The sequence below is a fragment of the Haemaphysalis longicornis genome, unplaced genomic scaffold (genome assembly GCF_048455015.1).
Source record: "Haemaphysalis longicornis isolate Haplotype H1 unplaced genomic scaffold, Haemaphysalis longicornis Haplotype H1 scaffold_534, whole genome shotgun sequence".
Classification (NCBI taxonomy): domain Eukaryota; kingdom Metazoa; phylum Arthropoda; class Arachnida; order Ixodida; family Ixodidae; genus Haemaphysalis; species Haemaphysalis longicornis.
In genome coordinates, this window is record NW_027526391.1 from 6,695 (window position 1) to 129,293 (window position 122,599).

General features: G+C 49.2%; 3 protein-coding genes across 4 annotated transcripts; 1 reads left to right on the forward strand and 2 right to left on the reverse strand.

The window, feature by feature from the left end:
• Nucleotides 1–4,068: 4,068 nt before the first annotated feature.
• Nucleotides 4,069–64,462, reverse strand: LOC144140891 (spliceosome associated factor 3, U4/U6 recycling protein-like). The gene is made up of 23 exons (XM_077672382.1): nucleotides 64,301–64,462; nucleotides 63,715–63,841; nucleotides 63,527–63,631; nucleotides 61,845–62,029; nucleotides 61,290–61,395; nucleotides 60,578–60,702; nucleotides 58,673–58,840; nucleotides 47,332–47,470; nucleotides 38,754–38,870; nucleotides 37,186–37,257; nucleotides 35,683–35,741; nucleotides 34,080–34,189; nucleotides 33,609–33,721; nucleotides 32,874–32,950; nucleotides 30,554–30,760; nucleotides 23,938–24,013; nucleotides 20,795–20,949; nucleotides 16,412–16,495; nucleotides 13,762–13,854; nucleotides 12,736–12,825; nucleotides 12,210–12,293; nucleotides 10,755–10,948; nucleotides 4,069–4,397 (listed from the first exon to the last, which is right to left on the reverse strand). Exons 1-23 carry the CDS (start codon nucleotides 64,451–64,453, stop codon nucleotides 4,208–4,210), a joined length of 2,829 nt encoding a protein of 942 aa, XP_077528508.1. The 5' UTR covers nucleotides 64,454–64,462; the 3' UTR covers nucleotides 4,069–4,207.
• Nucleotides 64,463–64,652: 190 nt separating this feature from the next.
• Nucleotides 64,653–107,780, forward strand: LOC144140892 (beta-1,3-glucosyltransferase-like). Of its 2 annotated transcripts, none has more exons than XM_077672383.1 (12): nucleotides 64,653–64,856; nucleotides 64,959–65,065; nucleotides 88,035–88,117; nucleotides 88,204–88,315; nucleotides 90,511–90,638; nucleotides 95,223–95,283; nucleotides 97,170–97,289; nucleotides 99,935–100,004; nucleotides 104,715–104,925; nucleotides 105,780–105,902; nucleotides 106,382–106,526; nucleotides 107,244–107,780. In XM_077672383.1, exons 1-12 carry the CDS (start codon nucleotides 64,757–64,759, stop codon nucleotides 107,391–107,393), a joined length of 1,410 nt encoding a protein of 469 aa, XP_077528509.1. In that variant the 5' UTR covers nucleotides 64,653–64,756; the 3' UTR covers nucleotides 107,394–107,780. The 2 variants fall into 2 exon arrangements, with proteins under 2 accessions (XP_077528509.1, XP_077528510.1); XM_077672384.1 differs by having other exon boundaries at nucleotides 88,038–88,117.
• A 1,046-nt stretch (nucleotides 107,781–108,826) lies between these two features.
• On the reverse strand, nucleotides 108,827–120,468 carry LOC144140893 (A-kinase anchor protein 1, mitochondrial-like; the record flags this gene model as incomplete). Its single annotated transcript, XM_077672385.1, has 6 exons — nucleotides 108,827–110,583; nucleotides 112,735–112,802; nucleotides 113,940–114,087; nucleotides 114,533–114,713; nucleotides 116,686–116,828; nucleotides 120,063–120,468. Coding segments are annotated over 6 exons (1,149 nt in total), but the record flags the coding sequence as incomplete, so codon positions are not given.
• Nucleotides 120,469–122,599: the final 2,131 nt, after the last annotated feature.

Sequence of the window (122,599 nt, forward strand, 5' to 3'; positions counted from 1 at the left end):
AGGGCTCGCGGGTGTTCTTTCTCACAGACGTAAGCGCGCACTACTTGAAAGGTTGTGGCGCTCGTGAATGAACGCAGCTGTGTTTCGCGTATCGCCGACTCCGCGGGAGGGGTGAACGCGTTCGTGCTGGTTTTTCTTTCTTTCTGTGCAGGTGTGTTAATGCGTAGCTTTAATATTTGCGTTTTATCTTGCGGTCTAAGTTGTTAGCCGCAGCCGAAGAACTTCAACCCATGATTAAAGTACAAACCACCCTTTCGACCGCAACGCTGGTTTCCTTGAAAGCGTGAGAAGTTGCTGCAATGTGACAATTGAATTTCGTGCGAGTTTCCTCACCCTTTCTTTTTAACCCCATCGTAGCAAGATGTCCCTCGATGAAGCAGTAATTACAAAACTGCGCATTCAGTGACATCGCCCCAGTTGAAACTTGTCTGCTCGGGCGGAAGTGCTCGGCGGGACTGAAAAGCGGCTTCGCTCTGAAGGTTGAAACTGCACACCCAAGGCGAAGAATGCATCAAGTTTCAGAGCTTCGCGACGTGTTTTGCCACGGAAAACGGGTAACAGCCCCAACAGATAAGTTGAACTCTCGAAGCAGTCGCTCGAGAGCCGTTCCGTTTTGTTTGCATTCTGCTAGGGGATGTATTCCAGTGCGGGCACACACAGCGCGAAACTGCGATCGAGCCGTCTGTTTTAGCGAAACGACTCAAGGCTCTTTCGAGCAGTACAATGGCTGAAAACGTCGTCAGCTGAGTAGCGGTGACAGACGACGGCCGTGTGCCATTGGGCAACCTGCTTTAGGACGCCGACGAATGTATGGCAGCGCAGGACGAGCGGCTACCAACGCCCGTTCCAACGAGGCTCGCCGCGGTCGAGACGCTTCCAAAACTGACGCCAAAGCGTTTAGACTCTGCGGCGAAGACCCTTCGCTAATTATAACCCCCGGTGTCGACTGCACGCGAACATTTATAGAACGCTGCGAGCGCTCACGGCTGCCCGTCCGAGCCACCGCAGAACTGCGCATCCAGTCGTCCGCACACTCGTAAAATTGGCAAACGTTTTTCGCGCAGATAGCAATCTCAGGGCTCTTGCAGGGTGGGCCCAAAGCAGTTTTAAAGCGAACACAGCAAAAGCGAAAGCAAAACACGGTAAAACCGCTAGTTCTGTCGCCGCAAAAACAACCCAATCGCTGCCTGTCAAACAGCGGCGCGGGCCGCATTTCCCTGCGCACGACGGGACGAGGAGCGTTTGTCGGAGCTTGGAGAAGTCAGCCGCTTGGCTAACAGCGTACAGCGCGTGATTTGTAACGCAAAGAACAGAGCGGGGGGCATTTGTCTGACTTACAGCTGGCTGAGGCTGTTCGTCCGTCGGAGAGTTATCCGTGGAGCGACACGGAGAACGTAGCACTGTCACCAGAGACATGTCGTCGAAACTGCGCGCACTTTATCCGAGGGCACTCACACACTCCGTTCAGAGCCGGTGACGCTTCCTCGAGTACTGTACACCCATGCTCGGCCAAATGTTTGGGGTGTCACGGCACAGCTCAAATCTCACCAGTCCGCCATCTTCCCAAGCACTCTCTCGCTTTCGTAATTTTTTTGCTTTCCCGGGTGCCGCAGCAACTGCGCATGCGCGCGCGCCGGAAAGGAAGTGCGGAGAGGAGAACGCCGAGAAGGCAACAAAAAGGCGGCGGTGCGTCATATCCGCAGCTTCATGGCCGTTTCTCATTTCTCTACGCCAGCCGCAAGGTGGTGGAAGTGGATATCGCTTGTGTAATAAATCATAAGCAGGCGACCTTGCCAACCTTGCTTCCTTGGCGCGCCTTGCCGGAATTCCGTCTTGCTGATAGCGCGCGTGATAGGGCCCCAGGTCGCTCCCTTCTTTCTTGCGTAACATTTGTAATGGCGCTTTGTTGTTGCGCGGTGTTTGTCGCAATAAACGAACTGATCGACATGCGTGGGGAAGCGAACATAAAGTTAAGCAAGTAATGAGAACGGCTACATGCTGCCAAGAAGTACGATGGCATCGCTGCTGCCTTGACCAGGGCGCGGAATTGCTGCCAGTGGCCGGCAACGCAAATGAATGCCCCGCGGCCTCGCCTCGTACGTGGTCATGCTGTAGAACGAAGTGCTCCAATCATCGCTTTTTAAATTTGTCTACTTATTACTGCTCCTTCAATTTATACAATACACTGGGAATTACAGATTGGCAAGCTATTTAAATTGGCAAAAAAATTCAAATTTCAATTTTTTGATGTTTAACGCACCGAAGCATAAACTCTATGACCGAAGCTACACTCAAGCTACGAGGCGCGCCATACTTGGGGGCTCCGGATTAATTTGGACCATCAGGGTATATTTAATGTGCGCCAAAACTTTGACAGACAGGTGCATTCGCATTTGACTTTCATCAGAAAAGCAACCACCTTGACCGGGACCGAACCCACATACTTGGGCCACTGGGTCACCACAGCGGGTCAATAAACAAACTGTACTCTCTCTTAAGCTAATGGCAAAACTGTTCACAGATACAGCGTTGTTATGATGCCTGAATCTTGGTATGCGTCCTCTATACATAGAGGACACTAAGCTTCATAGCTTCGTAAGGGGGCCCCTGTGATCTACTCGGTCACTCACTTTTTTACAGCCTTTAAAGATTCGGCAAGGGCGTGTACAATTAAAGTTAATATGGCGTCATGAACTAAGTGGAAAACCATATTTTTTAACAATATAGGGTCGGGACTGACTGCTCCAGATAAACCATGAAGCACAGCAGATGTGGACGGTATGAGAGTGCTTGGTCTTGAACAAGCACTTCGCTATATTCTCCGCCAGCAGCCAGCACAGTGGGTTATCTTTACAGACTCGAAGACAGTGCTACAAACTCTTCGACGTGCCAGCTGCTTCAGCATTCACGACCATATATACCGTGATCTCTCCTACCTAAATCATATAGTTTGCGTCGCTGGGCACTACGTGATACTGCAGTGGATGCCTGCACACTGCGGCATCATAGGCAATGAAAAAGCAGATGAGGCTGCTAAGAGAGGATTGCGACTGTGGAACGTGAGGAACATTTTCTTCCTGAAGCTCGATGCCTCGAGACTAGCAAAGGAGCTTGTTTTAAGGGAAAGAAGCACCTTCTGGTCTCGTCTGGAAAACCACCACCCATTCCTGCATCATGTCGATCCAACTTTGGCACCGAGGTTACCGGAGAGACTTCTACGTCGGCTAGAGATTTTGCTCCATTGATTAAGTCTCAATGTAGTGCTCACAAATACCTACCGGTATCGCCTTGGCCTAACCTCGAACCTGTATCGTGACAACTGCCGTTTACCAGAAACCGTACAGCATATTTTACTGGAGTGCCCGACATACAGTCAAGCAAGAGACAACCTCGCACAGAAGATCGAGTGCCTAAACCACAGTTCTCCGGCTTTAAAAGCATTTCTGGGACCATGGCCATCTCCCTCGTGTCAGCGTAAAGTGCTAACCGCATCATTTGAATGCCTCAATGACATTGGTGCCGCTGAGATGATAAAGGACCAGAACATCCTTGCACTGTGCAACCGTCTATAGACTTTTCATGCGTCGCACTGACGGTTCCAAACGCACATCCCAGCTTTTTTTTACTTCTTTTATTTCCTTCTTTCCTCTCTCCCTTCCCCATTACTTCCTATTGCAACTTTATTTCCTCCTCCCCACCCCGCAAGTAGCATGTAGGCGTTAACATGCCGGCAGACCTCTCTGCTTTCCTCTAATAAAGAGCTTTCTCTCTCTCTCTCTCTCTCCAGATAAACCACATGTGAATCGACAGAAATGTCAAGCTGTGTCACCAGAGATTGTGTAAATATTTAAACAATAAATATGTGCACAGTTTCTGCATAAGACATCTTGCAGAATTCTTCATGATGTGCTACTCAAACACACTTGCAGTTTTAGTCTTACATTTTCCTATGAACAAACACACGACAAGGTTAATTTTAATCTATCTGCCTGACAAGATCACACCCAGAAGGTACTCTTTGTTCAGCTCCTTCGTTCTGGTTGTTTGGAAGAAATGCAAAATGCGACATTTGACAGCAATGTCTTTATTGCATGAATTATATCAACGATGTCTACGCAGGATGTCTGCTGATGATTGGGTTGGTGACGTCTACAGACATCACCAGAGAATGGCGGCGCATCACGCCGCCGTGCTGCGACACGGGGCGTCACTTGTTGAGGAGCATGCTCCGGAAATCGGCATTGCTCAGGCCTTTGCTGCCTTCTGCAGGGGATTCGGCTGAGGTGTCCATGGGCTGCTCCTGCTGCTGCTGTTTGGGTTTCTTGGCCACAGTGGTTGAGGATCGCTGCTGCACAGCCCTGGGCATGAGTGACACCTGGGTGCGACCGCGGCCCCTCCTGCGATTTGAGGGGGAAAGTGAAAAGAGGCAGTCCACACAAAGAATCAAACAGGACAAGGGGTAGCTTAGGTCTTGGTATGGTACTATTATGAGCAATATGAAAGGGAACACAGGTGTTGCGGATTTCTAATCTGCCGCCAACATGGACAATGATGATGATTGTAGAGACGCTGACAACGAAGTGGCACGTTCACGCGCCTCGCGATGCGTGCTGGCACGTTCGCTCGTGATTGAGTTCGGAACGCTGCGCTTGAACGACCATGCACGGCTTTGCGTCGCTCTCTCCACGGCGCCAATAAATGCTGAAGAACGGTTTTCCCTTTTCGTAACAACAGGAACGCGTGGCAAACAGCCTCGAAACAGACTCATAGCGATATGCGGATGGCGCTGTGAAAACCAAAGGGGGAAAGGAGGGCGCTCTTCCACTAACTGTTGGCACTCCCACCGCGCTGGCATTTCTACAAAGCAGCAGCCTACGTCATTTTGCCGATAATATGGCATCGTCGGACAGCCGATAAGACGCACAGCGGGAATGGGGACAGTTGTTAGAACAGCGTCCCCCTTACCACTTTGTTTCCGACGGCGGCCGCTGCGTATCACTCATATCTGGGTCTGATGCTGTTTTCTACGCGTTCCTGTGTTCCCTTTCATATTGCTCATAATAGTACATAGTTTTGTCCATTGTGAAACGTTTGACACATATGCAATAAAGACACGCGTGGACACCATGAAGAGGAGCCCCGTCCCCATTCTGACTTTACTGGCAGACGTGTTCACTGGTCCTGGGGTGAGACAGCTGAATCATATTTGGAAGCAGTTTTTGTAGCAGTGAAATCTCGATTTTGGAGCACAACCACCTTGATTTGGAGCAGAAGAACGACATTTATTATGCCACCTTAGGAGCCTAACAAATCAAATTTTTGGTAACTCGGGGATGAAAGTGCAATGTTTAATAGGTTTTGAACGTACATAACACTGAAACAGCTTTTCAATAGTTTTTTTCTACCAGAGAATCACAAGGTACGAACCACCCTACCTTTTTACAAATTATTTTAAAATTCTTAGGCTTCATGCATAGATACAGTGTGGAGAGCCGTTGAAAAATTGACCACATCTTTCCGCGGGGGGGAAACCATCGGGTGATGCGACACATCTGGGCGGTGCTTGTTACGGTTGCGCCGACCATCGCGGTAGCAGACCTGTTAGTCTCCATTCAAATCATCGGTGGTCATCGGATGCCATTGGAGCGGCGGCGGTGCAGCGACTGAGCGGAGCGGCGCAGTTATCGCGTTTATATGTACCGCGCGTTAAAGGTTGTGGTACCGGGGTTCTTGCACCCGGCCGCGGTTCCCCAGAAGGACACCGAGCCCCCTCGATGACACCTTTACTGGGAGTCGCGCTCCGCCACGGTACACTCCTCAGCCGATCCGCCTGCACACACGTCGCCCAGCCGAGTCCGCCATGTTCCGCCCTAGCTCGTCCCGCGCCACCTCTTCATCCTCAGCCGGCACATGTCCATCCCGTGGGATTGTCCCCCGCCACTATTGCCGGATTACCACAAGGTGAGGGGAATGAGAGAGAGTAGCGCATGCGCATGTGTTAACCGAGCGCTAACACACAGCTGGCATGGCGAGGGGAGCGAGCGCTAACGAAAGATGGCGCTGCGGTAAGAGCGGCGTTACCGCGCAGCTGGCGTGGCGAGGAGAATGGGGGAGAGGCGTGAGGACTACGGATTGATGGAGGGATAAGGCGAGTCAAAGAGATGCGTCGCATCTAAAATATCAAACAGAAAAACTAAGCTATCGTAAGGCATTTTTATTATCGTGTGAATGCTGAAATTATTTTTGTACTCCCAGATCTGCTTTACACACAAGTGTAGAACCACGGAAAAAGTTGCGCGAAGCCAGGTGACAGTCGTCGCACCCCACCAGCTTTCCGATTTCAAACCCCAACGCGCATGCTCACTACAAGCGTAATTTGAGTAACGTTGGTATGTTTAGCCACCTCCCTTTTGGCATTAAATTTCACTTCAGATAGATGAACCATTTATACTAGCGTGCAATAATAGCCCGTTGCGCTATCGGACACTGCTTGAACATTTTGTGCGATGTAGCCTGCGCCGCCACTTCTGCAGTGCCGATCGTCCCATTCCCGCTGCTCGCAAGCTCGCCGTCAAAAGGAGCAATAACTCAGCGTTTTATATAACACCGCAATGGGTCCGAAATTTCACTTCAAGCACGCACCGCGCCTCACACTCAAGGTCGAAACACGGCGAACCGGCGGACACCGAGTTGTTTTTGATGAACTCCCACCTTGCGAGTCGCGCAACTTCCCGCGACAGATCAAAGATCAAACGACTATACTCGGTTACAACTCAAGAACGGCACCACCTCATGTAGGGTATCACTCCGCCAAAGCGCCAGACCCGTGACGTCAGTGCGCGCGCGTTTTGAAAGGGGTCTGCTATAAATGCGTGATATCGTCTGCCTCGTCTCACGCAGTTTGTTTGTCGTCACTGGAGTCGTTTATAAGCATAGTAAGTCCAAAAAATCACGGGAACGGCTCACGCCATGTTCAAAATATTCCCAGTAACGCCCTACTTTCGCCGCGCGGAGAAATATCCGGCTACGCTGATAAGGCACAGCGGCAACTTCCGGTGCCGTTCTTAAGTTGTCACCGAGTATATGTAAACCCAGCCACCCCCATAGCCAGAACCACGGCAGAAATAGGCGACGAGCGCTCGGCCTGAACCACGCGCAACTGGTTCGCCCGGCGGCCATGTTTTCCAATCTTCACCACACCAAGATGGCGGCGCCAAGTAATGTCGTTCCGGAGATAGTTTGTAGCCTCAGTACACATAAGTACTTTTTTCTACAGGACTGCGCAATGGTTGTTGGTGGCGAAATTTTAAAAACTCGCAGAATATAACACGTGCAACGCTACATTGTGTCTATTATGCCGTCAGTAAGCATTTTTCCCCACAGAAACTGACGGGAGCGTTAAAATCCTTGGCTCTCAGACTATTTTGGAGCAGTTTGGTGCAATTTTTGCAATTTTTAAGCTTTTGGAGCAGCCTGGCGTAAGAAAACTATTTTGTATCAAAACTGCGCAATATGCGCAGCTGTCTCACCCCTGCTGGCCCCTTTGGAGTCTGACTTGGATTGGTCCATGCGAAGTTTCATTTGCAGCCACAGCCCCACCCAACTCCTGCCTCCATTTCTTGTGAAGAGGTTTGAAGAGGTTAACCTGCCACTGCCTTTTACGAGGAGAGAGTTCATGGCCTTGCTACTCAAACGGTTCACAACTTATGTACAGCTTCGTAAATTAGAAAAAAAAAAAAAAAAGACACGCACGCATGCGTGCATTCATTCTCAATTTGCTCATTCCTTTTCTGCAGGACTGAAGATTCATGGTGTAGCACAATCCAAGGCGGCATCATAAAAGCACTGATCTGAGCAATACGAGCGGTGGGCTGTCTCCCGTGCAGCACTGCTAAAGCTCCGAGGCCTTTACAGAGGCCCTGGCAATGATGTGCGGAACAAAACAGCCGCACAGTGTGTCATTTACACTAATGAGCAGGTGCTCACCACTCACAGGTCGATATTTGACCTCCTTTATGTGCCTGTGCGGAGGAGTTCTGAGCAGTTTTACTGCAGGGCAGTCCAAAACTGCTCCCAACATGGCAATTACATGGAGAGACAACATACGGAGCTGCTTTGGAGCAATTACGAACACTCCAGAATGAGAAACAAGAGAAGCCTCTAGCATCGCCAGTGCAGCACAGAGTCAGTTAACTCTTTCGCTATCGCAGAAAATTGACCAATTTTGGGGGGTCCAAGAAAACATTTTTTTTTCTGCTAAAAAATTATTTAGGCATAATTGCAGGAGCACAAAATGCAGATTATTTAACGGCCTTTCCAATAACACCAGTTTTTTAAAGGTTTTCATATATCATAGTTGTGAAAAAAAATATCAAAATCAAAAGTTTTGTCAAGTTGTCGAAAAAAATGATAAAAAAGGAGTTGTGTATATCAAACCACCGGTAGTAGAAAAAAATTAGAATATACATTTTGCAGGGAAACATTTCAAAAACACACCCTAAAAAAAATGTCGACTTGCGCGGAACAGTTTTTCAGATATAAAAAAAAAATGTTAGCACGCACGGTGCTCGTGTCATGCGGTGAAGCCAAACCTCTAATTCAAACTGTGCAATTTTGGGTGGTTCCTTGGAATAAATCTGGCGGTTTGACGTTATCAGAGGCACCAATTTGCCCCCACATAACGTAAAAACATCTTGTCAATGGCTGACTTTGCATTTACAGCGAGCACAATATTTGGGACAAGCACGCGATGCAGAAAAAAACATGCATGAAGTTGAAAACAGAACGCCGTGGCTGATGTTTGTTGTCGTTCACGGTCAGTTATCTCTCAAAACATAAAGCTGAGCTTTATTATCATCTTCTTACTCGCAATTGTAGCCTTGCTCGCAAAAATGAGGTACGATGAGCTAGAATCGTCCCCTGCGATCTTTGGCCGAGTAGCAGTCGCGCGCTAAAAAAGATCAGCACAACGAGCCTCCTCTATTGCAGCGCCACCTAACATTTTTCAAATGAAACAGTACAAAAACTTATCAGAGACTCCGTCCGAATAGACAGTTCAACTAAGCAGCAACATTAGACACCCGGATATACCCTCGCATGAAAACGAAACTGGAAGGCGAACAGCTGGCAGTGTAAGGCCGGTTTGAAGCGCTGTCCTCGGCGGAACAGATATCTGGCGACTGGGTGTGACCTTTTGACTTGCATCTGAAGTTCTTATCGCAGAAATCGGGTTAGGGTGGGGGGAAATGAGGAGCGGCGTGCTTTGTTCGAGGATCAGTCGTGGACGCTTCAGGCGCCATGGCAGTTAGCCTTGAAGTTGGGTAACTGCGTAGTTGCGCTAAATATGAATTTCGCGATGCAGAAACGAAACCGAAACTGTTGTAAACTGTTTGGGAATGGTCCTGGGGTAAGTAGAACTACCAGAGTACTTAGGACAACTTGCGCAAAGGCAATAAAACTGCCTAAAATCATAAAGTAGCTTTGCAACCAGGCACTGCTTGACATTTTCAGCCGATTTCTGGGATTATTACTGTCAGAGCGTGAACCTGACGATTGAAAATCGTTTGCTAGTTCCCCATTCACGCCCTGATAGCAAAAAACAAGCGCTGGTGCAGAGTAATTACGAGTTGCACGCATTCTTCGTTGGTAGCCTTGAGGCGCGATGACCACGCCCCTTTTCCACAACCAGGTGATTCAAAAGCGTGTCAAAAATCACGTTTCCGTTGCAAAAATGAAAACAAAACTGATTTTGAAAGGCCATTTTCTGATCTAACTCCGAACAGCTTTGCTTGTTCGAGAAACGCCTGGAACGCTATGAAAAGGCGCTCCCAAAAGTATCGATCAAATTGATCGATTTTGATAGGCGCGGTAGCGAAAGAGTTAAAGGGGCCAGCAGACAAAAGACAAGTTTGGTTCATTCTTAAGATTGCCTCGTTATAATTATACTGACACCATTCTTAGCGTAAGCTTCACTTAGATAAGCTGCACAATTAGAAAGAAAGGGAATGGCCATGCGACCCACTTGCTCATTTTCCGCAACAGAACCTATGTCATACCCGCCAGCTCTGCGATTGGCTGGGGTCGGCAAAAGCAAACGCAAATTAGGCAGGGCTTATAGGCTTGCCGAAAGAGCCATTTGCACTTAAATTTAGGGCACATTCTTTTTAAAGCATTAAGAATGGTGGGACAAAGAGTGGAAGTTACGAAAGCACACGTAAACACAGAAGTACCGATGCGTACTGCTGTTGGTACTGCGTGCACTATGCTGCTTTAGCTGCACAGCACTGTGGCTCTTTGGAGTTGTCTCAGTGTCGGCGTCTTACAGGACCATATCTGTCGAGCGAGCACCATGTTTCACGAAACGATTATCTTTCCCTGAGCAAAAACAAGCCAGATACACACACGATCAAAAACAAAGCAGGGCAGAAAGCGGCCCGCTGCGGTATGGTGGCGCCATCCAGGTTGCCTAATGGCAAACAAGTCTCCGCTTCAGTTTAGCTTGAAGACCCATTCTTATGATGTCATTGCAGACGTCGTTAAAACACCCAATTCGGCAGGAGAATCAAAATTTTAACCCAAAGGGATTAATTTCTCGGTGAATACAGCATCGTTTGCTTCCGGACAAAAACTAGAGGCACTATAAAACACGAAATCTTTCGAATAAAACAAGCTTGTACTTTGTCTGCATGGCCCCTTTAAGAAGCGACAAGACGCATGCACGCAGCAAAGGCAAAGAAAGAGTGGCCACTACTGACAGGCCGGTCTCCTTTGGTCCGCCGCCCAGGGAGGCCACCTGGGAGGCCAGTGGGAAGCGCCTGCCGTCTCCTCCCCCTTCCCCCTGCTGCTGCGGTCGGGGCCCCCTGGCCGGGGGATTGCTGATGGCCACCTGCAGGGTCTGGCCGCCCAGGGACATGCCGTCCGTCTGCACCAGGGCCACCGTGGCCGACGTCTGCACAGAGGAGGAGGGGGAGGGCACCGCTGATATTAGGCCACCGGTATTCACCACCCAGCACAGCCTAGGAAGGAGCCCCTCCAGGTGTGATTGAGTAACGTCATCAACCAACTTAGTTCCCTTTCAGTGTTTTGCTTCCGCACTGAACTTACCACCCATTCAAACATCTCAAAAGCGGGCCAAGGAAACGAACGTCCAGACGGGAAGCAGCTCAGCGTGCATTCTGACATGCACAAGCCACTTGCAATGCAACCGCTTTCTGTCAAACCACTGAGAATCATCTGCTGATTCACCATTGGTGGCCATATCACAAAAATAAAATGCTGATACACTGCAATTGTGAGTGGCACGTTTTCTTTTTTTTTTACCTTTTTTTTCTTCTTTTAGGAAAGCAGTGGGATGTCATGGCCACGCACAATGTCAGCGCAGATGTGAGGCACATTTGTGTACAAAATCATGTTTTTTTTTATTGCATAAAGGAAAACAACATTGAATATAAAAGGGAATTTCCAAAACTGACCCCCATTTCGCTTCATTTGTCTCTGAATCACCTCAAACGCAATGAAATTGGGCATTAGAATTGTCAACTAATGTGATCAATTTTAAATAGGCACAGCAGCAAAAGAGTTGGCAAAGTCTAGAAATAACACACAGTGCTTATCAGCATTCTGCCAGCCAACAACTTATGCCAGCCACGCACTGGCACATGCTCAAAAAAATTTTTCCAGTGCTACTCGCTCTGTTTGGCACTTTGGGGATCTGCTTAAACACATAAAACAGGTGTCTTCTGCGCAATTTTGCAGAGACAAGGACATGCTCCATTGAGTGTGGGCACCTTCTACAGGAAAAGCTTGCACATTTCGTCAGCATATCCCGAACAAAGACGCCCACACCTTCGCCCCAAGCCAGCTTTCGCCATATTCACACGGCTGAACGTGGAAAATTAACAAATAACGTGGCAACAAATTTTCGAGCCCCACAGTAACCACAACATCCGTTCTGCTGCGCCTCTTCACATGGATGCATTAAGCACACTCTCTCTTTCGCTGAGAGTTGCAGCTCCTTTGCAAGCATGTGGTGCATTTGAAAAACATTCTGTGGCAGCTCGGTGTATCTTTGCGATGTACCACTGAGATGACGCTGACCCCGTAAAACAAGGTCGCACAATGCTGACCACGTGAAAGCAAAAGGTCACAAACACCTGTCCAGTCGCAAACTGTGCTTGGGAAAACAAGAACGCGGGGAGCCAGCTGCTCACCTCGTTAGCGTACTCGACGTAGGCAATGCCCTTGGAGTGCCCGTTCCGGTACGTCACCAGGCGAACACCCTTCAGCTCACCGTACTGCAGAGAAACAGGCACAAAAAGCAACTCTACTGACGCCTCCAAAGAAGGAAAAACGGCCACTGTGGAATACGAATGCACAGCAAAGTGCCACAAAGAGACGCAATGGTGAATAGAAATATATTTGTTACGTTACGAGAGTCAACAGTAGCTTGGCCGCAGATGGAATTAGGTCCCGATGGCTGTCACAGTCTCGGGGATTCTCATCTAAAAGCCCCCAGCAACACCCCATGAGCTACACCTGCCAACAAACACAATTTCTAGCTCATCTGCGCAGGCTTTCCATGGCATGCTCGAGACGCCTCTTCCCCCCAACGGCTCCTCACTAGTTATGTGCAATCGACTGTGTTACATGTCATTCCATTCCATCAGTACACTAAGCAGAGAGCACCACTACACGCACACACACACATTAAAAAAAAAAAACAAAAGGAACACGCACCTTCCCAAAGAGCTCCTCCAGGTCTTTCTCGCCCAGGTCGGCTGGTATGCCCCGAACAAAGAGCTTGTTCTTTTCCATGCCCGTCTGGAACTGTTGGCAGTGGGCACGAGAGACAATGAGAAAAAACTCAATGCCCCTTTTACTTAATGAGAAAGATGGTTGAAATGCCAACTTTCTCCAATGCAACCTGAGTAAAAAAAATCCAAAGAGCTTCGGTCATGTCGGAATGGTGCAATCCAATGGACGTCAGCTTCATAACGCGAGGGACCTAGGTTTAATTCTGACCACGGGAAGCATTTTTTTCTTGAGGGATGTGACGTGCCTTTGCTTATCGCCATCATCATTTTGTGAAACCCAGTGTGTAAAGTTGGCTTTCCTGCAATGTGCTTTGGCACGAAGGCCTAATAAGCTTCACTTAAAAAATACCACCCGAGTGAGGGCGACGAAAGCTGAGAAGAAGCCAGGCTCATGTTTGTGAACAGTAGCTGCTTGTTTGTTCTGTCTTTGCATTTCCCTCTGTCCCAATCGCTTTAATGTGTAATGCATATAGCACCGTGCACATTTTTTCAGATGTTGCAAAAAAGCAGCTACTCGCATCTCGCTTTTAGTACTGTACAAAATTTGCTTCGCACTTCCGAAACTATAATAGCGAAAAATATGTGTGCAAGTACACGCATGCACGCACGCTAGCACGTATGCACACACCCACACACACAGTGGCCTCCAAGGAGCACTCACAGGATGAAATGTATTTCAGCATAGGACAAAACACGCCCTGTTGCCTCACTCAGCAAACTCACAAACAGAAAACATGCCCAGAAAACACTCACACACAGCCATTGTTACACCCCAAAAAGTGTACGAACAACAAGAGTTTCAAACTACTGTAAGGATTGAAAAAAGATAGGATGAGGAAGGGTAGAAAGGTGAAGCTTCACTCAAGGCAATTGAAGCCCCACACATTGCTTCGAGATGCTACAAACTTGTGTTGGTGATCACAAACGTGACAACCACAGAGAAAGTCACCTTGAACTGGGTCCGCTCGTTGCACTTGGACACGAAGACGGGCCGTCCATTGACAGGGGTGCGGTCTCTCTTCAGTGCCTCCTCAACGTGTTGCTAGAGGGAGAGGAAGAGACGACAATCAGAAGACTCAACAGCTGGGTGGGCATTTTGTCACATTTGAGGAAACGATGTGCAGTAGCAAGCACCCTTGCCTATTTGTTGTCTTGCCGACAAAACAGCTGACCATTGTAGACTGCTTGGCCTACACTACCGCTCATTACAATGAAAGTGTGAAACATAAGGAGTGCTGGGAAGTGGTTGTGCAGAAGGTCAACCCTTGCTCTGCAGAGCACGATGCTCGATTTATGCACAAAGGTACGTTACACCAGTTCACATGCATGCATTCAGCACACAACCATTTTGACCAGAAATCACATCAAGTCTCATTTCATCGAACCTGCACATAGCAATGACTTAAATCTCATCTGCCCCTCATGTCGCGTCATAAAAGTGCAGTTTTGCTGAACAATGAGCCCTGAAACCCCTGCTACAGTTGACTCCCGTTAATACGAAGTCCACGGGGAGTGCAAGGCATTTCGGATTAACCGAACAGCACAAGAGCAGTATTGTTATTAGTCCGCAACACGCCTCTCGACTTCTGCCGCCAAGTCGAGCGTGCGACACGGGTTGCCATGACAAGTCTGCCCTTGTCACAGTTTTTTTATCTAATAAAGAACTCGGGTTCAGTGAAGTTCAGTCTTTATTATTCCCACGCATCCGTTGTTCCTGTGAAAGAGTTAAGAAATGCCTCAACTAGGGGGGGGGGGGGGGGGTTGGTTCCCATCCACTGTAAGCAAATCTAGCAAATCTGCCGGTGGCTGTGCGCAGTCCAATTGGTCTAACTTTTGATTTCACAGCTGTCCTTCATCAGGTTATTTCGTATCAGCTGTTTCAATGACCTGACTAAAATCATAAAAAACGTGGAAGCTGCCTAGGGGGAACGTTAGGCAGCAATCCAATTTGTTTGACAAAGGGTTTCAAGTAAACCTGCCTCGTCACAAAGGGATTTAAAATAGCCTGGCTAATTCTGATAGCCATGACTGATTTTCATAGCTGGTTATTAACTGCTCTTAGTTATATTCTTGCTTTATTTGTTCAGGTTATCATGCGTCTTTACACACTTGACCGCATGCGCTAGGCCTTTTCCAAGTGCCGATACTAAGCTTTGGAAATGGTGTTTAGGAGATTCTTTGCCCTCGTGCAAGCACTGTGCAGAGGTGCTGCAGGTGTGTAGAAAGAACAAAGTGTCTGTACTGTGTACATGCAATACCGGCCGGTCAAAGTACCCACTTTTGCGCTCATATATCCCCCCACCTTCCGGTCGAATACTGCATACTTCGGCTACAGCGGTCTTTTTTCTTCTGGATTAAGAGGGGTCCGTTGTAATGGGCGTAGACTGTATACAGGTGCAAGACACGTGTCAGAAACTGACAAGCATTGAGATGAACAATCGATGAGCCGATGCCGAAGGCAGTAGAAGAAAATGAGCAGCGACTAAACATTACACGGCGGCTGTGTGTGCCGACATATGGCACACGCCCATGCTCACAAAAAAAGTTGTTAGTAATTATAAATATTAATGAACTCTGAAAACAAGATAACCAACAGTAACCAAGCCAGCACTCTTTGGCTTCAGCAACAACCCTCATACTCATTTTAGTGAAACGACATCCTGTAATTTCTCTTGCTCACTTTAGCACTTTGACCACACCACTTGAAGAGAAATGCAGCAGGGAGGAACTGCTGTGTGGTTCCATGCACTAGCAAGTTTAATGCACCTTTACCTTGATCCCTTTCGCATCTTTGATTATTTCTTTTTATTAGGTAATGCACAGAAGAGACCTTGAAGAGCCTCACAAGATAAACAGACAAATCAGCCTTGTGAGAACAGTTGTGGAATGGCTCAGGCCAACAGAATTGACAGCTGGCACTTGAGGTATGGCTCAGCACCGTCTTGTGTCCCCTTTTCCTCATCCTTGTGTTGTTAAAGGAGCCATGAAGACAAAATACAAGTTGGGTTTATTAGAAAAACTGCGTAGTACCGATAACAATGATGCGTATATCATGGCAATCTTCGAACAAATAACGGAGATAATAAAGAAAACGTGTGAAGCAGTCGCGACCCCCTAGCCAATTTCCCGCAACATTTCTATGATGTCACGGAACCTTGTTTGTGCGATTGGCGGCCGCCGAACTGACCTGTCGCGATGACACATGACTGGACGACTGTAATGGGGCCTCTAGTTCCATTTGACCTCATCACTTGAATGCTAATGCGCAGTTAACGCATTGAAAATTATGTTTTACTGTTGGCCCATATAACGTCATTCTTGCTCAAAACACGTCACTGTGGCACAAAATTTGGAAGTTTTTAAATACTTCTTGCTTTTTTTTTCATTAAAAAACATCTTTTGTGGCTGTAATGGAGCTGAGTGAGATACTGAATCCTAGTTCTTTCAAATTAAACGAAGTTGTATTTTCTCTTCATAGCTCCTTTAAGCGCTGTTTTAGGATGAATGGCCTAGCCACTGCACCACCACAGGAGCCTAGCGCTCAGCTCAAAGAACGCACCAAGGCATTCGTCCGCTGGTAGCAATGGGGGGGCGCTCACCGTGCTCTTGAAGACTAGGTAGGCGTAGCCCTTGGACCTTCCCTTGTAGTCTCGTACAAGGCGCAGCTCTTCAATTTCCCCAACCTGCACAAAGGGGGGTACACAGTGAGGGGGAGGAGACAGAGGCACCCGAAAGGGGCACGCATGGTATTCCAGTGCATTGGGTGGTTGCCCTCAACCAGAGCTTGGTGCCTGCATAAAAAGCCGAGGGCATGTGATATCAGCACGGCACTGAATACCGAAGTGCAGTGGATTTGATTATGTCACCCTCCCCCTCCTTGCATTGCAAACACAATCAAGAAAACAAGTTAACGAGGAGAAGGGAATGCAGCCAAGACCAACTTAACACCAAATAACAAACCCACGTTGTGTAGTTTCGCACCTATTTGAACACACATCAGGGTAAATTGCATCACCGGGCCTCTCGCACGGAGCAAGGTCCACTGCCTGCCAAACCAGCATTCAGGGGTGAGACAGATGAATCAGATTTGGGAGCAGTTTTTGGAGCAGTGAAATCTCAATTTTGGAGCAGAACCACCTTGATTTGGAGCAGAAGAACGACATTTATTATGTCACCTTAGGTGCCTAAAAATCAAAATTGGAGCAGAAGAACAACATTTATTATGTCACCTTAGGAGCCTAAAAATTTTTGGCACCGAGGGTGTGTGAAGAGGGGGGGGGGGGGGCGGGGGGGCGGGGGGGGGCGGAGTGCACTTTTTAATCGGTTTTGCACGTACATAACACTGAAACAGCCTTTCAATAAAGTTTTTTCTACCAGAGTATCACAAGATACGAACTGCACTACCTTTTTTCCTACCACTTTTAAATTCTTAGCCTCTATGCATGGATAGCGCGGAGGGCCGTTGAAAATATTGAATTGAAAAACTAAGCAATCGTAAGGCATTTATACTATCATTTGATCGCCGAAATTATTATTTTTGTAATCGCAGACGTGGCTTTACGCACAATGCAGAGCCACGGCAAAAGTTGCGCAAAGCGAGGTGACAGTCGTCGCACCCCCCACCAGCCCTTCATTTCAATCCGCATGGCGCACATTCACTACGATCGTAATTTGAGTAACGTTGGTATGTTTAGCCACCTCCCTTTTGGCATTAAAATTCACTTCAGATAGGTGAACCATTATTACTAACGTGCAATAATAGCCCGTCCCGCTATCAGACACTGCTTGAACATTTTGCGGAGATGTAGCCTGCGCCGCTACTTCTGTAGTGTTGATTGTCCCATTCATGCTGCTCAAAAGCCCGCTGTCAAAGACAGCAATAACTCACCGTTTTATAACACCGCAATAAGTTCGAAATTTCACTTCAAGCACGCACCGCGCCTCACACTCAAGGCCAAAACACAGCGAATTCACGGGCATCAGGTAGTTTTGAATGAACTCCCGTCTTTCGAGTCGCACAGCTTTCCGCAACAGATCAAGCGACTGAATGTAAACCCAGCCACCCCCCATAACCAAAACCACGGTAGAAATCGGCGAAGAGCACTTTGCCTGAACTTGGCTCTCAGACGGTTTTGGAGCAGTTTGGCGCAATTTTTGCAATTCTCAAGCTTTCGGAGCAGCCTGGCGCAGGAAAACAAATTTGTATCAAAACTGCGCAATATGCGGAGCTGTCTCACCCCTGAGCATTGCACAGTTCCAAATGTGGTTGGCAAATTCGCTCGGCACGGAGCCACGCGCTGCCCGCCACAGTGAACAAGATTTGGCCAGTCATACATTGAACTCCACACGGACGAGCCATCGCAAGCAGGAGCACTTGCAATGTCAAGTACCCAATCACACACCCGCCTTGGCACTGCGATAATCCCCCGTCATGCACACCCCGTGCTATCAGTGTGCCATGGCTACCAGAGACCTTGCATCTGCCAATGAGCCGCTGAGCAGCTAGCACTCTTGCTTCAAAGTAGTACCTCCCGGCTACACCACAGGAACGCCAAAACTTGCCAGAAAGTGTCTCCAACATGATTACCACCCCGAGAAGTATGCCACTGTTGCAACTAACAGGTGCGCGAGGTACTTGGGAACGCTATTCCTTATCGCCATGCACACCAGCAGCCTCATCATATACATCTAGGTGTATGGCTTCTTGTTCGTCGACCCCTTATCATACATACTGCAGAGTTTGTTAAAAGATGGAAGTGCACAAGTTGAAGCAAAAAATGAAATGCCATGCAGTCCTCATCACCCTGGCCACGCATCACAGGGACTTGGAAATTGCCTCCTTTCTAAAAGCAGCTAAAAAGTCTTTGTATACAAGGTGCAGACAGAGCTGATGTGTTGTGGCGGTAACGTGGCATCTGTGGCGAAAAGGAGAAAGCACAGTCAGCGGTCAGGCATCGTCAGAACCCGTTAATTTCTCCGGCGGTGGTGTTATCCGTTGTCCGCCACTGCACATTTTTTGCAGGACTCCACGTTAATGCTGCCAGTTACGGGGATGTGCTTCCCACCATTGTAGAGCCTTGGATAGAGAGTGTTTCTAAAGGAAGACCTAGAGCCACTAGATCAGGTTTCAGGGTATTGGCACTCTTTTCTCTCATTGTTGTATGCCGCCAACAGCGGCCACTGGACCAATCCCGTCACATGACATTTGTTTACCCCGAAAGACCCGTGGGTGCTGACATTTTGGTGCCTCTGCATTGCCGCACACGCGCCCTTCGATAAGTCGTAATTTTCGGAGCGCAGTGTGGCTAAATGAAATGTTGAAAGTGAGTTTTTAAGCCCCAATACCGAGTAGCAATACTGTGCTGCTCCGTACTGGGCTGTTTCAACCGGCTGGAAAGTGGAAAATGCGTGTTTCGTTTCCCGCTGAAAACAAACGGCAGTGGCCTAGCGTGGAAAACGCCTGCTTTGCTTCCCGCTGGGAAAGAACGACAGCGGTCTAGTGTAACCTGCAGCCACTAGAAAAGCGTAGCTTAATTAGTGGCTCTAGTGTAACCTAGAGCCACTATATAAGCTACGCTAGCATAACCAAGCCAAGCCCGACCCTGTCGCACCGGTGCGCTGTCTCTAAATTCTCGAAAAGTAAACACAGCTGTCATGGTTGCCAGGCGGCGCCTGGACCAATTTTGCCTGTCAATGTCAGCCGCAATAGGGTGCACAAAGCTGGCCACCCTGGCATCAGGCACCAAAATGGCTGCTGCTGTGCGTCAGTGTCGTTACTCTTAAGTGTAGCTTATTTAGTGGCTCTAGGAAGACCATATGTCTTTCAGTAAGATTCGGTTCCTGTCCACACTGCCTGCGTCACCCAATAGAGGCATGGCTGACAACTTGTGACCCCGTCACTCCCAACTTGTGGCCTCCTAGTTCTCCAGATTTAAATCCGCTCGACTACTATGTCTGGGGCGTTGTTGAGAGAGAGGCCAACAATAAGCCGCATAATACAAAAACCTCGCTGAAGGCCGCCATTTCTCACTCAATGGCCAACATCTCTAAAGAGCAGCTGATCCGTGCATGCAGCCGTTTGCGAATTTGAATCAAACCGCTTATTGCTGCCGATGGCAGATTCATTGAGTAGTTAAGGAAATAAACCATAAAAGAAGTACGTCACAAAGTTTGGAGAAAATATGTCTGGTTTTGCTGGAGATGTTCTGTAGTGCCTGATGCCAACGTTCTGTTCTCTAATACCTCGCACACCTGTATATTGGAGAACAAAACATGGGCGACATAATAACACCCTTTATGTACATAGGAAGAGCACCACCAATCTCAATATGTTGAAAAGCAATCACGCAATCATAAGTACCCACAGGGCTGACTTCTATTTTGGATGGGAAAAGGAGCCAGGCAAGTGTTTTTAGCAACCATAGTTCTAAAACGGATAGACAACGGGAGTCCATCTTTGTGTGCTACCTGTGCAAGTGAGTCATCTTTTTAAAAAGAGTGTCTACGTGCAAAATTTCGCCCAGGCTGTTGGTGCTTGCCCGCTCCATCAGAGCTAGGTGCCCGTGTGCCCATTTGCCCCCCCGCTTGCCTGCTAAGCTCCTTGCTTGACAGCTAGGGCGACACATTTTAACGGAGGGCGCTGAAATTTACGAGGGCCAAGCACGCAACACAGAAAACGAACACAGAATGGGTGGTGGGCCCGCACCAATGCCAACTGGCCCAACAACAAGCTTTACTAGAGTTGCATGCTTGCTAGCGTGTCAGTGCTGACAGTACGTAACCCCATTGTCTCATCACCGCCCCCAGGACTGCCCAAGAGAACTTAGCGGCCAAGTTCCCTGTTCACTTCATGCCCTTAACCTTCAGCCACGCTTCTCCAGAGATGTGCACCCTCAGTCCTACCTCTTCTTTCTCTTCCCTCTGAGCCACTTGTGTGTTTGGGGTGCAACCCCGTAGTCAGTGCCCCATCCCCCGCTACCCACCTCCTTGAAGGCGTCCGTGATCTGGCTGTCCTCCACGTCGTAGGCCAGGTTGCTGAGGAAGACGGTGCGGATGTCTTTTAGCGGGTCAGGGGTCACAATCACCCCGTGCTTGGCCTGCTCCTCCGTTGCCGCCTCGCCTTGGACTTCCTCGGAGGCTGTGAGTGGGGTTTGGTGAGAGGGAGACCAAGTGCTTGGTAAGCGCTTCCGCAAGCACAGCGCTGACCCCATTTACCCAAGCAGGCTCTGCGAAAAGCCCTCCCAGCACACACTCCAGAGCTTACACAAACACACTCGGAAGCGAGACAGTCAGATGATGTCAGCTGGGGTGGTACTCTTAGCTTTGGCCATTTTACACGTCCATTTCAAAGAATTAATTTCGAGCAAACCCTGGTTGGCTGAAGGCAGCGTTGGCTTCTCTGGATGTGATTGGTCAGAGGCCCTGCAAGTGGGACTGACTGAAATGGATGTGAAATGGACATTTTTGAGACGCACAAGCACACTTGCACAAACTGGCACAGGGTTCAGAGTTAGTTCCAAATGAATAGAGTCAGTGCAAGGACCACTTTAATTGCGTGAAGCTTGTCATCTGCGCCCCCACGAGAATGTACATTTTCCACAGCCCTTCCACTCAAGCATCTTTTTCATCTGTACAGGATTTCATTGAGTTGCAGAAGAGTAAAAAAGGGTGAACCGAGGCTAAGCTGAAAATGCCCAAGTGCACTTTTACAGTACGTTTACAAGGCGAAGCAGACACTGGAAAAGGGTTTAGCTCACACAAAACCTTCAGTACTCTTAATTACAGAGATAATCACTGAAGTGTAAAGCAACATCAAACTCACTGTATGTAAAGCGTAAAGTAAAGCGTAACCTCAAAGCGTAACGTAAGGCCTAACATCAAGTCAGCAATTACCCATGTCCCTCCTCCCCCATCTCCCACTGTGCTCCCAACAATTTGGCTGGTGCCTTAGTGATGCTGCTGCTTAGGCTCCATTTCTTATCCACAATATTCTGAGGTGTAGGGCAGAGGCAGAGTTACTCCGTATACACCAGCTGCAAAACTCTTCATAGGCCTCGCGTATCAAAAGCCGGTTCACGGTTGGCCTCCTGTGATGGCAGAAAACAGGGGCAAGTGTGGGACAATCTGCTACACCCGCACGTGTAGCATAGTGAAGAGAATAAAGCTCTCACGCCCCGCGCCTCGCGCCATGACCTTGACGTCATGCGCGTGGTGCCGGGCAGGCATTCCTTCCAACATGCCACGGCGAGACGAATGAGCTCGAGAGAGAGATTGAAGGACACGTGGGTCAGCTGTTATCTACGCTCCCAGTTTCACCACCTTCCTTGGACGAATTGAAACAGGAACAACAACACGACGAACTTTGCCGCCAGCTCCGTGCATTCACGCAGAAGGGTTGGCCAAGCCGTCGCGACCTAAAACAAAACCTTAAGGAATTCTGGCCACATAAGGACAGCATCACCGAAGTCAACGACATCCTGATGCATGGCTTTCGGATAGTCGTGCCCAAAAAGCTACAGGAGTCAGCTCTCCGCGTACTGCACGAAGGCCATTTCGGCATCGACAAGTGCCGTGCGAGAGCAAGAAATGCTGTCTGGTGGCCTACGATTGACACCGACATCGAGAATCTTGTCAAGTCTTGCCGGACCTGCCTCCAGCACAGGACTAACCGGAAGATGCCGCTGCAGCCGACAGAATTTCCTGACAGGCCTTGGCAGTGAGTCGGCGTCGACCTGTTCTTCATTGGAGGAGCATGGTGGCTAATCGTCACCGACTACTACTCAAGGTATCCCGAGTTGGCCAAACTCACGAGCCTGAATGCGAGGGCAGTGGTAACTCACTGCAAGTCAATTTTTGCAAGGCATGGAATTCCCGAAGTGGTCATCAGTGACAACGGTCCACAATTTTCAAGGGGACCTGACTCACCGTTTACAGCCTTCGCCAAAGAATACGGTTTTAAACACGTGACATCGAGTCCCCGGTACCCTCAAAGCAACGGGCTCGCGGAAGCTGCCGTAAAAGTGATCAAGAGCTCCCTCGAGAAGACGGGCGATCCCTACAAAACGCTTTTGGCGTACCGGACGAGCCCACTCAAGAACGGTTACTCTCCCGCTGAGCTCCTAATGGGTAGGAGACTCCGCACTACTTTGCCGGCTTCTGCGGACAGCCTAGTCCCCTGCCTCCCGGACAGAGACAGGCTGAGGGCATACGAGGCTGAAAGCAGGAAAAAGCAACAGCACCACTTCAACATCTGGCATGGGGCACGAGACCTTCCGGACTTGGACCCCGACACTGACGTATGGATCGTGGACCTTAAAAAATTTGGCACGGTCAAAGAGCAAGCGGAGGAGCCGAGGTCCTACTGGGTCGACACGGAGTATGGATCTGTTCGCCGCAACAGAACTCACCTGGTCGCAATGCCTCAACATTCCAACGAGTTGCAGCAACAAGAGACAGTCCCGCGGAACCCATTATGCACAAGCAGTGACCATACTCACAGCAAGAGTGGCCGGTGCATAATTCCGCCATCGCGGTTGGAACCGTGACCTTTTTAGAGAGGGGAGGATGTGGGACAATCTGCTACACCCGCACGTGTAGCATAGTGAAGAGAATAAAGCTCTCACGCCCCGCGCCTCGTGCCATGACCTTGACGTCATGCGCGTGGTGCCGGGCAGGCATTCCTTCCAACAGCAAGCTCTGCGATATCTCTCCCAGAAAGCCGGAGTAGTACTCAAGTGCTCACAGATGCTGCCGAGGGTCATACCAGGAAAACCCTGGAAAACATTACCTAATTTAGAGTTCCCCAATTTGAAAAGCAAGCTCTATTTTGTGTTATTCATGCAAATGCTTAGAGAAGTTCAGTTTGTGTCCCCCAAGTGTCACACCCATACACTTGTCCCTCAGCTAACACGAAAATGGAGTGCTCACATGGTCTGAATCCTAAGGCAGAGTTTTGGAGCTGGTGCATACTGATGTGAAGCACAGACGCAGTAGACAAAATATATTTACGCTTGAGACCGGGGCAGGGTGCAAACCAGCATCGCCTCAAACCAAACACTAGCAAGCCTCCAACAAACACGCAGGGAGAGAGACAAACCACCGAGACAGGAGGGACGAGCCCACTCACTTTTGTGCTTTTTGGACGGTGGCCCGTCCACAGGCAGCGAGGGCACCTTGAAGCCATCCCCATCCTCCGCTGCCACCTGCTCCAAACAGGGCACGAACAGGGGCCGCAAGTAAGGAAGCGTACAATAACTGATCAGAGACAGCCAGGCAGGCAGACGCATCTGGACATGTCTAACCGAAAAAGTCACACCATTGTTACCGGCTTACCTGACCCTGTTCTGAGGTCATTGCCTCACCTCCAAAAACGGTGGTACTAACACATTCCAACTGACCAATACTTGCTCAAAAAGCTAAAATAAAATTAAAAAGCAAGCTTTTTTCACTAAATAATACATTATTCTATATTTACTTCAGTCAGAGTTTCAGTATTGAAAATTTTCAAAATAATCAGTAGTAAGGAATAGCGACGGTTGAGTTGATGCTCCTTCCTAAATACGATGCATATTTCAGCCATATTCCCCACGTAAGCCAATCCAAAGTCCATTCCTCTTTTTTTTTTTTCCGTGGTATCTGCTTATGTAACACTTACACACTGCGTTTCGACCGTTAAACACCAGTGAAACATTGCCAAGCACGTGCGCTGTGAAGAGCGCTCAGATAAGATCGAGCACCACACAAAATCCCACACAGCAACTGTACCATACCAGAAATAGAAACATTTTATTCGACACACGGCGCTATTTTATCGCCGCACAGCTAGCCTGCATTTCGAAAACCAGACTCCACCGAGCGGAAACGGGGAACGTGAAATGTGACAACAGGTGCAGAGACTGTCAGGTGCTGAAGCACTGTTACAACCCCATAGCTACTCAGAAACAACTTGCAGTGATGGTGTACTACACGTGACAAAATTTTTTTTCTGGCTGAAAAATGGGGATGCATTTGATGCGAACAAAGAGAGAAAATTTATCCTCGAATGTGTCTGAATGCACTCACAAGCAAGCTGGTACTACAGCAGCTGACAATGGTGTTGTGCACATTGAAGATTTCCGGGTGATCAAACTTAATCCAGTGCCCTCCACTAGGGTGCACCCCTCATAGCCAGTGTGCGTAACAATAATCACGCAGATTAGCATTATAGCTACAACTAACTAATTGGTTTTTGAATCAATGGTTTTAGTGTGCGTGTTTACAATGGAAAATTGCAGGCATGTGCAAAGGCGGCCAAATAGAAAAAAAAAAAAAAAAAAAAAAAAAAAACCTAGTGTCCCCCTTTTGGTTAGACACACACGTGATTGTCCCCAGAGGTAACCCTCAAATACATTCGTGTTTCGCGCCTTTTTACGTCTGACAGCACGCCACCACACAGTTCCCACACACACACACACTCCCAGAAGCACTTCACCTGCAGGATCCTGGTTAAAAAATGGTTAAGAAATGTGTCGGCCCGGTGACAGCCCCGCAAAAGAGAGAGAGAGAGAGAGAGAGAGAGAGAGAGAGAGAGAGAGAGAGAGAGAGAGAGAGAGAGAGAGAGAGAGAGAGAGAGAGAGAGAGAGAGAGAGAGAGAGAGAGAGAGAGAGAGAGAGAGAGAGAGAGAGAGAGAGAGAGAGGAGAGGGAGGGGAGGGAGAGGGGGGGGGGGGGTTAAGTCTGTTGCGACTATGCCTATTCAAAATCCTTCAATTTGAACGATACCTTGCGAGCCCCTTTTTATAGGGTTCCATGCTTTGCTGGAACAAGCAAAGCTATTTGGAGTTAGCTCAGAAAATTCCTTTTCAAAATCAGTTACCGTATTTTCCGGTCTATAAGTCGCATCTTTGTATAAGTCGCACCCCCCTCAAAATGACAGTTTTTCCGAAAAAAACGTATATAAGTCGCACCGGTGTATAAGACGCACCGGTGTACAAGACGCACTTGTTAATTACGTAAACTCACAGTGAATCAGATTGTTAGAAAGAGCGGCGAAAGTACATGGTTACGGCGGCCGCCGCCTATCAACGCATCGCCCGGTGAGGAGGGCTAGACACGTGCATCTCCCGTCCAAAGTCTTGACAGAACAAAGTTGTTAAAGTTCTCAAAAATGGTTTATTGATACACACAGATGGCTTGTACTTTCAAACGACGTTAGGCAAAACCATCAGTCTTCTTCCTCCGACTCACTAACAATTAATTCAGCAACTTCAAGTGGGAGTTCCGCCAGCAGATCGCTATCACCCTCCGACTCACTGATATCTTCTTCGCCAACATCGTCACCACTCGCGGAACGGGTCATTGCGGCCTTTATGAACCCAGCTACAACTGATTTTGTAGAAATGGAGTCCCAAGAGTCAGAGACCCATTTGGCCACCTCTCCAAACGTCGCGCGTCTCTCGCGTGCTGTCGTAAATCAGTGCAATAAAGGTGTCATGGCGGACGGAAGTGACGCGACCGGAAAATCGAAACTTATCAGCAAGCTGTCATTTTAAAAATTAGCAGCACGTTTACATCCTTCAGAGTAACTCTGTGATAATTTATAAGCTGCATTTTATTTTTGCTACCCAGTTTGATATTACTTTGAATTTATTCTGAACTGTAGTTACTGCGCATGGCAGAAAGTGGTGCGCGGTTGTTGCAGGCCATTATCATTGTTTTCGACTGGAATAAACTGTTAATTTTTTTGTTTAATGTCCTGAAGCGACGTTTGGGCTATGAGAAACACAGTAGCGGTGGGCTTCGGATTCATTTGACCATAGAGCTGTCTCCTAACGTGCACTGCCCACGCGCGGCCGCCGCGAACCGGAATTCTTCTATACATAAGTCGCACCGGTGGATAAGACGCACCAACGAAAATTTCAGAAAAAAACCGCGACCTATACACCGGAAAATACGGTATGTTCTCATTTTTGCAACAAAAACCTGATTTTTGACAGGCGTTTGCATCACCTGGGTGTGGAAAAGGGGCGTGGTCATCACGCGTTACCGCTACCAACGAAGAATGCGTGCCACTCATAATTACTCTGCATCAGCGTTTGGTTTTTGTTATTAGGCCACGAATGGTGAATCAGCAAACAATTTTCAATCGTCAGGTTTGCACTCTGACTGTAATAATCCCTGAAATCGGCTGAAAATGTCGAGCAGTGCCTGTTTGCAAAGCTACTTTATAATTTTAGGCAGATTTATTGCCTTTGCGCACGTTGTTCTAAGTTGTGTTGTAGTTCTACTTATCACAAGACCATTCGCGAACAGTTTAAAACAGTTTCGGTTTCGTTTCTGCATTGCGAAATTCACATTATCAGCTCTTTTCTTGCGTGAGCATCCTCGCTTGCGCCTCGTGGGGCATTTCAGCGAGCAGTTAGAAGCGGTCGCTGGAGCTGCCTGCACCACTTCACGGCCAGGGCCGACACTTTGTTGCCGCCTCTTACCACTCTTACCATGCCGCAGACCACACACCACACCAGTTGTAACCGGGCCGGCGTTGCAGCGCCTGCGACGTGCACTGAATATTTTCGTGAGAAGAAATCGCTCCATGCGGTTCACACTTTAGAATGTTGTGCAGATAAGCCACCGCTCTTTCCCTTTTCGAACAAGCAAGCTACGCAAAGCCGAAGATTTCCACCACCGGTACGCTGCGCTGATAAGCAACCGCCTTTGGCATCGTGACCACAAAGTGAGGTTTAGAAGAAAAAAAAAAAAAAAAAAAAAACACGCTGGCGTTTTTATTACATTCCGTGGCATCTGTTCATAGATGCTATAAACACAGCCACGATCCTCCAAAACAAACAACGGAAGTTAAAGCCGTGTAAGACCGTGCTTGCAATGTGCAAGGCCCTGCAGCAGCGGCTGAATGTAAAAAAAAAAAAAAATAACCCACAACAACATATAAAGACCAGGCCTTTGATTCTAAGTGCCGTGAATTTGAGTGATGATAAATAAAGGATGACTTGAGAGGTAGGTTGTGATGTGGTTGTATTCACGCATGTTTTGGTTATAGTGCGATACCGCTTATAGTGCGGATTTTTACGGCTTCCGCGACATACAGTCGAACACGGATATATCGAACACGGGTATATCGAATTATTGTCTATATCGAACTCATAAATTATCCCCTTGAAAATTTTGTGTAAAAGTATAGGAATTCGTACGTTTATATCGAACCGTATTTTTCCCGACATCGGGTATATCGAACGCCGCGGGAGCTGGTAGGTGCTCTTCGGCGGTCGCTGCACCCCCGATTGAGGTTGAGGAGGATTTGGAGGAATGCGCGGGCATGCCGAAGGTCGGGTACAGGAGGCGACTCCTCGATAGGCTTTTGATGAACCTCCGCATGGGCACCGAGCTTAAGGTTGACTTGCTGGGAGCCATACATATGATGACAAGCGCTTGGAACGGCGTGAAGAAGGAGACCGTTGCCAACTGCTTCCGGAAGGCAGGCTTTGTGACGGCCGAACTTTCCGAAGCTTGCAAAGACGGCGACGACGACGACGAGTGCATGGGCGACACGTTTCGTGAGTTGTCGTTCCTTTTCCCGGCTGCTGTTCCAGCCGGAGTGTCTGCCGACGACTTCGTGAACGCTGACACCAATGTTCAGGTTGTTTCGAGCCTCGGTGACGAGGATATTGTAGCTGCGGTCGCAGGAACCCAGGCCGATAGCTCGAGGGGTGAAGATCGTCCGGACGAGGAGGCGGCTACACGATCGTACTCCGCGGGTGAAGTGGCCGCTGCGTTCAGCTTGATTCGCCGTTGTTGCGGCGACATGGAAGAAACTGGGCTGTCGCACCTGGACGGCCTCGAAAAGATTGAGACCAGAGTCTTTAATTTCATTTCCAGGACGAAGAAGCAGGCCAAGATCAGCGATTTTTTTTTGAAGCAGGCCAAGATCAGCGATTTTTTTTTACGGAAATAAAGCGTCCTGTTTCGTCGTGAGTGTGGAATAAGTTGTCATTCTTGAATGCGCCCATCGGTAAGTGATCGTTCGCCATAGGTGAGGTCTCAGAGCCCATATTTTTTATATCGAATTTTTCATATATCGAACTATTTCGTGATCCCCTTGGAGTTCGATATATCCGTGTTCGACTGTATGTTATAAGCTGTCTACACTGTACTAATTTTTCGGACTGATAAAGAAACCTCGTAAAATATGAAAAACATTGCGCACACCGTAAAGCAATGGTCTCAAACAGGCTGCATCTGAGAGAGAGAGAGAGAGAGAGAAAAGCTTTTATTAAAAATATGCACGTAGGCCTGTTTAGTCCTCACATTCCAGAGAACCTCTGGTGACGTCTTCAAGCCGCTGCCTGATGTACGCCGCCAGTTGCCTTTGTTCTTCGGTGGTGCTGGTTGCGGTCAGCCATCCTTTGTTGGGTGTGTTTGTAGTGTTGTGTATGGTTGTGCAGTTCCAGAGTATATGATCTCGGTCGAGTATGACGTTACAGGTAGAGCAAGTAGGGGGTGGTGTGTCAAGATCTCCCCATATCTTGTGTAGTCTAGCTGGAGTGTCCAAGGTGTCCGTTTGAGCTTGTCTTATTAGGGTTGCTTGGTGTCTTGTGAGCGTGTCAGAGAGCTGTGGCAGTTCCCTCCTTCCCGTGGAGTAGTCCTTCAATTTAGGTGCTGTTGGGACCATGAGCGTTTGATTTGGTTCGAAGTTGGCAGGAGCCCGTGCTGCGGCTTCTCGGGCCAGCTGATTAGCTTTTTCGTTGCCTGCCATTCCTTCGTGCCCAGGTATCCAGTACACTGTTACGGATCCCTTGATGCTGTTGTTGATGGCCGTAGCTATGGCTTGTGGCAGTTCCATGCTTAGAAGTTGGTGACAGGTGCTTTTTGAGTCAGTGTATGTACGTGTGCTTCGTGGGGCTGGATGTGTGGTCAATGGCGGTGGCGATGGCGGTGAGTTCAGCCCAGATGGGTTCCACAAGGGGGATGCACTGCTGGTACTCCAATTTTCCTTTGAGGTCAGCATACGCTATGCTTGCTGCTGTGTCTGTTACTGCTGCATCTGTGTATACGTGGTTGTTGAATTGGTCTGCAGCTGCTCGTTTATCGAGGTATTTGGCTCGAATGCTGGTTAGCCAGGGTGAAATAAAGAAAAGAAAGAAAGAAGAAATCACAACCGTGTGTGTGCCGTGTGTGCCTTATGCGCCACATGCGCCCTGCAAAACTTGCTGTTGCTGCTCCTTCCATGCGTACACTTATCAAGGTATTGCACTGTCTTTTCGGGCGTGTGACGGGTGAAGCAGTTGCTTTCAATCAGCTTATTTGAGGGCGCTAGTTTACGATGCGCGTGGGAGCGCCGTCACATGGTATTTTTCATATTTCACGAGGTTTCTTTACCAGTCAGAATAAATGAGTACGCGGTTAGTTCGTCGCTAAAAATGCCACAGTTAGATTCCTCTGGTGGGTACCTACAAGAGTCTCCTTGACACTTCAATGATTAGTGCAGTACTTTTCGAGTTAGAGAATCAATTAAATGTAATTAATCAAACCTCATTAACGCAAAAATTACTGACCGCTACTCCACTGTACTGGGAATATTATGCGCTAGGTTTTGTTCAAGTAACGCCATTGCTCTTTTTTAAAATCTTGGTGCATAATAGCTGGGGCACCCTGTACACACACCGCCTAAGCCCTGAGCCACTGCGCCAGGTGGCAGCCACAGCTACCGGCAAGAAAATGTCGGCCCCAAGAGAGGTCACGTCTGCCGTACCTGAGCCTCCCCATTGTCCCCTTCCGGTGCCTTTCTCTTGGCCTGGTTGGGTGGCTCCCGCTTGAAGACCTTGGTCTCGGCCGCCTGCTGCTTCTCGGCCTTGCGCTCAGCCTTCTTCTCGGCCTTGCGCTCGGCCTTCTTCTCCGCCCGGTGGACCTTCTTGTGGGCCTCCTGCTCTGCCTCGCGCGCTGCCTCGCGGGCTGCAACCTGGTGATCCCAGCAGGAAGGAGGAGGAGGCAAAGGGGGTGAAGTTCTCTTTTGAGGCAAAATTCCAAGGACAGTGAGGTATCTGAGAGCGTAAAAGTTAGCTGCTATCCAGCAGATGCAGTAAGGGGACCCGAAAGGTTGCCGGCCCAAGTCAGCAGACACGGAGAAACATCTGAATCACAAACGACATGATATGTGATGGCTCCATGGGCTAGCACGGCCTGGCCTTTGAAGTACCTTTGTCTAGACGTTAAATGTTAGGTGCTTACCGCCCCCCTCATCCTTGTCGCATTGTTTTCTGCCCCAGGTTTAGAAGAGAGCTTAATACACCAGACTGTAAGTGCACTGCATCAGTCCAAAGCTCTGCAGCACGCACAGCAGTCATTGGGATGCATGCAAGCGTAATAAGGCATGACTACTAGGGGAAAGAAACACTGGACAATGCTAGACTTCAACTGAATGATCTGAAAAAAAAAAAAAAAAAAGTCTGGAAAAAGATGCTTCACTTCATTCAATTGAAGTCTAGCAGGGTTCCCATCCTCTGGTCCTTGTTTTGCAAGTAGTCATGTCTTATTATGCTCATTACCAAATGGCCCAGTTTTCCACCTAACACAACAAGAACCTTCACACAAAAGCCAAAGAAAGGCCCCTTTCCCACACCTGACAAGGGCTGTCGTCTCTTCCCCCTCCCCCTCCTACTTTTGCTTGCTTCCTTTCTTCGTTCCTTCATTCTTCCCTCCCTCCCCTCCTCCCCCTCTGACCCGCCTTCGTCCCCCTTTTCTGGTCACATGATAATGACAATGTAGGCTCTTGGCCAATGCCACAACAACAAAGAGGACTGATTACAGGCAACATCAAAGCATGGAACTTCTTAAAAGCTGATTCTTTACAATTACACAAATTTCCCCCAAAACCTCACATTCTAAACAAAAATCTGGTCCCAGCTTTGAATACCAAACCCGGAAAAATTCCCTCACTATTATCTTTCTTTCTTTTTCTTTTTTTTTTCTAGATCCGAAGTTTCTGGGAATGTTAGAATGTTTTTTTCCACCCTGGCTTTGGGTGGATGATTCCATCTCCTTCCCTGAGATTTCCCACTACGTATGCCCTTCTGACACAGCCAGCAGAACACAACAGAACAAACACGTGGAACCAGCCACATTTCGTTCATCTAAGTACAGACAGGGCTGTAACTTCCCCAAACTCACCCGAAATTGCAAAGTAACAAAACAAAAAGAAACTGCACCCCGTATGCAGTTATACACCAAGTTTTTTCCATTCAAAACACAAACACTGCATTTTCGGTAAAACTAGAACGAAAAAAGTACCAGTACTGACAGACATTTTTAAGTTTTCATTTCTTTCTCAGGAGTTTCCTTGACTTTGAAATGAAAGCACTAATGTGCATGTAGCGGCGCGGGTCCGCCGCGCCGAGACGACGACGACGACGAAGGCAGAACCACGAGGCGCGTGCTCACGTGCGCTCGCGCTGGAGGAATAAAAAATCAGTTCGAGTGGTCAGCTGACTGCTGTTCAAAGAGAAATGGTGTCGTAAGTACTTTTCCTATTTACTGTCACAATATAAGGCCCAACCTCCGTCCATTCTGACCATTATCTGCAAGACGGTGCAGTGCACTGAAAACCACACGAATGCACTGATGGAAGTTCGAGTTTCGAGGGCACAAAGACACTCCCACGGCCCCTCTTAGGAAGGTCGCAAGCTGAAACCAGAGCTCTGTTGTAACTAAAGCCACCAATACTCTCACAAAGACCAACACCTCCTGGAGAATGCACCCACGATTACCAGAACACGTGTCCCTCGACAGCCCATCAAATTCAATTCATGTCGCGACCGGCGCAGTGACAACCAGCCACGACAGCGTTTGGGCTCGAACTGATTTTTTATTCCTCCAGCGCGAGCGCACGTGAGCGCGCGCCTCGTGGTTCTGCCTTCGTCGTCGTCGTCGTCTCGGCGCGGAGGACCCGCGCCGCTACATGCACTATCTGAATTTCCTGCTACCATTCGGCACTAATTGATTAAAATTCGATTCGAACCCATCTCAGGGTTGAGTGAACTGCAAATGTGTTGCACAGGGAGATGGCCTCCACTTGCCTTTTCCCTTTTCTCCAGCACTCTTCGCATGTGGGCATCGTACTTCTCTGTCGCCACGTCCAGGGTCTCCAGGGTCCCTGCAGCACATGCAAGCCCCCCCAATATGTAGTTCCCCGCCACGTGGCCTCAACATGGTTGAACGAGCAGAACCAGACAACAGGCTCCAAGACAGACACTGCTACAGCCTTCCTTCAGGCCTTACTTCTGACCGAGTTCTCAACCAACTTCCACTGTGTCTTGAATAACCAAAAGAGGAGCAGCATTTGTTTCTGCAGCCTGCTTGAGAGGAAAAGTTGGGTTATTTGCTACAGTGGTGTCTAGAACAAAAGGAAAGCACACTTAGATAAGTACAACTCACCGAAAAGCAGCAGCAGCAGCACTCGTGTGAATCTACCACTATGTTCAGGTCCATTAGAGTCCCATTACTAGCCTGCTGCATCTGCCGAGCACTTCTTGTCATGGCCAACCGCACCACAAAGATTGGTCGTTCACCGACACTGGTAGCACAAATGTTGAGGAGGGGAGGGGGGGGGGATTTGCCACCAATGAAAACACAGGCCACAAAACGCTTTTGTCAGGTCAAAACGCCCTTCTTACATACTGGCAATGCTGTGCCCAGAACCAGGCCCAGAGCCTCTCCTTGTGGCAAACGAACAGCAAACTGTTCCTTTCCCAGCCGACCTGCCACCCAGGAGGAGGAGAAGGAGGAGGAGGGAGAGAAGGGCCGCTGCTTGCCTTCCTCACGCTCAAAGAGCAGCAGCAGGTCACCGAGGCTCTCAGGCCAGTCCATGGCCGCATACATGCCCCGCAGCAGAACCTTGCGGTAGTGCTTGGCATCCCCAAAGGTCCTGTATGGAGAGGCAGAGGTAAGGAAAGGGCGTCAAGATCCCAGGCAGTTGCAAGGGGCATTGCTGTTCCAAACCTTCTGTTATGCACTCAGTAGAACAGGACACTTGCACGGGTAGAACACACACAAACTTAGCCGAAAAAGCTAGGTGAGGCCGCCAGCTTTGCTCTTTTCCCAGTATTTGTGCCACTAGTGTGAAGCTGCCCCAATTTTTTCTGGTACCATCGTGGTCACAGCTTACAAAGGGTGCAATTTGTCGACCTTTGTTCCTTCTGAGCAGCCAGCAGCCTTACCGCCCATCTCAATTGTGACAGTCCAGGTGAGAGAGGGAGAGACCAGAGTGAGCAAAGCGCAGGCACCTCTCGAAGTTTGCGTAGTCGAGCCACGTCTGGGCATCGGTGACCCGGCCCTGGTTGGTGATGTCGTTCCAGAGCTCCCGGGCCCTGGGAAGGTTGCCACACAGCGTCGCCTGCACACCCACCGGGGAAAGAAGGAGGAGGAGGAGGAACAGGGAAGAAGACGCAATGACGTCCACTGCACAGCAAGAGACGCCCCATCAGGGGTCCTCCTGGTGGGCATGCTCTCTAGGCTTCTGCACGTCAAACTCAGAAGTGGGGCTCCTAGCCCACTTCATCACCACTACGCAGCTTACCAAGAAATGGAAGCTAGCTCAATCTGCATCCGATTTGATACAAGACATACCTGGCTGAGAATGCCCCATGAGCAAACGGGGCAATGTCTCTGGCACAGCAAACAGGATGTTTACTTTGCCACTCTCTCCTATGTAACGTAACGGATTGTCCTAGTGGGCGTTTCATAAATGGTAATATTGAGTGACAAGTTACGTAAAGACACAAGGGCACTGCTACAACTACTACTCTAGCCCTTGTGCCTCATCCTTTTTTGTCCCCGTGTACTCTTGCGCTCAACCTGACCAGCAGCTCTCCTCGGTAACACTCGCAAACCACTGTGAGGAGCAAATGAGCAGAACACCCCGATTTCACTTCTTGCAATCAACTACAACAGGTGTATGCTGAGCTCAGAGGAGTGAGGCCTGTGCGATGCTCTAGCAGTCCACATGTTAAATCAATGTTTACACACTGAGTTCTGCACAAGGACAAACGACACTTCCCTCAGCATACAATATCACACAGAGTTTGCACAATGTCATAATGAAATGGGCTACAACAAACAAATTTATGCGACTAAGTGAACACAATCCCCCTTTGCTTTATTGGCAGTGTTGAGGATGGTGGTCCTAATTATTTCATCTCATCTCCACCTCAAATTTGTTACAACGGGGTGACAAGACAAAGCCACATTGCTGGCCTTGGTCCCATTTACTCGAGCCATCGCCGGTTCCATGGCATCCTAACATGATCATCTGCACCTCCGTTGTGGGAGTAAAGGACACCGAATCTGAAAAGAATTTTAACACTACTCGGCGGAAGCATGGAAGAAAATACTATGTGTGCTGCAATGCGACCGGTTCAAGCCCAATTCATCAAAATGACAGCAGACAGTGCAACTGGCACTGCCACATCACCTCCTGAAAGCTGGCACACGATTCGAACTTGGTTGCTGGGGCCATCTAGGAAGCAGCCAAGAAACTACGAGAGATTACCTCCCTTTTTCGAGGACTGCCAAGATCACAAATACAAGAAAAATACCGTTAGAAACCCGTTAATGAAATCAGTAGAGAAGTATTGAGAGTAGAGAGACCGCTGCCACCGTCTATCTCATCAAGCTACTGGAGATACCCTCATTATCTCTTCTCCCCCCCCCCCCTCCTAAATCTCCCACCCGAGAGAACAAGCCAAAAACCAACTCCCTTTCCAGCACGTGATAAGCACCGTGACTTGTGAGACTTGCAGCAGGAAATAAAACCGCATTTTCATTCCCCAAGTGAGAACCTGACATACACAGTTAATTAAGTGTTGGAAGTCTACCACTGCAACTCACCTCCAGCTTGGCCCAATACTTGAGCACAGGGCCACATATATCACCCTCTGTTGCCGCATCTGAAACATAGAAATCAGTGCGGACACACGTTCTGGAAACTGCACAACCTCATAGTCTGTAATAAACGCTAAACCGCGACATCACTCCTCATTAAGCTCGCTTCAGGGTCAATTTTTCAAATGAGAACTACACGCATCGTACCTAGACAAATGGCTCTAAGAATGCAACTGGTGTTTCAAAATTTAATTTTATGCCTTTAGAGGCATTCATACTCAAAAAGGCGTTCACGTTCAAAATGCATTCATAGACGTTCCCACTAAATGTGTTCACAGGTGTTTGTAACTTTCGATGCAGCGACGTGCCATGGCTTTTCACTTTGAAAGAGACAGATTGGTTGGTTATGGAGTTCAATGCGTTGAAGCTACACCTGGTCTATGAGGTGCGGGCTCTGGATTAATTTCAACCACCTGGGGATTTTGAACGTGCGCTGAAATCCCTACTTTTGGCTGGAAGGTTCAATTGAGGAAGGAGCAGGCAGTTATGCAGACAGACAGACATTAAAATTTTCAGGTATTAGTAGCTTAAATATCACCCTTAACTCTTTCCTCACGGCGCCATAGGCCATCGGACACGGAGTTCCGATGATTTCAAACGTCCCGCGAAAGCTAAAAACAGCGCCTGGCGGACAACTATTGCCATCTGGCGTATTTATTGACAACTCATTTTTCGATTTTATTATGTTTTGTTGATATCTCGTGTGCAGAGATTGCGCCAAGAGTGAAATTTGAACCCGCGATAGTGGTGAGTTGTGTGAAAACGGCATCCGCTGTATTTGGGCTGTATTTATAAACAAAACGGGCTACCTATCGGATGACTGCGGCTTTACACATTGATGTGTAGGGTCTGGACAACGTATGGTGGGGATATTTTGCCAAATGCGCCGCGTCATATCGCATTATCACCTTCATGATAGCCTGGCACTCGTGTCAGATTACCGCTACAGAGCGATGCACGACACTTCTCAAGAGCGCTAGATTTTTTTTTCTGTTTTTTTACCACTAAAGCGAAGAGGATTTTGTGTCAGAACACAAAAAAGTGTGCTTGGATGCATTACAGACTTACACTCGAGTGGCTTCGAGTGGCACAACCGTCGAAATGTTGGAACAATTTGCATATCTTAGAATTCCCAATATAATTTTTAGGCTCATTACAATCACCTATATACGTTGCGTGTATACTCTTTTGTGCATTTTTTTCTGATTATTTGGCTAATAAACTGTAAGTAATTGTTCCTTTGCCGAAACTGCTGTTATGTGTTTGTAAGAGCAATCTATAAGCTACAATTCCACGCATAGCAATGCTAAATGTGTCCTCTAGCTCAAGAGGAAGAAACAGTTTTGTGGAAGCACTCAAAATCGGCCGTTTTTCCGCCGTAATGAAAGAGTTAATAAATGCACATGCGCACAGGGAAGGTGGCCCAAAGCCAGCATCAACAGAACTCACACTGGCCCAGGTGCTCCACCGCTTTCTGGAAGGCTGCTCGCAGATCCTCCAAAAGTGGGGCCACCACTTCCCCTGCAACCACAGCAACAACATTCCAGAGACTATCGTCAATGGTGTGGTCAGTGCACTTGCGGGTTCAGGACAAGAAGCTGCTACATCCGGTTGCTGGCAAAACCGTTTCTCTCTCTCTCTCACACACATGCACGCACCCCCCCAATGGCCACCTAGATAAAAAATAGGAACTTAGAGAACATTTTAGTGCATGGCAAAGTTAGTCCTGAAAAGCAGAGTGACTACTACTTTGTCCCTGCAAGTATCTTTGGATAAATTTTATTGGCAATATTTATTGGCTAGCAATTATGTTTAGCAAGATTAGTTCTTCAGAAGCACTTCCCTAGCACTGTATACCTACTAGAATACTTGTTTAGTCACAGACAGATTATTGTAGAAACCCATGCGGCTCACCTGGGAGTTCCCGAATGAGCACCTACCGCTTTGGCACTACTGTCCATTGCCAGTCCGTGAAAATGCAATTCTACCCAGAGCTTTTGGGGCTACCCCTTCGAAAGCTAACCGTGAGCAGGAGGATTCTCCTGGTCACTATGACTATGACATAATAGATACTGTGACCGATGTACGCCTGTACGTGTGGACTAATTCTCACTTACAAGAGTGCACCATGATACAGTGTGGACCGCTTATAACGTACGTCGCGGGAGCCGCAAAAAACCAGTGGTACCGCACTATAGACAAAACATGAGCAAATCCAATCACATCACTGTCTACCTTTCAATCATTCTTTGCTTTTCATCACTCAAACGAAGGCCTCTTGAAAATAGCGGCGCAGCTTTTACTTCGCCTTTCTTTTTCCACGTCAGATGCTACTGCAGGGTTTACAAGCTGCTGCACGGTCTTAGAAACCGCAAGCCCGACTTTAACTTCTTTCATTTGTGTTTTGAGGGAGCACATCTGCGTTTCTTTGCGTCTATGAACGGATGCCGCAGGACAACAGGGTAGAAAGCAAAGCTTTTTTTCTTTTTTTGCACCTTAGCTCAGGTTTTTACTCATCAGTACAATGTACACATAGAAAAAAGTTTCGGCATTGCGGCTCCCTATCTATAAATGTTCGAGAGTGAAAAGGGTGGTTGCTTATCTGCACAAGGTTCTAATCGCAACATGTTACCGCGAATGGGGTGGGGGAGGGGGCTGGCTATCTTCAGAGGTAGGCCTAGAGCAAGGGCAGCTGTGGTTATCACGTGCGTGCAAATAGAACACTCAAACTAAAGGGTGCCCATCTTTTTCTTTTCTATGTCAAAGTTGGAGGACAGCAGGAAGCGCGAGCTGCATCGAATGGCCGATTCCTTTTTCTTTTTCCCTGCCTTCTCACGACCCTAAAATGATGCCCCACAGCTGTGCTAATCGTTCAGCAGACCCACCGAAAAACCGCACTATAAACGGTATTGCACTTAAGGCAACCGCATAATAAGCAGGGAGCTTATGCATTGACTTCTATGTGAGGCCTACCAGTGGCGAGGGTAGAGCACCCCGTGCCAAGAAGTGGCACGTACCTTCCTGAGTGGCGCGTGCCTCGGTGCGACGCCTCAGGTAGTCGAGGAAGGCCAGCCAGACCCGCTGGTAGTCCTGCCCTTGGCTGAACCCAGCCTGCAGGGCCTGCTCCATGGCCTCTGCAGGGAGAGGCAAAAGGAAGAGAAGAGGAGAGTTCGCTCCCTTGCACGCAACCAAAGCACTCATCACTCCAACCTCCAGAAATTTAGCAACAATGCTGTAGTTGAGGACAATCGCAATGAAGCTGGTCCTGAAACAAAATTGCTTACCGACCAACATTTTCTTTTACTCGCGACCAGTGTCGCATTCATCATTAATACACAGGAAGAAAAGGCACTGACATAGGTGAAAACCCACTGCCGCTCTTAAAGGTGGTTCGCAACTTCCTGAATTCACTTTACAACCGTGTGCTTGCAGCTTTTGCAGCAAGTGCATGACTGTAAAGCGCTATCAGTGACCCCTTGGCCAGACTCTTCCATGTTCGTCACTGAAATGGACGTACTGTAACACTCGAAGCTCCTCCCGCGCCTCAAGTGAGCAAGAGGCAGCAGCATTGTAATCCTAACCAAGCAGAGAAAGCGCAAATGTTCACAGTGTAGTCACACTGCTTCGATCACAGGAGTAACCAAAAAGAAATTAACTCCTCATGTACTGTCTCCCAAACAGGGTCTATGGTATGTCATCCTACTCCATGTACTCCTCTGTCACTGACTCTTAACTGGAGCTGCAGAGCTGTTTGGCTGCCTCTTATAACTTCTTTGACTGAATTGTTGCAATCCTGTGACCAATACACGCCGCTTTTAAAATATGCTTCCATTAGGTTGCAGCGGCACTAGGACCTGGCACGCCTGTTACAATACACAAAGTTCACATTCAAGAACGAGCTCAGTGTAGTCTGTTTATCCCCAACTGCTTTGTGAACCAGAAATCGAGTGAGCAGACCATCAGAAGGTATGACCACAGATGAGGTGCGTTACCGCTAGGGCCCCAAATTTCGCCATCAGTATGTCAATCAGCGGCCAGACGAGAGGATAAAGTACTGCACATCCCGCTCTCTGAACTTTGCCAATTTTGGTTTGGAAGTTTCTCGGCTGCCACACCTTTTAAAATCCACAAGAACTGGTCAGTCTCAGTCCTTTTAGACGAGCACGAATGCACAAAACACAACACGAAGAGAAAACAGCAACTGCCCTTTTACATCCTCCACTTGTAACTTTTAAGAGCCACAGATTTTCACTAAAACCGTCTGATGATCAAACAATCAGCTTTGAGTTAGACGTGATGCCAAAAAGAGTTAAGGCTTATTTGTCAGGGGTGAGACAGCTGAATCAGATTTGGGAGCACTTTTTGGAGCAGCGAAATATTGATTTTGGAGCAGAACAACCTTGATTTGGGGCAGAAGAACGACATTTATTATACAGGGGTGAGAGAGCTGAATGAGATTTGGGAGCAGTTTTCGGAGCAGCGAAATCTCGATTTTGGAGCAGCACAACTTTGATTTGGAGCAGAAGAACGACACTTATGATGTGACCTTAGGAGCTTAAAAAATCAAATTTTTCACTACTCACGAGAGAAAAATGCATTTTAACAGGTTTTGAACGTACGTAACACTCAAACGGCCCTTCAATAAAGTTTTTCCTACCAGAGTATCACAAGGTACGAACTGCACCACCTTTTTACAAAGCAGTTTTATTAATTCTTAGGCTCTATGCATAGATAGCGTAGAGTTCTGTTGAAAATATCGAATTGAAAAACTAAGCAATAGTAAGGCAGTTTTATTATCATCTGAATGCCAAAATTATTATTTTTGTAGTAGAGCCACGGCAAAAGTTGCGCGAAGTGAGGTGACAGTCGTAGTGAGGTGACAGCCCCCACCAGCCCTCCCATTTCAATCCCCACGGTGCACGTTCGCTACGATCGTAATTTGAGTAACGTTGGTATGTTTAGCCACCTCCTTTTTGCCTTAAATTTCACTTCAGATAATGAACCATTATTAATAGCGTGCGATAATAGCCCGTCCGGCTATCGGCCACTGCTTGAACATTTGGGGGTGATGCAGCCTGCGCCGCCACTTCAGCAGTGTCGATCATACCATTCCCGCCGCTCGCAAGCTCGCTTTCAAAGGCAGGAATAACTCGGCATTTTATAACACCGCAACGAGTCCGAAATTTCAATTCAAGAGCGCACTTCGCCCCACACTTAAGGGGAGACACGGGTCTTGGAATCCCGAAATTTGGCCAAAAAATCGATTTTTAGAAATCGCCATTGTCGGAAAGTAGAGCTATTTTTCTACCTGTTAGCAAAATATCCAAGCCCAGGAGTACGTATTTGAGCCATAATATCAATTTATAGCACCGACAACCGCTAAAATTGGCCAAGATTCGACGCGAAAATAGCATTTTTTCGACGACTCGCCCCTCGGGTTCTACATGCGCCACGGCGTCCATCTTGGTCTCATTCGAAAGCGCGTCTTTTCGTTTTCAATTCCCCGCCAGAACCACTCCGTTTCGTCCGTTGGTTGCGAGTAAAACCGGGGTAGAAAAGAGACGGAACGCGCCGCCTAATTGGCTACTGACTGCACGTGACCGCAGGGCGCAACCTCATTGGCTGGGCGCCGTGGGTCGTCTGCTCGGCACTTTCATCAAAGTGCAACGGCTCATGTGTTCGTCTATGCGAGGACCGGCAAAAGCCCCGCATGGCGTAAAAATAAAGTAAATATGTCTATCGATAACCGAAAGGAAGAACAAGCATTATTAAAAGCGCCTGAAATACGATTTTCTGCTCGTGTGACGACGACTTATCGCAAGAACGGCGCCGAGACGGAGGTAGGCTTAGCGCCCGCGCGGGCTGCCGAGACGATGGCGTAGCGATATGATTACGCCTGCGGGGGCGCTAAGGTGCGTCTATCTTTCGATCAGCAGCAAATAGAAAGAAAGGAAATGATAAAGTGGAGGATGCCGCATACAGACGTCGCAAGGGAAGTGTGTTCATTCTGTTATCAACGATGCCGTGGCGGGTCGGCCCGCACTCCGGCGCGCGCTTCATCGTCGGCAGGTTACCATATAGATGAGCGATTTGAGAATTATAAATGTTTGCACTGTGTACAATCTGTGTTGGTGACGTGATATACGAGCAGATTAAACCGAAAATGTGGTTATCCCACCTAGCCAAGCGCACGCACGTTACAGAACAGTGGCGGGCATTCCGTTACCAGCCCCTTCGCTGCAACTCATTTCACGCAATGCAAATCCGATTTGATTGCTACAAATGAAGCAGTAACATAACAAAATAAACGTTTACAACTGTGGTGCACGATCGGCACCTCAGCCCTAGTCGCCAAAGAGTGACGGCGCGCTGCCAACAGCATAAAAATTGAAGCAACGTTCTGGCTTTGCTTTTGTTCAGTTTTTCTGCCAAGTGCCATCTGTAGACAGAGGATTTCATCATTTTCCCATCAACTGATTTCAGCAAACTTGGTATGCTCGTGTTGAGCGAAAAGCGAGCTACATTCTAGAACCTTTCTTTTTTTCATATGCTCAATAGATAAAACTGTCACTTGTAGTAAAACTTCAACTGCGATTTTCTCGGCTTCCCTTTTTTTGCATATGTGCCTAGCCTTACAGGGGTTTTGAGGTAGTTTTTTTCAAAGGATTTCTACAAGTGTTATACCGTTGAATTCGGGATAAAATGAATTGCATGCTGATGCTATTTTAATTGGCTCATTTTGCCCCAAATAAATGTTATGAGTAATAATATGAGCTCAGTAAGTTTTCTGAAAACTGTACTTGGCATAATTAGACTAATTTTATCCAATCAACCAGCTTTACAGGAATATAAATAGCTTCAGCATGCATGGCAGGTCTTAAGCTACACATCCATACCATTTATTTAAAAAAAAATTGAATAAAAGTCCCTTAAAGGCCCGTAAGAAATTACTTAATTAGGCTCCAGTGTTTTCTTTATAACTCAGAAAATAATTATACCACTTGAAAACTAATTACATATTTGAAATGAGGAAGACAAAACACATATGCACAGTGATTTTCATGATCACAGAGCAATTAATAAAAAAGTTCATTTCAAGACCCACGTCTCCCCTTAAGGGGGGACGTGGCTTTCAAAATCAACTTTTTTATTTCTTTGTGGATTTTGATGAAAATTGGCACAGCAACTGGAAATGCTTCCGTGATAACACCATAAAAATTTCAAACTAATATTTTGAAAACTTTTTTATGTATTAAATTTTCTTTCTGTTCCGCTTGTACCGAGCTTGAGCGGCTTATAAAATACGATAGAAAACTTGTTCGAAGTGCTTTGCATTCCCAAATGAATGGACGAGGTCGTGACAGTTTTAGAATTTTTTTTTTACAACACAATGTTTTTTAGTTTTCATTTTTTTAGAGGTTAATGTGCAATAGGCATGTTGACTGTGAACGATTATTTGAATAAAAAAATCACAAAAAACAAATCTGGAAAACCAAGAGTGTCACGACCTGAACTGTTTATCAAGGAATGTAACGCAAGAAACGAAATCAAAATAGACCCAGCGGTCACAAAAAAATCCCTGGTACAAGCGACGGAGGTGGCAAAAAAAACTGTTTTGAGAAAACGGCTTCCGAAGTTGCAACATAGGTTTCACTTATCAAAAGTCGTCACGGTTGTAGCCTTTCATGTCCTTTTGAACATGGGGCTTCTGGAATGCCTTGCCTTGAAATTGGAGTGCCTTTTACAGCCTTTTTCTTTCCAGAAAACATCATTTTCAGCTCCTCCGTGAAGAGTACATACCCCACTTTGTAGACCAAACGAAGGGGGAGATGGGTTTCAATGGGCTTTCAATGCAAAGTAGGTTAGCTGGTTGGCTGTATCGCACTGAACAGCCTCCTTTTGCAGTGTTGTCACCATGGCAACAAGTTGAGCATTTTTTTAACTTAAATTTGAACATTTTTGGCTTTTTTTTATGTTTTATCATCTTGCCTGGCACAGCAACTTAGTACTCATACGTGCAGGTGTTCATTGCCAAAAGTTTGCATATCACAAGGATGAAAACGAGCTACTTTGAAGCTTGGTAGAGTATTCTGCATAACTCCCAACTTCAAAGCAAGAGCATATTTTTTTAATACTTTTGACATTCAAGGCATCCAATATTTCTAGCAGCAAAGCCAGTATGCCCTAAGCAATGGTATCAATAATTTCCCTAAAAAATCACTGTAAATGCTGCGACAGTAACGTACATTTTTAATGCAGATAACATATTTTTATTCCTATATTACTAACTCAAACCTGTTTGCATGAAAATTACAAGTGCACGGGAAACGTTGCGCAATACGGGCGATGGCTCGCGCTCATTGCAGCGCACGCTTACCGCGACATATCGAACTTTAATTATACCTGATATGGCTGGTCAGGTCGCTTTTAAGATTAAATCTAACGTCGCAGGCATTAATTACAACTACTGGCGTTCAATCGTAACCGGTTGCCCAGTCATGTGCTGCTCCAATGCGCGTCGGCTATGCCGTGCGCGCCAGCGCGTTTGACACGTCGACCGTTTCTTTCTCAAGGCTAGCGGGTCCACAGTCAAAACACAGCAATAACCAAGCGTGTAAACATCGCAAACCCGACTAAAAGTTCACTTCACGAACCGCTATCGCAAGCGCGCACATTGCGTCACCCTCCGGGGTCTGGCGACGGTAGAGTCACGCGCACCACGAAGCGTTCGATGACCTCCTCCTTTCGAGCCACACAACTTCCCGTAATCTGGCTCGCGATCTCAGGCATTCCCATCGCGATAACGTGCGTGTTGAATACCACAGATTGAACAGGAACTCGGCCGAGCGAAGCGGCGAAAATGAACTCAATCCGCTCGCTACGCAGCTCAGGCGGCCGCCATCTTGCGTTGCGCCCGTGACATCCAATCAGGAGGGTCGATGTTCTGTGCCCCGACCGGAGGACCAATAGCGCTTCAGCATCTATTTCTAGCTTCGTTTGTGCGTCGTTTCTTTTCTGCCGTTTGTGCGTTTGTGAATGAACGAAGATAAAAGAGACGAGCGGAACCGGAAAGACGATCGCTCTGCCGATCTAACCATATCAAAATGGCCGCGCCCGGTGGCACCGTTGCGGAGATAGAGCGCTCCGAAAATTGCCGTTTTTTCACCCTTTTGCGCTGATAGTTTGTCACCGCGCCTGACAAAAGTATTTTTTATCCGAAGTTGAAAGCCGCGTCCCCCCTTAAAGGGGCACTGACACAAAATTTTTAAGGCGAGATAACTTCGGAGATAGATAGGTGGGAACACATATACATCATCTGCAAAATATCAGCGGTGAATACAGCCTAGAACATATTTAAAATCAATTTTGAAGTGTGCGAAACGCAACCGAGCGGCCAGCAGAGGACCACGCGCAAGTGTAAATAAACAACATCCAAACACGTCACGAGTTTGTGTTTGCCGCTTCCGCACTGCCGGCTCGCCGCTCCAATCGGAGGGCCGGAGGGCGGAGCTTCTGCTCTCGAGAACGAACGACCCGATCGTTGGCGGCGGAGGCGCCGTGATTTCGTCAGCTCATCGGGCAGCTGGCCGCGACCAAAGTTCTACAGCGATTCCAGGCACTCTGTTTCTATTACTGTTTGTTACCATTGGATGCGGAAACGCACCGGAGGCACAAAAAGCCCACTGAGCTAGCCGCACGGTCGCTGTGCAGGCGGCGGCCACGGCCGCGAAGTGGCCCACGCCGGCGCAAGTAGCTCGAGTGATAGCTTGTTACCGCTGCACGAAATTGTCCCCAAGTCCCAACCATGGTGGCTTACATGAGAAAGGAGTTAATGATGCCATGGCGGGTTGCATTAAAAATTGTCATCTGCACCGCTTACGAGAGCGGCACTCGAATATCCGCCGCAGTGCTAAGCCGAACACATCTGTAGGCGGACCTGTAGGCAGACCGGCCGGCTGCTCCCAGCGCGCGTCTTGCCACCCACCGTCTCGAGCGTCGCGCGTCGCTCGTTAGCCGCGGTAGCATTTGCACTCGCAGCGCCTGCGTCACATCCACGGTCGCTTTTTAATTAGGCACCTCACGAGATGAGTACGGGGGGGATTCGCAGAAACTGCCGTCGATGCGGATTCGACAGTGCTACGGCGGCTCTGCTCTGTAACTGTGATATCCCTCCGACGGTCACGTGGTCAGCTTTGTTCACACAAAATCCACAAAATCCATCGTTTCGCGGCACTCGCTGAAACCGAAACTGCGACTGGCCGCATTGAAAATGCCTCTAATTAAACAACCGTCGCACGCTGAAGCAAATGAGGTTTCACTAGCTACTTATCGCAACAAAAAAAACAAGATGCAAAATTTTTGTGTCAGTGCTTCTTTAAGGCCGAAACACGGCGAATTCGTGGGCACCACGCAACTTACCGCAACAGATCAAACGACTAAATGTAAATCCAGCCACTCGAGAGCACTCTGCCTGAACCACAAGCAACTGCTTCGCCCGGTGGCCATGTTTTCCGATCTTCACCCCCACAAGATGGCGGCGCCCAATAATGTCGTTCCAAAGATACGGCGCTCCAAAAATTGCCGTTTTTTCATCAGCTTGCACAAGTAGTTTGAAGCCTCAATACACATAGGTATTTTTTCTACAGGACTTTGCAATGGTTTTCGATGGGAAAACTTTAAAAACGCACAGAATATAACATGTGCAACCCGACATTATGACTTTCGAAAGAACTATCTCGGGGACAATTTTATGCAGGTTTTTTTATTGGATGATTAATCTATTAAAACTCCACGAACACCACCACCATGGGGGTGCTGGAAAATTATGCCGTCAGTGAGCATTTTTCCCCAGTGAAACCGACGGGAGCGTTAAAATCCTTGGCTCTCAGACTGTTTTGGAGCAGTTTGGCGCAATTTTAGCCATTTTCAAGCTTTTGGAGCAGCCTGGCGCAGGAAAACAAATTTGTATCAAATGTGCGCAATATGCGCAGCTGTCTCACCCCTGGTTTATGGTTAAAATGGTGATGGTTTCGTTTCTGGGCACAGCTTCCAAGCAATCGTACAGTCCTTACTTCAACTGGCCTGCCCTACCACTTTTAGACAAGGTGCCGTACCTGTGCCTAATTTTGAATAAAAGCCTGCATCCGTGAGCACTCTGTTTGGTTGTTTTCTTTCTGTCCGTTGGCATTGGCTGTACAAGATATGGTGCTTAACGGTAGGGGGCCACAATATCCCACCTTCACAGTTCAATTTTTGTGCTCTTGAGTACGTTCTTCCCAAGGGTGACCAGAACATCCACCTTTGTGCAGAGAAACGTGAGCACATAGCTACCAATATGACTTCTTATTTCCCACCATGAAAAAAAAGGTAAGACATTTCTACCCACAACAAGACAATGAAAAAGAAAAAGGTGCAAAAAGGATGACACAGAACTGAAAGAACACAGCACGATGTGCTCACAAAAAATGCAGGACGACGCCCTGCCCCGCCATCGTCATTTCTGCGCCCTCTATCCATGATGTGTGAAAACCAAGTTGCTCAACTTTAGGTCATGCTGAACACAAGATGGGAGGAGAAGGGAACGGGCCGACCAACCTTTGACCCGCTCGTGCGGGGCCTGTGAGCGCTCGAGCGCCTTGAGGTAGGAGGCCCACAGGCTGGCTGACCAGGGGCAGTTGCGCACCGACCGCTCGTGGCAGGGCAGTGACACTGACTCCACCTTCAGCTGGGTGTCCTGTAACGTGAAAGAATCTCAGCACCAGCTAGCAAGTGCCACAGATGCCCTTGGCCCCATTGGCACTTTTCTGGCTTGCTTCCATTTGAATTACAGACTGTATGCCACAAAGCCATTACACCACCCCAAGAAAGACCCATCACCATCATACTGAAGAGAAAATAGCTTAAAGGGACCCTGCAACACTCTGAGCAGTGCAAGTAAACCTGCGCGACGTGTAGATTACACTGCCAGGAATACCTGAGCCAAATATTACACGTGCACGTGAAGCGGTGAGCACGCAAATCGATGTGAAAGACGCGGAAAAACCAACCGCTCTCTCTTCAGTTGTCCTCATTATGCAACCCCTGGCATGGCCTAAGGGACGTCACATAGGCCATGGCTGCCCGATCGGCTGTCACTGGTCAACTTCGCGGCTAGATTCTCCCATTTCCGTCGTTGTCATCGCTGTGTACGAACCTCTTCTATGCCTGAACCTGTAGGCACAGTTTTGCCGTTTCTTTTGTGTTTTGAGTGTGCGCGGAGTTCGAGTGATGAGCTCAATACTTTCCTTTCAACGGGACCACTCGACTACAAACGTTTATTGCTTCAAAAACGCCCTACCAGCCCGAGCGCTCACTTGCGAGCAGGCGCCCATGCCTGCTTTTTTGTGGCACCAGACCGGAAATAGGCCCATCCGCGTTGCGGAGAAAAGGAGAAAACTACCCGGCATGTGATATATCGAAGGCCGCCAAAGAGAACGCCGCGAGCCGCCCCCCTCTCCGGGAGAGAGCGCGCAGCTTTCGTCGCGTTGCCCGCGGTTGAGTTGAGAGGGAACGATTATGCGCGATTTCTCATCGCGCGTAGTTTCGTTAATTGTGAACGGATTTTCATAATTCTTGCGGGAGGAGATTTCTGGGACAATAATAGACTTTATCCCAAAATACATCACTAGTAGTCGATGGCAAGTGTTGCAGGGTCCCTTTAAAGGGGCCATGCAGACAAAACACGTTTGGGTCATTCGAAAAAGTGCCTCTTTAGAATCATACTGACACCACTGTTAACATGCGCTTCGCTCAAGTAAGCTACATAATTAGGAAAAAAAAGGAATGGCCATGCGTACCACTAGCTCATTTCCTGGAACAGAACCTATGATGTCATATGTGCCCAGCTGTGCAATAGTCTTAGGCCAGCAAAAGCAAACGCAAATTAGGCAGGGCTCATAAGCTTGCACAACGAGTTATTTGCGCTTAGCACTCTTGTGACCGCACCTATTCCTATTGATGGTTTGCTATCGATGATTTCAAATTCCAATTTTGCCGAGCGCTTCTGGTCCGCTCACGCCAGCCAAATGGTAAAGAAGGAAGTATTTTATCAGTTTTGCTTTCGAGTTTCATTTTTCCGCTGCGTGGGGGATTTTTAAATGTCCTTTGCCGCCGAAGAAACGAGCTTACGTGGTTTCAGTTATGGCGTCGCCGCCGCTCGCCGATGCTTCGCGTGAACGGGGAAATTCAACAAATTCCGGTGTAACTGAGCTTGAATCTGTGCGCGATGGTAGCAGCACAGACACAGAAGACGACTTCGTTTCGTCAGACTTTCCTACAGTCAGCGAAAGTGCGTCAAGTGGCCCGGGCCGTCACCAGGTGTGCACCCTTGAGTTTCGCTTTCTTCTCTGGTCGCTCTATCGCGGGCGCATGTAGTTGTAGACAGATCCGGCCCCATTCGAAAGGCCGCAGCTCTTTTCTGCAGGGTGTCGACTTCGTTCGGGCGAGACCATTTCGCACCAACTGCACAGAGAGCCGAGTTTTCTCCACAAAAACAGCCCGGAGTTGACCTTGGCGTAGCGTTACGGAGCAGCGCGCAGCTGTTCGTGTTTATATTTATATTTTCGTATGTAAATAACTTTGGTACTTACACCACTCATATTTGTAGTATTATTCTATAAGCGTTTTATGTTCAAAGTGTATATTTCAAATTGTTTTTACGTCTACCGTGTGCAAAGTAGCATCGAGGTTACCATCAATTTTTTCCTTTTTGTTACTTTTTTGTTTTCGCAATTTTTTTATAACATTCCTAATGTATTTGTTGCTGTAATTATTACTGTTGGAAAGCCCCAATCTTCCTGTATCATATCCCAACCTACACATTAGCATCCACCATTTTCTGTGGCAAGAAAAAAAATTTCCTGGACTGCCCAAAACCAACCGGTAGGCACTAGTGCTTATATAATGTATGTGTGTAAGTAACTTTTCTACTTACAGAGCCCATTTTTGAAGTATTACTTTATAAGGCCCTTATGTCTCAATTGCATATTCCAAATGTTTTTATGTGTACCCTGTGCAAAGTGGCATTGATGTTTTCATCACTTTGTTTTTCTTTTTGTTACTTTTCTGGTTTTGTTAATTTTTTTTATAAAATTTGCTATAAAACTGTTGTTCGAAATTATTACTGTTAGAAAGCCCAATTCTTTTTCTATCATTTATTATTTTACACTTCAGCATCACTCATTGTCTGCGGCAAGGGAATATTTCCTGAACACCCAAAAACAGCTGATTTTTCTGCGGTCACGAGAGTGTTTAATGTAATGCATACTCATTTTACAGCTGTAAGAATGGTTCGGTAAAGAATGAGTAACAAAAATACACGTAAGCATAGAAGTACCGATGCGCACTACTGTTGGTACTGGTCGCACTATATGCTCGTTTTAGCTGCACAGCACTCCGTTGCTTTAGAGTTGTCTTACGTGGCACTGGCCGATTGGCGTAAGCGACGTTAAGAGAGTTTTAGCATAGCGGGTACCGCCCGCTAACGCTACGGCGGTGGGTAGCGGAGCCCGACTGGGCAGGTGCACATCCGTTCGGGTAGGGCAGATTAGTTCCTGTGCATTCGCTCTGCTGAGGGGCAACCTCCTCGCCCTCCCCGAGAGCACCTGCAAAGTCGGGTCCCGGTAACCCGGCGCCGTAGCGCGAGCCACCACTAGCCGCTATGCTAAAACTCTCTGTTGTCTTACGTGACCCTGTTTATCGAGCATACCCCATGTTTCACGAAACAATTACTTTCTACAGTAGTAAAAACAAGCCAGGAGCAAATACGCAGTCAAAAACAAAGCAATGGCAGACAACGGTCCGTGGATGAGTATGGTAGTGCCATCTGGGAGGGCTGATGGCAAGCAAGGCTGCAGAGCCAAATGACGCAGTGGAAGTTCGTTTGAATACGCGCACTTATGACTTCATAGCTGACGTCCCGAAAACACACGATTCGGTGGAAAAATCAAAATTTTAACCTGAATTGATTAATTTTTCAGTGAATATGACATCGTTTGCTGCCGGACAAGCGCCGGTGCACTATAAAACACAAAATCTTTCGAAAGAACCTTTTATCACTGGATCAATGCTCAAATGGCTATGGGAAGGTCAGACATTCGCTTGAAACCAACTTCCAGTGTCCCTAAGAAGGGATGATTCAGACAAAACGCAAGTTGTTTTCATTAGAAAGATTGCACCACATCAGAATGAGAGACATGCCAATTTTAACACAAACTTTAAAAAAATTAAGCTAAGTTACAAGGAAAACCGACAAAAAAGTGACAACTCCCAAGCCTTTTTTTCCCCACTGCTCTTATGACGACGCAGGGACTAGTTTGTGCAACTAGTCACCACTGACATTAGCAACTACTAATAAGTATGACTGTGCAAATTTATTCATGCCTCTCTGTACCGTTTGTTGGCACAGCTTCAAATCTAGCATGGAGCTAGTGCACTAATTACTATGTTTTAGGGGCGAAGCTCCTTAAGGCGTGGGTCTGTCCATCCTCGACGTATGTCTGTAGCCACCTCTAGTTTAGTTCTTGGATTGTTTACTAGATGGCGGTACTTGTCTATGATGAAAAGATGCGCTTGGATTGTTTACTAGATGGCGTGGCTACCTCTAGTTTAGTTCTTGGATTGTTTACTAGATGGCAGGGAGCGTTGTAATAAAATCCGTTCGCTGTTGGCGCGCGCTCGGAGTCGCCCGATGGATAAAGGCCGACCTCCATGCAGCGAAATGTAGGCGAAAAGGCGGCGAATGTCGCCCGGCGGCGGCCGCTCCGCCGCCGGCGTCGAAAATACGGCTGTTCGTCGGCGATCTACGCGAGCTAGATGTCGAACGCGCGGCGGCGAACGCGACCGGAAGCGGCAAACTGCATTTTGAGGCCGCAGACAATCACAGCCTCGTACTTCGTTGTACTTCCTGTCCTGTCTTCCATCGGCGGCGTTCGCCAGGTCACGTTGCATGGAGGCTGGGGTGGACGAAAACTGAGCGGCGCGTCAAACCATGGCGTCCGCCGCAACCTCCACGGCGACCGTGGAGGTTGCGGCGCGCGGTTTTACTGATGATTTCCCCTAAGGAGCTTCGCCCACTCATCATCATTCACCCCGTGGATATGCTGTGAATTTTTTTGGTACCGTCTTTACTTACGTTATGATCAAACTTTTTTTCTAAAAATTTGATGCAAATTTACGGGTGAGTACGGATGAGCAAATTTACGGGTGATGCAAATTTACGCAGGGTAAATTATTTGCAATACATTTTCGAGCACAGAAAAAACAAGCAAGTTGTGGGTCAAAATTCTTACGATAGGTCTCATGAACACAATAAAAATAATAAATGAAAGCATAATAAAAACTCCGCACACTGGCATCAGCCGCTTTGAAAAGTGAAACAAAATGCAGCGTTTTCGTGAATTATGGAACGTGCTAGAACGAGTTTTCTGAGAGGTGACAATAGTTCGACCAATAAGTGACTGCCACTGTCACTTTGCGGGACATCAAAACAGACTTGGCTGCCGACGCAGCAACCTGAGCGTGTTTCTTTTTTCTTGTGCATGCATCATGTGCATTTAGTGAGAGTTTCTTCCTCATCAATATTGAATACATGCTTGCCGGTATCACTAATATTGGCAAGTCTGCCACAATAACGTAGCCATGTCCTCTTTAAAAGGGAAAGAAACAGAGGTGCGCACGAGCATCATCAGCTAGACTTGGCACGCATACGACATATTGCTGCGGCTAGTTCAGGGTGCATTAATTGCGCGGGAAATGAAAAAAATCAAACTTTTACGACAAACCTCACGGGTACGATCACTATGCGAGTAAAAACGGTACTTCCCTTTTGATGTCAGTGCTGAAGAAGCTAAGTGGGAAAGTTGAAAGTTTTCCAATATTAGTGGTCATTATTTCTTCTTTCCGCCTCCCCCTACCGCTTTTTTATTTTTTTTCTGTGTGAAAACAAAAACCTCTGGGGCTGGAATAGAGCTGTGTGAATTATCAATGGCTATACCTTCCCAATAAAGTAAAGACATGCTTTTTGTATGTATGTATGTTTGTGGTTTATTGGCGCAAGGGTTTCTAAGACCAAAGAGCGCCAGAACTATGTTACGTGGTCTTTCAATAGTCATGTTTGTGCTTAAAATATGTATGAAACGAGTATGATACATCTTAAAATACTGTATATATGGGTGTAGAGGGCCCGTCCACTAAAGCATGAAGATGTTCATAATGGTGGCTGAAATGGATTATGGGTGCAATGTGATGCACCACGAGCCAAAGAGCATGCGACGTGAGTGGGCTTCCCGTGCGGACAAAGGGAGCATGAGGGCCTCACTCACTGCTCGTAGGCTCTGAGGTCACGCACTGTACGAGATGAGTTTTAAAAACTTGATGTCTGCAAGATAACTTAAAAGACTTTTGTTTGTAAACATAGGTTCATCTCCTAAAAACAGTGAAGGATGTAGTGGAATGTTGTAGGTATATATTTTCGGGAAATGCCGTTTTCTGGCTTCATTGCAGAATGTGCACTCAATTAATACATGGAGGACGGTGAGCCGTTCCCCACACTTGTTACAAACAGGTGGGAGTGTTCCATTCAAAAGATATGCGTGTGTAGCGTAAGTGTGGCCTATTCGCAGTCTGCAAATGGATACTTCAATGAATCTGTTTTGTTTTTCTGTTGTGTATCTTCCTAGGTTTGGTTTTACTGAGTGTAGCTTGTTGTCTGTGTGTGTGTCCCACATGTGCTGCCAGCATTTACGGATTCCCCTCCGGATTACTGGTTTCAGATCGAGGTGAGGGACCTGCGCTACATCAACACCACTACGTAGGGCCGCCAAAGTGGCGTTCTGGTCAGCAATTTCATTGCCCAGAATGCCACTGTGTCCAGGGATCCAGCAAACAAGTATTTTTAGCTTTGACTTATAGGCAGTTATAAGAGCTTTAAAAAGGCGGTTTAGAATAACGTTTTTTGTGGGCTTAAAGGAATCCAATGCAGTTACTACGCTTAGGGAGTCTGTGTAGATGACTGATTGTTGTATTTTGTTCTGTGTAATGTGTTCCACTGTGATTAGAATACCATAGGCTTCTGCTGTAAAGATGCTACAATTTCTGTTCAGTGTCCTTGTGCTGGCAAAGTCCGGGCCATGTGCAGCACAGGACACAGAAGAAGAAGACTTGGAAGCATCTGTGTAAAAAGAGGCGCATGGATATCTGTGTTGTAAACTTAAGAAATGCTGTAAAATCAATTCGCGGGGTGCACGACGCTTGTCAATTTGTTTAAAGGATGTGTCACAATGAATAGTTGACATGTCCCAAGGTGGGACTATATCGGCGATACAGGTTTTTATGCCATCATCTAAAGACACCCCTATCTCCTCTGCAAGGCCTTTGACACGCAAGGCTACAGGGGCAGGGATCGACGGGCGCGCTAAATACAAATGGGCGGATGAGATGTCATTCACAATAGAATTGCATGGGTGATTCGTCATAGACATTGTCCTAATAGCATAGAGGAGTGCTGTATAAGCACGCTGGTGCTCTAGGCACCAGTGGTCGCATTCTACATAAAGACTCTGGATTGGACTTGTCCTGAAGGCTCCAGAGGCAAGGCGAAGGCCCAAATGTAGTACTGGGTCTAACATTTTTAAGGCAGTTTTAGACGCGGACCCGTATGTTACACTTCCATAGTCTATACGTGACCTAACTAAACTCACAAAGAGACGTAGAAGGCAGTCTTTATCAGCACCATAAGACTGATGTGACAACACTTTTAAAATGTTAATGGTTTTTAGGCATTTTTGTTTGAGTTTCTTTAAGTGCTGTACGTACGTTAGTTTTCCGTCAAGTACAACACCTAAAAACTTGTGTTCTTTCTTGACAGCAATCCGTTCTCCATTCAGTGTGACATCGGGTTCTCGACGAATTCCACGCTGTCTTGTGAATAACACACATGTACTTTTGTGAGGATTCAATTTAAAACCATTTTCTTCCGTCCATTTTGCAAGCCTGTTCACACCTAACTGTATCTGCCTTTCACATATGGACTGATTGCATGACCTAAAGCTTATTTGGACGTCGTCAACATACATTGAGTAGGAGATTGAGGGTGGCAACGATTTCCCAAGTGAATTCATTTTAATTATAAACAGAGTACAGCTTAATACTCCACCCTGGGGAACCCCATTTTCTTGTATGTATGTTCTTGATACCACTGTCCCTACTCTTAGAACCCTAAATGTCCGCTCCGACAAATAACTTTCAATAGTGTTTAGCATATGTCCAGACACACCGAATGCCTTGAGATCAAGCAGTATGCCGTAACGCCAAGTTGTATCGTATGCTTTTTCTAAGTCAAAGAAAACAGAAAGACAGTGCTGTTTGTGGATAAAAGCATCTGTGACATACGACTCAAAGGCAACTAGCTGGTCAGTTGTGCTTCGACCTGATCGGAAACCAGCCTGACAACTGTCCAGGATGCCGTTATATTCAAGAAAATGGATTAGCCTCTTATTTACCATTTTTTCAAAAACCTTTCCTAAGCAACTTGTCAGAGCTATCGGTCGGTAACTGGCAGGTAGTGAGGCATCTTTCCCCTGTTTTAATACGGCAACTACAACTGCTTCTCTCCAAGCTCTCGGAAAGTATCCCGCCGCCCATATTTTGTTGAACAAGTGCAAGAGTGTTCGGAGAGTTTCTGGGTGCAGATGTTGTATCATTGTGTATGATATACTATCTGCCCCAGGCGCTGAAGCCTTACATGTTCCCAAGGCGACCAAAAGCTCTGTTATGGAAAATTCCGTGTTGTATGGTTCGTCAGATCTTTTGTTATCACGAATCGGTTTCTTCTCCATAGATGTTTTGTGTCGTAAGAAAGCATTCGTGTAATGAGCAGAACTTGATACATATGAAAAGTATTTCGCAAGTGTGTTTGCCTGTCCTCTAGGGTATCGCCTGTACTGTTGACCAAAGGTAGGGTGTGTGTTTTCCGTCCATTAAACTTTTTAATTCTGTTCCATACTTTGCCTGCATCTGTGTACGAGTTGATAGAAGTCACGAAAGAGCGCCAGCTATCTCTTTTTGCTTGCTGGCGAATGCGTCTTCCTTGTGCTTTTGCACGTTTGAAGGAAATCAAGTTTTGCGTAGTGGGGTACCTGCGAAGGACACCCCACGCCTTATTTTGAGCCTGCCGTGCAAGCCTACACTCTTCATTCCACCACGGCCTCCTAGTGTTAGGTGTGGCACCAGATGTTTGCGGAATTGAGCTCTCGGCAGCATGAAGAATGTGTGCAGTCACCAGTTCACAGGCTTCGTCAATGCCCAAATAGCTTAAGGACGTGTATGAAAGCTGAGATAATTGTTTAAATTTTAACCAATCAGCACCAGATTCCTTAAACTTTTTATGGCAAATGGAACTGTTACGGGCTTAATCAATGCCTTTCAAGATGACAGGGAAGTGGTCGCTCCCATAGGGGTTGTCGTCCACTTCCCATTCAACAGCCGGAAAGAGGACAGAAGAGCCGATCGCCAAGTCTATGTGTGAGTATGTATTGTGTGTAGTGTTGTAGTATGTCGGCTCTTTTTTGTTAAAGAGACAAGCTCCGGATGAGAAGAGGAATTTTTCTATCAAGCGGCCCCGGGAATCTGTGCGTTCAGATCCCCATAGTGGGCTGTGTGCATTCAGGTCACCTACGAGTAGGAACGGTTCCGGCAGCTCATCTATGAGAGACTCAAATTCTGAGCTAGATAAACGATATTCAGGGGGAATGTATAGTGAGCAAATTGTTGTTAATCTGTTGAAAATAATTGCCCGGATTGCAACCGCTTCTAGGGCGGTACGCAATTGAAGAGATTGGCAAGGGATAGATTTTTGCGTAACTATAGCTACGCCACCAGAGCAGTGCGTGCAGCTATCTCTGTCTCTCCTAAATACTGAGTATTGGTTCAGGAAATTGGTGTGCTTAGGTTTCAAGTGTGTCTCCTGTAAACATAGGATGGCTGATTGCGTTTTGTGTAGGATTTCATATATATCATCTAGGTTTTTAATAAGGCCCCGGCAGTTCCACTGTGTAATTATTTGTGCTACCATAAATGTTTAGGGAGGAGATTTTACCTGGTGTAGATGAGGACTCGGGCTGGATGTATACTATCTATCGGTTCTGACTTGGGCCTGTGACACGGGTGGCTGGTGGCTTTTTGCCTCGCCCCGCCATGGTGCGCTGTTCTCTTTCCGCCTTTGGCACTGGCAGAGACGGTGTTACCTCCATGTCATCATCTGAGTGGTGTGACAGTGACGAGATGGAGTCCTTGCGGGCTCCGCCTCGAGATATGTTCGAAGTGGAGGCAGGAGCCCCTGCCGTCCCCGACTGTTTGTTGGACACAGAAGTGGTCGTGGGACCGACCACATCTACGTCCATGGCCGCCTGCAGTCTGGCAGCCGGAAGAGGAGGATTGACGGCAGAGCCGTCACTCCTCACACTTGCAGCTAACACAACACTTGCGGGCGCCACAGGTGTCGTGTCAGATGGTTGGGCTGCCTTGGGCAGCACCTGGGGGGGCTGGGACGGCACCAAGTCTGCTTCGCAGTACTGGGTGGCCGCCGTGACTAGACGCCGCTCCGCCCCCCGGCGAGCTGCATCGGCATACCTTTGAGAAAACATTGAGTGTTTCTGTCGTGCTTCTTGATAGGTAATGTTCTGGGTGACCTTCATGTTTATGATTTCTTTCTCGGCTTTGAATTTAGCACATGACCGAGAGTATGCAGCGTGGGGTTGTTCACAGTTCGCACATTTCAATCCGTTAGAAGCACAGTTCTCTGAAGGGTCATGATGTCCTGCGCACTTGGCACATGTCAGTTTTCCGCGGCAGGTGGTAGTACTGTGCCCATACCGCTGGCACTTGAAGCAGCGGCGTGGGTTGGGTATGTAAGGTCGTACGTTGCAATGAAGGAAGCCTGCAGTGACAGACTCCGGTAGGACACTTCGGTCAAAAGTTAGGATCACATGTTTCGTTTTTACTTCTTTGCCATCGCGTCTGATCATTATTCTTCTTACCGCAGTAACGCCCTGGTCACGCATGCCCTCGAGGAGGTCAGACTCACTTTCATTGAGCAGGTCCATCTCAGATATGACGCCCTGCGAGCTGTTAAGGCTCCGGTGTGGCGTTACAGCTACTTCAAGGCCAAGTAGGTCGGTCTGGTTCAAGAGACTATCAGATTGTTTTTTAGTAGATAGTTCTACAAGCACGTCCCCCGATGTCAGCTTCTTTGCCTTGTAGTTCGCGCCAACTACACTCTCAATGAACTTGGCAATTAAGAAGACCGACTTGCAGGTAACTGGAGATTCCTTGTTCTTAGATTGTATCACTAAGAAGCGAGGAAAGTTGTCCGGGGTGTTAAATTTCATGTTGGGCAGAGGTTTGAAAATTACATCGGTGCGGGCCCTTTTTGGGGCCCGATCATTTGGAAGAGAGGATTTCGAAAGTACCATGCGGCATAGTATAAAGCAGGGAACTGGGGTACTTTCTTCTTTGACGTTACCCTGATGGTCAAAGAGGTCCCGGAGCTCCCAGCCTGATAAACAGACAGGGAGCCCATCGGCCGGAGCTTGACCAGGGCTCCGACGGCCACCGTTCACGGCTTCTAACCCTTCACCTTTCAACTTCTCGCCACGGTAGGTAACAGCTTAAGTATGGGGGGCTCGGGGTACGCGGTGTCGCCACTCACCGTCACCAAGATTACTCAAGGTGCCCCGTGCGGGGAAAAGACATGCTTTTTGTGGAAACAACAATCTTTAGGGCTGGAGTAATACAGTCCCTTCTTTCAAATACAGTAGGGACGCATGCTGTTTTTCGCAGCAGTCCCTTCAACGTGTGACTCGAAAGTCGTCACCCTCGTGTTCCCTTTTGCCCTGCTCACCAGGTAGGCCATGTAGCGCTCCCAGAGGTCGGCCACGAGGCAGTGCTGTGCCAGGGCCCGCTCGTAGAGGCACTGGATGCGGGCGGGGTCCCCCTGGCCCTGCTCCCACTCCAGGTACGGCAGGTACAGGGACAGGGCAGGGGGCGCTCCCTCCTCGTCGCCACCCAGCTTCAAAGGGGCAGGGGATAACAAGCTGCTGTTGTAGCACCACGTAGAGAACTACCACGCAGGCTCAGCAGGACAACAGCACAAAAAGGGCGCAATCTTCCACTCCACAATAGCTACAAGCCCGGCACTTCTGGTGCGATGCAGAGCGTAATACAGCGGAACCACTTCGATAAAGGAAGCCGGGATGGGGGGGGAGGGGGCGTATCCTAACATAGGGAGACAACGAAATCAGTTTTGGTTATTGCAGTATCTTCCAGACAAACGCATTGTTTCTTTATTATCGCGGCCTCTTGAAGTGGCACTTCAGCGGGTTACATGCTGCTCGCAGCAACTGCTCTTGCTGAAAAATGCGCTCGTAAAGTTGCCGCACTTCGCGTAACAGTTCAGCTTTACCTACAGCTCGACCTGGACAAGTTCATGCTAACTTTGTGTTCCACAGCGTGACACGCCTTGTTAAGTGTGTGTTTGATCGCATAAACATTTTTAACTGGGTAATCCGGAACAAGTCCGAGACATATAGCTGCCCCGACAGGGTTGGCGTGGGACTCGGGACGTCGTATGAAAAAGTTGGCACAGTCCCACAAAATCCAGGATGGTTGGTAACCCTAGGCACGGGTAAACACTGCCCTAGTAGGCAGTCTCACGCGCCAAGTGTGCCAAGAACTTATGTAAATTACTATATTTAGAGTGTCCTCACGTAATTTGCAAGCCCTATTTTGTGCCTTGCTACTACTTTGAAGTTAAGTTGAGAGCATTATGGCTTCTCCCGGCGTACTTATCAAAGACTTCTTAACTGCTACTATGTGTTGGCATCTAAAAGCCAAAGGCAACTCCCTCAAACTTGTTCTCCCGCTGGCCACATGTCAATGTAGCGTGGTGGGATGGTGGTGATGCACTTGGTTCTTACCTTGGAGAGCAAGATTTAACTTTGTTCGGTGGTACCTCCCCAAAGATGTCGCTGGTTATCTTGTGCAACACACAATTTGGAGGTCTGTCAATTTTCATTACCTTTTCCTTCTTCCCATAAAAACAAATTACTTCGGGGGCCAGAATGGAGCTGCGCAAAGTACCAAAGGTTAGTCCTTTCAAATAATACCCCTGTCACACGGGCACTTTCAATCACGATTGAAGTGAATCGCGATCGAGTTTTCGAGCGAGCTCGACGCACTGCCGCTGCTACACGGCAAGTTTCAATCGCGATCGAGAAGTTTCATGGGTTGCACTCGTGTGCGCTAGATGGCGCTAACAATGTACTTGCGGCCGCCGTCTCGTAACTTTGCACGGTCGTAGGTATACGTAACTATGTAAATGTTACCTCACGCTTATTTGGGTCAAGTTATTTTACACAATTTGTAGCGTTAGTTGAAGTTGTCACATTCTGTGCCATCACTCAGCGGGGACAAGAGTATCGCCGCTCTCGTTCGATCGCGCTTGGAAGCCTCGATCGCGCTTGAAAAACCAGGATTGAGTTCGAGCGGGATCGAGCTCGATCGCGATTGAAACTGCCGTGTAGCAGAGGCCCGATCCGGATTGAGCTCGATCCGGATCGACTCAATCGCGATTGAAAGTGCCCGTGTGACAGGGGTATAAAACAAGGATGAAAAGGACGAATGGTGTCTCTATGGCCCCTTTAAATGAAGCTCATTGCATCTAAATTCTGCGCAAACATTAGATCCATACTGCTTGGCAGTGTGTGCAGAACAGAGCTGCTTGGGTACCACTGACAAAGGCACTCACCAGGGCAGTCTCGTACTCGCGCACCTTGTCCAGCTTGAGCTTGGCCTTCTTGTACTGCTGCTCCACGGCTGGCTCGATGGCCGCCTCGCTCCACTCCTTGAGCTCCTGGTACGTCTTTTCCATGCCTGTGAGGTCAACATCACGGCAGCCATCGCAGTTTTACAACCGCCCACTGGAAGAGTCGCAGCGCCTGCTGCACCGTTCAGACTTAGCGTGCACACCAACAAGCCTGAGGCCAGCCAGCCTGCTTCTATGCCCAGAATTTGCAGTAAGGCAGCCCACACGTGAGCCCCAAAATTCATGGGTGCAATATTCAATTTACTAAAACCCCCCAAAGATTGCCCACTGCCTAAAATCGATGGCGTTAGGGCTGATGAGTGAACCAAATAAACGTGAATCATCTATTCGTGTGCTGCTACGGTCAGTTATTTGTCCTTTCTGCACTTGAGCCTAAAGTTCACCCATCTGGTATTTTTTTCTTGATATCTCCGCAGTTTTGGTCAGCAGTGCGCTTACTTTTTGTTGTTTTTTGCGCCTGACCGGAAAGATCACCCATCCCGTATTTTTCACTTGATATCTCTGTACTTCGGGTGGGCCTTCTTTTGAGACTTTGTGGTAACTGCCAGCACATGCACTGGCATTTCCTCCCTAGCATGCAACCAGAAAGTGCCGACCAGGAAACAGCACAGAAAGGAAATAATGAGGGACTCACCAAAGAGTGGCACCGAGAGCTGCCTCTTGAAGACGCTGTAGACGCGGTTCCTCTGGCTGACGTACTGCTCCCGCTGCTCCTGGCTGCTCTCCTCGCTCGCACCAGACTGGAGAGGCACATCATTGCATTATGGAGTGTACGTGTAGTAGACAGGCTAGGAACAGCAAGACACGGGCCAGGCTGGGACGTTTCTTCGCCCCCTCCTCTATAGTTTCAGCTCTTACAAGCACCTAAACTTCATGTAGCCGAAGCAGGCAGGCTAAAATAATGAATGACGGTCAGAGACAGATGCTGTCAACTTTGTTGGCGCACACTATGTGTGCAAGAACAACACAGTCCCTGTTGCGTGAGTGCTTCCACCTTCAAGATGAACAGCTACCAACTAGCTCAATTGTCTGTTCTACTGCAAACCTGCCACACTCCCAGAACCACACTGCCAGCACAGACCCCACCGCATCAACGGGACTGATCACCAGTCAATTTTTTCACTGCAACCAATGGTTCCTTCAGTGAGCACCAGTACGAATGCCCTCCTTCAAACAAAACCCCGCTCACCTGGACGGCGGCCAGGAGGCAGACCTCGAACTCGCGATAGGCCTCCCAGAGCAGGGAGCCCTGGGAGACGTGCAGTCCAGCAGCCGTGACGGCCCGCTCAAAGACCCGCCGAACCCGCTCCAGACCTTCGGCGGCATTCATCAGGCCAATGGAGAACTGCGCATACTCCAGCCACAGGGCCACCGCTGCACAACGGGGGGAGGCCATCGTGAGGGGAAGCCACAAACACGTCTAGACTGTACACACCAGCTTGAATTCGGGCACCTGACATTTGACAATTTTAAATGCCCACGCCTTGCTTCGTCTACGGTATGTTATGCTATGGTTGTTGTTTGTTGCCTGTTGTATATTCTGTACATCAGGGCCTGAGCTCTGCCGCAAATGTTGTCATGTGCTCATATGAAAGCTGATTATATGCGCTGTAACTTCGTTTGTTACTGATGTGCGCATGATTTCTGTGTGTGTGCATATATACAGGAGGTTTCAGCTCACTTCAGCCAGAGTTTGAAAATATGCCAACACACTCTAAGATGACGCGAGCAAATGCATGTTGCTCTCTTTTGTATGTAGTGTGCCACGCTATTTTTTGTATTTCACTTAATTAGATAATTAGCCAATTTTAATTAGCCAACTTCTGAAGCAAGGAAGCTAGGGAAAAAATTCCACTTAGACACTTACAGAGCGGTTTGCGAAACACCCGAATAAACAGTTTCTGTCTTTCTATCCATTAAGCATTAGTGTTTTTCAGCTTACTGATGATGCCCGTGAAATACAAAAAACCACCACGTAACATGCCTGCTTGCACGTCGTGATTGCAGTGCTCCCAAATGTTCTGTGCACAAACAACCATAGGCACGCTGCTGCTTAAAGTCACTGACTTGTCACCTTTTAAGTGGCAGCACGCCTAATGCGATTTGTGCGCAGAACATTTGGGAGCACTGCAATCACGGCAGACGCGGACATGATTGACTTTTTGCTGATTCCGGGAATTGTGGGACATATTTTCCACAGCACTGGTATCCACAGGGCCAAAGTTGGCTGAGAGGTCTTTGAAAATTTGCCGGAAGCAGGTGTCTTCCATGCTGTGTGGAGATGGCTGCCAAATGATGCGTATCACAGTCAAATTGTGCACAGATGTTCTGAGCACCTCTTGATGTAGCACAGTGGCATAAAAGCACTGAACTTCCCATAGAGTAACGTGATGTTTCAAATACCCTATGGTTTCCTCATCTGCCATTAAGCAATGTTTGAAACTCCCCTCAGTTTCTCTTATGAAAACAGCAAGAACTTGAAAACTTTCTACAAAGCACAATAGAGTCATTTTCATGCACATTTGCAATGTCTCAACCCTGAAGCCTTTCAGTATTTCGGCACCACCTCTAGCACATTGGTAGGCAGAGTTCAGAAGACTATTGTGCTTCTGATGTTAAAGCTGTCTTTGCTTCCTATCTTGTTGTTAAACTGTCTGTATCTACAGCAAACACGATCTCTAGGTTTCATCCTGTTACACAGGCCGTATCAATGATCTTTAAGCCGACTACCATTGAATTTTCCCACGGCAAATGAGTGCAGAAACGCTTAATGAAGATCCTCTGCCCGTTTGAGGAAGGTACTAGCGTTTCCAGGGGCGCAGGTGAAACGCGCGTACAACACAGGTCTCAAATAAAGGACGTTTCACTCACAGAGGTAATCCTGGACGGCTCGCTCGAACAGGAGCATCACCTTCTCCTTGTCCTCGTCGCTGTCGCACAGCTTGCTTTCGTCCTTGATCCACTCCAACCACAGTTCTGCGAGGCGAGCAAAAAAGGGTCCGCGTTTGCGACAACCACTACCATACGTGCTCACTCGCGTGCGGTTTCTAGCAGCGTACCTGGTGTAAGCGGGAAAACCTTGGCCATGGCTTCCCTCGCATCTCGAAGCTTTTCGAGATTCCCCGTTCCGCGCAGGTAGTTGATCAGGGCTATGTGGCTGTCGTAGTGATACGGGCTGGCAGTGACCTGGGAGCAAATTTAAAGGCGTGGGCACTGACTGCAGTGTGAAACATGTCGTAAGGAAAAAAAAAACGCGTCTGTAGAAAGTTCCGATTATAGCTGGCGTTGTTATTTCGGTGCGGATATGTTACATCCATAGTATGTGCTAAGTACACGCCACCAAAGGTTGGCATGAACGCTACATATGATTCGTGTTTGAAACTTGCATACCGCAATGAAACGGGAGGTGTTTGGTGGCGTACGACGTGTGTCATGGTACTCCGTACCAGACCAACACCATCTAAATAACAAATTTTATGGATGTAACTGACGCTAGTTATTCTTATCATTTGTTTGACGTTTTAGCGAAGTGATAACAGTTGCAACTTCACCTAATGTCAACGTTGCGAAAACGTAGCAACGTCAACTAAAAACAGCGTGCATCTCAGCCGGCATAGTGCAAGTAACCTGTTGCATAGTTCGTACCTTCGCCTGCAACTCTTCTATTTGCTTTTCTTCTTCAGCCTCGACATCTTTGTCGCTTTCTGAGTCAGAACTGCCATCAGACATCGCGTCTTCGGCATCATTTCTGTCATTTGTTTCCATCTCTTCGGTCAAATCGTTTTCGGTCCCCGCCATGTTCCTTGAAGATTTCGTGAAAACGCGAAAACGCTCAACATGAATTAGCAGTATATTGCATGGTATTACTTCCTGTTTTAATAAACAATTTTTCTTACAGTGTTATATAAATTGCAAATTATAAAATCAAGTATTTCTTGCTTGTGTACAAAATCTAGAACCACATTTTTTTGTTTGTTTGCAGACGACGGAAAACATGTGTATGAAAGCGGTGCAGGCCGTAGTTTACAACGGGTCGTAGCCGTTTCATGCTGACGATTAGCTTATTTCTTGCGTTTTAAATGCGTAAATAAAAGCGACAACATGTTCTTGACTTCAAGAACGATGAAATTAATATGGGGATTAAGTTTTATTTTGCATATTGCTATGTTTCGCGGCATTTGCGAAGCTCGTGGGAACAAAGGTATGTGGCCTAAGCGCGGAAAATTCATCATTTCCAAAACTTGAATAGCCTCCTTCTACCCGGTCGTGGCACAGTTCAATATCTGTGCTGTCTGTTTGTCAGATGCTGGTTTTGTCTTCGTCGTGCTGAGCCAAGAGAGTGCGATGAGCAGGCGAGCGGCAGAACGGCTCTCGACAAGCATAGCAGATCAAGCCATGGAGCTTGGAATGGTACTTGTGTATTCTTTGCATATGTCTGTTTCGTGGCTTCAGCATGATGCTTCACTGCATGAGTATCAGCGAGTGCGTACATGTAACAGCAAGATGACTGGTAACAATTGTCAATTACAACTGTCTATGCAGTAAGACACGCGCGATCAAGTGTTGTAAAACGTTGCTTCGATAACTCCAGCAACCGGCGTTTTCCCATTATAGGGTACAATTTCCACCCACACCAGCTCACACTCACACTGTAGAGCACAATTACGAGTCATTTGCATGCCGATTTAACTCAGCCTTACGTTAGATTTTTGTAATTACTTAACCAATGCGCGTCAGCAGCATCAACAACCTCTGACCGCATGTTGCATTTTTGCCCGTGCGTGCGCGCATGAACATTTCCCAACTTAAGAATTACCGTCCAATACTGTTTGGTTTAGGCATACAATTGGTCCACATGTTTTGTCTGCAAACGGCGTCATAATAGTTCTCGTTTCATATCTTTGGCACCGTACGTATTTACGCGGATTTATCCAACTGTATGGTTCGCACCGTACGCTTCCCCTTTTCCGATTTTAGAAAAACTAGGTCCAGATTGCAAGCGTACACCTCCCACTTTCAGCGTCAATATTTTGTTTAAAAATGTGTGAAAAAATTCTAAGCACCAACCACCTCCTCTAAAGCTTGGGCAGCATGTAATAAGCCGAGCCAACACGGCAGTTGTGCTTGGAGTCGAGCTTGACTCTCGGCTGAACTTTTCCATGCACACCAATCGCACTTTGTCCAAGTCTCGCCGCCTGCTGGGTTTCGTGACACGCGTGACCAATGGAATGCCAGCTAGTGCATTTCGAAGTTTGTACACAGCGCTCGTTCTACCTACCCTTGAATACTGCCCTGCCGTATGGTTGCCCCAGTCCAAGGCACTTCAAACGAATATCGCCAACGTCCAACGTCGCGCGGCGTACACCTTTCATCGCCGTACTACGCCGAAGAGGGAGCAACTCCCCTATGCTGGAATTTCCTCCATCAACCTGCTCCGGCATGCCTCCTGGCAACCCCTTGACTCAAGAGTACGGGCCTCAACAGTACGACTGCCGCGTTATGTCCCCAGGCCACCAAGAATTGCCCTACGGTCCGCGCCTGAGCCAACGAACAGGCCGTCTTCAAAGCCGCTCCTTACGCGCACGCAACGCCATGGCTCATCTTGGCTGCCCCGTGCAGCAGCTCCCATCTGACCACTATGGTCCCTAGAAATATAAGTATTTCTAGGGACCATACTGACCACACTGGAACATTCCCGCCCGATGACGACGACCTCAGGACTGTAATGAGGGCTGCCCAACGGACTGCGTAGTGCAGCACTGGTGTAGTCAACAACTCTGTGGGGAATAGCTATGAACATTGGGACCCAGGCTGGGCCCGCAGGCCTGTTGGTATGGGCACACTGCCTTCTGCGGCCCTTGCAGGCTTGGGTCTCCCAGAATATGTATGCTAATAAAGTATTATTAATATTAAATTCTAATACGTGGCAGATATATGTAACACTGGCCAATCACGATAGCACATTTGGATTAAACAGATATGGTAACTTTGTTTTTCCTCATACCACTTGCCGCTATGCATCTCAGCAGCCGCGGCGCCCACAGCAACGCGCGCCATAGTGGTTCGGGCGGTTCTCGAAGTGAATGACGTCACCCGTGCTGCGACGCCTATCTACCTCTCACACGGTTCCAAAACTACTTCACATGGGGCTGAAATTCCTTAGCCAATTGGCGCCAAAAAAATACAATCACAGCGCTTAATTATCCGGGGCTGCCAAGGGGACCACATCAGCAAAGTCGCTCCAACACGGCAGTGAACAATGGGCAGATAATCTTGCAGTGCAGTTACCGAAGCCTCAAAGCTAATGCAGCAGAGTTATTGGATGGACCGCAGTGCGATCTTGCTCCAGGAGAAACGTGGCACAGGTCCCGGGCTGCGAGGCTACAAGGGATATTTTGCCTCAAGCCTTCAACACGGACTGCCCGATGGAAGCACTGCAATTCAAGCACAAGAGGCCATGTACATCCCCGGCGGCAGTGACAACAGACGAGACACAAGTGGCGGCGGCCCTGCAACTCGTCTACGCAATAACTTAACGCTCATCATGGTGGCCGTCCGCTCCACAGTCGGTCGGTACATCGTCGGTATCATCGTCCTCTGGACCGTCAAAAAATTTCGTACAGTGAGACGGGACACATCTTCGGGCAAATTTCAAGGAAAAATTCCCCAAAATTTGTCGGCGAGATACCCTTTGGAAGGGCTTGTTGTTGGGCGAGTTAGTGCATTTTCTCAGAAGGGGTAAACTGCGCTGAGGAAGACGCTGCACAGAGAGAGGTACACAAAGACAGGCGCAGTCTTTGTGTACCTCTCTCTGTGCAGCGTCTTCCTCAGCGCAGTTTACCCCTTCTGAGGAGATCCCCTTTGGCGACGCTTCATCATGACTGGCGAGCGAGGCACAGCCCACTGAATAGTCTTCCTTCGCTGCCACTGTAACTGCAGCCGAGTGGGTTTCTGCTACTGTCGCGATCAGCCTCCTAACGAATAGACAACTTTCAAAGTACGCCTAAAAGCGCAAGAACAGTTTTTAGGCCGCTGATGGCCACCGAGGTCCATTCAAGACACCACACATGGCGCCTCCGGCATCGGAAGACAACGACGACGACGGCGACCGTGTCTTTTTATCGCCGCTCGGAAGTGGCCGTCTCCTGCAGGTCGAAGGAATAACATTCAATGCCGTTGCTCCGCATCATTAACAACACGAGCATCTTGACCACTTCGCTACGAGGTTTGGCAACAGTCGTTGCCCACTTGGATTCGTACCCACGCTGAGTGAACGTACGTATACCCACAACAACCGCTTCCGCAATTCAGCAACAGTGGCATTGGACAACACGACCCATGGTGCACGTCTGTACTCTGCGTCTCACATGATTATCGATGGTCGCGTAATCCGGTTCGACGTGCAGCTGCTACGGCGGCGCGGCATATCCCGCCGGGTACTCGAGCGGATCCGAATGACACTGACGACAACCTGCTGATTCGCACGTGTCCATCCACCGAGAACTCTCGACATCAGACGCCTAGGCAAGACTAATTATAGTCCAGAGGTCGGCAAGCTGCGGCCCCCGGCACGACGTCCCCAACCCCCGCCCCTTCTCTTGCCACTTCCTAACTGAAGGCCGACATGGCAATTTTGACCTCGAACGGGGTTAGACAGGAACAAAAGAAAGATGGCTCCCAGTTGTCATTGTGCCCCATCTGACGTCTTCATTTCCTTTTTTGCACAGGTCCAAAATAGGCCTAGGGGATCAAACCTCAAATTATAAAAAGTAGAGCTTCAAAACAAATATGATTTCTGTTCCACTTTTGTACATTATTGTCAATTCGCCTTATATTTTTTCTCTTGCAACCTCCCGATCCGTCCGGCCCCCGCCATGTCGGATTCATGCAACTCAGCCCTACGCCTCAAAAGGTTGCCGACCCCTGCCTCACTCACATTTGACACCACCTTTGCACCGAAGCCTGCGAAATTAGAGAGTTTTAGCAGTCCGTTCGTTACGTTCGTTACGTTGCTACCGGGTTTACCGGGACCCGACTGCGCATGCGCGCGCACGTACCGGGCTCTTTCCGTATAGTGAGACGGAAAACGTGTTTTAGCACTCCGTAGCGTCGTACCATTCGTTCCGTGTGACGGCTGATTAGCCGAGTTGTTGCAAAAATCCACACGCTAAAAATACGTAAATAAAGAACGCAGTTTCCCCTAAAGCATTGCAAATCTAAAATAAATCGCGCTCGGCCGGACGCATTGTGAGGGAGGTGCTGCGGCGGCGGCGGCGACGGCACCAGAGCGAGCGCAGGTGACGACATGGTCGCGCGCCGTTCACGTGGAGGAATGCCCTTGGCCTTGCCCGATTGAAGCGCTAGACACATGTACAGGCGGGGACTTAATTTTGCAGACCACGCGAGCGCGTGGCAAAAGCCACCGATGCGCGCTCTGGAGGCCCGGCGCCTGTTGTCGAGACCGGCGCGGCGCGCATGCGCGTCCTGTTTTACTCGCAGGCACGCTGATTTTCTCCCTTCCTGCAGCGGTGCTGCAATGGTCCCTCAAGCACCGCATAGCGACGCCTTTGTAGCATTCCTTTCCTTCCGATGGCACATTTGGGGCCTAACATCACGATCGCGAGGGCTTTGGCGCGAGTGCTCCTCGCGTCCTGATAAACACTTGCGCGTAATGTTTTATTTGTTTGTTTTGTGCTTTATCGTTCATAGACGATGAGACTAGCGGCTTGCGAACGGCGTCCCCGAATGAAGCGCGTACGAAGCACAGTCTCACGGTACCGGGCTACCGACGACAAAATTCCAGCTATATGAATAGCGAACCTTTATTCACCTTGTTTATTGTGTAATTGGCCACTGAACATATATTCCAGCTCGCTCTCCGCTGCCCATAAAGTAGGTGATTTGCAAGTTTGATAAAAGAAATTATTTTGGCGTTTTTGCTGCCTACTTCATTACTTAAAAATGATAGAAATACGTACTCACATAAATTGTCTGTTCGCTCTGCCCGTCGCATTCGTAAAAATGGTACCTCGGGCTCCCATTGAATGCCATAAAATTATTCGCTTCTTTTGAGAAGCTGCTTTTCAAAGGGTCATTTGCCGGCTTAGTACTAGGCCAAGAGATGCTGTTAGCCGATAAATTCATGCATACGGGGATGAATTGCTCCAAGGCCGGATCAATTCTTCAAGGTCGGCTTTAACGGGCCGATGCTTTAACCGAGGTTTTAACGAGGTTTTAACGCGCCGATGCTACACAGCCGATAAGGCGCGCCGTAGTTGAAAGCTCCGGATTAATTTTGATTACCTGGTAATGTGTAACATGCGCCGAAATCCCGAACACACTGAGCATTTTCGCTTTTCGTCTCCACCAGAAAAGGCCCACCTTGCAGATGCCCATCGGAGCGGAAGGACAAGTTCAACAACAAAACAGGTGGACGAGCTGATTTTTTTTCAGTGGTTAACCTCCGAAAAAAAAAAAACCGTTCATTAGTGACAAAAACATTCGGAAGGCCCTAAGTAGCCATTAATATTACTCCGAAAACAAGCGAATAATGTCATGGCGGTCTTCGATGGGAACCCGAGGTGCCGTTTTTAATAATGCCGACGCGCTCAACGAACAGACAATTCATAACAGTATGCCTTTCAATCATTTTTAAGTAAGGGAGTAGATATTAAAAATAAAACAGAGGGTTTCTTTTACCAAACTTGCAAATCACCTACTTTATGGGCAGCGGAAAGCGAGCTGGAATATATGTTGAGGGGCCAAATTACACAATAAACAAGGTGAATAATGGTTCGCTATTCATATAGCTGGCATTTTGTCGTCGCTAGCCCGGTACCGTGAGACTGTGCTTCGTACGCGCTTCATTCGGGGACGCCGTTCGCAAGCCGCTAGTCTCATCGTCTATGAACGATAAAGCACAAAACAAACAAATAAAACATTACGCGCAAGTGTTTATCAGGACGCGAGGAGCACTCGCGCCAAAGCCCTCGCGATCATCACGTTAGGCCCCAAATGTGCCATCGGAAGGAAAGGAATGCTACAAAGGCGTCGCTATGCGGTGCTTGAGGGACCATTGCAGCACCGCTGCAGGAAGGGAGAAAATCAGCGTGCCTGCGAGTAAAACAGGACGCGCATGCGCGCCGCGCCGGTCTCGACAACAGGCGCCGGGCCTCCAGAGCGCGCATCGGTGGCTTTTGCCACGCGCTCGCGTGGTCTGCAAAATTAAGTCCCCGACTGTACGATTGGTACACGCGATTCGTATGCGACTGATCGTTACGACTGTCACCACGGCTAGTCGTACGCGTGAATTTGAGACACATGGCCCGATGCGGGTGTGCGATGCCTCGTCGGCGCCGCTCCGCCCACTGTTTTTGCTCCATGGTCAACTACGACGATCGCTGAGCTGAATTTGTAGATTCCGCGCGTTTGTACGCAAGAAATGGATAAAGCAGGCAATCGTGAAGCGTTTTCTGCATCGGAAACAGTCCGCGCACACGCCGGTCGCGCCTGCCAGCTCGGCACACTCAGCGGCTCGAACCGGCGCAGACCACGGTAGCAACCGCTTGTCGCTGCTCTTCCGAATCAATCTGATCACTAAAACGAAGTTCCACCTGCGAGAAAGTAGGTGTTAGTGTGGTGAAAAATTGTGCTAGGGATTGTTCTCAGGGCTTATTTTAAAAGCGGCGATCAGATATATCTGCCGATGCTGACCGGCCGTGGATGCCGCGGCGCGCGGTGCGCCGAGCGGCCGAGAGATGGCGATACCTGCGCGGAAGCATCGAAACAGGCTACGCAGATGTCTCGGTCACCGGTCGCTCACGGCAGTTGTAGCTCAAATAAAGTTTCACATGCGAGAAAGGGGATGATAGTGTGGTGAAAAGTTGTGTTACGGATTGTCATTCGCAGTTGCACAGATAGCGGCGATCAAATACTCGCCAGGACGCTAAGCCTAAAGTTTCCAACACCCGAGCCGACCAGACCAACGCAAGCCGGTTGCGGGATACGGTAACACGGAAGCAGAGCGCCGGGAGAGACGCGGGCCGCGTACGTAACAAATGGCGCATGCGCAGTCGGGTCCCGGTAAACCCGGTAGCAACGTAACGAACGTAACGAACGTACTGCTAAAACTCTCTATAACGAACGGACTGCTAAAACTCTCTATTAATAGAGAGTTTTAGCAGTACGTTCGTTACGTTCGTTACGTTCGTTCCGTTGCTACCGGGTTTACCGGGACCCGACTGCGCATGCGCGCGTACGTACCGGGTTCTTTCCGTAAAGTGAGACGGAAAACGTGTTTTAGCACTCCGTAGCGTCGTACCGTTCGTTCCGTGTGACGGCTGATTAGCCGAGTAGTTGCAAAAATCCGCACGCTAAAAATACGTAAATAAACAACGCAGTTTCCCCTAAAGCATTGCAAATCTAAAATAAATCGCGCTCGGCCGGACGCATTGTGAGGCAGGGGCTGCGGTGGCGGCGACGGCACCAGAGCGAGCGCAGGTGACGACATGGTCGCGCGCCGTTCACGTGGAGGAATGGCCTTGGCCTTGCCCGATTGAAGCGCTAGACACATGTACGATTGGTACACGCGATTCGTATGCGACTGATCGTTACGACTGTCACCACGGCTAGTCGTACGCGTGAATTTGAGACACATGGCCCGATGCGGGTGTGCGATGCCTCGTCGGCGCCGCTCCGCCCACTGTTTTTGCTCCATGGTCAACTACGACGATCGCTGAGCTGAATTTGTAGATTCCGCGCGTTTGTACGCAAGAAATGGATAAAGCAGGCAATCGTGAAGCGTTTTCTGCATCGGAAACAGTCCGCGCACACGCCGGTCGCGCCTGCCAGCTCGGCACACTCAGCGGCTCGAACCGGCGCAGACCACGGTAGCAACCGCTTGTCGCTGTTCTTCCAAATCAATCTGATCACTAAAACGAAGTTCCACCTGCGAGAAAGTAGGTGTTAGTGTGGTGAAAAATTGTGCTAGGGATTGTTCTCGGGGCTTATTTTAAAAGCGGCGATCAGATATATCTGCCGCGATGCAAGCATATGCTGACCGGCCATGGATGCCGCGGCGCGCGGTGCGGCGAGTGGCCGAGAGATGGCGATACCTGCCTCGGAAGCATCGAAACAGGCTACGCAGATGTCTCGGTCACCGGTCGCTCACGGCAGTTGTAGCTCAAATAAAGTTTCACATGCGAGAAAGGGGATGATAGTGAGGTGAAACGTTGTGTTACGGAGTGTCATTCGCAGTTGCACAGATAGCGGCGATCAAATACTCGCCAGGACGCTAAGCCTAAAGTTTCTAACACCCGAGCAAGCCGGTTGCGGGCTCCGGATACGGTAACACGGAAGCAGAGCGCCGGGAGAGACGCCGGCCGCGTACGGAACAAATGGCGCATGCGCAGTCGGGTCCCGGTAAACCCGGTAGCAACGTAACGAACGGAGCATACGTACTGCTAAAACTCTCTAATGTACCTTTTTCCAGTACCGGTCTTCCTAGCGGCCGCTAGCGTCACTAAATAAGCCTTTATTTAGTGACGCTAGCGGCCGCCACACAAGCTAGGGGCAGCACTGTGGAGGCTACATTGTTGTCAACAGCCCGCCCCCCAAGGGCGCCTAATTAACCGCGAAGAAAGCGACAAAAGGCGCCGGGGCCTTGCGGTTCCACTTGCCGAGAGGGGAGAAGGGAATGCCCTTTCAGGACCCCCTTCACGGCGATTTAGGCGCCCTCACTGGGCGCACTGTTGACAACAATGTAGCCTCCACAGTGCTGCACCTAGCTTATGGTATGAACTATAAACTGATAGTAAGGCACATCCCAAGAAATGTTTGGCTTTCGGGGAACTCGTGCACGAAACGTTCTGGTCCTGCAGTCCCTCGCGCACCCACCCGTCACCCGTGCCTTTCACATGAATGTCACGGCAGAAGACGCACGCTCTCGTGACTGATCTGCAGTGGCCGAAGCGCCCCCTTTTCTTCACTTTTGAGGGGCGAAGCTCCTTAGGGCGTGGGTCTGTCCATCCTCGACGTATGTATGTAGCCACCTCTAGTTTAGTTCTTGGATTGTTTACTAGATGGCGTGGGTATACCTCTAGTTTAGTTCTTGGATTGTTTACTAGATGGCGGTACTCGTATATGATGAAAAGATGCGCTTGGATTGTTTACTAGATGGCGTGGCTACCTCTAGTTTAGTTCTTGGATTGTTTACTAGATGGCGGGGAGCGTTGTAATAAAATCCGTTCGCTGTTGGCGCGCGCTCGGAGTCGCCCGATGGATAAGGCTGCAGATGTGCGAGCCCGCGAGGCAGAAGCGCTCCGTGAAGCTGCGCGACGCCGCCGCCAAGATCCTGCCGTACGAGAGCGGGAGGCCGAAGCGTGTCGTCTGGCTGCGCGACGACGCCGCCAAGATCCCAGCGTTCGAGAACGAGAGGCCCAAGCGTCACGGCAACGGCGCGAGGACCCTGCCGAACGCGAAGCGGCACGGCTGCGGCGCGAAGAGGATCTCCAAAACGTCAGAGAACGGGAAGCGGCGAGAAAGCGCGCGTATCGGCAGGCAGACCCCGATGCAGTGAGAGCTCGTGAGGCGTCTGCAAAACGCATCAGGCGAGCTCAGCCCCAAGGTGCCGACGCGCGGTTTAAGCGAGACTTTCTAGACGTTACGTTCGGACACAGATGTAGTGGGCGAACTTTCACTGAAGAGTCACTGTTTTACCGATGATTTCCCCTCAGGAGCTTCGCCCACTCATCATCATTCACCCCGTGGATATGCTGTGAATTTTTTTTTTTTCATTTTCGTTGCTCCCTCACTGGTAGCCAAGTGCTCGCAGAGTGGTCAACCTTAAACATTTTTGTCCATTTCCTTTGAAAGCCTTTTTTGTGTGCACGTACGAACTCACTGCGAACTATCCGAAAAGAGGAAATAAAAACGTGCAGTTCTAGGAAGCATAGCCGCTCCCCAAGCAGCAAGCTGAGGGGGCGGCATTTAGTTTATTTCGCCCAAGGCTACTGCCAAGAATGGCAGATTGGCAGCCCACGCATGCGCAGATCGCTTCTTCTAGCCACCATATAGCTACTGGAAAAAGATGATGGTGATGCTTAGCGGCTTCCCCTTTGTAACGGGGTGGCGTTGCACAGCGACCTTAGCCGTAACGCCACTGTACAATGACCTCGCCAAAAAAAAACCTTTATGAAATTTTTGTGCTAGTCTGACTTGGTTCGCATGTCTTCCCAGATTGTTCCCTGCTCTTTTCCCACCAACATTCTAACCTTCTTTTACTAACCTCTGCTGCTGTCCAATTCATTTTTCCGTTAACCTTAAAGCCAAGGGCTTCCAAAAGCTGGATGGCTGCTCACTAAGGACTGGACAGATACCTTTGCACTCCGTTACAATCGCGTGGTTACTGGCTGCCTGTCGCAGCCTGCGCACAGTTCTTCCTCTACCGGCTCGCGGATAAGCTTTTTTGTCCGCAAGCAACCCGCTCGGGCTTCAAAAAGCAATGCACTCCCTTTGGTATTATCGAATAATTTTTCCCTTGTGATCTGCTTCCCGACGCTGTAGATATCTAAGGACTTCTTCGCGTCCATCCAAGGTCTGTTTGGGTGCGCGCTATGAGTAGTAGAGCGTTGTCAGTTACCAGAGGTGGCGAACTACGGGAAGCGCGGAATCTGCCTTTCGTGGCGTTTATCATTGTGTGCGCAAACCGGTCACACAATACAATCGCACTGCATCGCATTATGTGATAACAGTAGAGACAGAGAGGAGGAAGGTGGGGGGGGGGGGGCTCCGTACTTGTTGGGACCAGAAGCTGGGCTAGATATGCAAAGCAGAGAACTGACAAGAAGTGTGCTTCTACACTCGCCACAGGTGGGCTTCACCCCAATGCTTCAGAAGGACCAATCAGCGTGACAAAATGTGCGAATTTGACGAATGCCGAGGTCAAGCACGCGATTGGAGTAAAAAGCTGAAACAGTGCAAGCCGTGCATGCCCGCTGTTGTCCCAGCGCAGATTTCATTTTAGGGGTGAAGTACCTTAGGGGCTCGGGGTACCGGCGTCTCCCGTCGTCGTCTCATGTCGTCACGGAAATCAAGTTTTCAAACGATGGTAAAAAAACAAGTATATAATTAATAAAACCGGGTCAAAATACACTAGCATGATTTAAACTAATTTAGAATACAGAAATAACCAGGATTTAATTGCATTGATAACAGATATTTGTTAAATTCCGTCTCGAAATTGGTTTCAAGCGCCAGGTTTTCTCCTGTAAAGCACACTCCTTAAGATGCTGCGGCGTGTGACACGAAGACAACTTGCGGCCAGTCTGTCTCATTAATTGCTTAAATCCGGTTCAACGCAAGAGAGGGCGCCACCGCCTCAGAAAGCGCGCGATTTCTCCTCCCACCGGGGCTTCTCCGGCGCTCAATCAGCGCGCGTCGTGTCGCAAGAGAGACTTACAATCGTCGAATACACTTTTACATTGCATACTTCATGTTAGTGGAGATGCCCCGGGATTTTTTTTTAACTCTGATCGCATGCTTGGCCCCAGAATTCGCCAAATTGGCACATTTGGTCACGCTGATTGGTCCTTCTGACTTCTAAAGCATTGTGGTGGCCCACCTGTGGTGATTTTTTAGTGTGTATACGCCTCGAGCCAACGTTTATAGATACTTTTTCGTTGCCTCGAGCTTCGCGATCGCTGCACCGCCTGCCGCCGCTTCTCCGCGGTGTTTACGGGATTTGCGCTGCGTGGCTGATAGGGGCTCGTGCAGTGTTTTGGTTCTGTTTCGCTTCTTTTCAAATTTCCGCGCCCTGTAAAACTTGTTATGGTGACGTCTATAAGCAAAGAGTACGTTTAGGTCACTTAAAGGAGTACTGACACGAAATTTCTCGCTTTCAGTTTTTATGCTGTAAAGAATACCTATTGGCCCAGTAATTACGAAAATCGAACCGAAAGCTGTCAGCCGCCAACACAGAATTAATTATAGCACGTTTAGTGCAACCAGTTTCAAATTTGGTCGCCACGCGGGAAAATGGCCGTTCGAAGGCCAGCCTGCGAGGGAGTTTGGCCAGTGGTTTGGCCTCGGTCATCGTGGGGTGCGGACGTGTTTTTCGTTCGCTCCTGTGCGGCCGGGGCGGTATCACGATTATGCCGGCCACGCGTCGCGAGCCATGGGTGTTTAGTTCGGGCGGCGCGCGCTCTGCTGCGTGGGGCCGTCGAGCGCCTGCTCCCGCTCGCCAGTAACCGCTCGTCTTCCTCGAACATCACCCAGCAAGCTCCCCTCACTTCGGACCTCCGCGCACAACTCATCGCAGCACAGCCTCGCCTCTACGCTCCACCGCTCTCGTCGAGAACTTCTCCAGGACGCAGCATGACGCCAGGACCTGTGTTTGTGGTGTGTACTGTGCTCGGTGGCCCCCAGTGACTGTGGCAACGCTTCTTTTCCTCCCGGCGCCTTAACTTTTCTCTCTTTACCTATCTCATTTTTCTCTACCCTGTCCTATTCACCCCCTTCTATATTCCCTACCCCCCGGACTGGGCTGTATGCCGGTGAGCCCCCAGCTGGGCTCAATAATATCCCCAGTTCATTTCCTTTCCTTTTCCATCGAACCACCTAAGAAGAAGAAAGAAGCCAGCCTGCAAGCGGGCCAGCCTTACGTCTCCCCCGTGACGTCAGGGACGTTCGCCGCATCGTCTGCTACGCTTGCACATGGTCCGCACTCGCCCGCGCAGTCGACATGTCGTCTGAATCGTCAGACTCGGATGAGTCGCTGCCACCCGACAGACAGAACAACTTTATTTGGCCAGGCGATTAGGCCGGCGATGTCTTCGCCGTCGTCCGTTTTTTAATATCACTGCGGCTCGAACCGGCGCAGACCGTGATAGGAACAGCTTGTCGCCACTCTTCTAATCAATCTGATCGCGAAAAAGAAGTTCCACATGCGAGAAAGTAGATGTTAGTGTGTTAAAAAATTGTGCTAGGGGCTGTTATCAGCGCTGAATTTAAAAGCGGCGTTCAAGGAGCACTGACACGAAAATTTTATGTTACACTTTTATTGCTTTTATCGATGCTTAATGGTCTGGCCAACCTGAAACAGTACTTCAAATACTTCAGGGCGCGATAGTTAATTACATTGAACGGCCTGAAAATCGCTTGTTTCAAATTCCCGCGCTTTCATCCCGAACGGCGCATATGACAGACTCCCTGCCTGACCTCACCGCTTTGTGCAGACGTCACCGGCGCCCGCTTGAGAGGGTGTTGCGCCCGCTCGCCGCTCGTGGGGCCGCGCGCGTGAAGTGACGTCACGAGTTTTTGACGAGCGCTGTCGCGTCACTTCTTTTTCCTCTCCTGGAGTGATGTCACGCTGATGTCCATTTGCTGAGAGAGAGAATAAACTTTATTTAATGAGAGGAGTCAAGCGGGCGGTTTCCTCAGTTCAGGACCCCGTTGGAGCGTCCAGCCGCCTCAGCCCGGTGGATCAGCCGAAGCTGCTCTTCGAGGCTAGAGCTGGCCAGCACTTCCTCCCACTGCTCAATCGAGGGATTAGATATCGGGGAAAGTGAGGGGAAGTGAGTGCCGCTCCGCGCGCTGCTTCGTCGGCGCGATAAATGAGATCCAATTAAACTATGTTCTTCGCGTCGCAGGCCGCTCATATTTCAGCCAGGGTATTCTGTTGAGTGAAGGAAGTGAACTGTGCAATAATATTAACGCCGAAAATTGGTGTCAGTGCTCCTTTCAGATATTTGCCGCGATGGTAAGCTTACGCTGACCGGAAGCGGACGTTCGGCACTCCGACCCAGCACTGCCGGCACCGCGGTGCGGCGAGCGGCCGAAAGATGGCGCCACCTGCGCGCTAGAATCAAAACAGGCCACGGCAGATATCTTGGTCACCGATCGCTGAAACGGAAATTATCACCAAAATATAGCTCCATATGCGAAAAAGGGGATGATAGAGGGGTGAAAAGTTGTGTAAGGGATGGTCATTCGCAGTTGTACAGATACCAGCGATCAAATAGTCGCCACGATTCTAAGCCTAAAGTTCCCAACACCCAAGCTGACCAGAGCAACGCCGAGCCCGCTGGCTTGGGCGACAGTTCTTGCGGCCGCCGCCGCGCACGAACTCAGTCCACGTTTAGCGCTGCATGTCGTCGCGTGGAAACTAATGCATCTTGGCGTCGTCGTCGATTTGCTCGGACAGGCTTCCACAAGCAGTACTTGGCATTCCTCGAGCTCGCCATAGCACAACTTGGGCGAGCTCGGCGACGCGCACCGCCGCGTCGCCGCGGTGCGCGTCAACATCGCGCACCGCGCGGTGCCGGAACCGCGCAGTTTTCGGCACCAGTGCAAAAACACGTCGAACACGCAATGTTTACAAGCATTGCTCACACAGCTACGCCCACGTCTCCTGCCCAAACGAATACCACCGACAACAGCAGCGCAGGATATCGTTTCCGGCTCCGAAAACGACTATATGACGTCACCCTGGACCGGCCAGACACGCAGGCCGATGTTTCGTCATGCCGAAAGCGATTTCGCTAGTGCTGCCGATTTGTGGAAGCTCGCGGCCGGGACAATCAAAATCGATTTTAGATGTGATTCCGGCCTCGGATCGCTGCAAAAATTTCTGTGAGGCATCTGTACAAACTACTGAAGCCAATTACATCATTTTTTAGGCGTCAAAATTTGGAGTCAGTACTCCTTTAAAAAGCAGCTGCGTCTTCGTAGAGTACTCGAAAGCCAACAAAAGCTATCCGAGGACGCGGTTCTGCGCGCTTTGTCGTCGCTGTTCCGGGCGTGGGCGACGGCACCAGAATATCACCACTGTCACCTCCGAATACGTCAGGCACAATTGAATTCTACTGTCGCCTTGTTTAGACCTGATACTGGCACAGTGAGAGGTTGCGAACAGAGTGACTGCTCCACATAAACATGTATTTTTAACGCCCACAGACGGTATATCTCAGCGGCGCCACTGAAATCCCCCTAGCGGCCCGTTTCGAAAGCAGCCGCGGGAGTCTCCGTCCCGTTTCCCACTTTCGCCGCTGCTTTTGCGGCACGTTCACGACTATAAGATTTACCGTTTGTGGGCGTTGGAAAGCAGTCACTCTGTTCGGAAATGGGGTGTTTTTACGAGAGTGTAAATGTTTCTGACGTGGTCTTAGTGTGGTACATTCGGCCTGCATAAGTGCCAGGTGTGTTTCACAGGACAGCGTCGTGGAACCGCGGCGTATGCATGGAGCTGACTGTCAGCCGCCCTAAAATTTACTAACAGTGTCTCTGTAACCAGTGTTTCCTCAGATGTTGATTCTACGGCTATACACTACTATGTAAACCGGTTTTGGGCGCTTACATAATCTAGCGGAGCACTCATACCTGACAGTCCGCCAGTTACGTTTGCCAATATCATCCCTCATATATTGAGCACGCCATTTGCAAGCCTGTGTGTCTTAATTTCGCGAACATTCAACGAAAGTACGATGGATAATGCAGAATTATGCTCAGCTAGGAACCAGCACGCGACAAAGGGTCGTCTTGTGAGGTGAGCGCCCGTGAACATTCATCTGCTACATATATCCTCCGCGAGCAGCGCGGAGTCGGGCTTAAAATATAGTCCGCGTCCTCGACTAAACGCTTCTTCAAAACATCGTCACATGACACAGGGAGCCTGCAGAATAAAGCAAAAACTGAAATCAGAGGGCCTTAACAGATACCACACTCTTCAAACGACACCTTTCATCGCTTGAACTGCCTACCCTGTATACTTGCAAAAATGCCTCTGCCGAACAATCAGCTGTTCGTTGAAATTGAAAAACCAAAGGGCACGTAACGCGAAATTTGTGTGTGATTACTAAAACGCTCCGCATTTATACACAACACTCCCCCCCCCCCCCCCCCCCCCCCTGCCATGTCTCGCGAAATAGCAGTGCATTTCGCGTCTACGTTGGTCTGGTGAATCCTACCTGGTTTGAGTTTCGACGAACGTCTTTAGCATACCAGAAGCTGCACTGGGTTTTTTCATTCGCGTTGGAGCTATTCTGCAGCTTCCGGACCTGCACAGCATTTGTATATTTTCCGTGGTTTCAATACTTTCCTTCGTTCTTGCTATGAGGCGTGAGTGGGCACATGTTTAACGAAGCACAGCCTTGTAATATACTTAACATTGTTAAGTATGTTAAGACATAAGTTATTGTCCGGGATTGGGTAATCACATCCCCGAAGCATATTTTTCTGCGACGTATGCATTCGAAACGAAGCCGCATTCGTTGTCCGCGCTGCAAAACGGAACCAACCTCTCACTATGCCAGTATCAAGTCCAAACAAGGCGACAGTATAATTCAATTGTGCCTGACGTATTCGGAGCTGACAGTAATGATATACTGGTGCCGTCGCCGACGCCCGGATGCGCGACGACGAAGCGCGCAGAACCGCGTCCTCGGGTAGCTCTTGTTGGCGTTCGAGTACTCCGCGAAGACGCAGCTGCTTTTTAAGTGACCTAAACGTACTCTTTGCTTATAGACGTCACCATTACAAGTTTTATAGGGCGCGGAAATGCGAAAAGAAGCGAAATAGAGCCAAAACACTACACGGGCCCCTATCAGCCAAGCAGCGCAAATCCCGTTAACGCCGCGGAGAAGCGGCGGCAGGCGGCGCAGCGATCGCGAAGCTCGAAGCGTATAAGGTAACCGCCAGAGTTACTGGATATAGACAGTTGCGAAACTCCCCATAGGCCCCATGTATCGAAAGCCGGTCTTCGGTTGCCTCCCTGCGCCGGGGCAAGCACGGGGCAAGTTAACTAGCCTGTCGTCTGTCGGCAGGACGTTGAAGCAGTACTCAAGTGCTTGCGGCTGCTGCCGTAAGTCATAAAAAGAAAATCCGCAAAAACACAAGTAAATTTTACGTAAGTATTGTGTTTTAATTTAGAAAGCAATCTTTATTTTACAGAAGAATTTTGAATAATAATAGTTTAGCAAAGTTCCGTTTTCATCTCCTAGGTGCCGCGCGCGTCGACTTGCCCCTCAGCTTCCACGGAGTGGGGGGGCTAGCGCTGCCCGGATTCTGAAGCGGAGTTTCGCAACTGTCTATATTGAGTAACTCTGGTAACCGCGGTACATAACTGCGGGCTGGATCTGAATGCACTGGGAGGACCGATAACTCGATGGATGGATGAGACGAGGAAATTTGGTGGCAAAGAATGGATCCAAACAATGCGGGACAGGTGCAGTTGGAAACCAGTGGACGATGTTCCATCTTGCAAAACATAAAATAGGCTGATGATGATGATGAGAGGATTCTGGTGAGGTGGGTTTTTGAGAAGATACGGTCTTGATCTTGTCGTGGGTCTTCTGGGAGAAAGAGGTCATATGCAGATCCCCATCATTCTAAACTGTGGCCAAATCGTGCGATGAGGTGAACGGTGTTGCAACCGAGTGGGGGCACCCGATCCGAGCTCCCTGGCCTCCGACATACGTGGGGTAGCGTGTATGATGCGAGCGGCCAGCCGCTGTTGCAGCCGCGAAGAAGTCCAGAAGCCGTAGGCTATCGTAACTGTTTACTTCATAGCAAGAGGTGAGCCGAAGCCAAAGAACAATGCTCCGACGGGCGAGGTTACAACAATACAGGACTCGAGCAGAGTGACAGCATGGATTCGCTGCTCTAACAGGAATAGGTTACAGCGCTTGGGCGGCTCTATTTATACCCAAAAGCGGTACCGGTCAAAACGCCAACAAGCGGCAACACGCCACGAACGTCACAGACACACACAACGCTCTTTCCAGAGTTCGTGAGCAGTTCATAGCCTCGGCGCACGTTGAGTCCGGGAGAGGGGAGAGAGGAGGACTCCAGTGCGATCGCGGTGCGATCCTTGAAGAGCGTTGAGACGAGCCTCGCCGGCAGCCGCCGAAGTTTTGAAATGCGCCGAAAGCGAAACGTCTGACCCGGGCTTGTCGAGACGCCAAGTATGATTCACCGACATGGTGGCGCTGACGGCTGAAAGGCGCACGCAGTGGCTTCGCCGCACAGCCGAGGAATGATGCGGGAAAGTACGGCGGCGCTGGGCGATTCGTAACAGCTTCTCCGCCGGGGGTCCGAGATCCCCATGGATAAGGGTCTTCAACCGTTGTCCGGAGGGATGCTGTCGAAGTGAAGTGCCCGGCAGACGCTTTACTCCAGGCCTGGGTTGTACGACACCGTGCTGGAGCTTCACCGGGCCGGTCACAGGACGAGTAGTGGCTCCCCAAGAACATCTCTGGCTTGGTCAGACAAGCAACAGAACAACACAGGAAGACACAACCGCATCGCCGGCAAGTGCGAAGACAAATCCACACTGAAGATCTACCAGGCTTTTTAGTTGCGAAAAAAATACGCGAATAACTAACTACTCTAGTTATATTTTAGCCCAGCAGTACTTTAGACAAGTGCACAAACTTGAAAGGTGACATTTCGCGTGATTGGAAATGTCCCACACACAAAAAAAACGTAATCGTAAAGGGTGAAACCTGCTTCAGGAAAAACAATGAAATTGAGAAAGTCAGGCGTCTACAGGCCACTTCTCGCGCAGAGAGCTGCGATTTGAGCTCTCGTCATTGCCCTGAGCTTTCCCCAATTTGTACCGCACTTTAGGTGTGCCTGCTTTCTGAAAGCGACTGCTGCGACCGCGTGACAGGACACCGGTCGTCTTTTTCGACAAAGGTCGAGCGCGCGGAGGAGCGAGCGGGATTTTCCACCGTTCATACGTTAGGCGCGCACTCCTTCGTGGAGGCGGCGTTCCCTTGGCGTGATGCGAGCTCACGGCTTTGCCCCTTGACGTGCCCGCACTGAAACACGCGCCGCAAGTGCGCGCAGAGGTTTTCCCTCTATCCTTCTTGCTCGCCTTTTTACGAACGCGTTTGGCAAGCAAACGCCGGAACGCGTTTACGTTCTCTTCTCTAGGCTGGTCGGTTCCCGACTTCGGCTCAGTCACAGGCGACACCGGAACCTCAACTAGCTCAGCCGTTGTTGGCCTATCGTCGGGAGCATCAGCTGGGAGTGACAAGGGCACAGTGTGCTCATTAGACGCCTCGTAGCTTCCAACAGACCCTATCTCTACGTTCCTCGCCTTTCCCGCAACACCCTCAGTAAGCGAACACCGAAGGGTGTTTTCGTTCTGTTTTGCGGCTGTCAAGGCTACACTAGATCCAAGCTGCCCTGTCTCAAAAGACGGCTCAGCCGCCCCAGACACCTGAGTCTCTACGAGCTCAGCTGGCCGTTGCTCAAGGTCAGCTACCTGAGCTCATGACGGAATCGGCTTGCTCAGTGGCGAGATCGTCATTTCTCCCAACTGAACCGTGCAAACCGTTTGCTGCCTCGACTGCAGGCTTTCCCACCACGTTGCTCGTTTCTGTACTACCGTCCGAAGGAACAACCTCCGTTTCAGCGGACTCGTGCGGCCTCTCGGTAGCCTCATGGTTTACGCATTCCAGCGAAACCTCGCTATCTCGCGAAGTGTTCATGTTCAGATCGGTAGCCGTTCCTAAGGCCTCCCGCAAATCTGAACCGTCCGAACACTCTGCCGAGATCTCCAAAACAAACGCCGACACATTATCGCACTCAGTGGACACGCACTGCCCTCTGCCGCCTCTGCCGACAGTCTGAGCTAATGCGCCGTCGTTATCTACAAAATAACACGTTTCCTAGCCTCTCGCTCCGGCACAAATTCTACCCTACCATGTACCCAGACAGATGCCCATCCTGTGGAGGACACCCGAACCTGTACCATTCCACCCAAACCCCCGACCCAATTGCCTATACCCAGCCCCTCACCCTCCGGATGGGAAGCCGTTCTTTCCAGCTCAGCCTTGGACGACCAGCGCGGACTGATAGACCGGGTAAGACGGATCGCAGCAGCAAATGGGGCCCTGGACTAAGGGCACCACCCTCTGAGAGCTAGATAGCCTGACTTTATAATAAAGTTTTCTACTACTACTACTCTCTCAGCAACCTTGCCGCGCTGCTGGGCCGCAACCGTCGCTTCCGAATCGCGCTCCCGAGCGTCTGCTACTGGCAGCGCTGGCACGGTGCTTTCCTCGACAACGAGGTCTTTTTCGAGCAACAATTCAAACTCCGGCTTCACTTCTTCCTGCTCGAGTTGAATTTCGTGCTCTATTTTCTTGTTCTCCCGTTGGAGTCTCTCTCCCTCGAGCTCCTTTCTTTCCCGTTCGAGGCGCTCGAGCTCGAGGTCGTACAATCGCATCTTTTCCTCGTGCTGTCGTTTTCTTTCCTCGCGTTCCTGCTCTCGTTTCTGCCTCTCGAGCTCCTCACGCTGGCGCTCAGCCTCTGCCTCTGCCTCTGCGGCCTGACGTTTCGCGGTCTCCCTGCCATTGATCCGCTCAATGCATTCCGACAGCTCCTCATCGTCAGCGCCGACAGCGAGTATAGCCTGTATCAGCTCTCGCTTTCTCAGCGCGTCCGTAACATCCAAGCGCAACTCTTTTGCAAGCTCCAACAACTGCGGTTTTTTCAACGCTTTCAAATTCATGGCCGGTCTAGAGTACTGCTTTCCCACTGCTCCAAAAATGTTTTGCGCGAATAACCCACGCGGCAAAAACACACGCCCTACCAGCTAACCTCAGAAGCCTTCTAAAACTCAGTGAAGACAAGTCCCGCACTCACCATTGACCGCCGTGAATTCTGCGAAGTCCGAAGCCGCCTTGACGTCCATGGTGTTGGCTCTATGCACCGCGGGCTCCGGGTGTTACGAAGTTGCCATCCGACCGCTGCCAACCAGTTGTTGCAACCGTGAAGGCCGACTGCAGCCGGGAAGATGTCCAGAAGCCGTAGGCTAACGTAACTGGTTACTTCATAGCAAGAGGTGAGCCGAAGCCAAAGAACAATGCCCCGACGGGTGAGGTTACAATGCAGGACTCGAGCAGAGTGACAGCATGGATTCGCTGTTCTAACAGGAATGGGTTACAGCGCTTGGGCGGCTCTATTTATACCCAAAAGCGGTAACGGTCAAAACGCCAACAAGCGGCGACACGCCACGAACGTCACAGACACACACAACGCTATTTCCAGAGTTCGTGAGCAGTTCATAGCCTCGGCGCACGTTGAGTCCGGGAGAGGGGAGAGAGGAGGACTCCGGTGCGATCGCGGTGCGATCCTTGAAGAGCGTTGAGACGAGCCTCGCCGGCAGCCGCCGAAGTTTTGAAATGGGCCGAAAGCGTAGCGTCTGACCCGGGCTTGTCGAGATGTGAAAGTATGATTCACCGACATGGTGGCGCCTGACGGCTGAAAGGCGCACGCACTGGCTTCGCCGCACAGCCGAGGAGTGATGCGGGAAAGTACGGCGGCGCTGGCCGATTCGTAACAACGGGTAATTGTCCACAGATTGGGGGTTTAAGGAGGGAGAGGTGACATTTATTTAAACAAACATTTATTCTACAGATTTATGGGCATCGCGGAATTGTTGGTGGGGAGTAAAGGGTGGGGAACCGCGATAACACGAGATTTCGGGCAGAATTGAATGAGGTGGTGTAAATCAGCTTTGTTGACGGATGGTGATGGTAATGGCGGCTATTCCCTTTATAATAGGTCGCCATCGCCTAGCGGCGCGGCGGAGCCAAAAAATAATAAAACCTAGAAAGAAAAAACGCTACACTGCTGTTGTCGCACAAAATCAAACTCAAGCACTCCGTTGAACTGCCCCGTGTTGCCACCAAAACTTCAACCGCCGTTTCGTAGTGGCTGTGGCTACACCCGAGCTATGTCTAGGGACCATACCCGAGCTGTCGCCGTTGTCGCTCCCGCGGAGGAGCGCGGGACGGGGAGGCATGGCGGGTGGCGCCACCACTCGGCGCTCCCCTCGTTACTGGAACGGGCTGGTGCATTGGACTAGGCAGCCTGCCGTTGTCTTAGGATTTTATCTTGAAACGATGTACCTGAATGGCTGCCGAGGATAACGCGTCGAAGGCAGACATCGGTGTAAGGAAGACAGCGGGTGAACGCGAGCGCGAACTTTCCAGCGCAGCTGCTGAATGAGCTGCCTGATTCCCTAGCTCGTGACACGTGGCCCCCCTTTGACCCCAATGTGCTGTTCAGACTGTAGTTATAGCAGAGCTGAGGACTGGTCCCGGTACGGAACCCAGTACACGTGCGCCTCTGCGCAGGCGCAGTAGCGGCGGTCGCCTAACGGGTACCGTACCAGGACCGCGGTTCTCCGTTCTGCTATTTTTTTTTTTGAAAGGGAAAGTTTATTACAAAAAAGGATTACAAACATATTAGTATGCAGACGAGGGTCCCAGAGTCAACTGACTGAAAGGGGACCCTCGATTACAAATACATCAAACGAATTGTGTAGAAGCAGCAACTGGGCGAAAGAGCCTAACAAATCAATATGCAGTATGAAACACACAAGAAATTAGCATTTTATGTACAAACATTCGAAAGATAGCTATAATTGTAGATATCTTATATAAAAAGTAAAAAAATCAGTTCGTAAATGACACAAAGGAAGCAAAGGCACATGAGAACATTTGGTATAACGTAAGAATAAAACAGAGAACAAGATCCTAATTACAGCAAAAGAAATCCTCTAAGGTTTTTTTTAAAGCAACCAAGTGATGGGGATGATTTGACAGCAGTAGGCAAATTATTCCAAAATTTCACAGCTTCCAAAATTTCATTCCAAATTCCAAAATTATTCCAAAATTTCATAACTCTCTAATGAAAGTGCCGGAGTGGTTCCGGGGAAGATCTGATGAATGATTTTGTGGGCAAGCGGGTTCTGGATGTTTTGTAGAGCTTCAAACGAATCGGCAAGATGCAGATTTAGGTCGTCGGGTAACCATACACAGAAGCCTTGAAAAACAGCCCAAAAAACACGGACGTAGAGAGGTTACACAGACACGAGCGCTGCTCTCTCTACCTCTCTACGTCCGTGTTTTTTGCGCTGTTTTTCAAGGTGTCATGCATACCCAACTAGCCCAAAGTCAAGTTTTATTGCATGCACAGAAGCTCTAAAGTGCCTATCTTGATTACAAACATCTACTTCATTATGATTGACATGTGGAATATAGTGCACATCAGACCCTAAGAGTAATCGAGGAGGAGGAGGAGGAGGAGAAAACTTTATTTAACAGTGAGATCGAGCTCGTAAGTGGGCGGGGTCCTCAGTCCAAGACTTCGTTGGTGCGACCTTGCAATGCTGGGTCGAGGAACGGCACGCCTTTCCAAAATTGAACGAAACCCATTTGTGCTCGTGAAGGGAATTCACTACTATAAGCGCAGCGTCGATGTGGGTCTCCGCCACAGAAAGGACACGTAAATTTTCCTGCCCCCTTTAGTACTGCAGTTGCCGGAAGGACATTCAAAGTGGCGGCGGCGCCGATGCTGTTCTTCCCAGCAGGTGCCCCCCACCGTGCACCTGTCGCACAAGCGGTGGCCCGACGTCGTGGGCGCGTGGACAGTGTTTCCGCTGATACCACGGTAAGGCGCAGTGTGGCCCGCATTTGAGGCAGCCTGTCCACTTTTTGGCAAATCCGTCGACACGGTATCACGATTTCGCGTTTCAGGCTGCGCGAACTCCACAGAGATGGCGAAGGATGGTTCTTCTTCTGTGACGAGACCACAGGCGTCGACCTCGCGCTCCTTCGCGAAGCCGTACGCGGACGAGACTGCATGCAGGTAAGATTACCTATATTTAATATAGCCCTCATGTACGGTGTTGCCCGCCGCATTTAGCGATTATACAATGCGAGGCACAGAAAAATGCTGGCAAGCAGCTTTTCTGACGTTGTGCGGGGAGAGCCTACGTATATCGCTCCAGCGAGGGTCACTTCACGTACTATCCAAAACGTAGACGAGCAGGTTGCGAAATCGAGCGTCTGTTTGCGGAATTTCTCTCAGAATTAAACTTACACGAACCCTCTATTGATTTCTTCGTATTAAGCTGATTCTAAATAACGGGAGGCGCACACAGTGCGAGGCAGCTCCATTGGTGTGGCTCGAGTGCATGGCGCTAGACAACTTCTTGTTGAATGCGTAAGCATTAATTTCTATGCAAACTCAACGAGGAGGCCCGTCTCTGTCCGTCTGTAACGCTAGATGTGTCGCGCACTTTCGCCGCATTGTAAGCAAATGCTAGCGATAAAAGGCCCCAGGAGCGAGAGATCGCGCCACGAACGCTGGGCAGAGTGTTCTCGAAGGTCGAGCTGGCCGACTCCGGGCGCTTTTCACGACGCACACACGTGCGCTCGGTATTTTTCCTTGGTATTTTTTTATGATAACACTGGGGACGAAAAGCTATAAGCAGGTCTTCTGTTAAAACATCTTCCCAGCAATGCAGTCGTGTAAAGTTGTAAAGCTGACTTTAAATGATCGTTATACATGGGGACATTGGATGTATTGAATAAAAGACCCTTACTATATCTGTGGCCTCAGACTATATCTATATGTCGTTGCTGCTGCTGCTGAAAACATATTGAAGAATAAGGTGCAGGGGATGAGCATAAAAATGCCTTTGCAGCAATGCATCTGTGTATAGAAAAGAGGCCGACTTCAAAGGGGCCCGGTTTATTGAGCGACGTATGCATCCGACGATTCCCGCTTGGGAGTCTACATTTCTAGTGCGCAAGCACTACTACCCTATATGTCTCTACCGTTTTCGCAGGAAAATTCGTGAAGCCTGTTTCGTGAAGCTTTTATTTTAAATAAGCATCCCGTATTTGCCTGTTTCTAACTTGCTTGTGCTAGTGTTGATGAGCGACACTGGCAGGGGGGACGCATGCATGCAACAGCACGACGTTAGGCCTAACGTTCACGCTCTGAGGTGAACGCCGTCAGCCGTTACCCGCAGCTCAAATGAGGATGACGTTGCTTGGCATGTCGGAAGTCTGAACTTCAAGGTTACCTCACGTTAAGCCTAACATAAGACGTTAGCCCTAACGCTAAGGTTTGAGTGAACCGTGGTGCACATGTCGACGCGCCATTGCAAGCTGAAGGTAATTTTCCCACGCTCTGCCCTGGGGCAGTTGGCGCTTATCTGATCCGCCAGATGTATGGCTTATCTTTTTCGGCGCCTGCGCCGCTTCATCCGGAAGAGGGGGATTCGGTTCGCTTAATAAAAAAATTCACCCCACCTCCCCGAAGGGAATCGTGAGGAAATGCGAATGCACCGGGATCGGCCCGGCGCAGCTGCCGCTTGGTCTCGGCCTCGCGCCTCTTCACCTGAGTATCGACCGAGCCAACGGGAGAATGGGGCGAGCGTCGAGAGGAGAAGCACCGAAGCACCGCACCTACCCTCGCCTACACTCTCCCACACACGCGGGAGCTCCGGCGAGCTCCCGCGATGCGAGCGCCCTCACACGCCCGAGCGCGCTCCTCCTCTCCACTCACTCGCCGCTGATCCGCCCGCACCACCTGCTCCGGTTGCTATGGGAGAGGAGGAGCGAGCGCGCTCGCAGCTGTTGCTATGGGAGAGGGGGTGAGAGCGGAGAGATAACACCTGCGGGCGCGTGGACGCCGCACGGCGCCTGACATGGCTCGACTAAGAAATGCATTCGCATTTAAAAAGTTGAGTCCCAGTAACCGATCGTTGTGCTCGCACTCTTTGTCGCTCGTCAAACGACGACACGCATCAGAAGAATTACTCATTGTACTTCAAGCTGCGGGCGCCGATTTGCGTCGTAGACCCCAAATGTTAAGCCTGTAGGATGGGGCATTTACCCGATAGTCAATTGCTTCCGTTGCTCCATCAAAGAGCTATACCTACAGAGTAGCACGTATACCAACAGTTGCAATGCAGTTAATCGGTCAATCAATTGCCTGGAGCGCATGGAAGGGCCTACCACAAGTTGCAGCGCCGACATTAATCCGCGCAGGCGTGCTTTGTGGGCCACGCACTGTGGGACCAAGAGGCCACAATCACGCACCACTTCGAGGAGGCCAGGTCGCTGGCATACCCGGACATTTCGGCCGGCATGGTTCTCAGCAAGGCAGCACTAGAAAGGTGAGTACATGATAGGGGGCAAATATTCTGTAACATTCTTGGGGTATCTGGTGCATTGTCCCAGAGGCTATGTCATGAGCAGAGTCACAGAAAGGACAGCATCACGAAAGCGCACGTTTACTACTCGGCAACATAAATTTACTTGTCGAAACATTGTAACTGCTCATTTGACTTCTGCCCGTGCTACATGGCTGTCTCAAATGCCTTCCGAAGGCTGTTCAACCATTTGTCTATCGAGTGCCCCCATTGTAAATACATAGGGCGCAGTTGTGGGCGAGAGTCCAATTGTCAATTGAAAGTTATCGTGTAGCACAGGCATTCAACGCATGAAAGTCTCTCCTGTTTTTAAAGCGAAGCTTTTTACCACTTCTCCCCAATGGTTCTGTCGCGACCGTTGGTGTCAACAGATAACTCACTCGAACAAATAAAGGAAGTTACTGGCACCGCCAGGAAGCGAGCCTGGAACGAATACAGAAACAGAGCGAGAGCCCGTTGTCTTACCGATTGAGCTACGAGCCCACGCGGAGTCAGAAAAGACAGACGGTGCACTTACCGAGCACATCTGCGGGTTTACCACCTGCGTTCTCGCTGCACACCACGTGATAGCGTTACGCGACCTTTCGCGCCGCTGTGCGCTCCGCCCACGGCAAGTGTAGCGGCCGTGTGCGCGCCTTGCGCATGCGCTAGGAGTTATTAGAGAGTTTTAGCATTGCGGCTAGTGGAGGCACACGCTATGGCGGCGGGTTACCGGGACCCGACTGTGCATGCGGGGCGGGCGCAGAGGTTGCCCCTCACCGGAACTAATGCGCGGGCATGGCGACGGCCGGCCCACAGAACTAATCCACCCTAACAGAGCGAATCCGCAAGTGCGCAGTCGAGTCGGACGGTACCCGCCGCCGTATGCGCTACCCGCTATGCTAAAACTGATACAGAGTTTTAGCACACCGGGTACTGTCCGCTAACGCTACGGCAGCGGTTAGCGGCGCCCGACTGGGCAGGTGCACATTCGTTCCGGTAGGGTGGATTAGTTCTGCGGGCCGCCATCGCCATGCCCGCGCATTCGTTCTCCCTAAGTCCCCCTCGCCCTCCCCGCGCGCGCCTGCGCAGCCGGATACCGGTAACCCGCTGCCGTAGCGTGGGCCTCCGGTTGCCGCTATGCTAAAACTCTTACCCCTGCGTTCTCGCAGAATACCTCGTGATAGCGTGACGCGACCTTTCGCGCCGCTGTGCGCTCTGCCCACGGCACGTGTAGAGGCCGTGTGCGCGCCTTGCACATGCACTAGGAGTTCGTTAAAATCAAAGGAAGCCCACACCAACGCATCTCACTTCTCCGTCTCTACCGCCGATCTCGTCGCCTCCGTCGGCGGCGGCAGAGGCGGAGGAGAAGTGACGACGTCTAACACCGGGTTTTAGCTTTATTTCATTTTATACAAAAAAGAGTTTCCACTCATGTGCTTCAACAATACAACTCAACCAACCACCATTCGTGGATCATGCATTGATTTAAAGGGACAGACAACCGATTTTTGTCGAGTATATATTCTCTATCCCAAATGAAAGGGCATCACTTAAAGCACCTTGACGAGAAACGGTTTTGCTGATAACGCCCTAGAACTTTTTAAATCGAATTTTTTGATCTACGAGTCGTATGTGTCCCTCCCACAACTAATGCTGGCAACCATGACATGGAGTAGCTCGGAAACATAATTTTGTCTGTATGCGAAATAAAAAACGATATTTAAAAACTTGTTCCCAGCTAAAAAAGTTTGAATCGCAGGCTTTCCTGTTCCGTTATGTGTTTTTTTAATGCAACGGTCTATTTTAAGGTGCCTGGATGTTCCTCCTCGCCCGCCCCTCCGTGGAGGTACAGTGCCTAGAATATTCCAGGCACTATAGTGGAGGGGCGGCGAGGAGGAACATCCAGGCACCCTAGTCTATTTTGCACGAATGCGCCATCTGTTGGGATAGACGATAGGTAGAATTTGGCTTCACGTTGTGGAGGCGGGAAGTTCGATTTTCTCCGGGCGCGACGTTTCTTTTTTTTTTTTTTTCTTTAAGCTGCCGTTGGCGTATTTGGAAACTGAAATCAAATATTTTGGCAGAACAAACGCCCCTGACTCAGGCAGAATCGTCAACGCTCCTTCGCTGGGTCTATTTACTGAACGCTGCCGTTGATTCCGGGCATGGAGGCTCAGTTAGCCACACTGAGAGGCATGCTGAGAAGCACCCAGCGACGGCAGGCGGCGTGTCTTTAAAAATTTCAGAATAATGTTTACAAATACATCTGCAATTTAACCTTGTACAAATACTTGTGTTAAAAGGTTTTCAATACGTGAATAAACGTTTCAGCAGTTACAGTAGCTGCTAGGTTTGCAGGTCACGTGACAGGGACACATATTGTAGTGTCAAGTTTCGACACTACGAACCGCCACCCTTCCGATTTCAGGAAGTTTGCTGCCAAATTAAAATTATTTCCGCCAGTTTGTTTAGAAATTGCTTGTGGTTATCGGGCTATATAAAACGCTGGCTTTCATATGAGCTAGAGAACATATACGCGACAAAAATCGGTTGTCTGTCCCTTTAACAAAGAATATCCCTGAAGTAAAAAAGTTAGCAGTGGCTTAGCTCGGTTATGCCCAGATATACGTAGCGTGAGCTAAGGTTCAGCTAGTTATTCTTAGCTTTCCTGGTTGTCTAGGATTAGCTTATCATGCTTACTGCTGCTTCAATGACATACACACGGTATCCGCATTATGCGACACATGTATATTTATCAAGCGGCTCCGGCGCAGTGCCACCAATCGCCCCAGAGCTCAGCTGGTTTGGCACACGCTGGTTTTGCTGCGAAGCACAAGCCATCGGTTCCACACCCGGCCGCCCCTGGCATGATCATCAAGTGGACCGGGCCGCCACGTGCGGAACGGAGGTCGGCGAAGACGCTGGGCGCGTGGGGTGTGTGAGAGACGCCGGGCAGCGAGCAACGTTCTGTGCGCCGTGTGACGTCACTGCTCCCTGCGCATGCGCAGTACGGCTCCCCAGGAGCCACGCGAAACTGCTCAACCTTGGCCAGTGTAGCTCACAATAAAGGGTGTGGTTACCTGTCTCTGGTCTCACTCTTTGTAGAGCCATGTGTGTGAATCCAAGGGATGTCGCATGGGTAATCGTTGTGGGTGTCGTTTACAGCTTCGCTTTGCAACCAACTTCACACGGTGATTTGGCGCGCATTTTTTTCACAAAGTGCTTTCTTCCTTATAACGATGACATCACGCAACCTTCGGCTTGCGCTTTTATTTGGAAGATGGTGGCTTCGCCTGTTGGCCACACAACAAAATTCTTTTAAATCACTGCGGCAGGATATATGGCCGCGAATAGCCATCTTGAGGATCTGCAGTCTTTTGCGGAAGAACTCTTTAATGTGAACAAGAGCCCGCATGAGCGCATTGATGAGAACGTGGGTTGAATTTAGGCTGTCCTGCGCTTCGTTGCAGTTTTGCCTGATCGGGCTGTAGTAATCGAGGAGTGCTTGCAATTTAAAGGGACACTAAAGAGTTAAAAATTGGACGACGCTTTAAGCTTCGCCTTCAAGCATCCAATGCGATAGCGTTATCGTACTCGGCGACGAGTTTTAGCATAGCGGTCAGCGTACGCTACGCTATGATCGGCAGGCACGGGGACCCAACTGGGCAGGTGCGCATTCGTTCCGCGGGGACGTAAGCTCCCCAAGCCCGCGGATTCGTTCCGGTTAAGGGTGGCCCATCTTGCTGTGCCCGCGCGCACATGCGCAATCGAATCCTGGTACCCGCTGACCCTAGCGTAGCGTACGTTAGCCGCTGTGCTAGAACTCTACTGTTGTGGGCCCGGCACAGATATACGGCAACGCATCCCTCACACACGTACCAGGAGTGAGTGCGCGCAGGTCACTCGAGGTCGGTGACACTAGGTTCGTCATGTTGTCCCGAAAACCGATCCGGACACATTTAATGTAGCTCGCCTGATGTGCATGTGCGAATTCTGTTTCCTGCTCGACAAAAACCGGCGAGGTAAACGCAGCCTGCAGCAGGAACCGTGCTGAGGCGCGTAGTGACAGTGCACTCCGTGTGACGTCGCTGGCGCGGTATGCAGCATGCCGTATCTCGCGCCTGCTGCCGCTGGGATACACTGTAGCTGGGACGCACCGCCTGTTCCCGCTCCACTTGACGGGGCAGCGTTTTATGATCCGAAGAGTTTCAGTGGGCGGCGGCAGGTGGCGCTACGGGATTTTCCCGCACAGTCAGCAAGGACAACGATATCTTCTCCGCTCCACGTGGCCCTTAACACTCCACATTAAAATTTTTAAGACACCTAAGCACTTCTTATGATGTAGCAGATGCAAAAGTTCAACTGCCAAACAAATAAAACGATGGGGTTGCGTGATAGCGTTGCATTTTCATTCTGTTCCGTCGCATTCCGCGCGAAGGTGGCATGTGACACTTAATTCTTCCCGAAGTCACCAAGTTGAGTTGGTGCAAAAATATTTATGCTTGTATTTTCATGCGGCAGGGCCAATAAAGCAGTTTTTTTTATAGTGTTTGTAAAAACTTTCAGGGCAGCTAAAGCACTGGAGACGACCCTTCCGGATGACTTTTCCATCGACCGGCAGTATGAGGTGAGATGAGAGCACTATGCAAAAGCAATGCCAGAAACCTGCATGTGCACAGCCAGTGTTGTTCGGCAAGCCCATTATGAGTTCGGTTTTCGTGAAGGTAAAGTTCTGTGGAAATGAAGCATCCCGGAATCGTTTCTGCTGCCAAAAAGGGCGTGCACATCGGTATTTCCGAGGAGTGACATTGGCATCACGTGTCCGTTGCCCTTATTTGCACATACAGGAATGCTGCATTATGTGCTATCGGTTCCTCGCTGATACTTCTCGCGCTGGAGAAGATGGTAAACCATGTTCGTGAACAGTTGCGCCGCAGCAGCCGCACTGCGCATGGGATTTCGTGAGCAGGTTATGGGCCACCATTTGAAGTGAGCATTTTATTAAAAATGGCAGCACCTCCACTCCGTGGATGATGGTGAGGGTGCGGAGTACGGGGTACTAAATGACATCCAAGTTGCGCCCCGAGTGAAACCCGATTTGCGCACCAACCTTCATTCGATTTGAGTCGTGAGTTTAACCTTGATTATTCCCGAAATGAAACTGCGACTCACGGCTCAAATAGAATTTCGCTTGATTTTCGCTCGATGGTGGTGTGTGCACGGGTGGACACAGACAAACATTGGGAGGTCCTAAGGTACTCCACACCGTTACAGGCGAGGGAGTAAGCCGTTTGCTCTTGGGTACTAACTCACGGTGGTATCCCAATGGGTAAGACGACTGACACTAACTCTGTCTGGTCTACCAGACATAGACTCGAATCCTGCCGGTGCCTGTGTGATTTTTGCGATTGTAAATGCTATGCGCACGGACGCGGACGGACATTGTGCGGTCGTAAGGTACTCCACACCTAAAACTTCAGGCACACCACATTGCTCAAGGGGCAGTCTCGATCGAATAAATAGTGCCATTCGTTTGGTGTCGCTTTAATCTTGTCACTTATGGTGTCACTTTCTTGTCCGTGTTTTATAGTTCGCGCTTAATTTTCAACAATGTATGTTCACCAACTAGCTCAACTCTCGATTTTACTGCGGATACCAGTCATGCCGTGTGCTTGTTCAGCCATCCATGTGTTCTAACCTAATGCTGCTTTAGCTACGGTTATCATGACGCTTATTGGTGACTAAAATTAAATTTCAAGTTCCACAGTTGACCAATGAAACCTGCTTTCTCAGCCTATGACATATATGCACATTTAGAGCGCATGACCCTGCGTTGTACTCTGGGGCTCCTTGATTGCTAGTCCCGGACTCACAGTCCAGGACTCAATTCATTGAGAAGCGATCAGGATTCGTTTTTCACACATATTGAATTTGCACAATTCTAACGCACACCGTTTTTTTAAATGAAAATAAGCATTCCAAAATACCTCGAAACTCAATCAGACTCAAAACTCAAAAACCTCAAAACCGACACCTCCAATTCTGAAGGGAAACGAAGCGACTCAATGAATAACGGAGGCTTCGTTTAAACGCAGAGTAATCATCCTAAAGGAATCGGGCAGCGTCCCGTTCATAAGGCGCGCTGTAGTCGTACATGTGTTTGCGATGGTCAAAAACAAAGGTACCACATTTTAAATGCAAGGCTTCAAGGAAGGGCTTTAGCTGCGCACAATGGCATGTTCAATGAAAAGTTTCGGGCAATTTTGAGGCGTCTGTTAATGGCACTATTTCATATGAACAGTAGAATCGGTACCAAGTTGTTTTCGTGGTCTCCGTGTGCTGACTTCTACTGCGTGTTACAATAGGGGGCGCGTTAGAATCGTACAAATACGGTATGCATGCGGTGTGGAGAATCCTCAGGCCGCCTGCGGACTGTCCATGTTAAATCGGAGAGCCCCACTAGTTGTTGGCTTGCAATATTACCCGCTACCTAAATTCCCTCTTGGTGCACAGATTGCCAAGTTTCTGAGGGCGCACTGCGATGGTTTGCTCCTTGAACACGCGGAAGCCTTCTGTCTCGGAGAACGCAAGGAAGGCTGCGCCACCTGGACCCCGATGCAGGCGCCCTCATGTGTAAGCCCTGGCCCACCTAATTACCGCTGTGGCATCAGTGTGTGCATGCAAGGTTTCTGGAATATATGAAATCTGACCTCACTGTTGGGAGTTGCCAATACGGCAGCTAACTTCTCAGAATCGTCATATTCAGAATCAGCGAACACATTTATTAAATAATGGTTCACACAAAAAACAGCGCTCAAGACGGGACAGAAGGAAGGAGGCTACACACACAGCGCTGACTACCAACAAAGTGTTTATTTGCCGCTCAGCAATATAAACGAAAAGGTTACAGCAAGATAAGTGCGGAAAGAATCCAGAAACAAGAAAGAATACATAAAACTTTAAAAGTATAGACAAGTAAGAGCATCTTTGCGCAGTCATATCACCAGTTCGATCATTTCGCTTCGTCTTCAATAAACGCTATCTCCTTTGCAGACAAAGCAACAGAAGGGGTGCTTACGCAATCATCGCATCCCTTATAAATCGTGTATGCTTCCAGCAGCTCACGCGTGCGCTGATTTGTGTAGTGCTTAATCACTTTACACTGATCAAATTTAGGAGTGCACTTGCAGGACGACACGTGCGATTGGAGCCAACCACCGGATTTGGCTTTGTCATTGCACGCGTGCTCCATAAGCCGTACGTTCAGGCACCGCCCAGTTTGGCCTACATACTGGCGGTCACAGTCCAGAGGAAAGGAGTAAACCACGCCGGCCCTGCACTTGGTGAAGGGTCGCACGTGATTTATGTCACAGTCTCTACGGGAGGGCGAACCATCATTAACTCGCGCACACATCTTGCTGAGTTTGTTGGGGGCCGAGAAAACCAGGCGCACACCTGCTCTTCCCACAACCTTCTTCAGCCTGTGGCTAACACCATGAATGTAAGGCATCACACTTTGTTGGTAGTCAGCGCTGTGTGTGTAGCCTCCTTTCTTCTGTCCCGTCTTGAGCGCTGTTTTTTGTGTGAAGTATGAACCAACAGGCCCAAACACTTCCATTGCTTATATTAAATAATGGACCTTTTTCCAGTACCGGTCCTCATCCACCACGGCTAACCAAGAAATGGCAGTCAGGCACGCCCCCAAAAGGTCTCGCGTTTGGGAAACTCTTGCACAAAACATTTTCATCCTCCAGTCCCTCTCGCATCCACCTGTCGCACGTTCCTTTTACATGAATGTCACGCAAGCAGCCCAGTTTGTGGCAGGAAGGATTCAACTGTTGGCCACCTTCAGGGGAGGGCTCGGCCCCTCGAAGCGTTTCTGTGGCCACCAGGCAGCGCCAGAGAGCGGGACGGAGTCCATGAGGCCCTGGGGTCCTACCTGGACACCTCAGGACTCCTCCCAGCTCTCCGCTTTCTCCCCAGCTAAACTGAACTGTGGCCGTTTTTTTTTGTGTGTGTGTGGCCTTTTTTTCCCTTAGTGTTTCAGCATTTAGCTTGTATATATTGTACATATATGTCCTGTTAGACCTGTATATATGTTTATATGTATCCTCTTCTCTCTATCCTCCCTTTCCTGTACAACTGCAGTGTTTCCCAATCCCCACACCCCCCATACCAGCAGGCGTTCTGGTGTCCACCCTTAGGCGAGACAAACTACGCCTGCTGGTGGTCTTTCCTCTCCTTGTTAACAATAAATTCATTCATTCATTCAGGAGCCCATCCTTGAGTGTAATTTGCAGTGGGTGGAGTGCCTTTTTTGTTTTTATTTTTTTTTTTTTTTCATCTTTGTTACTCCTTCACTGAGCAATGTGCTCGCAGCGCGGTCAGCCTCAAACATTTTTTGCGCCTTCCCTTTGTAAGCTTTCTTTGTGCGCACGTACTAACGAACTCGTCATGAGATGTCGAAAAAGATGAACGGCGGACCTGCAGCCTGCACATGCGCAGGTCCCTACTGGAAAAAGGTCCATTAAGAGAACGGGTGGGCAGAATGACCAGCCAGGAGGAGAGGGTAACAAGCCGAGCTGCTACGCTTGGGGTGTGTTCTTTTTTCCTGCCACAAACGTTTTCTTACCGGGGATCGTGGTTCTATAATCCAAAGTAGTTGCCAGGGTTTTCCTGGCCTCTTGGAGTTAATGGGTACAATCTGAATACGTATGACTTGTGGCAAGCCTCTTTCAGAGTCGCTGCCGGAGTTGTTCTGTTGTCCTTTTCAAGCCGAGGATAGCTCGACGCAATGTGAGCCACTGGATTTGCTTTGTTGCATGTCGCGTGGTGCGGTTACGTATTTGTGGCCCCTCTGAAGGTTTTTCTTAGAAGTGCGGGAGGCAAGACCGAGTCACTTGGTGGTAGGCGAACTGTGATTTGTTGTCATCTGCTGAAGGATGGTGGCAGGATCCACATATTTGTTGGCATTTACAGCAGAGCTTTAAAAAAGTGATTGATTTTCTACGGGAACATTTGCCAACAAACTATGGTGTTCCCGTGTGTGCAGTTTGTTGGGATGCTCATAGAAACAATGTGGCAATGGGTTGAAATGCACCATCCAGCAACTGACCCGACCTTTGTTTTGGACATCTCACTTCAGCCTGCCACATATTTGGCCTGTACAAATAGAGAACTGCTAACTGCCGGAATCCACTTCGCGTACGAGCTTTGGATCGTTCATGCGTATAGCTGTGCAGCTAACCCGGCACCGCCTCCCACACCAACTCCTTCAGGCTGCCCGCATTCCAGAGGATTCCCTGACGGTGGCAGTGAAGACCTGCAGCCAGTTTCACGAAGAGCGAGGTACGCCGTATTTGCAAACCTTCCATGTGAAAATTCTGTGCATATCAAGCGTTAATCCCACAACTGAGGTGAACGAAGGAAAGTCGCAGATTGTCATGACATGCTTTGAGTTGTGTAATTATGTTTGCTCCCAAGCGCCATCGGGCGCTTGTTCCACAGCAAAGACCGTCTTGCCTGACAACATTTCTAGAATCCACGAATACCAAATCAGCAGGAAAGCCCGGTGGGGACAAATGACTAGAGCTTAGCCAAATCCTCCTGCAGCTCCTGTAGTTTCTAGCACATGGTTCGCTTTGTAAGCTGCAAATACCACAGGTGCTGCAATGTTGAATGAGCTAAAATCGTTAGAACAATTTATTTTCAGAAAGTAAAAAACAAAAAAGAATATTTAAGTAGTCCGAAAGATATAGTCAAGAAATATAAATGAGGTAGACACATTTCTTTAGGTCTTAGTGTAAAATTATAGACATATCTCGCGTTGTCAGCGGAGGGATGGCACTAGCCTGCTATGGCGCTTTTAGCGTCATGCATCACCACTCTGATTGCACTGCGAGGATAAGAGGTGGCCTTCCAATGTATCGCAGAACTGGTATTTTGTACACCACAGGCATTGCGGTCTTCAACCATGGTGGGAAGTGATTCGAGTGAATGCATTCAGATGTTGCCCTCCCACTCCTAAGATACCATAGTGTGAATAAAATGATTTAAAGCACCAATCTGTGTTCAAAAGCCATGCTTCGAACTGCATGGAACTATTAATTACTCTCAATGACTAATTTGTATAAAAAAACTCCCAAGCATTTCCCCGAGGGTGAACATGGTTAAGTGCGAATGCACGGGGTGATGCTATGAGGGGGAGTAAAGTTGGCATTCGTTGGCATTCGCCCGTGAGCGCGCGCGAGCCGACCCACGGAGGTCTGGCAGTTTATCGCTGCATATACAGGGGGGTACGCCGCGCCGAGCGCGCCGAGCCAGGTGGCTGAGAGAGGAGGCGAGCGCAAGGGGAGAGGGACAGCGGCGCACGGCAGCTGCAGCCGAGCGAGGGGGAGAATAGAGAGTGTGACGTCACGGTGGAGAGAGAGGTGCGCGGCAGCTGCTGGGGAGAGGAGGCGCGCTGTGACGTCATACCATGACGTCACGGCACGAGGAGCGGTGCGGGGAGCGGCGCGCACCCGCGCAGCCACGGCGAGGCGGCGGAGCGAGCGCGGTCACGTGGTGAAGTGACGTCACCGCGCCGGTGCTACCGACGCTCCTCTCCGCTCCACGCCGTTGCTAGGGAGAGGAGGACTGCGGACGCCGCCGCCGCCGCCGCCGGTGGAAGGTTTGGGGTCGCTTATAAAGTGCATTCGCACTTAAAAGGACAATCCTTTTTAACACCATTATGGCATGTTTACAATAACGACAATACTCCTTTATGTGTTGTGGGTGTTTTGCTTGTATGGTTCCACTGAGAAACATTCTGTTAGAACACCTGGACTATCGCATACACCCTCGTGCGTCTAGCAAAGTACCAGGTAGAAAGAGCTCAAACTGACTTGGCTTTAGTTCCTGCAAAAGAAGGGAAATATTTCACAGCTGTCTTTCGCTACAGCTGACATGGCTCCCGTTAGCTGCTACAGCTGCAACTTCAAGCTTCAAATAAAGTGATTTCATTATAATCAGGGTGTATCCTTGTATGCATTTGAACCACCCAGAAGACAAATACCGAAAACAATTAAGACACGGGAAAGAATTGCAGGCGCTCGCCCTTCATTTTAACTAAGCTACTGGGCACGAGGCAGCAAGCTGAATTCGCAGCTGTTTTTCATTGTGGAGGTGAAAGACAGAAATGCCAGTGTGCGGTCATTTTGGCGCCTCCTCAAGATCTGCAAATGGTGTAAATTAATCCGTAGTCTGGTGTGCATCTTTTCCAATTGTAGCTGCGACGCATTAACGTCCCAATTGATGCATTTCAAAATCGAACTCCTGACACAGTCATTTATGTTTTCCTCAATACCAGCACAACTTCTTTGGTGCCCGTATTTCCCCAAAAGTTGTTTTCTTCAAGGGGCCTGGGAAACGTGTCTCTTGAAACCAAAGTCTCTCAAAACCGAAATTCGAAAACACCGAGGAGTCGAATCATTTTATGTACATTAGCATCAAAGTGTGTTTAAAAATGTTTCCAAGAAATTGCACAGAATGGCCTTAAGGAGTCATTCACAGTAGATTGAGTGGCTACATATGTCAGTGGCTTCCTTCCTTACTCCTGGCAGTAAACCACTTCTTTGCAAGCCTTCCTGTTATTTACAATGTGGCTAAAGTGCTCTTAGGTGTTCAGGGGCCTCACTCGCTGACACTTTCTGGCCTGCAAGGTCCTTGTCGTCCTCCTCTTCTCCTCGTTCGTCCTCTGGGGCGCCATTTACTTGCGCGATAAGGACATGTTTGGAGCAGAATAGGTAGATGCAGCCATTGGCGGATCCAGAGAGGGGGGGTCCGGATGTCCTGACCCCCCCCCTCAATTTGGGAATTTGTACCCCCTAGAAGATGACCCCTCAGGTCGTAGAAAAAGTCTAGTTGAATATATTTTTCTATTTCTTGTATTTGTGGTTTGAAATATTTCAGTGAATAAAAAAATACTACTATCCTCATCCTCATTTTTATCATCATCATCATCATCACTGGTAGAAGCTGACTCCACTCAGAAAAAAAAATTCCCTGAGCAGTGGGAGTCTGCGCTGACCAGCTCGGCGCCGGAGCGTCAACTCGCGCTGGTGCAACGAGCCACGGATGCAGCGCAGGCCCGCGGCCTCCTGGACGAAGGAGGCTGACCACACCCCTTTCCCTACCCCTTGAGCTCAGTAAAGAACGTTTTTCACCACCACCTCGCACTTCCCCGAGGGGGAGAGTGTGTAAGTGCGAATGCACGGTTGTTGATTGCGCGATTACGGTGGATATCGTGATCTTAATGAGTAGTCGAGAGATTACACACACGCACACAACTACAAAGAAAGATATTTCACTCGTTATTGCTGGTACCGTTGCCCGGTCCGCCATCATCGTTATCGAGATGCAGGACCAGCGACCGCTCTCGACGACGGCGCGCGCTCGACTAATACCCTCCCGCGCCACGCGGCCGCTACACGAGCGCCCTCACGCGTCGGAATGCGGAGCGCCCGCTACGCGAGCAGGAGCTCTCCCGCCCGAAGTGGAGAGGAGGCGCCCAACACCCGCAGTCACTGAGCGGAGAGAGGAGGAGGAGAGTAGCGCCAGCCGCACGCCCGCCGTTACGGCGAGGGCTACACGAGCGCCCTCACGCGTCGGAATGCGGAGCGCCCGCTACGCGAGAGCTCTCCCGCCCGAAGTGGAGAGGAGGTGCCCAACACCCGCAGTCACTGAGCGGAGAGAGGAGGAGGAGAGTAGCGCGCGCCCATCTCCCCCCGTTGCTAGGGAAGACGAGGAGCGCGCGCACCCGCAGCTGTTGCTATGCGGACGACGGCGGCGGACGATTCAGGCTCGCTTAAGAAGTGCATTCGCACTTAAAACCCGCGTCCGCCCCTGGATGCAGCTGCCGACACAAATTCCTTAAAAGATTCTGGAACCCGTGCAGTCTGTCGGATGCAGACCCAAACTTCACATTCATGGGAGTAGTAGTAGTAGAAAACTTTATTATAAAGTCAGACTATTTAGCTCTCAGAGGGTGGTGCCCTTAGTCCAGGGCCCCATTTGCTGCTGCGATCCGTCTTGCCCAGTCGATCAGTCCGCGCTGGTCGTCCAAGGCTGAGCTGGAAAGAGAGGCTTCCCATCCGGAGGGCTGGGTATAGGCAATTGGGTCGGGGATTTGGGGCATTCCCATGTGGAGTGGTACAGGTTCGGGTGTCCTCCGCAGGATGGGCATCTGTCTGGGTACATGGTAGGGTAGAATTCGTGCCGGAGCGAGAGGCTAGGAAACGTGTAGTTTGTAGCTGGTGCCATGCAGCGGCTTCCTCACGGGTGAGTTGTGCGTGTGGCGGAGGAAGTGTCCTACGGGAGAGTCTGTAGTGTTGTAGTATGTGTGTGAGTGGGATGCTTTCTGTCTTGTCTGGTTTGGGTTGGTCTTCCGCTGGCGCCCGGAGAGTGAGGCCTCTGGCTACCGCATGAACGCGTCCATTGCCAGGGAAACACGCATGCCCAGGTGTCCAGATTAGACGCACTGGTGGAATCTGTCGGTTTCGCTGCAGGATGTGATAGGCGGTCGGGGTGATACGTCCTTGCGCATAATTTCGGCATGCCTCTTGTGAGTCGGATATAATATTTGTTGGGTTCCCTGAAGGGTGAGTGCTGATAGCGAGTGCTATTGCACACTCTTCCGCTTCCGTGCTGTTCCCGGAGCGTATGGTGGCTGACGTTATCGTCTCACCCCTCCAGTCGGCTACCGCTGCCACATTGGCATTTATGGCTGGATAGTCTGCTGCATCCGTATAGAGGGTGTCGGGGTTACTACCGTATACGCGATGCAAAGCCTTAGCCCGCGCGGCACACCGGCCGGCATGATGTTCTGGATGCATATTTCTGGGTATGGGTGATACTGTTATTCTCGCTCTGCACCTCTTCCTGTTTCTTCTAAATAGTGTCTAAAAAGAAGTGTCTATGTTGCTAAAGTGGCAAACATGCGGAAACCTACCATTTCCAGATATCTCTTGTAAGCGAGTGTCTCTTGTTATGAAATTTGACTACTGTGCCGTCCCTGTGCAGTGCCAGTAATCAAAGCCACGTGGGCCGGTGCCAGCAGCCGGGTGCTGTTCTTCAGCGACGTGGAGGACACCCACATTCCGACCTTGTCTGTGGGCGTGGCCAATGTGGAGCGGGGACACTGCGCCAAGACATGGGCCATCCTCAGGCACATCCTCTCCCAAGACCTGCTGGGCTCCTGGTTGCTCATTGCCGACGACGACACGCTCCTCAGGCATGCTATTGCTCTTTGCAGCGAGGCTGGCCTCCTCTGTTTCGATGAAGTTGCATTGCCTTGCTTGTTCCTTCCCTGATGTTCGCCACGTCAGCACATTTTTTGAAGCACGATTGAATAGGCGCTACCTTTATCTGACAGTGTCCTGCCTTATCTTGGACATTAAAATTTCTTTATTACAGTTAATTTATCTCTGCAAGCGTGGAGTCGTTTGACGTGCATGGTGTATAATTGTACTCCGTCCTGCCTGAATTTCGTGTCGTTTGGTTATATAGTGTTCTTGTGGTTCATCGTAAGGGCTCTGGCTTACCCTTTTTGCTGTTATTGGTAAAGCCTGGGTGCCACAGACGTGACCCTTTGTCACCAGTTGTTGGCCAATTTGATTTCTTCTGCAGATCAGCCCTGGGGTGTTTAGAAGCGCAATTAGATAGGGTGTTTAGGGGTCATCACGATAGTACAAAAGACAACGGGACACGCAACCAACTGCACCAAGCAGTTGCATACCACATCCTGTCAATCTCAGTTCCTTTGCACTGTTTCCAAGCAAAACAAAAAATTTTTTTTTCTTTTTTTGTGGCCTGTGTCAGTGCCTCCAGGCTCCAACACATCGAACATTGGAATGCCACAGCTGGCTGCTTATGCACGACTGTTCAGAATGCTTGTTTATTTTGCTTATCTTGTATTACCTCCCCTGCAAAGATGGAGGTAAAGTAGGATAGAGAAAGCAAAAAAAAATGTTTTGCATTTTATCCTCAACTCTTTGGACAGTTTCTTACTGATCAGCTGAAACTGCCAGTCATGAACCTGTCATACATATGTATGATTTTACTTATCTAATAATTTTACTCTGGCAGCATCCCCCGCCTTTTGGATCTGCTGAGCTGTTTTGACCCACAAGACGACGTTGCACTTGGCGAGCGCTACGGATTTGGGGTGGCCTCTGAACAAGGCTACGACTACCTCACTGGAGGCTCAGGGTAAGCCGGCATTTCTCCGTTTCCACCCGAGGATAGAGTCTTGCCAAAAAAGGACGACCTTTTAATCTGGATAAAACTACCCAATCTGTAACCGATGGTAGCAGTATTTTACTGGATGATGTCGATGCTATTTACAAACATCAGAACTATATGTCGATTGCATAACTTAAAGCAACAAGCTAAGAGCAGGATCTAGTGTCCTGTTGTTTATAACTGGCACCTAGTCATGCACAGCAAACAATGCGTTATCTTGCCAGCTTGCGAACTCTCTTCTGTCATGCGCAGCTTGGCCAGTTAGTTTATATTTAATGCATTTTTCAATAAAAAATTTTAGCTGAGTCAGCACTCGTGCTGTTGCTTCTTTTTTCGTCCATCGTTCGTCGGTGCGCGCTGTTAGTAGCCATGAACCCACACCAACTCGCCCAGTTGTCCATTCTATCGCATTGATTCAGCAGCGCTTGCATTCTTGGATCACGCAGGATGGTGTTCAGCCGCAAAGTCGTAGAGAAGATTCTGAACTCCGGGTGCTCGTGTCCAACGGAGGACTCGCCTGACGACATGATCCTTGGCGTTTGCCTCCAGAGGCTTGGCATACCTGTAACGCACTCTCCGCTCTTCCACCAGGTACGTAGGTTTACAGAGTGCGCATGCAACACACTGCACTGCATCAGTCTGAGAGCTGAAACCATCCCAGTTGTATTTACCATGCACTGGCGGCAAGTGAAGACATTTGTGTACTTGCGGTAGTCAAGTGGCAGATGCGGCAGATTGGATTTCACATCCAAGCTTCAAGTTGCTGGGTTATCAACACACCTGCCATCCACGATTACACACCCCTCTACCAATATTGGGAGGGGACGGCCGATGCATTGTCAATGCAGTGGACACCAACGTGGAGGATGTTGGCAACGCCACTGGCTGAGGAGAAAGAGGAGGCATGTCCTCTCTCTGCCCCTCCAAATACTTGCACAGCCCAGCGTCATTTGTGCAGGTTGAGCGAACAATCACCTAGTGTTCCTTAGAGCACATTGAGTAACTCCACTTCACCCAACACCACTTCTAATAACATATGCATTAAGGCGCAATGCAAACACATGATGCGCAGCGGAGGAGGGATCAGGTTTCGCCTGCATGTGAATGCCGCTTCATGAACATGCGGAGGACTACAGAGCTTGGCTGGGCCTGCACATTCTACTGAACTGAAAGCAAAGGAACGCAGTACTATTTCATTGAATCGTGTACCATGCCGCTCACACAATAACCTCCTGGCACGAAATTGGGATTCCCGGGAGCCTGCCATAGCACTGTTCACCCTACACCTTGTTTGACCTCTCATTGCAGGCACGACCAGAAGACTACAGCCGGGAGCTGCTCTCCCACCAGAGGCCCATCTCCTTCCACAAGTTCTGGATGACCAACCCTGTGGCCAACTACAACAGGTGGCTAGCAGACAGCTCCAGCAGCAATTCCAGCAGGCACCAAGAACTATGACCGTCCCGCTGGATGTGTAGTACCCGTATACTATTGCTTCGAGAGCAGCTGGCAGCCAAGCTAAATGGCTTGAACTGCTCCAACAGGTTCTAGGGTCCAATCGCTCTGCCTTTTGCAGAAGTTTAACCCGGGGGTGGTTTGAAGATGGCAGCTTTACATGTCGCACGTTACCAGTTGGCGATATCTCCATGGCTTCAAGTAGTAGCCTACGGTGTGATCGTATTAAGCAGCTAAATTTGAATACACGATTGCCTGCTCTTACATGGTCGAATCAATGCACTGATACGTCACAGAAGTGTGAAACTGCCCTCGAAGGTGCCAGCTCGAACATGCCATGGAGGCAGAGGCTTTTATGAGAAAGCAAGGCACATAGCATTGTGCCAAGAAGTACAGTGCACTCGGAAATCGTTAATTTGCCAAATAAAGGCAGATGATTTCCTTACACAATTTCTGTTGTGTGATAATAAAATGCGGATGAGCAAAATATGGCCCTAGACTCAACATGGGGATGGCACTACGAGCACATTAACGGGAAAACCATCAGTGCTGACGGATTCCAATCCTTCTACAAAAGACCCAAGGAGTCCACCATACATGCACGCCTTGATCAGCTAGTCTACCAAACGAGAATCTGAAAAGTCTTGAATTAAACATGTCACTTGACCATGTTTCAAGAAAAATTAGCGCAACTCCATTTAAAGAACAGCAGTGGCAATAAGAAGAGTGGCAATGCTGGCTCTAATAACAGTGTAGACGAGGCAGAGAACGGCACGGAAAAAATCTGCTTGTTGTAACAAATTAATGCAGGTTTCTACATTAAAGAAGTACAGCGAGGCTTGTTTATGTGCAAAGTGTACCCTAGGCTGCTGGTGATGCTATGAAATAGGTGTGAACCCTTCAGCAGTAGTAGTATGGAGTTTTTTTTTATGCGTTATTAAATAATAAACGCCGTGCCTAGGCCACTGCCTCAGCTGCCACAAATGTCCTCTCCCTCACCCAACACAAAGTCGCTACTCTCCAAAGGCTAGACTCGTACCTCCACTGTACCCTGCTCAACCAAACATACCGTACTCAATGGAACGTGTTGGGTATACCGCCCATCACCGTACACCCTGTAGCCCTGTGCCACCTGGTATTGGGGTGCCCAGCCATCAGTCTTTACCACTTATCCGCGCCCTACCAGTGGAGTCTAGCTGTTCAGCTCGGACCTTGAGGAGCAACAAGTCATTGCCAGAGCCTGGGCAGACAGCCAGGACCAGGGCATACCCCAAAGGGCTCCTGCCCCTGCCATCGCAACCAAATGCTCATCTTGAAAAAAATGTTCCCTCCTCCATAGTCACGGAGGTTAGCTACTTCGGTTGTTCAGTTGCCAACAGCCAGAGAGAGTCGCCTTCCTAAGCAGGTGGAGGAAATGAGACAGAAGTGCGGCACAGTGTAACGAGAAAAACAACTCTTTATTTATCACCCAACTCTCTTAAATAACTGCACTCTGTCAAAGCAGGCTCGTCTGAATCACTTACCACAGCACTTTGCGGAAAACAAACTGGCACGTGGGCCAACGATAGGTGTGTGTACACGTATACGGGACAAGGCCAGGCAGGGGCGAGGAAGAGGGGGGCACACACACACGCACAAACTATGTACAGGCAACAATGTGACTGATCCCACAGAACTTCCCTGGAAGAAGAAAAAGCAAGCAGCCGGCCCCACTGAGGTCGTGGCATTAAAAACTGCACAATCTGGCGCCGACTAAAGCAGACACTACATGCTATCTGGTCGTCCCCCGGTGCGTTCCCAGACCCCCCCACCCCGGGATGGCGTGGTTCCCACCGCGGCAATATTTACACTGAACGAAAATGGTATGCATAATCGGAGAAACGGGGGCCACCACCCCTGCCACCCGTGTGCGCTGCTGCCTGGGCCACCACCCAGAGTTGCAAAGTGAAGAAGGGCTCACAAACAGAGGGAGGAGGACAAGAACTGTGGCCACCCATACCTATAGCACACAGGGCACCAAGCCCACTCTACAAGGCAGGCTCCAAAAGAAACGAGAACAGAGGAGGAACCCAGACTTCGGGGGAAGAAGGCCAGGTATGCAATGAGCATTTCCCCCCACCCCTCACCGGAGAGAAGCCAGGGGGCGATGTGCGTAGGAAGATGGGAACAATACAGCCCCCCACATTTCAAACAAGAGGAGCAAAAAAACGAGGGTTGTCGGGTGGGGGCAGGAAGGAGTCGATGGCCTGCCCCCCCAGGGCCAGGGACCGACGCAAGAACATGCACAGAGGTCAGAGCCCAGAGTTCCCCCGGGAGGGCAACAGAAACCTGGCAGCCAGGGGCCACAAAAACTGACTGCTGCCACTCTCCGACCCTGGCTGCAGCAGGGGCACCACGGATGGCCTGTTGCCGTCGTAGGACCACAGCCCGTGACAAGACGGCGGCCCGTGGCTCCTTGGCCGTCCCAGTGAAGAAGGGTGCCTGGTTGGTCTCCAGGGAGCCCAACAATTCGCTGTGCCCCGCAACCCGGCCGCGGGGTTCTCGGAACCCATCTGGCCAGGGGTGCAGAGCCGGAAGGAGTGGCGGCTGCGTTGATCGCCCGGAACGCGCCGCTGTGCATTCAGTGGCTGCAGTGGCAGGCACGGCATCCCGACGGGGCAATCGTGCGAGGGGCCCCCCTCGGATGATGCTGTGCCCCGTTGTTCAGTTGCAAGGAAAAACCCACTGTTCCGGACAGAGCTGCCCACCCGGCAGCACACTGCGTCGTGCGGCGAATGTGACACTGTAGCGAATGAACGACGATGACTGGCGGTGGAGGGGCGGGCGGCGGCGGCTTCGACAGGCGCAGTGAGCGGCACCGCGTCAAGCGTCACCGGTCCGTTGTTCCCCATGTCGCCGCTGGCTAGCCGGTACGGCCGGGGGGCGCGAGCGGCGGAGACCCACGGTGCACCCTGGTGCTGGGAGGCCAGGTTCCCCCGGCGAATGTGCGGTCAGAGGGGGTGTTCGAGCCAGCGGGCGACACCCCGGTTGACCAGCTCCTGGTTGATGAACACGCTCGACACCCCCTGGATGCGGTAGAGATACACCAGCGGGATGCCGTTGTCGGCGTAGCCCACGATCAGCGCCTGCAGGATCTGGCCCTGGGCCAGGTCCTCGAATGTGGCACACGCCTCGGCTGACCACACGTTGTCGTCTGCATGGGGGAGGAGACAAGAACTCAGGATGCGTGTGGCAAGATGTGCCACAGGAACTGCTGTGGCCAGCCACGGGCATTCGTCTCGCTAGCGGATCCACCAAGCTGTGAACACTGTGTGCTATCGTGATAGATTGAAATATGAACAACGACACGCGTGGTTTTCAGTACATGATGCGCTCCCTGGCGACGGGCCGTGCATGCACAGCAGGCATAAGGTTGGGAAAGCCCTCTTCTCGTAACTTGTGCTTACCGCGCAGGTGCAGCCCTTGCATAGAATGCAGACCATATGCTAAAAACCACGTGCACCGTCGCTCGTATTACAATTTATCACGATAGTACATCAAGGCGAGCAGGGCACAGCATTTTGGGTGACATTTTCACAAAGTGCAGGTGCTTTTCTCTCGGTCCGCCAAATTTTAAGTTTGGAGTATGCATACTAGGGCTGTAAGATCAATTAAATACAATAACTTTGGTATTCTGAGCCCTTCCTCCACTCGAGCCTCCAGTGGAGGAGAGCCTTGAAATCGATTTCCCCATGCATAGCATTGCCGGAGTCCTCCCCTCAGCCGAGTTGAGGGAGCGAATGGAGTGGAGGAGGGACTCAAAATACGGCCCTAATCCCACGTTCCTCGAAAGAACATTTTCATTATTATTATTTGCACCACAAGTTTGAAAATTCGGACAGTGATAATACCCTCCTGCACATTTCAGACATGCTCTTAGTTTTTGTGGCTGTAATAGTTCTTCAGTTATGTCGTACACAGCACGAAATTGCAGTACTTTTGGGTACTTCTCGGTACTTTGGTATGTCTAGTCCTACACTTTCCGGGTGTTGAAATCGTGCTTTTTCAGGCTGGCCACTACGTAAAAATGCGAAGAAAGCTTCATAAAACAGTCCATCAGTACTACTTGTGGCGACACGTGGCCATTGGATTGGACCGTTCTCAGTAGCTGCACAAAGTTGATGCCGCGTGATTCAAAGCACTAAACATACACAATCTTTTTCTTGCTTTCCTTCTACTTTCTGAGCGAAATACCACACTACAACCAGTCAAAGTTGAAAAACACGGCCGGCACCGCACGCACGGCCGATTGCACATTGTGGCCAGTGCCGCACTCCAGCGTTGGATGGATACAAACGGAGCGGACTTCGAGACTTTCAGTGTTTTCTCATGTCATTGCATTTTTCATTAATTTATCGTGCGAATTTCAACCTAATCTCTCTATAAAAGTTTATGGTACAATAATGAAAATGAAACATACCAGTAAGAGAGAGAGAGAGAGAGAGAGAGAGAGAGAGAGAGAGAGAGAGAGAGAGAGAGAGAGAGAGAGAGAGAGAGAGAGAGAGAGAGAGAGAGAGAGAGAGAGAAAACCTGTGGCTTTGACATTCAAGCCTCACCGTAATTCAGTAAGGTTTCGATGCTAAAACGGCGCTTTTCTGCAACTCTTAATACTACTGGCTTTGTGGATTAGATTAAGTGCGTTTTCATTTTAATTTCTAACTGCAAATGAGTGTTTTTGCACATTGGTTCTACAGAAAACCAGCACAAAAGAGCAAAAATAAGGAACTCTACTGGTGACCCAATTCCACCCACCTCAATTGTGGTGCTGGTAAAAATCAGCTATGTTAGGGTCGGAAAGAAGGCTTTGAACAAAATAAAACAACTTGGTCCATGTTGAAGTGTTGGCTGGTTTGCAGCATAGTCGCCATGCTCTGCTAGAGCATATTCAACACCTACTGACTTCACGCCAGGCCCACATACCACACTATTGCCAAAAGAAATGGAGTGATGAGCACTGCCACAATCCCACCCATCTCTGCACGAAAGATTTCACATCACCTTTGGTCACTGCTGTGCCCATGCAACTAGGCATCGCCGCTGTGCACAGCATAGTTGATGCCAATGCTACAGCTAAGTGACATTGTGATCAGCTTTGAAGCGATGACAGTGCGAGGGAAAAACAAAAGCGTCACTTTCAATGACCACTGTGCGAGTGCGATCATCACGCAAGTAAATACAGCAGGTATTTTCACACTTATTCTGAATAGACATAACTGATGGTAGTTTGTGCTCAGATTGGGTTTCCACCTAAAAACGGGTCCCTCGCGTAGAGCCTCCAGGCAAGAAGGCGACAAGGCTCGCTTACCCTCAGCTGGCTGCACGTTGGCAAGGTAGCACTCAGATGCCTGGAACGGCAGCAGCATGAAGTCGCTCCTGCGAGACAAGGCCGAGTACACACTGCCCGTTAGCAGTGCACAGGCAAGGAGGGCCGTACAGGAGTTCGTGCAGTAGTCCCCAAGATCCAGAAAAACAGGTGAACCACCAAAGACTACTTTCAGTAGGTGTACATACACATGCACACATATCCTGTAGATTAAAGACCCGGTTACTTCAGTTTAATCTAGATGTACGAAACTCAAAATTTAAAGACCGTATGCGTGGCACGAATTTGTTATTTCTAGACTCGTTTCCTGATATTTCATTGAAATAGCTTTATGAACAATGTGGCATGAACTCCTTGAAGCAAAATTTGAGGAGCACATTGGTGAGAAAAAAAGTGGGAGCAATGAAATGGGCCACCCAATACCATGGGTAATCGATGCAGCAAGCAGAATTAGCGAGAAAAGTGCAGCAGAACTTGGCCACCATGAAAACTTTTCTCGGTAGTTAATACTGAAAGCTTAGATCCTCCAACTGCACCTGCCTGCGATGCACACCCGTCAAGATTATACGTTATCATGATGGCGACATCAACATTGTTACGCTGAGTTCATGGTGGTAGCCGCACTGGCTCCATGGGGGACCACGTAGAACGGCGCAACTGCTGCACCTGCACTGTGGCCGTGAAAGAAACTAGGCGGTGAAAGCACAGCAGCCGCTTCGCAAAGGACCGCCAGTGAAAGGACTATAATGACAGCATTGACAGTATGCGGATTATGCAGGAGCGAATTGCATTTCTGTGGCAACTAAATACATGCGAACTTGGCTCAAGCTGGGCTGGCTGTACCCAGGCGGCCCCTGCAGCGACTCTTGGCTCTGCTTTGCACGCATTTGCCCATTCAAACAGGTGATGTTCGCTGACTACATTGGTTTGACGAGACGGCGAGGACAGAAAGACACCACTATTCCCCTCCTACACAAGTAGGATGGAATCTTCCCTGCACCTCTTCCCACAGTGCTTTCCTGAAAAACTGTGGGAATGAGGTTCTTGCTGTCACCTCATGTGGGATGGAATGACAGGCATGCTGAGCAGGTACAGAGGAACAGCAGTGAACGTCCCCGTCACAGTGGCTGAGGGCGCCACGTACGGCCCCTGCCTGACCGAACACTTCCCCCGACAGGGCGACCCACCTGATTTGTCGCAGGAGCGAGGTGGAGAGGGACATGTAGCCGCCGTAGTCGAGGAACTTAATGTCGCACTCCTCGTTCTCGTCCGAGGGGCCCACCACCAGGGCCCGGAACCAGCCGCCACACACGTGCGCCGCACAGATTATGCCCGCTGCAACACACACAGGGGAAGGAGAACTCTACCTTCCACATTTACAACTACTCAGGGAGGACACTACAATTGTGGCCACTTCGTCCCCCAAAACAAGAACCAGCAAAGGATGATATAACATGTGCTGTGAATTCTGGCCACAACAGGGCTGATGTCAGCCTCCAAAGCACAGCCTTTCCAATTCACAACACAAGGGACAGTAATGAGAGCTTTATGGCAAGTAACTGCATTTTGGGAAAGTGTGCTACCACCATGTTTGGTGGGACCCCGCTAAACTGTAGAAGAAATTGTGTACTGCATAAAGCATGCTGGGCTAGCTCGGTGTTTGTCATCAGTAGGCCATGCCTTGCAAGATGCACCCTCCACGAAACAGTTCGGGGCCACAGCTGCCTACAACAACTGCCAGTGGAGACCACCACCGCCTGGGGGGGGGGGAACCTCTCACCTTCGACGGGGTGCGGCAGGGGCGGGGTGTCGAGGCCCTGGCCGTAGCAGGTGAGCATGCACTGGTCCAGGCGCGAGAGGGACGGGTAGGTGGGGTGCGTGGGCTGCTGCAGGAAGAAGTGGCCCGCCGTCACCAGGCTCGTCAGCACCACGTCGCACGTCACCCCGTCCGGCAGCCGCAGCTGTGACACAGGCAGGGGAATGATGATGCAGGGGATGAGGAGAGAGGGGGCAAAAGGCGAGAGTGCCAGCACTGAAACCAAGCTCTGGGCACAATCAGCACTCAGTCGAATCTTGCCACAGTGGATTACCAATTCACTGGCACAAGTTTATGCGCAAAGGTTTCCTTCCCGACGAAGGACTGCGCTGGACAGTTATGAACTTCCGAAGGGTAAAAATAGAAGTTCTACTTTGAGGCTTGTGGTGTCAGCTGGATATTACAGCTCTCTTCAAGTCCACCTTCAGAAAAAGGGCTGCCACGTCCGCAATACCACAACCAAGGCTGGCAACTACTACTTTCTGTGGGCACTAGCTTTTACAGCATCAATGGGGACAAACTGTGCAGAAGCAACCAGAAGCTCAAATTACATAGAGCACCGATTGCGGGGGCAGTGTTGTTTACCCTTTTAAGGGGGAATTTTCGTCTGCAATTCTGGCCAAAAGGGGAAAAAGAAAAGAATCCAATAGATGTGTTGGAATTTTAGGAGTCGTGAAGTAAAAAGGAAAAATAATGCCAGCAAATCGGACCTTGCATCAGTTATTTTGCCTTCCTCTAAAATGTTCCCTGAACACTTTGTCGAATTTAGAGTAATACTTTGTTAACTCGCATAACTCGAAAAATCGGCTAAGTCGAAATTTTCCGCGGCGCTGAACCATCTCCTATACGTCCCATGTATTTGTTGCACTTTATTTCGAAGTATTTTTGGGCCAAACTGCAGATTTCTTGAAATCTTGATTGAGTGTGGAACGAAAATTTCACCGCCACGGACCGTTTCACAAAATTTCGCACAATGCTGCCACGCCCAGGTCCGTCGATTTTTTCTCTCGTTTAGCCGCGCCTACCACGAAGCCGATGTTTTCTCCCAGTGAAGTGACAGAAGTGAAGTGAAGCTTGTGACAGAGCTTAGAGGCATATCAACTTCGTCAAGCAACCCTGTGGCACGTCATGCGACGGTAGAGACTTGCGCAGAGGTACAGTGTACTAGAAGACAGAAATGTGCCCTGCGGGGAAAAACCCAATGGAGAGAGCATGGGTCCCAGCCCGTGAACGTCTCTTATGTTTTTTCTCTCTTTCAAACCTTTATGAAAAGAAAGATTGGAAGCTACTGTTGAAGAGCTGGTAAGAAGTAGCATTTTTTTTTTTTTGCAAAGAACTCGATACTTCATGGCAATTCAAGCAACTTTGCTTATCTCAAAACATTTCTCTGTTTTTACTACTTCGAGTAAACAAGGTATTACTACGTGGTCAAATATCCGCTGTCATGTTCCCGCAAGCCACAGGCATTCCAAGACTGCTTTCACTCCAGTTCATAAAACAGAAGGGAGCATAGAGGAACAAATACTCTGTGAGGAAGAGAAGCGGTGGCGGCTGAAGGGCTGAAGCCTGTTCACATTTATTCGTATTCCAGCGCAATAAACAAAAAGGTATACAGGGTGCCCCTTGGCCCACGTGCTGTCAGCAAGAGATGGCGCCAACAGCCTTGGCACTGAGCTAAATTTACCTCAATTACCAAGGTCTCGTTCTTTTTCTTTAACGTAGAGCTTTGGCATGCAAAGTAAGCATGCTGTCTGCTGCAAAACCTGAAATGCATAGTCAACGGCTGCTGAGCAGCAGATGCAATGGAATTTAGTTCGCACTGAAACTAATTCTCTGAACAGTGTCTGTGTCCGCGAGGCTACGTAAAGTAGACATAGCTGGCGGCGGCTAACCCCCAAAAACCGAACAGGAATTCACGTGAAGATCTATCAGCTGCAAAAAGAGCATGCAGAAAAATCTTCAGAGACTCACTGAAAAATCTGCGGGAAGAAATGCTAAAAATAGGGAATTTCCGAGCCTAGAAACGGGAATTTTCCTCCCCAGTACGAAACATCACTCTGTGGGAAGGGCCCAGTCTCCATCTACACTGTAAAACGCCAGGCTCGGGGCACACACACCTGCAGCGTCTCTGGCAGGGTGATGGTTCCGGGCAGGTGGGGCGGACCACCGTTCACCTGGGCCAGGGTCAGGGTGGGGAAGGCGTGCACGGGGAACTTCTTGCGGATCAGCTCCAGCGCCGTCCGGATGCCCTCCTGGGTGCCTGCACAACAGGGCACACACAGCACGGCCGTCACAGTCAGCTGGCCTGCTGTTGGCGCTCTGCTGACCCCCCAAGGGACGCCACGCGGCCACCGAGGGGAACGGGAGTGGGAGCAACAAAAAGATGGAAAGGAGGGAGATGGGGAAGGGCATGCAACAACAGAACTGAAACAAGCAAGGAGAATCCACTCTGGCGCGACATACTAGAACAAGGGTGTGGGGAGCCTCCACCCACTCGCTGCACTTCGCGCCAACAGCTGTGAAACGCACATGCGATTGGCTCGTGACACATTAGGTACGCATTGACATGCTCGCGCATATCTCTCACCCGCAGCCACTGTCCTATTTTTACCATTTTACTTTGTCACCGAGGTTTTCAACTGTTCTTTCCTAAAATGCACACGTGCAAACCTGCACGCTGTTTCAAGGCACTGGCATACGATAAAGTACTTGCACTCAGCCCTAAAGGGTACATACACAAGCTGCCAATCTATCAGAAACAACAATAAAAGGGGCAAGAGCCCCCGTTTGTTCTTTAGACAGTGTTAGCCGTCCTAGTGGGGATGTTTATACTGAGCATAAAATAAGCACGAAGTCGACTTACCGCCTCCAAAAACGACAAAGAGACACCAAAAGTGGCCCAGCTTCCCTATCTTATGGGAAGTCTTTACGGCAGTGTTTCGGCACTTCTTTGGCGACCAACAAGATAAACTATCAAAGCTGCAAATGGCTTTCCCCCTTCTGCTCCTCACCTCGTTTTACACATAATGCAGAACAAGAGACCCGAAAGATTTAGAAGGTGAGGGGTACCATCCACATGTTTCCCACGCCAGGCTTTTTAGCAAAGTCCATCAATCCACCCCAGCAATTCATGCCTCCACAAATACGAATTGCAGCAAATCATCCGTAGTAATTAAAGAATAAATCTTTAATCAACGAACTACCAGCTAGGTTAGGTACCCTCAGTTGAGGTCAACACTACTACCAAAATTCGGTATTTGTGATAACGTAATTTTGTCATGTAATTATGTCGTAATGCAGGATTATGGATTAACTCAAACCACCTGGGGTTCTTCAGTACATGCTAGAATGTAAACACAGGTGTTCCCGTACTTCATCCCAGAAAAACACTCACAGGCTAGAAGTAAAGAAAAAATTCCCATGACCACATTTAATTCCTTCACCACTACAACGCCGCAGCTAGTCCGTCATTTTCTAGCTTGACTGCCAAGCTTGCTATACTTGTGCCTTCTTTATAACTAGTAGAAACCAGCCATTAAGAATCCCTTGCATGCAGGTTTTTCGGCGCCAACGCAAAGCAAGCACTATGTTGGGCCGCTTTGAGCAAACGATATCCTGCATGGGGTGAAGCAAGTGCCCGCAAGTGTGCAGTTTCATTTTTTTTGTGCTGTTTGACTTTCCAGGCAAGAGACTATACTGCATGCTTCAGGTTGTCAGACACTAACGCCAGCAAAAAGAAAAAAATGAAAAAAGGAAAATCTTAACAGCAATTTATAGCTTAGCCTGTGCTTGTAAGTTACTTTTGAGAATCACATTTAACAGTCGTGCAGTTCAAAGAAGTCATAAAATGCCCAGCCCCATTCTTAGCTCACTTGCCACGTAACTGCCATTGTGCATCCTACGCCTGCATAATGAATTGTGTGCAAAGTGCCGTTCAAGCTATTGTTAATTTATAGCACACGCTGTTAACTTTTAGAGAATCACATTCTACATTCGTAAGTTTCTAGGAATGAGTCATCCCCATTCTTAGCTTGCTAACAATGTAGCCGCCTTTGTGCAGCCAGTGCCTGCATAATTGTGTGCAGTTTTAGAAAACAGGCTTTTTAAATTACGGCGCCATCGACTGACAAAAGAGGTTAACGGCCAGCGCAAACCACTTTCCATGTCTAAAAGTCAGAGCTGCAAACAACAAAAATGTTTTGGCTTTCGAAAAATGATGTGACAATGGTTTGACAGCTCGTTGGGTTAGCATACTTCAATGGGTTAAAACTCACTACCCACTTGAGGCAGTTGCAGCAGGCAGAAACAACACTACTAGCTGGCACTTGATGTTTTACTGGTTGATACTTCCAAGTCAAGTAATACCTTTTCTGCCAGGTAATTTCTGGTGCACAGTGCCTCCAGAACCACAACACAGCAAACCCAACGGTCAAGTGGAATCAGTTTCCTTGGAGAACATGGTTTGTTCCAAGCCCGCTGCAGTTTTTAAAGCCCAAGTTAAGGCATCCTGTGACTGCCTGAAAAAGCCCCACCTGGTACAGTTGCAATTGATGCCCTTGCTCTATAACAGGAACTTGAGCTAGCTACTCAAATTTAGGACGGGGGAAAGCAAGTGCCAGAAACCAGGAGAAAAACAAAAGAGCACAAGTCCTGCTATTCTACACCACTCACATAAGGTTCCTTTCTTTTCACAATTCCACATTACTGTTTTCTTAAATGGGCCACGGAGACAAAATACAAGTTCGATTCACTCGCAATACTACCTTGTCACAATAACGACGACAGCAATTTTAGTGCGAACTTCGAAGAAGTAATTCAGATAATAGTAAAGAAAACAGATGAGGCAGAGGTGACTCCCCAGCAACTTTTCAGCGATCTCTCTATGACATCACCAGATCTTGCTTGTACGTAGCAAGTCTTGTACACCTTGCTTGCCTACTTACTACTATGTGTGTTTTATTGGCGCAAGGGTGTCCGAGGCCAAAGAGTGCCAAGACAATGTTCAGTCTTTTTTTTTTGTCCCGTCTGCTGTTAAAATGCGATGGCGATGAAAGCGATGTACTTGGTAAAAAACAGTGTATATATGGGTGTAAAGGGCCCTTACTCTAAATAGTGAAGATGATTAAGACAAGAGGTAACAAAGGCGGTGGTTAAGCGTAACAGTGCTGGGGGCATCATAATATGTCCCTAGCTAAAACCGCTGCCAAGAAGCATGGCTGGGCGATTGTAGCGGGGCCTCTAGTCGTGGTTGATCGTATTACTTGAATGCTAACGCGCAGCTCACTTACTGATAACTGTGCTTTTAGTGCTGGCCCCCATTACTTCAACTCCTGCCCATATAGTGTCACTGCCGTGCAAAACCGAAAAGTTGTTCACTATTTCCAGCGTTCTTTTTTTCGGTTAAAAAAGCATCTTTCGTGGCTGGAATGGAGCTGCGAAAGTTACGAAAAGCCTAGCTCTTCCGAAATAAACAAAGCGGCAATTCTGCCCGTACCCTCGATGGAGCAGAGCTTGAGCTTGGAGGACATGGGGTGCTGGTGGACGTAGATGCGGGTGTTGGAGCGCGACTTGATGGCGGTCACGTTGCGGCCCCCCTGGCCGATGAAGCGGCCGCACAGCTCCCGGGGCAGCTCAAACTCGTAGGTGCGCGGCAGCGCCAGCAGCTCCTCCCCCTCGGGGCAGGGGCCGCCGGCCCCCCCGTTGCCGCCGGCCCCCTCGCTGCCACCGTGCACAATGTCGCTGCCCCCCTTGCCGCTGTCGCTCGAGCCCTGCGCGCACAAGTCCACCACATCAACGGGCACGCATTCGCTACGAAGCTCGAACAGGGCGGCAAGAGGGCCGAAATGTAACACCCAAGTAGGATTTGAAGGAATGATGGCACAGTTCGCATCTCCCCAAAAAGTACAAATTAATCACACGCTAGAGAGTTTACGAAAGCAATGCAAAAAGGTCTCCCCGTAGTCCGCCAAAGCAGCAGTTTATGCATTTGCGCTTAATTTAAAATAATGTCCTTGCACTGAATTTAGTGTTCGGTAATACACACAATACGCATGTGCTTTTCTGTCTATTGATTCCCAACTGCACACACACCCCAATAGTGGGTCCTCAAGCAAGGAACAGACACCCCTGCTCTGCATTTTCTTATCAGCTTACGAGCTGCACAAATTGTGCAGGTAGGCACAAGCACACACACAAAGCCTCGACACGCAGGGATGCTTTCATCCTCAAAATGGCTTACGATCAAAACACATGGCCATGCAGCAAAGAATTCACTATGTTCTGTGGTGGCCTCAGCTGCACGACAAAGAAAAAGTCCCAATTTGACACCACAGTTCTCATTATACAATTTTTTTTTTGCCTCAGCATCAGTATGCAGCTTCCGGGCCCACGTCTCAGACAAAATTCAGGACATATTATATATATATATAAAAAACTCGTGCAGGGGTGTTAAAAAAACAAACAAACATGTGACACAGCAGATGCGTTGTGACAAAATTCATAGAACATATTTTAACATCCCCTCCTCCCAATTTAACTGCCATAAATAAAGTTGCAGCTACCACCTTGGCGAGATTGCATGTGTTGCAAAGACATCGAAACCTCTCAACTTTGAAAGCTTCCTATCGCCCAGAAAACAAAACACATACTAGCACCAAGTGTATGCTAAATGGCGGGGTGAATTTGCCTCGATGTGCAAAACTGCTAAGAACACTGCATAACTGGAGTGATTTAACATATCACAGGTACCAAGGCCTTGCCGAGAACGAACATTGAGAAGCCTGCAACACTGCTTCTACTGCATGAAATCCAGGCAGCAGTTCAGGCGACTGATTATGCACTTCTGGATAGACCTGAGTGCATAAGCAGAGAGGAGTAACAGCCACACGACAAAAGCACTGCAACTGATTGACTTCACTCCAACTGCCCACAGCAGAAATGAACAAAGGAATTCTTATAATGTGCTTAGGTCCTAGCTCTCAGCCATTATCTGACAACGCTTCGCTGTGGCATGGCACGTGAAGGCAACAAGATTACGACTGGGGGCGTTAATTGTGGGCACATGACTGTAGAACCCCCGGTTCCAATCATATGCTTCATGCAAAAGTTCATCACCACTCGCTGATAATACATCAGCTGCAAGCAGCCCTCTTACCGCGTTTCTTTTTGTCACTGTATGCTTACGCACACAACTATCCCCGATACCGCTTCAGTTCACTGGCGAAGCTCACAGCAAGGCTACACAGTGCCACAACCTTAAAGTATGAGCAGCAGATGTTTCGACCTGTCTTAAACTTGTCATTGAGGCCACACACTAGCAAATACAGTCTGCCATCTGGCTCCTCAAATTTTTCTTCATAAAAGATACCAAGGAACTGCTACGAACATTCCCACGTCCACTTGCAACCGCAGTGTTAAAAATATTCCACACTGCTGCCCCTGGCTCCATATTCCACTGGCTTCACTGACACTGAATATGCACACTATAGACCTTCAAACAACAATACTCTGAATTCCAAGAATTCTATGCAGGCCTTAACGAGAACAAAAAAAAAAAAAAAAAAAAAAAAAAACTGATGCAAAAGGCTTTCGTGCTACTGAATAGGAAATTTTAAAGAATGGGGACTTGGGGAAAAAAAAAAAAAAAAAAAAAAAAAAGAGAACGAGACTGCAAATGCTATACGCGTAGGCTAGACTGCACTAAGGCAAGCCCCCACGAGAACACAAGCCGTTTGTAACACGCGCGCCCACAATCGACTTGACGCATGCGCTGTCACGGCAAAGAAAATGGATGTGCTCGGCAAACCGCCGCCTTTTACGCGTGCGTGCGACACAAGGCGAAAAGAATAAGGCAGGGCCCTCCAAAGGTGGCCAGCAACAGGTGCACAATATCCAGTCACGCAAGTGTTCAGTCTTTGCGCGAAGACTGTTGCTTTCCCCTAACACAAGTAATTGCAGTTGCAAGAGGGGGGGGGGGGGGGAGAGAGAGAGAGAGAGAGAGAGAATCTTACAATCTGAAAATTAGCTGAGCTG

Coding starts and splice junctions, on each gene's coding strand:
- LOC144140892 (XM_077672383.1), top strand. CDS start 64,757: ATGTTCTTGACTTCAAGAACGATGAAATTAATATGGGGATTAAGTTTT. Junction 64,857..64,958: donor CGAAGCTCGTGGGAACAAAG/GTATGTGGCCTA, acceptor TCTGTTTGTCAG/ATGCTGGTTTTGTCTTCGTC. Junction 104,926..105,779: donor GACGACGACACGCTCCTCAG/GCATGCTATTGC, acceptor TTACTCTGGCAG/CATCCCCCGCCTTTTGGATC.
- LOC144140891 (XM_077672382.1), bottom strand. CDS start 64,453: ATGGCGGGGACCGAAAACGATTTGACCGAAGAGATGGAAACAAATGAC. Junction 32,951..33,608: donor GCTCTTTGAGCGTGAGGAAG/GCAAGCAGCGGC, acceptor CATGTGCTGCAG/GGACCCTGGAGACCCTGGAC. Junction 24,014..30,553: donor GGGACAATGGGGAGGCTCAG/GTACGGCAGACG, acceptor TGTTTGGAGCAG/GTGGCAGCGGAGGATGGGGA.